At 38.6% G+C, this 125141-nt stretch overlaps 23 protein-coding genes, 1 non-coding gene and 3 pseudogenes across 32 annotated transcripts in view; 11 read left to right on the plus strand and 16 right to left on the minus strand.

Moving 5' to 3' along the window:
- LOC18777697 (carbon catabolite repressor protein 4 homolog 3) overlaps positions 1 to 1757 on the minus strand; it is a 3192-nt gene extending 1435 nt beyond the window's left edge. Inside the window, exons 1-8 of the mRNA XM_007210002.2 lie at positions 1362 to 1757; positions 1096 to 1259; positions 939 to 1004; positions 808 to 860; positions 625 to 706; positions 377 to 463; positions 118 to 210; positions 1 to 33 (exon numbers count right to left, since the gene is read on the minus strand). Of these exons, the coding sequence (XP_007210064.1) occupies positions 1 to 33; positions 118 to 210; positions 377 to 463; positions 625 to 706; positions 808 to 860; positions 939 to 1004; positions 1096 to 1259; positions 1362 to 1635 (852 nt within the window). The 5' untranslated portion in view covers positions 1636 to 1757. The remainder of the gene's footprint in view (positions 34 to 117; positions 211 to 376; positions 464 to 624; positions 707 to 807; positions 861 to 938; positions 1005 to 1095; positions 1260 to 1361) is intronic.
- Positions 2848 to 4793, minus strand: LOC18776887 (cytochrome P450 94A1). Its single transcript, XM_007209858.2, has one exon. It carries the CDS (start codon positions 4494 to 4496, stop codon positions 2970 to 2972), a length of 1527 nt encoding a protein of 508 aa, XP_007209920.1. The 5' UTR covers positions 4497 to 4793; the 3' UTR covers positions 2848 to 2969.
- Positions 5555 to 7056, plus strand: LOC18776747 (ATP-dependent Clp protease adapter protein CLPS1, chloroplastic). The gene is made up of 3 exons (XM_007209663.2): positions 5555 to 5837; positions 6199 to 6346; positions 6615 to 7056. The coding sequence occupies exons 1-3, from the start codon at positions 5774 to 5776 to the stop codon at positions 6874 to 6876; spliced, it is 474 nt and encodes a 157-aa protein (XP_007209725.1). The 5' UTR covers positions 5555 to 5773; the 3' UTR covers positions 6877 to 7056.
- TRNAA-CGC lies at positions 7540 to 7612 on the minus strand. The gene has a single exon. It is a non-coding gene; the product is annotated as a tRNA-Ala (tRNA).
- Positions 7615 to 9526, minus strand: LOC18776561 (putative pentatricopeptide repeat-containing protein At1g53330). Its single transcript, XM_007210909.2, has one exon. The coding sequence runs from the start codon at positions 9311 to 9313 to the stop codon at positions 7925 to 7927; it is 1389 nt and encodes a 462-aa protein (XP_007210971.1). The 5' UTR covers positions 9314 to 9526; the 3' UTR covers positions 7615 to 7924.
- On the plus strand, positions 11626 to 13772 carry LOC18777779 (protein ASPARTIC PROTEASE IN GUARD CELL 1). The gene has a single exon (XM_007209877.2). It carries the CDS (start codon positions 11853 to 11855, stop codon positions 13335 to 13337), a length of 1485 nt encoding a protein of 494 aa, XP_007209939.1. The 5' UTR covers positions 11626 to 11852; the 3' UTR covers positions 13338 to 13772.
- On the minus strand, positions 15049 to 17974 carry LOC18776766 (peptidyl-tRNA hydrolase, chloroplastic). Its single transcript, XM_007209422.2, has 8 exons — positions 17586 to 17974; positions 17272 to 17356; positions 16759 to 16826; positions 16625 to 16675; positions 16421 to 16494; positions 15794 to 15852; positions 15628 to 15704; positions 15049 to 15544 (listed from the first exon to the last, which is right to left on the minus strand). The coding sequence occupies exons 1-8, from the start codon at positions 17844 to 17846 to the stop codon at positions 15431 to 15433; spliced, it is 789 nt and encodes a 262-aa protein (XP_007209484.1). The 5' UTR covers positions 17847 to 17974; the 3' UTR covers positions 15049 to 15430.
- Positions 19724 to 21889, minus strand: LOC18776337 (annotated as a pseudogene). Its single transcript, XR_002271820.1, has one exon. The product of XR_002271820.1 is annotated as an uncharacterized LOC18776337 (transcript).
- LOC18777395 lies at positions 25493 to 28076 on the minus strand. Its single transcript, XM_020563511.1, has one exon. It carries the CDS (start codon positions 27731 to 27733, stop codon positions 25640 to 25642), a length of 2094 nt encoding a protein of 697 aa, XP_020419100.1. The 5' UTR covers positions 27734 to 28076; the 3' UTR covers positions 25493 to 25639.
- LOC18777828 lies at positions 28989 to 30775 on the minus strand (annotated as a pseudogene).
- Positions 32649 to 34159, minus strand: LOC18777986 (protein PLANT CADMIUM RESISTANCE 12). The gene is made up of 4 exons (XM_007209985.2): positions 33885 to 34159; positions 33724 to 33795; positions 33348 to 33557; positions 32649 to 33260 (listed from the first exon to the last, which is right to left on the minus strand). Exons 1-4 carry the CDS (start codon positions 34093 to 34095, stop codon positions 33175 to 33177), a joined length of 579 nt encoding a protein of 192 aa, XP_007210047.1. The 5' UTR covers positions 34096 to 34159; the 3' UTR covers positions 32649 to 33174.
- On the plus strand, positions 34700 to 37180 carry LOC18776870 (proline-rich protein 2). Its single transcript, XM_020563837.1, has 4 exons — positions 34700 to 36228; positions 36322 to 36393; positions 36477 to 36689; positions 36790 to 37180. Exons 1-4 carry the CDS (start codon positions 35208 to 35210, stop codon positions 36891 to 36893), a joined length of 1410 nt encoding a protein of 469 aa, XP_020419426.1. The 5' UTR covers positions 34700 to 35207; the 3' UTR covers positions 36894 to 37180.
- Positions 37437 to 38988, plus strand: LOC109949367 (early nodulin-75-like). Its single transcript, XM_020564800.1, has 4 exons — positions 37437 to 38310; positions 38408 to 38479; positions 38587 to 38799; positions 38894 to 38988. Exons 1-4 carry the CDS (start codon positions 37437 to 37439, stop codon positions 38986 to 38988), a joined length of 1254 nt encoding a protein of 417 aa, XP_020420389.1.
- Positions 39393 to 50579, minus strand: LOC18777263 (DENN domain and WD repeat-containing protein SCD1). 3 transcript variants are annotated; one of them, XM_020563834.1, is made up of 30 exons: positions 50148 to 50579; positions 49917 to 50010; positions 49063 to 49264; positions 48833 to 48974; positions 48630 to 48730; positions 48491 to 48554; positions 48152 to 48265; positions 47453 to 47673; positions 47021 to 47075; positions 46823 to 46906; positions 46297 to 46492; positions 46076 to 46184; positions 45613 to 45676; positions 45483 to 45527; positions 45128 to 45203; positions 44866 to 44990; positions 44346 to 44503; positions 43630 to 43677; positions 42831 to 42888; positions 42646 to 42729; positions 42156 to 42417; positions 41867 to 42066; positions 41714 to 41778; positions 41278 to 41401; positions 40909 to 41090; positions 40742 to 40813; positions 40465 to 40625; positions 40298 to 40339; positions 39830 to 40038; positions 39393 to 39682 (listed from the first exon to the last, which is right to left on the minus strand). In XM_020563834.1, the coding sequence occupies exons 1-30, from the start codon at positions 50319 to 50321 to the stop codon at positions 39587 to 39589; spliced, it is 3627 nt and encodes a 1208-aa protein (XP_020419423.1). In that variant the 5' UTR covers positions 50322 to 50579; the 3' UTR covers positions 39393 to 39586. The 3 variants fall into 3 exon arrangements, with proteins under 3 accessions (XP_020419423.1, XP_020419424.1, XP_020419425.1); XM_020563835.1 differs by having other exon boundaries at positions 46076 to 46178; positions 50148 to 50321; XM_020563836.1 differs by having other exon boundaries at positions 41867 to 42024; positions 50148 to 50321.
- Positions 51474 to 54776, plus strand: LOC18777262 (cytochrome P450 CYP736A12). The gene is made up of 2 exons (XM_020563953.1): positions 51474 to 52222; positions 53718 to 54776. The coding sequence occupies exons 1-2, from the start codon at positions 51494 to 51496 to the stop codon at positions 54561 to 54563; spliced, it is 1575 nt and encodes a 524-aa protein (XP_020419542.1). The 5' UTR covers positions 51474 to 51493; the 3' UTR covers positions 54564 to 54776.
- On the plus strand, positions 55148 to 56006 carry LOC109949183 (cytochrome P450 CYP736A12-like). The gene has a single exon (XM_020563955.1). It carries the CDS (start codon positions 55165 to 55167, stop codon positions 55921 to 55923), a length of 759 nt encoding a protein of 252 aa, XP_020419544.1. The 5' UTR covers positions 55148 to 55164; the 3' UTR covers positions 55924 to 56006.
- LOC18776738 lies at positions 57913 to 60756 on the plus strand (annotated as a pseudogene).
- On the minus strand, positions 60602 to 67208 carry LOC18777882 (coatomer subunit alpha-1). Its single transcript, XM_007210362.2, has 5 exons — positions 66999 to 67208; positions 66533 to 66756; positions 65278 to 65772; positions 61921 to 64953; positions 60602 to 60839 (listed from the first exon to the last, which is right to left on the minus strand). Exons 2-4 carry the CDS (start codon positions 66738 to 66740, stop codon positions 62000 to 62002), a joined length of 3657 nt encoding a protein of 1218 aa, XP_007210424.1. The 5' UTR covers positions 66741 to 66756; positions 66999 to 67208; the 3' UTR covers positions 60602 to 60839; positions 61921 to 61999.
- On the minus strand, positions 68199 to 75207 carry LOC18777243 (serine/threonine-protein phosphatase 2A 65 kDa regulatory subunit A beta isoform). The gene is made up of 13 exons (XM_007210199.2): positions 75013 to 75207; positions 74119 to 74536; positions 73114 to 73360; positions 72575 to 72687; positions 72389 to 72468; positions 70358 to 70499; positions 70144 to 70224; positions 69939 to 70043; positions 69536 to 69718; positions 69144 to 69236; positions 68814 to 68953; positions 68664 to 68730; positions 68199 to 68542 (listed from the first exon to the last, which is right to left on the minus strand). The coding sequence occupies exons 2-13, from the start codon at positions 74509 to 74511 to the stop codon at positions 68423 to 68425; spliced, it is 1764 nt and encodes a 587-aa protein (XP_007210261.1). The 5' UTR covers positions 74512 to 74536; positions 75013 to 75207; the 3' UTR covers positions 68199 to 68422.
- Positions 75638 to 82106, minus strand: LOC18777084 (aluminum-activated malate transporter 9). The gene is made up of 8 exons (XM_007209128.2): positions 82001 to 82106; positions 81833 to 81914; positions 80167 to 81746; positions 79399 to 79536; positions 79009 to 79278; positions 78753 to 78889; positions 78509 to 78655; positions 75638 to 76981 (listed from the first exon to the last, which is right to left on the minus strand). Exons 3-8 carry the CDS (start codon positions 80540 to 80542, stop codon positions 76259 to 76261), a joined length of 1791 nt encoding a protein of 596 aa, XP_007209190.2. The 5' UTR covers positions 80543 to 81746; positions 81833 to 81914; positions 82001 to 82106; the 3' UTR covers positions 75638 to 76258.
- On the plus strand, positions 85990 to 87253 carry LOC18777423 (non-specific lipid-transfer protein-like protein At5g64080). The gene is made up of 3 exons (XM_020564801.1): positions 85990 to 86514; positions 86670 to 86756; positions 86940 to 87253. The coding sequence occupies exons 1-3, from the start codon at positions 86148 to 86150 to the stop codon at positions 87146 to 87148; spliced, it is 663 nt and encodes a 220-aa protein (XP_020420390.1). The 5' UTR covers positions 85990 to 86147; the 3' UTR covers positions 87149 to 87253.
- LOC18775737 lies at positions 87356 to 88817 on the minus strand. Its single transcript, XM_007209574.2, has 2 exons — positions 88301 to 88817; positions 87356 to 87697 (listed from the first exon to the last, which is right to left on the minus strand). Exons 1-2 carry the CDS (start codon positions 88700 to 88702, stop codon positions 87524 to 87526), a joined length of 576 nt encoding a protein of 191 aa, XP_007209636.1. The 5' UTR covers positions 88703 to 88817; the 3' UTR covers positions 87356 to 87523.
- Positions 89225 to 91804, minus strand: LOC18776483. The gene has a single exon (XM_020563801.1). The coding sequence runs from the start codon at positions 90434 to 90436 to the stop codon at positions 89696 to 89698; it is 741 nt and encodes a 246-aa protein (XP_020419390.1). The 5' UTR covers positions 90437 to 91804; the 3' UTR covers positions 89225 to 89695.
- On the plus strand, positions 105902 to 108401 carry LOC18776549 (ethylene-responsive transcription factor ERF118). Of its 3 annotated transcripts, XM_020564418.1 has the most exons (4): positions 105903 to 106098; positions 106299 to 106558; positions 106752 to 106777; positions 106912 to 108401. In XM_020564418.1, the coding sequence occupies exon 4, from the start codon at positions 106961 to 106963 to the stop codon at positions 108047 to 108049; it is 1089 nt and encodes a 362-aa protein (XP_020420007.1). In that variant the 5' UTR covers positions 105903 to 106098; positions 106299 to 106558; positions 106752 to 106777; positions 106912 to 106960; the 3' UTR covers positions 108050 to 108401. The 3 variants fall into 3 exon arrangements, with proteins under 3 accessions (XP_020420005.1, XP_020420007.1, XP_020420006.1); XM_020564416.1 differs by lacking the exon at positions 106752 to 106777 and having other exon boundaries at positions 105902 to 106098; XM_020564417.1 differs by having other exon boundaries at positions 106752 to 108401.
- On the minus strand, positions 109706 to 114190 carry LOC18775880 (carbon catabolite repressor protein 4 homolog 5). 2 transcript variants are annotated; one of them, XM_020564511.1, is made up of 14 exons: positions 113795 to 114190; positions 113381 to 113544; positions 113175 to 113240; positions 113028 to 113080; positions 112591 to 112672; positions 112181 to 112227; positions 111993 to 112080; positions 111737 to 111829; positions 111590 to 111622; positions 111400 to 111497; positions 111091 to 111223; positions 110674 to 110759; positions 110472 to 110556; positions 109706 to 110031 (listed from the first exon to the last, which is right to left on the minus strand). In XM_020564511.1, exons 1-14 carry the CDS (start codon positions 114084 to 114086, stop codon positions 109978 to 109980), a joined length of 1374 nt encoding a protein of 457 aa, XP_020420100.1. In that variant the 5' UTR covers positions 114087 to 114190; the 3' UTR covers positions 109706 to 109977. The 2 variants fall into 2 exon arrangements, with proteins under 2 accessions (XP_020420100.1, XP_020420099.1); XM_020564510.1 differs by lacking the exon at positions 109706 to 110031 and having other exon boundaries at positions 110053 to 110556.
- Positions 114718 to 116809, plus strand: LOC18776262 (lysM domain-containing GPI-anchored protein 1). 3 transcript variants are annotated; one of them, XR_002271849.1, is made up of 6 exons: positions 114718 to 115515; positions 115713 to 115827; positions 115942 to 116103; positions 116209 to 116240; positions 116368 to 116656; positions 116733 to 116808. XR_002271849.1 is itself a non-coding variant. In XM_007209989.2 (5 exons), the coding sequence occupies exons 1-5, from the start codon at positions 114852 to 114854 to the stop codon at positions 116589 to 116591; spliced, it is 1197 nt and encodes a 398-aa protein (XP_007210051.2). In that variant the 5' UTR covers positions 114718 to 114851; the 3' UTR covers positions 116592 to 116809. The 3 variants fall into 3 exon arrangements, 2 of the variants coding, with proteins under 2 accessions (XP_007210051.2, XP_020420101.1); XM_007209989.2 differs by having other exon boundaries at positions 116368 to 116809; XM_020564512.1 differs by having other exon boundaries at positions 116371 to 116809.
- LOC18776874 (zinc finger protein CONSTANS-LIKE 6) lies at positions 118635 to 120894 on the plus strand. The gene is made up of 2 exons (XM_020564681.1): positions 118635 to 119938; positions 120263 to 120894. The coding sequence occupies exons 1-2, from the start codon at positions 118799 to 118801 to the stop codon at positions 120563 to 120565; spliced, it is 1443 nt and encodes a 480-aa protein (XP_020420270.1). The 5' UTR covers positions 118635 to 118798; the 3' UTR covers positions 120566 to 120894.

The raw sequence follows: 125141 nt of genomic DNA on the forward strand, positions 1-125141 counted from the left end.
CTCAGATGTTGACAAGAACTTGTATATTGCACTCTGTCAATAAGCAGGAAACTAGTTTAGCTTTAGCTTTGTTACTGTAAAAAGCAGAGCAAACAATGATGATGAAAGTTATCAAACCTGCGGAGTGCTATTGAAATCACCACAAAGGACAATGGGGGCATTGCCCCATCTCTCTGAGAGGATTTGTGCCCTTGATATGAGAAAACGTATCTGAAGAAACAAAATGATTCAATTACAAACCAGATTAGCATAATGCCCCAAAACGTTAAAAATCTGTGTTTTTTCCTGATGTCTTTGTTCAGGTGGCCAAACTTCTATTTAGTATTAACACTAGTCATTAAGCATAAGGAAAATGACATCAATGAAAAGAAGTTACCTGGCCCAATTTTACCTCCCCTCGGCTTGGGTTATAAAGCACGTGTATGTTACCAATCACGAACCTTCTTGATTCGGCTTTCTGCATCTGCCTGTATGGAATGAAATTAGAAGTGGAAACGATGGATACGATCTTGTTAAACAGAAGATTACATAAAAACAGGGTTGATTAACTCAATCTGAAGTGAAGTAATCTCAGAAGTGTGACAGGTATAGAACAAGTTATTAGCAGATGCTTGCAAATTGTACCTCAAAAACCGAGAGTTGAGCAACATTGTCACGAAGTCCATAACCCTTGAATTCAATGCTGTGTTCCTCTAACAACTGAAAACTGACATAATGAAGTGGAAAAGCTATTCAATTTGTCATGGCATCACAAACACTATAAACCAATTGATAAAATGAAAAATGAAGCACAACCAACCATCTTACTTATCAGCCTTCCAGAAAATAGCGCAACCATCAACGGTATCTCCCGTGCGTCTCTGCCATTGCAAACAACATATTCAGAAAACATTTCTTATTTCATAGACAAGATTGGTACATAATATGGAAAATCTAACCTTATACGACCCAAGATATCCCACTTTCGCTAGAATTTCTGATAGCTCAAAATACTTATCTACTTCCTAGTAAGACCACATAAAATAAAATATATAAAAAATTAATTAACAGGGCAATAAAAACAAACAAATTAATCAAGCTTATTACTTTACTTACTTGCAAACAGATTATATCAGGGTTCCATTGGACAAGTTCATCGCATATGACCCTCTTACGACGGTCCCATTTGAGATAATGGGAAGGCACGTTGCGGTACATATCTCTATGCGCGAAAGCATTTCTATCCCCCAAAATGTTATACGAAGCAACCGTAAATCTATCTGCAGCATAACAAATATATATATGCTATGATTAAATAAATACAAAGACGATGCATGCATAATTAGTATAGTAATGTTAATTAGAAGAAGGATGATATGGACCTTGAGAAGACAGTGGTTGTTGATTATCGGTTTGGATCCAATGGCGTACAACATCCGGAGCATGACTTGACTGTCGCCGCTTGAGGGGGTTGTACAATGGACGAGCTGTGTCGGAACATGTAGATGATGAGTCTTTGGAAGCGTCGGTGCAGCAAAAGACGGTGGGCTTGCTGCAGAGGAAGAAGGAGGATGGGCCGGTGGCGCTTCTCGTCGGTGCGGCTGTTGTTACGGATACGTGGCGCCCGCAGAGCCAAGAGGAAGCGTCGCACCGCATCGTTCGTTGAACTAGAAGATGAGGTGAGGTGTGTGCGTGCGAGCGAGGGCCTTTGGGATGTCTTCAGAGGGGGATTGGAATTTGACTTGTTGACTTGTTGACTTGTTTGCTTACGTAACTTACGATATGAGTTTATTGATGGATTTACTGTTACTGTTTCATTCTGAGTCTTTCAGATATTCTCAGGGCCACAAGGGAGAGAGAGTGTGTGAGGGTGCATAGCTGCCAAATGCCATCCATCGAGCAGTGAGTTTCTTGTCTTTGGCTGCATTCATCTTTCATTGTCGCATTCTTTTGATTTATTCTATATTAACTTCGTAACTTATACCAACAAATACCCATTTGCTACCTAAAATAAAATCATAGGGGAAAAAGTATTTTCAGTCCTTATAGTTTGCCTTTTTTTTAATAATTTTTGTAATAAAAATAGTATAGCCGCGCGGCTATACTTTGTTTTCCTTGGCCATACAAAAAAATAAATCGTATAGCCGAGCGGCTTTACTATTTTTGACACGTGCAACCTAGGCGGTAAGTGGGTCCTTTTTTAAATATATAAAAAGGGTACAGCCGGTCGGCTATACCCGGTTTTTTTTTTAAATCTCATAACCACCCGGCTGTACTCGGTTTTAATAATGTTTATTTAAAAATAGTTTAGCCACGCGGCTATACTGACTTTGACACGCAGGCGCCCAATCGCTCGATGCGTCCTCTTTTGTTTTTTTAAATTTTTATAAAGAATATAGCCGCGCGGCTATACTGGATTTTTAAATTTTTTTTTTATAAAATAGTATAGCCGTAGATTTTTACTAAATTGTTTTAAAAAATATTGTAGCCATTTTTTTAAATTTTTTAAAACAGTATAGCCGCTCGGCTATACTTGATTTTGACTAAATTATTTTAAAAAATAATATAGCCGCACGGTTATACACTTTATATAGTGGGATCTTTTTGTTTAATATCCGCGTGGCTATACTCGATTTTGCTCTTAAAAAAATAATTTTTGAAGTCCAATTGTTTTTGTTCCCTCTCTCTTTGAGTTCATTCTAATCAAGTTGCTTAGCTCCTGTTCTAAATTAATTAGCATATATCATGCTGTAGTCCATTTTTAGTTTCAACGGAGCAGAGATTTTTCAAATTACAGAGAGGTTGGCTTTGCACTTGACTGCTATGCTATGTTATCTCATCATGTCATTCACAGTTTCTATGTTATGATTCAAATTAGTCTTAATAAAAACTATATATATTGTGGAAGATGCGATGCCATTGCCAACTAAAGAATGCTGACACCGACAACTCTGATTTTAATTCATTACACAAATGGCAATTTAAAATCCTCATGCATTTCTACTGAGCACCCTCACTGGCAATCCACCTTTTATCCTGAGAGTCAGCGACAACAGATGCTCAGGACACGTGTTCTTATTTGGTACGTCGATCTCAAACCTCTCCATCACGGACGCTGCAATCGACTTCATCTGAATATAAGCCAGATCTTTTCCGAGACACATCCTGGGCCCGGCATGAAATATCGGAAACCGAAACGCACTCTCCACCTGACACGTGCCATCGTCGTCCTTGAGCCACCTCTCAGGCGAATACTCACGGCAGTTCTTCCCCCATATCCCCTCCATCCTTCCCATGGCATACGCGTGGTACGTCACGAACCACCCCTTCCTAAGAATCGTCCCATCCGGCATGACGTCGTCGTTTAGGCAAGCCTTTGTGTCGACCGGTACCGGAGGGTACAGCCTCATGGCCTCCGAAATCGCCGCATGCAAATAGTGCATGTCTCGGAGCTCGTCGAAATTATACGTATCGCCGATACTTTTACCGTTTCGGATCCGAATCGTTGCTAGCTCCTTTAAAATGGCGAGCTGGACTCGTGGCCTGGACGACAAGAGCCAAAAGAACCAAGTCAGAGCCGAAGATGTGGTGTCTCGGCCGGCGAGAATGATGCTGATGATGATATCTCGGAGAAACTCGGGCGAGTTGTTGTCTTCAGTAATCCCGATAAACCGGGACAACAAATCTTGATGATCTCCTAATTCTTCGATTTCCATTCTGGACCTTATGATACTGTCCGCGAAGTTATGAACGGTTGCGATTGATTCTTTTAATCTTCGCTCTGATCCAACGTTGAAGAACTTCTTAATCTTGAACACAAACGCAAAAGCATACAAGAACCTCCCCGAGATAAGCGTGGCTGCGTCGTCAAAAGCCTTCATGAACTCATCGGAACCGGAAGCCCTTTCTCCATCGCCTCCGCCAAGACAAACCGGGTCGACGTTAAAAGCCAATTTACAAACATTGTCAAACGCAAAGCGTTCCAAAACGTCTTGTAAATCCAAACGACATCCCGTTTCGGCGGCTTTCGCTAAACACGGAATTAGCCTGGACTGAATCTCAGTTTTCACATTTTCCATGACGAAGTTTCGGAGGGATTTTGTGTTGAAGGCATAGCTGGCAGTCTTTCGCTGGACTTTCCAGAGTTCACCGTCGGCGTTAAAGATTCCGTGGCCGAGAAAATCTTCAATAAGCGATATGAACCGGTCACCTTTTGGGTAGTTGTCGAAGTTGGTCTTGAGCATGTGCTCCACGTTTGACGGGTTGGCGGTTATGATGCCTCCGATTTTACCTGGGCGGCGGAAGACGGCGGTGTTGGTGGGGCAGGTTGTGAGGATTTCGGTGGTCCAGTCGAGAAATCGGTGGCGGTTCTTGAGGAAGGAGGGTAGGGTTCCGACAATCGGGTAGACTGTGAAGCCTGTGGCTTTGTATTTCTTAGGTGAAATGAAGAAGTGCTGGTAGAGATAGATGGAGAGGAAGATAAGAAAGAGGAAATATTGGAAAGATAAGAGCTCCATGGCATTGGCTAATAGAATTAGTGCGGTGACAAATGTTCTTCTATATAGTGGAGTAGGAATGAGTGTAAATGGCTCTAGCGGTTTGTTTTTTTTTTTTTTTTTCCTTTAAAACAATATCTAAGGATAGGATCTCCTAGACATTTAACATAAAGTTGCCATCTCATTAAAACATAATCTAAGGGTTAATGTTTGGACACGTGTATATTAAATTGTATTTAGCAACATGTGAGATGACTTGACATTTTGAAAATCCTAACAGAAGATACGAATTCCTTATTTATATGTGTAATTGAGAAAATTGAATTTAAATTTCTCTTTAAACATTAAAAAAAGAAATACCACATGAGAGTTTTTGTATATATATTATCTTTTTAAATGTAACAATTGCATTTTGAATTTAATTCAAATTTTGATGCGATTTAAAATGAAGTTTCTATCAGTTGGAAGCTTAATTTTATAGTTTTTAGATAAATTGACTGAAACATTTTGTTGCCTCTTGCTTTAGCTTCAACACTATTCCAAAGGGAGATGTGTAATTTTGTCGTCATACGTTTGTCTTCTACTAACTATAATGTAAAAAATAACACCCATAACTTGATAATTATATTAGGTACACGATGACTAGGGGCTGGCATTAATTCGGTTGAACCGATAAAATCGATCAATCCAAACTGTAATTATTGATTTGATTTAATTTTGAAGTGAAATCGATTTAATTTAGACCGTGCCCACCTCTAACGATGACTTACCGGCCTGCTTCACTCGGTGATATGGGGTTCAAAAGCTACATTTGTCAATTAAACACAAGCAGAATGTTGTAGCTCTCTACTCTATGTCATCATTTTCATTTGAAGCATTCAATTCAAGCATCTATCTACGTTGTCATCAAATTAATAAAAATATAGATACAAATAATAATAATAATAATAATAATAATAATATGTCGTATTGTTTTGGCTTAGCACCACAGTTACTCTGAGAGAGAGAGAGAGAGAGAGAGAGAGAGAGAGTATACTGTTAATGTATATCCTGGTAACATAGGTCAAAGCAAGCATCGGTTTCCACAAGAGAGACTCTGTGCCACACAGAGCCCAGAACCGGATATTTTCCACTTCCACGGAATGATTCTCTTACGACGTGTCGTTAATTAACACCATTAGAAAATCAAAGGCACTGCCCACGGACACAACCTGTATATGCCACACATTCCGTTGCAGTCATTTTGTGGCACAGACACAGAGTGAGCAACATAGAGAGTGAGTGAGTGAGAGAGGCTCATGGCTGCCATCTGCGGTCGAGTCGCTCTTTCACCTAACCAGGGATTCAATCTCGCTAAATCAGGTACTTTTCTTTCTGGGTTCTTTGAATTTTGAGCAAAAAGTTGAATTTTACTCAAGTTCTTTATACCATCAGTTATGTGTTCTGTATCAGGTCGAATCCATTTATTTATAGAGATGTGTTATCTGAAAATATACATGATTATGGCTCAAAGCTATAAATTTTGCGGTGAATTTTTCTGGAAATTGGAAAATAATGAATGAAATAAAGGCTAAGAAAAAATTGATAATTGAAGCTTCCGTTTTGCGTATTAGGAACAAGGCACATAAAGATTTTGTGCTTTAAATTTAACAGTGGTTTGTTTTCTCACTAAACAATGCTGGATTTGTTAATTTCAATGTTTTTATTGCAATTTATATGGCAGGGGATAAACATTATTTTCATAAACAATGCTCAAGCCGGAGCATCTTGATGACAGCATCTAGCACCAGGCTTGGAAAAGGTGGTGGGTTGCTGGAAAAGCCAACCATAGAGAAAACAACACCTAGTCGTGACTCTGAGTTTGACTTAAGGTATGTATTCTCATGCCTTGATTAATGTGTAGCTGTAAATAAAGTAGAAAAATTTACCTCAAATTCAGCTCAGTACAAAATTAAGAAGTGAATGCAACAATGAAGCTTTCAAAGAAACAGAGCACTTCATGTTCATAATCTGCATTTCTATATTTGATTGGGGGTTGAAAACAAATTGTTTAAGTAACCTTTGCATGTATTATTTCATATGTTAGTTAACATTAGAAAATTGAAGTAATTTTCAAGATGGGCTGATCAAATGTTGCAGGAAATCAAGGAAAATGTCGCCGCCTTACCGTGTGATGCTGCACAATGACAACTACAATAAGAGGGAGTATGTTGTGCAAGTTCTGATGAAGGTTATCCCAGGAATGACAGTTGACATTGCAGTGAACATAATGCAGGAGGCACATCACAATGGCCTGGCAGTCGTAATTGTGTGTGCTCAAGTGGATGCAGAAGACCACTGCATGCAGCTCAGAGGCAACGGCCTTCTAAGTTCTGTTGAGCCCGCTAGCGATGGATGTTGAGGAGTGCTTGCTTGTAGTCTATTAGTTATCATATCATAAACAAAATAATTACCTACAATTTACACAAAGAATTGAACTTGTTAGGTCACAGCCTTATCAGTAAAGCTATATATGATGGCATGCTTGTTTATGTGTACATAAACTTGCCCATATTAAGGTGAACTGTTTCAGTTCAGGCATGTTTTGTTTTGTTTATGTTCTTCATTTAATTAAAGAAAGAGAGATAAGAGAGATGAAGGAAAAAAAAGAGGAGGAGAAATAAACAGATTATATAGACCTCATTCTTTTATTGCTCATAGTTATCATTTGATTAAGAACAATTCTGGTTGGCAAGATGGTGGGGGTGTTTGTGCAGCCATGTCTGCATTTTCAATCTGGTTTCAGACGAAACGATTTCATATAACAGAAGCCCCATTTTCATCTTTCATTTGAGTAACAGGAAGGACATTGTCTTCCCTCAAAGAAAAAGGAAGGATCTTGCACGAAGCGTTTGTATGATATCTCAAAATGTTTTAGCCAAAAGGAATTTCGGATGGTTATTATGCGTTTGTGAAAGTTCAAACTGGAAAAGAAAAGATTTCAGGAAAGGATCATGAGATGCACGAGCAGCGCCATGTATTGGTGGTAAAAATGAGCACAAAAGGGAAAAATAGCTTAAATAACTGGAGACGCGGGGAATCGAACCCCGTGCCTCTCGCATGCGAAGCGAGCGCTCTACCATATGAGCTACGTCCCCATGTTGTTCCATTCCTAAATTCAAAAATATAAAAGGAGAGCAGTAATTTTTTTTTTTGTAAAATAAAAAAACCCTCAAACGAATCACATTAGCTTTGGCGACCTTCTCTGTCCCTCTAAAATCAGCAGCCCCAATAGAACTGCAGACTAGAAAGTTGTGGCTTTAAATTATGACAAACATATTGGTTTTCTTCCATAGTAAACCACAATGAAAAGTGAACTTGCAAGTCATCCACGCAGATGCATAGAATTATATAGCATGCCTTTGCAAGAAAACCCAATTTTATCTTATTGACATGGGCACAACCACAATTTACTGCACTAGCAAAGTATCAACAAGCTCAGACACATTTGAAAGCTTCTCCTTCTTGCATACCATCGAAATCACCATTGCCCAGGTGTCCACATGAAGAACATTTCCGTTTCCCAGACTAGTTAAAACTGTCCTTAACAACTCCATATCACCTTCCCGACACAACCCCTCAACAAGTTTATGTGCACTTAGACAATGGGGTGCATAACCCTTGAAGATCAGCTCATCTAAAATAAATGCTGCTTCTCTGAACTGCCTGCAATCACAAAGTCCAGTAAACATTATTCGATATGAAACCACATCCGGAGTACATCCACGTCTTGGTAAATCTTCGAACAAATCATTTGCTTCACTCCATTTCCCTTCCTTACATAGTCCACCAAGAATCACATTGTAACTAATAACATCTGGCTCACACCCCTTCTCCACCATCTCATCCAAAACTTTATATGCTGCTTCAAAATCCTTCTCCTTGCAAAACCCATTAATCATTGCATTGTACGTTACAGTATTAAGTTTGCACCCATACTCGCTCATTTCCTCAAGAAGCCCAAAAACCTCCCCTTTCCTACCAAGCTTGAAAAGCCCACTGATTAAAGTCGAATAAACCGCTGCATCTGGTTTGATTTTTCTCATTATCATCTCCTCCTTAAGCCTAAAAGCCAAACTCATTTCACCAATCTTGCAAAGCCCTTTCATCAAGGAGGTATACACGAATATAGTAGGCGGCACCCCATATACCCTAGCCATATCCTCTTTCAACGTGAAAGCTTCTTTCAACTTCAAATTCGAACAAAGGCAATAAATCAAACTCGCCATTGTCACCGAATTCGGGGGAATACCCTTTCTAGACATTTCATCGAGCACCTTCCACGCATCATCCAAGTACTCATTCGAACAACAAGCTTTCATCAGTATATTATAAGTACATGCATCCGGGGTCGCGTATTTGTCAATACCCACAAAGAATTTCCACATTTTCTCAAACTCGCCACACTTGAGAAGCGCATTCAACAATGAATTCAATGATTTCACGGTCCGGTGGCAACGAAATGTGGGAATTTCATCGAACATTTGGAGTGCACGGTCGGGGAGATGAGCGCGACCGTAGAACGAAATGACATTGCAAAAGATGATTTCGGGGGGAGCAAAGCGGGTATCTTGCTTCAATTGGTGAAGGATTTGGTCCATTTGGTGGAACATTTTGGCGCGGCCGAGCTTGGTGATGATGAGGTCGTAGGAAAGGAGAGAGTAGCGGAAAGGCCTTTTGAGTTGAGGAGTTGAATCAGAGTTGGGGTTTTGGAAGAGTTGGAGAGCGAGAATTGGGTCCTTCTGGCGACGTAGGAGAGAGGAAAGCCTGAAGGGAGAGATAGATTTTGAAGCATTCATTTTCTTCTGTTTTGGGGTCAATCTAGTGCTTTGGTTTGGCCATACTGTTATAAGTTCCCGCCAAATACCGCCAACGGCTATTATTCGAATTCGGAAGTGAACGAAAACGAATAAAAGAATTAGATCAGCAGTTCTTAAAATGGACCGTTCCGGCAGTGACGGCCCAAACACCCCCAAGAAAATGAACTTGTTAAGCCCAATTTTTTGTAAGCTCAAGAAAGAAAATATTCCACGAGCTCGTTTAAGAGTGATTTTGAGGGGGTCAAAATCACTTCATGTTGAGTATAATCACTTTTGCTTAAAAATTATTTCATTACAAATAAGTAAACATGTTGTGAGATTTTGAGGATCGTCCTTCTACAATTTGCTTTTCTGAAAACAAAATTAGTTAAATCTTTATTTTACGATTCCCACTCCAATCTTCCAAATCGAAGTTGGAAAAACAAATTTTTAATCTGTAGTGTTTGACTTTGTCTGTCTCCCTTGCTAATCTGCCTATATCTAATACGACATCCACCACCCACCACCCACCACCCACTTACATGATCCCAGTGCATTGCATCCACAAAACATTTTCACATATAATCAATCAGTGAATATACGACAAAGTTGTCTACTCTCTGCTGATTAATATTCGGAATTGACATATGGTGTCAATTTGATGCTTGCTTTTAAACCACCAATACAGCTGCATGCAGAATTGACAATACTCTTTTTCTACACCGCTGATTCTCAGGATTTCTCAATACAAGTAAAGGAATTGTCCACGTCCATGTGTTTGTTTGTAGGCATTGTAGAAACTTGGATTGGATGGACAATCTTTAAGATTATATATCTGATAAATTCCGACCTTTCAATCACAAGCTTCAGGTAAATTTTGAATATGTATAAATTCGAATATTTTGAATGCCTTTGTGGTTTTTATTAAAGACGTTTAGTTTTTTATTTTTTATTTTAAACGGCTTGTAACTCACGTGCTTAAAAGCAAATTTGTATCAAAAAAGATATTTAGTTGTACAACTCAAAATTATGGTCTTCCTACGAACATAGAAAGAAAGTGACGGTTCTTGACCTCAATTATTAATACCACCTTTAATCACATCATCAATTGAACCCAATCGCTAAACTTTTACGCCTGCCCCAAAAAGGAGTAGCAGAAACAGAACACAAGAAAACAAATGACTCCATTCCGGCATTGATTAATTGATTGCTTGCTGCCATATCCAAAGCACATAATTAAGCAAAAAATTAAGAAAAGAATCTCGTTGTTAATTACAATTTTCTGCATGAGAAATTCGATTTATTTAGCTTATTGTTTTACAGAAAAAGAAAAAGAAAAAAAGATTAGGCATAAATCAGAGGTGCAATAGCGATTTTCTTAATCAGTGGTCCATTTGCATATCCGCCTTCCATTTGCATGATTCTGCTGCGTACACAAAATGTTTTCACATTTGATTAGAGAACGCGACAAAATTATTTTAATTTTATGCATATATACCTTTAAAAATGTCTGGTTGCTATATAATATTCGGAATTGACCTATGATTTGATGTGGTTAATTTATAAATGAGGATGGACGTTGTTTTCGTGGTGTAAATAAACATTCATTCTTTTTTCCTTTTAAACGAATCAGCTACAATGATAAGATACCAGTATTGTCATGAAGAATTGACAATATCTTTTTCTGTAAGATTATGTATAATACGTAATGAACAAAAGAGGAAAAAAGAACTCGCAATTTCTCAAGTCAAAGCTCTTTTTCGGAGAATAGAAAAATTTTCTACAATTGAATCGCAAGTAGACGAAAAATAAAGTCTGAATATACGCAAAAACAACATCATTAATACGTGAGTTATTTCTTTCAACGAATCCGTTTCGCCATGTGCTCGTGGAAGCTCATTTTTTGACTGATGCGTACGTTTTGCCAAGTCATTCTCAATTATGTGACAAAATTTGAATTATTTCTCTGGCTAGTGATGTTATTCTGGCTTTCAACTTTGATCCTATCCTGTGGAATAAGATTGTTACCGTGACTTCTTTTTGTAAATAAATTATGTTTTAAATGTTATGGCCTTTATCACCTGCCACCGGTACGGATCTCATCATCACTTCATTTGAACCCAATCACGAAACTTTTACCTCTGCCCCAAAAAGGAGGAGAAAATAGTAAAACTCGACGCACAGAGAAAACAAAAGACTCCCGACATTGCTGCCTGCCACAGAAGAGAACAGCACACAAGCAGAATATTAAAAAATATTATCAATTTCTGCAATAACACAAGGAAAAAAAATAAAATTGAAACATAGATTTAACAGTGGCCTCCATTCTCCACCCAAAACAAGTTAAATTACTTTGGGTCCCACTCCACTTCCCAGCTCCCACTTTAATGCTTTTCCTCTAACTAAGCCAAGCCTGACGTGAGCATCTTCTCCCTCTCTCTCCCGTTCTCTGTCTCTTTCTCTACTAAATAAAGCCAACCTCTCACTTCGCTTCCCACTCATCTTTCTCTCTGCTCTCTGCTTTCTGCAACAGAGAAAAATGGCTCAGACCGCATTTCTTTACTTGGCCATTCTCTCAGCCTTCACTCTCACTTCGCTGTTTCCTTCCACGCACTCTCGCAGCTTATCAGAAGAAACAACCACACTTCTCGACGTCTCTGCCTCCCTCACCCAAGCCCATGACGTCCTCTCCTTCAACCCTCAAACCCTCAAACCATTGGATCGCCAAGAAACCCAGGCCCAGGCCCATACTCTCACTCCTCTCAACTCCTCCTTCTCTCTCCAACTCCTTCCCCGCGACGCTCTCCACAACTCACAACACAAGGACTACGAATCCTTAGTCCAATCCCGACTCGGTCGCGACTCCGCCCGAGTCAACTCGCTCCACACCAAGCTCCAGCTGGTGGTTCAGAACATCAAGAAGTCCGATCTCGAACCCATGCACACCGAGATCCGACCCGAGGACCTCTCCACCCCGGTCGTGTCGGGTGTGAGCCAGGGAAGCGGCGAGTACTTCACGCGCATCGGCGTCGGCACCCCGGCCAAGTCCTTGTACATGGTGCTCGATACCGGCAGCGACATCAACTGGCTCCAATGCGAGCCTTGCTCCGATTGTTACCAGCAAACCGACCCGGTTTTCAATCCCACCGGATCCTCCACTTACCGCCCGGTCACGTGCGACTCCGCGCAATGCCATTCTCTTCATGTGTCCGCCTGTCGTGCCGACAAGTGCCTCTACCAGGTGTCCTACGGCGACGGGTCATACACCGTCGGCGATTTCGTGACGGAAACGGTGTCGTTCGGGAACTCGGGCGCGATCCATAACGTCGGCTTGGGGTGCGGGCACGATAACGAGGGATTATTCGTCGGGGCCGCCGGGTTACTGGGCCTGGGCGGTGGGGCTTTGTCACTTCCTTCGCAATTCAAAGCGACGTCGTTCTCGTACTGTTTGGTGAACCGCGATTCGTCCACGTCGTCGACCCTGGAGTTCAACTCGGCACCACCCAGTGACTCGGTGACGGCGCCGTTGTTGAAGGACAGCAGGGTCGAAACGTTTTACTACGTGGGGCTCAAGGGGTTCAGTGTCGGCGGCCAACCGGTGTCGGTCCCACCTTCTGTTTTCGAGGTGGACGAGTCGGGGAACGGCGGGATCATCGTGGACTCGGGCACGGCCATAACTCGGTTGCAGACGGAGGCCTACAACTCGCTACGCGACGCGTTTAAGAGATTGACTCGGGACCTGCCGAGTGCGAGTGGATTTGCACTGTTCGACACGTGTTACGACCTGTCGTCGCGGTCCAGGGTTCAGGTCCCAACGGTGTCGTTTCTGTTTGCTGATGGGAAGTCGCTGAGTCTGCCCGCGAAGAACTACTTGATTCCCGTGGACTCGGCGGGAACGTTTTGCTTTGCTTTTGCTCCGACGTCGTCGTCTCCGTCCATCATCGGGAACGTTCAGCAGCAGGGGACACGTGTGAGCTATGATTTGGCAAACAACCGCGTGGGTTTCTCGCCAAATAAATGTTAAATTTGTTAAGTAAAAAAAAAAAAAGGTTAAAAAAAAGGTATTAGAAGTAAGTTTAGGTTTGAGTTGGGTTAGGAGGTAATAGGTTGGGATTGTGAGTGAAATATTATGTACAAGGAGCCGGGGCTACCCGATTTATCCCTCATAAATTATAATTGGGTGAAAAATGAAGAAAAAGAACAAGGTTGGTGGCTATAAGGCTTTTACACCTGAATTCGATTTCTTTACCCCTTATATTACAAGTATTTATTACAGGTGCGGTGTTGGTGGTTCTTCAATTGTGCACAAGACAGGGTTGGGGGTGAGTTTATTTTGAATGTGAATATTTATGTATTTGGGTGGGAGGTCGATAAGAGTGGGGCCCATGCCCATGCCCATGCCCATGCCCATCTACTGTATAAATTCTGAGCTGAATTATATGGTTGAATTGAATTGCTAGTGTTGTCTGTCAGCAATGTATTGATTTTGTTGGTGGCAAATTAGTCCAAGTTGAGGGCTCTCACCCCCTCACTCACTCACGTTATACAATACGTTGTCAAAGGCTTGCTTGCATGCGTGCCTCGTGGCATTATATATTTTATTTTATTTTGTTTGATTAGATTTATATATATTGGTGACTCTCCCTGCGTATTGCATGTGAATTTTGGAGGCGTTTAGATAGGCATATTATTTGTTTGGCTCCTTTCCTTACCCGGTCCTCCTTACGAATTCGCTTTCTTTCACTTTCGCTTGTGAATGTGGGGGAGTCGATCACATGCATTGTTTGTAGGGTCCACTTTTGGAAGTGGAAGACAACGTATGCCATGTAGGATTCCCGCCCTTTGACCTTGGGTCCCTACACTTTCCTTTGTGGGCCTAAGTACCGTGATTGTCGGCATGGGCCGTTTGTCTTTTCTGACGCGTGGGAGTGTTTCTTCATCATCCACGGTCGACCTACCCACATCATCTACTAATACTATACCACTATCATTACCATGCCCAGCCCAAATTCAACGTACAATTTCATTTTCAAATTGTAAAAAAAAACGATAAACTGCAATAAAAATGCATACTTGTTCTCCTTCCAGATATTTAGAGGCAAATCGGGCAGAGAATTTGGGCTGGGACCCTAGTGTGTGAAAATCATTTAAGCGCCATAAAATTTAGGTCAAACATCAATGGCAACTACCATATGCAGTTATGATAGGGTCCCAAGACCCAGCTGAAAAGTTTGGGATCCTAGTGTGTGCATTTAGTTCCTTTAATTGAGGAAAAAAGTTTGGCACAGCCACTCCTTCCGTTTTTATACTTGCTATGTTTTTCGGTATTTTTTTTCCATTCAATCTCTACTCTGTAACTGTCAGGCATGGTGAATTGGTTTACTATAGCTGGCGCTGGCAATAGAGAAATAGAAGAAAGAAGATAGGGGGGTAAGAAAATGTGGACCTTGCTTCTTCAGTGAAAGCTGCAGCGGAATAAAAGTCAAAAAAGTTACCACAATAAGTTGCATAAGAAAATAAGAAATTGTTCCCTTACCCACTTGCTTCATTTTAAAATTGACTGATTTTAAGCTGGCAGACTAATTTTCACATGTGGGAACCCACATACACATAGTTGGTAACCCTTAAACAGATTTTGCTGAAAGGTCGCAGGTCCTGCATGTACGCTGTTGAGTTTGAAAATATCGGTCAACCATAAGACATTGCAAAAGGTCGGTGACTTGTGAGTTTGCAGATACTGAAATTACTTGGACCTTTTCACATATGAGGAAAAAAACCCAAAATATGGGAACGTTTTGCTTTTACCTGGACCTCTTCAAATGCCATGCCCTTTAACAAAAAGAAGAAAAATAATCAAGTTCAGAAACGCAAAACAAAAAAAATGATAGAAGTACAAGTCGCTAATTCTCAAGTATATAGCTGCAGCTGCTCGTTCACAGAAAGAATGTTGGAACTACTATAGTGGATTGGAAATTTCTGATGGGGCTTTGTATAGATCTTCAAAGTAGTATTGTGAGTCAGTGTCACTACCAGATAATAATGAAAGCAATGATGGATGGTTCACCAGAATGAGAATTTCTGAAGTAATATGCTTCTCAAGATAACAAACGAAGCAATTTAACCACATTGTTCCAAGGGTTTGGCACTATTAACAAATGTTGCGCTTTTGTTGAACCCCTCGAGCAAAAGAATACGCACCGCTTCTACGCCATCTTGAAACGTAAAATTCAACTGAAAAGCATGTCTAGTAGTTAGAGTCCAGTATCAATCTAAACATAAGTTTCTCCAGAAGTTGCATCAGAAACTCAACAAACCTCTTCAAGTTCTTGTTTAGTAAAGGGACGAAGAACAAAGTTCACAGGATCCATTTTCCCAGGAGGCCGTCCAATGCCTACAGAAATTCTCCAATTCAATGACATAATAATAACGTAATTTTTAAAATACTATAGGCAAACACTCTTAGTGCTCTAGGGAAAATACCGATTCTTAAACGAGGAAAATCTCGACTCCCTTTAAAGTGATCAATGACACTCCTCATCCTGCAAAAGAAAGTATATGAAGGGAACCTGAATAATCACAAGGGCTTTCTATTTTTTTTCAGTTATTCTACCATCTGACTGTTGATATACTTAAATAACATAAGCAATATTATATTCTGTGAATCATTAAGCCACAAGCAATCAGAATTTTTTCGCAATTGGCTTGATAAACCAAAGAAAAGATTTACATGCCACAAAACAGTCTTACTACAAGCAGGGAAAGAAAATCCACAAGTCAGCACAGGTTCTTCCTAGTTTGAAATGTCACAGTGCAGCAAAAAATGTTTATAATCTTTATATTCATTCCTGACGACAGGATGATTGTGGTTTGGGACAATGATATCATTTCTCATTGTGTCCAAGACAATACATATAGATCTGGAATACAGAGAAAAAGTATTCGTTTGGTTATCTTAGGGATCTGACAGGGTCCTTTCAAACTACAGGTCTAGGATACAGTGGTAGAGTTTGCTCATTTGAAATATATTTTCCTTAGACACTGAGTTAAATCTAACACAAACTAGTACATAAGCTAAAACAGGAAAGTAACATGGCAATGTGCAATTACCCATTGTGCCCTCCATGTCCACCTTTTGGCAACAGCCGCAGTTTTGCAAAAGGGAGATCTAGATCATCAAAGATCTGAAGAAAAAAATATATTTCAAGAAATTTGAACATGGTGGAGAAACAGGACACTCTGACTCAGAAAACAAGAGGGGAAAAAAGAAGAGAAAGAGTAGAGATTAAGTCAAGCTAGGGAGAGAAACTGCACCACAAGTACTTGCTTCAATGGAATCTTGTAATACGAAACAATGGATCCAACCTTCAACAAAGGGTTCAAATATCAACCAATCATCTCAGAAACATATTAAAATATTAAGACAAATCCTGAGATAGCTTACTTACTGACTCACCGCTTTTATTCATGAAAGTTTGTGGTTTGGCAAATATAACTGGAACATCCCCAATAAGGCCTGGAATATGGAAACAAGTTCTATTTGGATTACAGTTTGCCATAACAGTTGGGAATCTTGAAAACAAAGTGGAGGATTATTTATCGATAAGCTCAATAAATTCACAAACCTAAATGAGATTGGAAATTGCAGAGACGTGTGAAAAATGATATATGCACAAAAATTATGCAAAAGTGAACACACACAATAAAGCAAAGTTAGCAAATTCAGTTGCTGGTTTGGTTCTGCAACCAATCAAACTATATTTCAAACGATCAACATGAGAGAGAAAGAATAAAGACAACAGAATTGGGTAGTTCCAGCATGTGCAGATAATCACACAAGTGGGGAAAATAAGCTCAACGTAAGCTTCAAGAGCAAATGGTGATCCATTACACACTAACAAAACTTATCCACGATATATGTTGTAAATTTGAAATAGTATTAAAATTCAAAGCAATTGAACCTTTTCCGACCAGGGCTTTGAAAGAAACACTGCTCAATGATATCCCTTCAGCTTCAGCTATAGCATCCACCATCTCAAAACCCACCTGAAAAGAACACCACCGCCATATATTATTGCAATTTGCAAGCTTCAGATTTCCATATAGCACAACATTAATCAGACAGAGTTAAATCAAGAAGAAAACCAGGCAACATTCATATGATAGGAAAATTAGCGTCTAAAACAGCTATGAGGAGCAAAAGTGTGAACTTTGGGGTCAACTTGAATTTTCAAAAGCGAACTAAAAACACAAAGCTTTGAGGGGCCGTACGAACATTGTGGCGAGTGCTGTGGTATTTCTTTCCGGGGTTTCCAAGGCCTACGATGAGCCACGGCTGCTTGGGCGGCTTCTTGGATTCGACAGCCGCCGTGTTCGAGCTCATTGGCGGCGCAGATGAGGCGGAGGGTGATGACGAGAATTGAGACATTATCCGAAGCGACGAAGATGGAATTAGGGTTTTTGAGGAGCGAAAACAGCGGTGGCAATTGGGGAAGCGAACGGTGGCGATAGATGATAGAGAAGCAGCAACGTTCATATTTTTTGTTTTACTTATTTATACAAACCAATAATTATCTGAGGGTTTGAGAAATAGATAGATAAACCCTACGGCTGTAACTAGGACGAAGATGAGGGAGAATGAATTTTCAATTTACAAGCGTTAGGGAAAATGAATTTTCGATACCCTAAAAAAAAAACAGAGGTTAAAAATCCTGAAAATTGAAAATTAATAAAAAATTAAACTCGGCTATACTCGTTCTTAACCAACTTTTTTTAAAAATGGTATAGCCGCGCGGCTTTACTATTTTTAAATATAAAAAACAGTATAGCCGCGGGGCTATACCCGGTTTTAAATTTTTTAAATCGTATCAGTTTTATTAATGTTTATTAAAAATAGTATATCTGCGCGGCTATACTTACTTTGACACATAGGCGCCTAATTGCTGGGTGGGTCCTCTTTTCTTGTTTTTTAAGTAGAGCCGCTCGGATTTTTCCTAAATTGTTTTTAAAAATAGTATATTCGACTGCAATACTCTTTATATATATATGTATAGCTGGTTTTTTTAGTACAGCCGAACGGCCATACTTGGTTGGTTCTTTTTTTCATTTAAAGTATAGCCGCGCGGCTATACATGATTTTTTAAACTGCTTTTCAAAATAGTATAGCCGTTCGGCTATACCGGGATTTGTTCTAATTCATTAAAAATAGCAAGGCCGCTCGGCCTTACTGATTCTGACACGTGGTGCCTAGGAGCTAACCGGTATATAAATAGTATAGCCGAGTCCAATTGTTTTTGTTCACTCTCTCTCTGAGTTCATTCTAATCAAGTTGCTTAGCTGTTGTTCTAAATTAATTAGCATATATCATGTTGTAGTCCATTTTTAGTTTCAATGGAGTAGAGATTTTACAAATTACAAACAAGTTTGCTTTGCACTTCACTCAAACCTCTCCATCACAGACGCTGCAATCGACTTCATCTGAATATAAGCCAGATCTTTTCCGAGCCACATCCTCGGCCCGGCAAGAAATATCGGAATCCGAAACGCACTCTCCAGCTGACATGTGCCATCATCGTCCTTGAGCCACCTCTCAGGCAAATACTCACCGCAGTTCTTCCCCCATATCCCCTCCATCCTTCCCATGGCTTACGCGTGGTACGTCACGAACCACCCCTTCTTAAAAATCGTCCCATCCGGAATGACGTCGTCGTTTAGGCAAGCCTTTGTGTCGACCGGTATGGGAGAGTACAGCCTCATAGCCTCCGAAATGGCCGCGTGCAAATAGTGCATGTCTCGGAGCTCGTCGAAACTATACGTATCGCCGATACTTTTACCATTTCGTATCCGAATCGTTTCTAGCTCCTTTAAAATGGCTAGCTGGACGCGTGGCCTGGACGACAAGAGCCAAAAGAACCAAGTCAGATAGAGCCGAAGATGTGGTGACATTTGTTTGAGAAACTGCTCTTTGCCTCTCCATTAGATGTGCAATATATAAGAATGAAGTGTACTGGACTGAACATTATCTCTCAAAAATGACCCAAGAACCGTGTGTGTCAGTTTAAGAAAGTACTGTGTAATTTGTTTCCCGGATTCAAGTGGGATTTCAAAAACCTCGAACAAGCATTTGAAGAGTGAGGAAAGCTGTATGGGATTGGATTGGGAACATGAACAAAGTCCATCTCTTTGGCGGAACTGAGCCTCAACAAGTCCCTTTGAGGGGCAAAATGGAAATGCATCTCATACATTGGGTGCCACCAACAAGTCCTCAACAAGTCCAGTTGCAATCATAAAATAAAACCACCAACATTTCACTTGTCTATTTCTTCTACAAAATGGTTGGTTAGAAATTAACACCAAGGCCAAACATAAACGGTCAACTTATTTCTTATCATTCATATATGAAATTTTGCAGAGGAAAGGGCCAAACATAAAACGTCAACTTATTTATGAATTTTTTACAGGAGACATGAATGAATGTTGATGATCATATCATCAATCTATCACAACCAGCTTCTGATACTTTTCGCCGGAGATGGCTGCTTCCATGGTAAGATCCGGGCGAATGTCCCCATCCCCATCCAAGAATATCGTCATCAAATTCTTGGAGAAGCCACTCAACAGCGCCACCCCTGGTTCTGTGCTCGGCAATGGCGTAGACATAGAATGCCTCAGATTCCAAAACACGATCTGTGGCACTGCATTCTTGTACCCTTTCTCCTTATACTTCCTCTGTATTACCTCATAATCAGTCTCCCAACTATTACTCGAAGCCTCATCGAACTCCATGTCGCTGAACACGAAGATCCTCTTGATCATATGCTCTGGCTTCAAATTCCCATTCACGGCCACTTGGGGAAGCAAATCAAACACCTTTTGAAAATCAGTGTTCATGCCCCAATCCATCCTCCTCACAAATTCACACTTGGAACTAAGGTCATCCCCTTCAATCAAATGCAGCCGAGCGTTTCCACTGAAAGTGATGACCTTTCCCTTCCATGGCTCTTCAGTCAGTTCGGATACCAACAATCCCAAAGCCAAAGACACCTCCATTGGGGTTCCAGCCATGCTGTCCGAGACGTCACATACAGCCAAGCTATTCTTCAGCTTCCCTTCCTTTAGCATGTCATCCACCATTTTCTTCCACTGAAGCAAGGCCACTTGATCTTCCTTGTCATCGTCATTCTGGTCTTAGTCATCGTCATTCTGGTCATCGTAAGAAGAAGGCCACCCCATATTATTCAGTTGGGCTATGATCTCATGCGGAAGCAAAGCACCCGCCGCAATTGTGGACTTGCCGGCTTTCACGTCCTCCAAATACTTGCTAAACCTCTCATTGTCGTGCTCCAAAAACTTACTTTTGTAAAGCTTCATGGCCACAGAGGCCACTCGATTGTACGGAATAGCACCCCATTGGTTGGCACCCATGTAAACCTCGGGCAACTGCAACTCCTTCCTCAGCGGCACCAACACCTCCTTCCTCAGCCGGTCTCTGACTCTGTAGGCGTAATGTGCTTCCTCCATACCTTCATATTCCTGGTACGATTCTCGGGGAAACACCTTCCTCGCAATGGCTTCGCAGAGCAAAGTGGCGCGGTCGAAGGAGGAGTCAAGGGAAGGGCACCACTTGGCAGCCAGAGTCATCTTCTTATGCTTATCATCCGACTTGAATTTTTCTACATCGGACTTCAAGCACTCTGCGAAAAGATCCGAAACCCTCTGGTGCAAGAACCGGTAATCCGGGTCACGCTGGTACCTGGCAATGGCCTTCTTGGCCATGGCTATCTTCTTTTCTTTCCTCGCAGAGCTCGCTGTTTCCTTTTCCAATTTTACCCTCTCCATCCCCTTCATTACCCGAACCTCTTTAGGCACACTCTTCCGGCTGCTGATGGCCGGAGTGACCACCGCTTTGGTTTTCGATTTACCAATTTTATAACTCGGACGACGTCTCCGTGCCACTCGCCGAACCACTGGTCTCCTCTTGCTACCGCCCCATCGGCGTTTTCTCATTGACCACTGGTCCTTTTGGTTCTTCCTCACGTCTTGGCCTTCTAGAAGGCGGTACAGAATCTCGCGCATGTCTTTGAAGTAGCCGAACTCGGCGAAAGAGGCGAGGTTGCAGGCGAGGGTTTTGGGGTGGTTTTTGTGGAGCCAAAATGCCGCCGTGTAGAAGCTTTCCTTGTCGGACTTTCCTGCGCCACGGACGCCTCTGAGGTTGCAGATGAGTTTGAGAGTGGTGAGGGAGTCGTGGGCCCAGGCCAGCGGGAGCTGTTTGTTGAGATAGGAGGCCGGAGAGTCCGGGACGACGTGGAAGATCATATCGAGGCAGGGGTTTGAGGAGGTGAGGAAGGTGGCTGAGCCGTTCTCGGTGAGGCCCATTGGGGGTCTGGCTCTGTTTGATCCGCTCATCGAATCACCGAAGGCGGGTTCGGGTTGCGGTGTTGGGGTGGGCTTGTTGATCTCTGGAGGACCAAGAATTACAAGACCAGTTGGTGGAGGAGCCATCGGCGTGATTTGTAAACAGAGGTTTGATTGGAGAATTGGGAATTTGGGAGAGGGTTTAATTTGCAGTGTTTTGATGGAATTAGGTTGGAGAGGCGTGAGTGAGATATGTGCCTCTTTTACATAGGAGCTTGTTTACTTGGGGACCAAGGATTAATCTGTTAATTATGTTTTCCCAAAAAAGAAAATTGAATTTTTTGTTACCATTAAATTTATTGAATATTGGTTATGGCATTGATTTCATTTTAAAGAAACATAGATGATAACAAATGGGAAAAATCAACAGAGATCGACAAAAAACATGAGATTTCATTTACAGTTCACTTCTTTTTTTCCTTGTACAAAATGAAAAAGTTTAAATGTCCTTCTAGCCCTAGCATAAAACCCAAACATACAATTTTTCATATTTTCTATGTAGGTTAAATTCTTGGTTATCAAGGAAAAAGGAACATAGTTAAACCAGATGATGATCATCAATCAAATTGATAGGCAATGAATATGTACTCAATTAACTCGGATTAGGTTCGGTTACGCTGTACATTGAGATCAAAATCCTAATCGTAAAACACTAGGTTAAGTTACGTGAGTATCAAAGAATAATCGAGTCATAAGTGCCCTGGAGTAGGTTTATAGTTAGGGTTCGAGACTTGAGAATGGTTTTGGAACAAGTTTAGAAGTTAGAGTTTTAAGTTCGAGACTTGGATTTGGGTTTTGGAGGCTAAAATCATTTTTTGGAATACTAAAATAGTTTTGCCTACTTAAAATTAGTTTCCAGGATTTTTAAATAATAGAAACTATTTTAAAAATACTTTTGAAAATTAAAAATAGGTTTTGAAGTCCATAAAAGAATTAAATACTATTTATTAAGTAATTTCATAAATAAATTAAAATATTTAAATACTAATTCTTCACTAAAGAAATAATACTAAAAACTAATTACTAATTAAAGTAATTAAATAATACTAATATATTACTTAATTACAAAATATTAAACTAAACAAACTAATTTGTAGGAATTTTTTTTTTAAAAAGTCCAAAAAAATGATTTAAACTAATTAATTACTATATATTGAGTAATTTATGAAATTAATTAAAATCATTAATACTAATTAATAAATAAATAATAATTGAAATATTCTTAGTTAAGAACATCAAACTAAAAAAACCTAATTTTGTTTTAAAAAAAACTATTCGAATAAATATAAATATAAATATAAATATAAATAATATTCAAGGAGTTTAGCCGATCGGCTATACTCTTTAAGTAGGAATATATATCGGCTATACTATTTAACCATTAATGTATAAATATATTGAGGAGTATAGCCGCCCGGCTATACTACGCATAATAAGGAGTATAGACGTGCGGCTATACTATTAAGCATACATGTAAGAGTATAGCCGACCGGCTATACGATTTAAGTATTAATAGCTTTATACATTTAAGGAGTATAGCCGCACGGCTATACCCTTCATTCTGGCTACTAACCGTAAATTTAAACATTATGAAATAGGAAAAAATAAAAAATGACAAGAAGATATTCAGAACATATATTTTAATCATTGCGGTTATCTTTGAGTGTCCTGACTCCTGAGTAATGTAAAAGATAATTATCTCAGTTGAGGCTTCTCACTCAAGATGATCAGCTGAAAAAACAGAATAAAACTGAAAGAAGCGAAAGTAATTAAACTGAATAAACAATGATTACAGCAGGTACCTTTAGAAGCAATCAAAAGTTAACCAGTATGATCCAAAGGAAGAAAAGAGATGAAATTGCAGCAGCTGTAAATGAAGAAAGTACAATCAACATTGGATTATGAGCAACTAGGTCTTATAAATCCGAACTCTGAGCCTGTTCAATTTTCATCCAGCATAAGATTGACCTCAGATTGCTTTGCTGCTGCTCCAACCCAATCTTCCTCTTAAAATCATTGGACAAAACACGAGTAGTTTCTGCATACTGAAAGCAATCTTTAATTTGTCGAGATTGGTCTTGCAACAATCAGTCTGTAAATAAAGTGAAGGAATGATCATAAATCAAATCACATAGAAAATAAGAAAGCATGAGTTTCCATAATATAATTCAGAGATTAAAATGCAGAATTCGCATGACACATCTGTTCCATAAAGAAACATAGAAACCCAAATTCTAGAAACATTATTCAACATAGGTTTTGGAGCAAAAACATAGAAACCCAAATTGCATAATAATCAACAGAGATATTGGAGCAAAGACACCACTAAATTTTCATTTTACCTTTTGTTTTTGCTACAAAATTGAACAATGGAAATCAACATCTAGGACTAGCATAGAACTTTTTTTTTTCTTTCAGTTTTCTTTTCTTTTGTACATTGGAAATAGGAAACAACTAAAATATAAGATGATCATCAGATCAATCAGCCACAACCAACTTCTGATGTTCTTTTCCGGAGACGGCTTCTTCCGTGACAAGGTCCAGGCGAACTTCTCCGTCATTATCCAAAACACTATTTGTGGCACCCCATCCCCGTACCCTTTCTTCTGCTACCTCTGCATTGCCTTCTTTATCATATGCTCTGGCTTGAATTTGCCATTCACAGCCACTTGGAGAAGCAACACTGAAAGTGGATTATGAGCAACTCAGATCTTGAAAAATCAAAGTATTGGTTTAGGAACACACCTTTCCCCTCTCAATCAAGACTAAGAACGAGAATAGAAAGCATAGAGACTCATTTACTCTGTTACTTCCATCAATAAAAGAATGGAGGAGACTTTTCTATTCCTTTTTTCTCTTGCTTTCTGGTAAGTTCTATATTCAAGCAATAAAAATATGTTTTACACCAAAGCGGCAATATGAAAGCAACATAACCAGAATTAAGAGCTCACTCTCAGAAGTATCATTGACAGTCACAATAACGGAGCTTGTATCTGATTTCATTAGTGATAATCATGAAAGATTGTTCCCTAATGGATTCTGCAGTTCTTTTAGTTGATTATGTTTGATCTTTCAGAGCGGCAATATATTGAGTGTAGAAATCCCTGCAAAAAATGTTCAACAGAAAATGGAAAAATTGATAAAATTGAAGAACCATTTAATGCAAGAAGCGAAAGTAATAAAACTGAATAAAAAATTATTGCAGCAGCTTGGACCTTTACAAGCAATTAAAAGTTAACAGGTATGATCCAAATGCGGAAAAGATACGAAATTGCAGCAGCTGTAAATGAAGAATGTACAATCAACACTGAAAGTTGGATTATGTGCTACAACATCTTGTAAATCAAAACTTTTGTTCTAGAACACACCTTCTCCCTCTCAAGACTAAGAAGCCTTGACTGAGCCTGTTCAATTTTCATACATCAGAAGATTGACCTTATATTGCTTTGCGGCTGCCCCAACACAATCTTCGTCTAAAATCATTAGACAAAACATGAGTAGTTTCTGCATACTGTAAGAAAATTTTAATTTCTCAAGATTAGTCTTGCAACAATCAGTCTCTAATAAAGGAAAGGAATGATCATAAATCAAGATAGAAAATAAGATAGCATGAACATCAGTTCCATAACAATGCAGAGGTCAAAATGCAGAATTGGCATATGACATCAGTTCCATAAAGAAACATAGAAAGTCGAATTGCAGTTGGACATAGGTATTGGAGCAAAAACATAGAAACCCAAATTGCAGAAACAATAATCAACAGAGACATTGGAGCAAAAACACCAGTAAATTTTCATTTCACCTCTTGTTTTTGCTACAAAATTGAACAATGGAAATCAACATCTAGGCCAAGCATGGGACTTTCTTTTTTACATAGGAGAGAGGAAACACCTAAAACATAAGATGGTCATCGGATCAATCCAGCACAAGCAACTTCTGATATTCTTCGCCGGAGAGGGCTTGTTCCATGACACTGTCTGGGCGAACTTCTCCATCATTATCCAAGAACAACTTCATCAAATTCTTCGAATAGCCACTCAACAGCGCCACCCCTGGTTGTGTGCTAGGCACTGGCGTAGACAAAGAGTGCCTTAGATTCCAAAACACAATCTGCGGTATGGCATTCCCATATCCTTTCTTATTATACTTCCTCTGAATTGTCTGATAATCAGTCTCCCACCTATTGGTTGAAGCCTGATCAAACTCCATGTCGCTGAACACGAAGATCCTCTTTATCATATGCTCTGGCTTCAGTCTCCCCTTCACTGCCACTTGCAGAAGCAAATCAAACACCTTTTGAAAATTAGTGTTCCCGCCCCATTCCATCGTCCTCACAAACTCGCACTTGGACATAAGATCACCGCCTTGTATCAAATGAAGCTCAGGTCTTGCACTGAAAGTGATGACCTTTCCCTTCCATGGCTCTTCACTCAGTTCAGACACCAACAGTCCCAAAGCCACCGACACCTCCATGGGTGTCCCATTCATGCTTCCAGAGACGTCACATACAGCCAAGCAGTTGTTCATCTTGCCTTGCTTCTGCATGTCATCCACCATTCTCTTCCACTGAAGCTCAGCCACTTGCCCGCCATCTCCATGATTCAGAGACTCTATGATCTCATGTGGAAGCAAAGCACCTGCTGCAATGGTGGACTTGCCGGCTTTGACGTCCTCCAAATACTTCTTAAACCTCTCTTCATCATGCTTAAGGAACTTCTCCTTGTAAAACTTCATGGCCACAGAGGCCACTCGGTTGTAAGGAATGGAACCCCACTGGTTGGCACCTATATAAACCTCTGGCAACTCCAACACCTTCCTCAACGGCACCAACACATCCTTCCTCAGCCGGTCTCGGACTCTGTAGGCGTAATGGGCGTCCTCAACACCTTCATATTCTGGGTATGATTCTCGCGGGAAGACCTTCCTGGCGATGCTTTCGCATAGCAAAGTGGCTCGGTCGAAGGATGAATCGATAGAAGGACACCACTTGGCTGCCAGGGTTATCTTCTTGTACTGATTGGAGTTGAAGTTTTCAATATCGGACTTCAAACACTCGGCGAAAAGATCTGAAACACGCTCGTACAGAAACCGGAAATCTGGGTCACGTTGGTACCTCCCAAGGGCTTTCTGGGCCATGCTGCTCTTCTTCTCTCTTCTCAAAGAGCTCGCCTTTTCCTTCTCCAATTGTGCCCTTTCCATTGCCCTTTTTATCCGGGCCTCTCTAGATTGCACATCCCCTTTCCGATTACTTGACCGACGCCCCTTCACCGCACTGCTACTTGACCTGAGCCCGCCCCCGAAGGGTGGTCTCAACCCATAGGGGCCACCTCCGTAGGGTGCTGGTGGTGCAAAGCCACCTCCGTAGTAGGGTGGTGATGGTGAAACGCTACCTCCGCAGGGTGCAACACCACCTCTGTAGGGTGGTCTCAGATGATTTAGCCCCCGCCTACCACGCCTACCAATCCTACACGCCCCGCCTTTTCTCATCGACCACTCGGCCTTTTGGGTCTTCCTCACGTCTTCGCCTTGTAGAAGGCGGTACAGGATCTCAGGCAGATCTTTGAAATACCCAAACTCGGCTAGAGACGCAACGTTGCAGGCGAGGGTTTTGGGATGGTGCTTGTGGAGCCAAAACGCCGCCGTGTAGAAGCCTTCCTTGTCGGACTTTCCAGTGCCGCGCACGCCTCTGAGGTTGCAGATGAGCTTGAGGGTGGTTAGGTCGTCGTGGGCCCAGGCGAGAGGGAGTTGTTGGTTGAAATAGGAGGCCGGCGTGGATGGCACAACATGGAAGAAGAAATCGACGCAGGGGTTGCCGGAGGAGAGAAACGTGGCAGATCGGTTCTCAGTGAAGCCCATCGGAGGTGCGATAATTGGAGCCTTGGCTGAGTCGTTGTAATTGGCAACCATGAGGTCAACGAAGGGGTCAGTCGATTGGGTTTGGGTTGCTGCTGCGATTGGCTCTGGCTTTCTGAACTCTGGGGGACCAAGAAGAAGACTTGGAGGAGCCATTGTTGTTTGTTGGTATGAGGGTTGTGGAGAATTGGGATTAGTGTTTTTGCAGTGGGGTTTTTGATCGGATTAGAAGAAGTGAGTTTTCTTTTGGGGACCCTTTTGTAGGAGATCAATTCCTTGGGCTCCAAGGAGTTTCTGTTGAAAATCCTTTTTCAATTTGAATTTTTTTATCCAAACAATATCTTTTGCTAATGGAAAAAAAATAAATTATTTAATATACTTATACAACTGGCAACCAGTCGACCGACTTTGGTTTTATTTTCTTGAAATTGTATTTACCATTTGCGTGAGATTCCTACTTAAAGAATTACCAATTCCTCCAACCAAAAAAAGAAAAAAAAGAATTACCAATTCCAACTTCAGTGACTTTTTTTTTTTTTTTTTCAGTGCATATTTATTTATTTAAAAGAATTTCAATATTGAGACCCAGAAAAATTTGGCAAATTCTAACAGGGCTTTAGCTTGTTTTGGGTTTTCACTGAAAAACATATTTTTCCAAGAAATTGGATTTTCACCAACAATAAGCTCAGCAGCAGCTGATTATTAATATGAACTCAATGTTTCAGTTCTTCTTATGCAGATGAATATATGCTATTGGCTGGGATGATGAATATATGCAGATCCCTTCTGCTTTTATTTCTTGAGCTGAAAACAAATCTGCCCAAGTTCTCTCACATTTTTCTCCTTTGAATTTATATGAAATTACAACGAAACGAAACGAAACACATCAGAAACAGAGTGCTGCTAAATGAACCCTAAAATTAACTAAGTACACCCTACTATAAAAGTATATATTGAATTACTGATTTACCCTAATATAAAATGACCAAAAAGGATATATGGAATTGTGAAACAAATATAATTTTAGTAAGTACACCCTACTAACCATATTCAACTCTAATCAAGAGATTGCTTGTCCTATTGTGTTTTTAACGAAAGAGGTGGTGATTGCAAGAACTTGAAATTGCAAAAAAAAAAGCCTAACAGTTTTAGTAGAAGCACAAATCCATATGAAAAGTCAAAGATTTATAAACACTATTAAAAAAATCAAGCTGAAAATAATAATGCTACAAATATTAGGGTGTACCAGGGGTATTTTTGTTAGTTTTATAGGGTGTACTTAGTTAATTTTACATTTTAATTAAAATATTAAGGTGTACTTAGATCATAGGGTGTACTCAGTTAATTTTAAGGTTCGTTTAGTAGCACTCTGATACTCTTCGCCATGGCTTCAAAGAGGTAATGATCAACATCAATCTACTACAGTCAGACTCTGACACTCTTCGCCAGAGATGGCTATTTCCATGAAAAGTTCTGGGCAAATTTCCCCATCATGTTTGAAGAACATCTTCATCAAATTCTTGGAGAAGCCACTCAACAGTGCCACCCCTGGTTGTGTCTTAGACACTGGTGTAGAACTCGAGTGCCTCAGATTCCAAAACACAATCTGTGGCACTGCATTCTCGTACCCTTTCTCCTTAAACTTCCTCTATATTGCCTCATAATCAGTCTCCCAACTATTGCTCGAAGCCTGATCAAATTCCATGTCGCTGAACACGAATGTCCTCTTGATCATATGCTCTGGCTTCAAATTCCCATTCACGGCTACTTGGAAAATCAGTGTTCATGCCCCACTCCATCCTCCTCACAAACTTGCACTTGGAACTAAGATCATCCCCTTTTATCAAATGCAGCTGAGGGTTTTGACTGAAAGTGATAACCTTTCCCTCCCATGGCTCTTCACTCAGTTCGGACACCAACAATCCCAAAGCCACGGACACCTCCATTGGGGTTCCTCCCATGCTTGCCGAGACATCACATACAGCCAAGCAGTTGTTCATATTGCCTTGCTTTAGCATGTCATCCACCATTCTCTTCCACTGAAGCTCAGCCACTTGAACATCAACATCACCATTTTCGTTGGGTTCAGATTTAAAAGAATAATGATCGTAGAACCCAATATTCAGTTGGGCAATGATCTCATGCGGAAGCAAAGCACCGGCGGCAATCTTGGACTTGCCGGCTTTGACATCCTCCGAATACTTGCTAAACCTCTCTTTGTCGTGCTCCAAAAACTTTTCCTTGTAAAGCTTCATGGCCACAGAGGCCACTTTGTTGTACGGAATGGAACCCCACTGCTTGGTAGTCATATACACCTCGGGTAACTCCATGGCTTTCCTCAACGGCACCAAAACCTCCTTCTTCAACCTGTCCCGAACTCTGTAGGCGTAATGTTCATCCTCAATGCCTTCATACTCTGGGCACAATTCCCGCGGAAAAACCTTCCTTGCAATGCTTTCGCAGAGCAAAGTGGCACGGTCGAAGGAGGAGTAGATGGAAGGACACCACTTGGCCGCCAGCGTAATGTAGTTATTCCTCTTCAAACATTCCATATCCGACTTCAAGCACTCCGCAAAGAGATCCGAAATCTGGTCGTGTAAGAATTGATAATCCGAGTCACTCCAGTACCTGTTAAGGGCCTTGGTGGCCAATCTTCTCTGTCCTCAAGGCACTGGCCTTTTCCTTTTCCAATTTGTCCCTCTCCAATGACTTGTTGATCCGAACCTCTCTAGACTCCTCCTTAACCCTTTTCGCTTTAGATTTCGACTTGTCCCTCCTGGTTCCATCTGTCCTCATAATCCTCCCCCTCTTCCCACTGCCTTTTATCCGTTGCCACTCGGCCTTTTCCTTCTCCCTCACGTCCTGGCCTTGTAGAACCCGGTACAGAATCTCGGGCAGGTCTCTAAAGCACCCGAATTGGGCAAAGGAGGCGAGGTTGCAGGCTAGGGTTTTGGGGTGGTTCCGGTGGAGCCAAAACGCCGCCGTGTAAAAGCCTTCCTTGTCGGACTTTCCAAAACCACGCACCCCACGGAGGTTGCAGATGAGCTTGAGGGTGGTCAGGGAATCGTGGGCCCAAGCCAGGGGAAGCTGTTGGTCGAGGTAGGAAGGCGGAGTGTCTGGGACGACGTGGAAGAAGAAATCAAGGCAGGGGTTCCGGGAGGAGAGGTAGGTGGGTGAATTGTTCTCAGTCATTCCCATTGGAAGTTATGACCTCATCTTTGTGAATGTGTCGTTGAAATTGGCAACCATGTGGTCCACGAAGGGGTCGCTGGGTTTGGGTTGGGTACATTGCGGCTGTGCTGGTTTGGGTTGGGTACATTGGGGCTGTGCTGGGTTGGGTCTGAGTTCTGGAGGACCAAGAAGAAGGGTTGCAATTGCAGGAGGCAGTCCTCTTGTGAGTTTTGAAACGGCGGCTTGGGTTTGTGTTTCTCTGATAACTGAGAGGATTCGCATCGTTTCACTATCAGTTTCATCAAAGGGATTGACTTGAGATTTATTGGAGCAGCTTACTTGGCGTCCAAGATATATATTGACTTGTGCTTTCCAAAGTCAACTTAACAGCCAATAATATCCTTTAGGATATGCACGCACCTAATTAAATTTTCAATTATATCGTTAACAATTTTGGCGGAGATGGGGATTTTATCAAGATCTTGGACCATTTGAAAAAATATTTCAAGAGCCAATACTAATAAGGAAAATGTTACTAAAGTTCAAGAGACGGGATTCGAAATGAAAATATGAAATGTACTGCTCTAGGTTTGTCATCGTTTTTACAGAACATGAAAGCTCATAATTTATGTTTGTTCTTCTCAGTGAGAATGCTAAATAACACCAAAATGGAAAAGTAATGAAAATTAACTTGAAGGGCAAGCTAACACTTATATTATTACTCATTATTTGTCTTTACATTTGATTTTTCTTTTCAAGGGGATTAGTTAAAAGGAAACAAACAATCTTCAAACAGATGATCATCTCTATCAATCTACTGCACTCAGACTCTGATACTTGAGGGTTGCAGATGAGCTTGAGGGTGGTTAGGGAGGGGAAGCTGTTGGTTGACGTAGGAAGGCAAGAGTGTCTGGGACGACATGGAAGAAGAAATCAAGGCAGGGGTTGCCGGAGGAGAGCTAGGTGGGTGAATTGTTCTCTGTTCTTCCCATTGGGAGTGACTTGAGTGTGCTGCTGCTGCTGGGTTTTGTAAGTTGGTGGGGACGACGACTCTGATCTCTGAAGGACCAAGAAGAAGAGTTGGACTTGGCGGAGGAGAGGCTCTTGTGAGTTGAGAAAAGGGGGCTTGGGATTGTTTTGCTCTGATAACTGACAGGATTCCCATCTTCACTTTCACTTTCACTTTAATCAAAGGGAAAACGTACATTATATACCCTAAAACCGATTATTTTAGGATATCAATTTGAGATCAATTTTGGGATCGCCTTACTTGCGCTCCAGGATATATATATTATTTTATTTTATTTAGGACTAGTCTCTTTGCACGCGCTTCCGCGCATGCGAGAGGTTTTTTTTAAAAAAAAATTAAATTTATTTTAGAATTAAAAAAGATAATGGATATTTGTGTTCCATAAAAATAGGACCCATTATCTAAATTTTCTTTTAATTTTAATTTTTTTAATACGAATAATTGTGAATTTACCATATTATCCTTATTTAATTAATAATTTCAATTCTTAATATTTGCATTAACCAAGGGCATTTTCTGGTATTTTGAATGTTTCACCATTCTCTGCCTTTTGCTTTATATATATAGATTATACAGGTACTAAAGTTCAAGAGACAAACTTTAAAGTGAAAATATATAAGAATAATTTTATTATTGTATGGTATTCTTTAAACTTTGTAGCATTATCGTTTTGTATTTCAGTAACAAGGAAATATTCAAATTCAAAAAACTTTTTTATTTTACATAATTTGAAGTCAAATAAACTTATTTATCTTTTGAAAATTAGCAAAAACCAACGTTAAATTTGCAAATTATTAATTTACATAATTGTGGCCTTTTCTTTTGGCGAACTATCAAGTTAACCGCTATTTGTTTATTTAGCACAAAACGGTCTTCCTTGTTTTGCTTACATGGATTAATCAATATCATATAAGCAAAATAATAGGTCAACTGAGCCCTCCTTAACTTTAGAGTTTAACGAATGAATAGGCAAATGACGCAACAATTTGTAACTTTAAATTTAAATGTGACATTTGCCCATTTTTGAAATATATGAGCCAAAGCTATTACAAGTTACAAACCATTCGTGTTGTGTGTTATCGCCCTCACAATATAGGAGAGATCCTTAAAAATTAAAAAAAAAAAATTCTTATTTGGGCTTAAAATGATCAGTATGAAAAATTAGTGAATATAAATTTGAAGTCAAGTTCGACAACATTACAAATCAAGTAATACCGCGACTGATACATACATGTATATATATATATATATATATATATAAGTAAACTTCACTTGCAGGTCGCGTCTGAGAAACTAATTAAACCAGAAAAACTCATGAACTGAAATAAATCAAATTACACTCTTGATTGATCGTAGAATGAAGAACAAAAGAACCAACACCGGAAGCAGGAAGTGTCTAACGAGACATGCCTGGCGTGATGTACGGAGGTGCAGGGTTTCCAGCTTGACCTTGGTTCATTTTCTGAGCATTGGCGATCCAACCTGCATTGAATTTTCATATCAAATAACCATAATTAATTAATTAATTAATTAAGGCTATGAATTTTGTTAATTAATTATGTAGACTACCTATGGAGGGGTCTTGTCCACGGTTCTTGAGCTCCCGGTACTCTTGACAAATAGCACATGTGGGAAGCAAACAATGGACACAGCAGTCTACACATGGATCTTCCGGCAATGAATATAGGCCTCTCAGTTTGGATCGATAGGGGAACGAGAACAAACAAGAACACCCCACATAGGAAAGAGCATGATAGATTAAACCCGCAAAAGCACAAGCTGCATGCAATATTATCAATATTTTTTTTTAATTAAGTGGTGCCATTGCCATGCATCAATAATTTATATTAATATTTGATTAATTAGCATGATTGATCCAATTCATGTATGTTCTTAATTTGTAACTGCACCAAGGAAGTAAAAGGTTGGCAAGTTATTGACTTACACGTTGTTCCTTTATCAATGATCTCAGCATTTTGGCCAAAGGTTACACAGGGACAGCAGCAGGTCATCAAACCTAATAGAAAAGATTGGTTAGCAAAGATTGTTAATTTACCAGTTCATTATATTTATAATAGAAAAGGTTAGTTAATTACAAGGACTTACAATTGGAAGGATCTTCAAAGCAACCACATAGACCTGTCGTCCATTGAGGCGTCCCCTGTTGATAGCCATATGCTGCTGCTGCGTGTGGAGGTGCCGCCTGTTGTTGATAACCACCGTATGCTGCTGCTGCTGGTGCCGCCTGTGGCTGATAACCGCCGTATGCTGCTGCTTGTGGAGCTTGTTTAGGATCACTATTGTTATTAGGATGCATTTTGGTCTTATTAATGCTCAAACTAAAGTAACAGAAGGTCCAAGTGAAATTAATTGAGAGAGCTGCTAGCTGCAACGCCTTATATGAAGGACACTAGCTATAAGTTTGCTTTGATTTGTTGCAGCTAAGGGTTCAGTAGTAGTACTTAAATAGAAAATGATTCAAGGTAGCAGCTACCTCTGCAGGCTGACTTGACTGACTGCGAGATGTTTGTGATTAACGTTAGTGATTGGACAGCGTAACACAGATGATTTTCTTAGTTCAATGATTAAGCAAGTTCATACAAGTAGCTGACTAATATTATTGACCTTTTCAAAATACAAACCTGGCATGGATTAAAATTTTTCCATCCCCTGTTTGAAGGGCAGAGCAGAGGTAGGTGTTTTGCTTTCTTCTTGGGGAATTAAGGAACTAAGAAGGAAATTGACTGGTTAATCAAAACAAAAGCCTCCTTGTTTCTTTTCCCTTTTTTTCAGAAGATCAAATGTAAACATATCAAGTGGCCAATTTAACAAAGTCAAACTAAGCTCCATCCTCCTTCCATTGACTTTGATTAGGATGTGTTTCCTGTTGAAGAGGGCCATGTGATGAAGTACATTGTCTCTGCCACTAGTTTGCAGGCAGGCACACATGGCGCTAGCTGCCAGCATTTTTGCTGGTTTTGCAAAGAATCTAATGACATTCTGGTCAAAGTAAACTCTCCCGCAATTCCATGAGAACATTATTGTCTACCATACAGACAGGGATCACCACGACTTTCCTAAATCCCCCAAATTAATATCTAAGTCAAACAATTCCGCATTTGTTCCATCCCTCTTTCGCACGAACTTTTTTTTTTCTTTCTTTTTTGTTGTAAGTGAATTACGGTTCCATAGTTTGTATATACAGCTGTGTGTGTTTGACTTCAATATATCCAGACAGAACTCCCACTAGTGGATTTTGTTAATTATTGCTTGCTCAATTGTTTGCACAACAGATTCTTTTATTATAGTTGGTGGCATGTATGACATATATATTGTGTAGCATTGCACTATGATGTTTTCATCCACAGCTCTCTATCTCTCTCCATTTCTGTGAGATCAATCAACAAAGTTAGAGTGGTACATAGGCTAATGGGAGACCAAGAAGCAGAATACCAGGGTGATGTTCATGACCAACCTCAAATGGAGGCGGAGGAGGTGGAGTTACAAGATCAACAATTTGAGTATCAACAAGTGCCTGACACTGGCGACGGTGTTCCTCCATTGAACTATGATGACCAAAACCAACATGATCAATACCAACAACCACAGCCACAGCCACCCAATCAAAATGATTATGACCCCCAACCGCAACCACAACCACAAGTCGTCTTTCAGCAGACACAACAGCCATCTCAGCCTCAGCCAATGCAGTTCCCACCACTAGGTCCTCCACAACCAAACCCTTATCAGACTCAACCACAGCAATTCCCTCCTCAAAGCCCTCAGCAGTTTCCTCCTCAGAGGCCACAGCAGTTTCCTCCTCAAAGTCCACAACAATTTCCTCCTCAAAGTCCAATACAGTTTCCTCCTCAAAGGCCACAGCAGCTCCCTCCTCAAAACCCACAGCAGTTCCCTCCTCAGAGCCCACAGCAGTTTCCTCCTCAAAGTCCAAAGCAATTTCCTCCTCAAAGGCCACAGCAGTACCCACCACAAAGCCCGCAATTTCAAGCTCAACAACAACAACAGCAGCAGCAGCAGCAGGGCTATCAGCAGCCTCAAATGACCCCCCAGCCTGGGGCTGCTGCACAGTTCCCACCCCAGAATGTGCAATCCCATCCCAATCCCATGTATGGAAATGGGGCCAACCAGCCTGGGGCCTACCCACCACAAGCACCCCAACAATCTCCAGCAAAATTTCCTCCTGCAAGTCCAAGTACACCTCATCAGGTTCATTACCAGCAGCAGCAGCCGCTACCAGCACAAGCAGGGTACATTAATGTTAATGCAGGCAATACCAATGCCATGCCTGATAATAATTATGCTGCTCAAGGGGTTCCAGTGCAGCAGCCTCATTACCAGCCGGGACCTCTTAATCATATCAACCTGCAGAATGTTGGCACTGAGGGCTGGAGTTCTGAGTTATTTGATTGCATGGATGATCCAATGAATGGTACGTCTACATTTCGTCGTATACATGGAATTATATATCAATTAATCAATCTTAATCAAGTATGATGATAAGCGTACTATGACAATATTTCAGCTCTCACAACGGCTTTCGTTCCATGCTTGACGTTCGGGCAGATAGCAGAGATTGTAGATAACGGCACTACCTGTAAGTCATCCAAAACATATATATTTATCTTAGCTCATGTACAATGATCTACGCTTAATTAACTGCCCGAGTAATTACTGCAGCATGTGCCATCAGCGGATTGTTCTACGGGTTGATTGCAAGTTTCCTTGGGGTACCATTCATAATGTCATGCACTTATCGCACAAAGCTGCGGAGCATGTTTGGGCTGGTGGAGGCCCCTGCACCCGATTGGGTCACTCATTTGTTTTGTGAACCCTGTGCTCTCTGCCAAGAATATAGGGAACTTCAGATCAGAGGGATAGATCCTTCCATAGGTACGTAACGTTATGTACAGTACGTGATTTCATGTATGTACATTATATTATATAAAAATATAATATCCATCCTCCTTCCTTCTTCTATGCATCTTTGTAGGTTGGATAGGAAATTTGCAACGGAATCCCAACTTGCAGCAGCAGCTGCGAGCTAACATGATGGCGCCTCCACCACCCCAATATATGAATCATAATTGTCAATGACAAACAAATATGATACGATAATCGGTTTCATGAGAAATTGAAGCAAATTAATGTTTCTGATCTCATCATCTTTGTTATAAATCTCAACCGTTTGCAGACCTTTGCGTTTTCTGTCATCAAGGCCAGTATTTTCTTTTTCTATGTTATTATTTTCTTGTTTAGTGATATTGTGGATACTATGAATATGTATCGCTTTTCATTCTTGTAATATTGAACGAATTGTTGTTTTCATTCATTGACAAATAATCCGAGTATTTTTGTTTTGATGGAGTTTCGTTTATGGTGTATATATTCGTATAATGCCTAATGCTTATAAGATAATCTCACATATGTATATTTAGAGATTAAAGTCAATGCATCCTTTTTGTCAACCGTGTTGACAATGTGTGTATAGAATAGAATAGATGGTAGCAATAGTAGGGGTGAGAGGCTGTCCTTAGTTTTCTCGTTTGTATATAAAGACGCGATGACGTTGCCGTCCAATTGGTTTGATGCTCAAACCCCTCTTCTTCCCAGAGTGTGGGACTTCCTGGGGTGGATCTCATGGGACGTCCTGAGGCACAAACTTGTGATGCTCAACCGCATCCTCTTGAACATCAACCAAACCAGGCGCCGTTCAAATTCGCAGTACATGCGCAACAACCCCAGCAGCAGCTGCCTGCAGAACAGCTTCCGCCTCCAAATAACCCCTCTACTGTTATAGAACCTAGTCCTGATCACGAGGCAGATGATGATCATCATGAACATCAAGCAATTGCAAACCATCATGATCAAACTCATGAACATCAAGCCATGCAGCCCCACTATAACCCTCTACAGCTTGCACCCCAAAACCCCTCCCACAGCGTTGGAACATCACGTCCTGATCATCATCAACAACCCCGGCCTTTACATCTTGCGGCACAATTGCCACCCACAAACCCCTATAACACCAATCTCATGTTACACCATTATCATTGGCCTCACCATAATTATAATGCGCCTGCACCACCAGCGGCATACCAAGTACACCCCCAACAACAAGCATTGATGCCAACTGGCCCAGCAGCACCACGCCCACATCCAACTCCAACTCCATATTATCCTCCTCTTCCTGTTCCTCTTCCTCTTCCTCATCATCATCACCACGCTTCTTCTGATCCCGCAATTTATTATACTACACCACAAGTGCTTTTCCCTCCTCCGGCTGCTTACCAATTTGTTCCTCGTCACTCTGGACAACTGCAATATTATAGCAATCCTGTTGCTGCAGCTAGAAATCAGCTGCCGCCTCTACATTATAACCCTAATTATATTGCAGAAACAGGAATACCCGTCCAAAATGTTCAATACCTACCAATGCTGCTGCCTCAGCCCGCTGGCATAGACGGTGCTTGGAAAACAGGGCTTTTTCAGTGCTTAGATGACCCCCCAAATGGTACTCTCAACCCACCATATGATGCTCAACTTTTTTATAACCCTAATTATATTGCACGATTCATGAAAAATACATATATTTGTTGTTTATATTTCAGCTATCATGACGTTATTCTGCCCGTGCTGGACATTCGGTCAGGTTGCAGAGATTGTCAACAATGGTCAAACCTGTAAGTCGAGTTAAAACGTTTTCTGATTCCCATGAATGATTTAATATTTGACTACTTTTATGTTCACAACATTGATCTAATAAGGGCTGGTGTCAATATACATTCAGCGTGCGCAGTCAATTCACTGATTTACATGCTGATTACGGTGTGCATCTTTGTGCCATGCTTGCTATCATGCACATATCGGAAAAAGCTAAGGAACAAGTTTGACCTACCTGAAAGCCCTGCTCCCGACTGCATCATTCACTTCTTATGTGAGTGGTGTGCTCTCTGCCAAGAACATAGGGAGCTCGAGCTCAGAGGCCTGGACCCTTCTTTAGGTACATACGAACACTCCCTTTCGCAATATGATGTCGTGATTTGCATATGTATGATGGCTTATGGTGTTTTATATGACATCTTTGTGTGTTGTAGGATGGGTGGGAAACATGGAGCATATGCAGAGGTTGCAGCAAAAGCGGCAAGCTGCCATGGCTCCCCCAGCGACCCAAAGAATGACTGGATATTAAACAAAACCAAATGTTTGTGATATTGGCTCCTACTTCCCATCAAAACTAAGCATCGACTTGGTATTTTGTTGGTTTGATATGCTTTATGTTGTGGGATGCTTTTTTATCTTGTATTTTTGGTTATGAGGGGTGGTGAAGAGGGATGGATCATCAATGTATAAACCGATTGATGTGAATGAGAACATTTTGTGATTTTGAATCAAACAGATAGTCCAGCTACAAGTCCTCCCTTCCGATCTCTAGTACATTGGCGTGACATCCGAATTTGGGGCCAGGAAGTATGAACTATTTCTGGCTCCAAACACGAACTTATCAAATACCTCATCTGATTAATGTTTATCTTTTCACTTAACAGAGATCCAATTCTCTAATACCAAACTAAGCAAACCCAAAAACGCACAACATGGATCAAGAAATTACACAAATGGGGCAACAATAAACCAACCCCTCTTCTCTTCGTATTGTATTTAGCTTCAACACGCCAATTTTACAACTCAAAACGAATGTAGGTAGGTACAACTTGTAAAATATATTGGCAAAAAGAAAAGAAAATTGATGTGACATTTACTCTGCATAAATACACAAACGCACCAGGAACTTAAATGTTTATGGTGGCTTCCCAAAGCCTAAGAAGTCCATTACGACCGCCGCTGCATATCCTTTTCCTCTCAAGGTCCGTAGCAATACATCGTACCTGGATAGCACAAGGTAGTGAGTAAAACAGGGGAAACAAATATCCTTTAACAAGCAGATGCATACAGAACGGTAAAAGAAAATTATTATTATATCCAGAGAGAGCATGTTTTCTTGAAGGAATAAAATGGTTAGGATTAGTGCATACCACAGCAACTGTTCTTTGTGGTGTTCGGTATAGTTGCCACCCCGCCATTTTTGTTCCTGTGCTAGAGAAGCTACCAAGTCTCTCTTGAGGCCGATGGAAAAGAGACATTGAATTATCAGCAGCTCCAATTCCTAACCAGTGTTCTGCAGCGTTGATTGACAATATAGCAGCGGTATGAACAGTAACATTTTTCACACATCTTATACCTCCTGCATAAAAGCAACAGAAGCAATGGTAAATGCTTACTTTTCATTGAAGAATGGCAGTAATTTGAAGGGAAACTTAAATCATTTCTACAAACTCTGATATAATTATTTGATTTATTACAAAAAATCTTGTAGAAACCAACCAACATTATATTTTACTAGTCTCTGTTTCTTATCACAGAAAAAGAACCTAGAAATAATAATAGTTGAACATGAAAGAATGAAAAATAAAAATTCTAGAGTCGAGATAAAATGCTATTACCCTCCACATTTTCCCAAAAGCGGAGTAGCCCATCAGTTGAACCTGGAACAGAAATCACATGTTATAATTCCAATAGTTTTATTGGCGCATGTGTAAAAGCATTGCGACCAAAAATCTTTGGAGAAGTCTAGGAAAAATAACAGAGCAAATAGAATAGGAGTGCCAACCTGTAATTATTCCTTTGTCAAGTGTGGAATATTCAACACTTAATATTGGGCCAGCATGGCATGCTAGAACAGCATCACATGTTCCTCGGGAAACAGACCACATTCTTGCGGTCCAATCATCACTACCAGTAACAACTGTGTCCCCCACCATTCTAATCGACCTGCATGATTGACATATAAAATACATGGCAAATTTAATATTTATCAAAAAAATACATGGCTACTTAAAAATTATCAACAAAATACATAAAAGAAAAGCTATGCTCCTTTAGCTCACCGAATCCATTTTGTGTGCCCTACAAGCTTGTGCATTGCCTTTCCCGCACGAATGTCCCAGGTGTTTGCAATGCTGATAATCCATGAACTCAGAGGATTAATTTCTAGGCATTAGTTGAATAAATTTTTCATAATGAAGCATGCTTAATCGAGTTTCAATAGACATACGCATCTCGACCAGCAGCAGCTAAAATTCCTGTGGAGTCATCATATTCCATGCATAGAACGGCACTAGAGCAACGACCAACAGTTGCCACACAAGTGTCAGTTCTAACATCCCACATCTTTACAGTTCCATCATGAGCAGCAGTTAGGACACGCTCACCAGACAGCATGCGCGCACAGCTAACCTACAAGGATGGACAATAGGAAGTAAAGTTCAATACGTACTCTACATCAAGGGTGAGATATTTAATTTCGATGGAAAGATTGGTCATTATTGTGTGACTATTACCACATTATAATATAACAACTAAGCGTTTGATTTTCCATTGTCCGGTAACTAGTCAACATAATAAGCAAAGTGAGTAAGCTCACCGGTGCATCATGGCCTTTCAACTCTTCTAGAAGCTGAGTAGTTTGCTTATCCCATACTAAAACAGAATGATCATCTGATCCAGATACTACCTTTCCTCGATCAGAACTTATTGCACGGACAGCTCTGTAACAAGGCCCAAAAGGACATGAGAGGAAGGACACTGAGCTATGTTGAATTAGTCATTATGACAAAGCATACTGCCACATAAAACCAAGTGTAGTAGGGCACATTGGATTTGATAAATGTACCCTGTATGTATTGACATGCAATAAAAGCCAACCAATTTTTTATTTTTATTTTTTAAAAAAAATTAGTAATACTATAGTAGATTTTAAATTTTAACAAAAGTATAGTCAACTAGTAATTGAAACAAAACAAAATAATGATGATAATGATGATAGTAAGAACAATAGTAACAGTAGAAAACAACAAAACCTTGTGTGTCCCTTCAAGGTTGCCCGAAGTTCATTACCACGAAAGCTAGGATCCCAGATCTTAACCTGAAAGATTGCTGAAAAGAATTAATATACCCCTTCAGAGGGAAGACTCTTGTGCAATGGAATTATATGGTAGATATGCAGAGCTCACCGTGCAGTCTGTGCTTCCACTGATGAAGAAACCAGCATCTTCGCGGTCACCCACAAGATCCCAAACCTCTCTCCTCGTTACACAATGTAAAGCAGTAACCGAGCCACTATGACCTCTAAGTACACGCACATTGGTTTGAGTTTTCTTCTGCCCAGCAGCTGATAAATCTCGTTTACGAGGAGTCCCATTTTCATTTGTAGCTTAATGAACAGAAATTATGGTGATGTAGAGGCAGATTATAAAAAATCAAACATAACGTGCAAGAGCCTAATCTTAGCAACAGATTTACCTGAAGAGCCACCATCAGAGGTCCACTTACGAACACGACTGAAAGAGGTGGATCTGGATGCAGTATCCCTGCTAAACATGCTCTGAACCCAGCTCCTTCCAACACCAGAAGCCTCAGCAGGCTGCTGATCCTCAACTGTGTTATCTTTTGAATGTGGAGATGCTAATCCATGAGACAACATGGATTGAGGCTTGACAGCAGTGATTCCCCAATAACCAATGCGTAGTTGCACAACATGCGACAAGAACCCTCTCAGCTGTATCTGAAAATACATAATTAAGGAATATCATCAGCAATGAATCGAAGAATCAAAGGACACTTCAGCTGCATGCATACAGAAGACAGAACCAACAGATGAGCCCCTAAATTATCTAGCCAAGATAAAAATATCCAGTTGGAAATTCTAATCACATACAGAAAAGAAAACAAGGATAACATTATGACCTTAAGTAGAACTGTATAAACTGAAAGAAAGAAACAAGTTACTTACAAATTGTGTGTATCCAATGTTGTTCTTCTCTCCTATTGTTTCAATCGTGTACCAAGCATCAGTATCAGGAAGGCCCAATCCAGCCTTATGTTGATAAAAGACAAACTCATAATCAAACTAATGAAAACAAATGTAAAAGTTGAGAAGAGCCAGGAAAAGTGTAAAGATAAAAGAAGAAACAGCACCATGTGTGATTCCACAAATTTTAGCTGTGCAGTCACCAGAGAAGCATAGTTGGCCGACCTGATGAAAAAATGGAAACAAACATTAATGGTGCAATAGAAGTTTCTCATTTATTGTGTACCAAGCACAAGACTATCAATATTTTTGTACAATAATTTGGATGAAAAGAAAAGATACAATGTACAAGTATTATCATCAACTTCAATGGTCGGGTATAGATACTACTGTCAGTATTCTTGGTAGGTGGATGCTTGGTTCTCCAAATAAAATACACCCGGATGGGGCAGGCTAACATCCCCATAATCATATAATCACTATACTTGCATTCGTAGCACAAGTGTGCACTCAATACAACCAACAACTCAAAATTGAGCATTATGTTAAATACAGGTCATGCTACTGTATACACTCAAAGTTGAGCAGAAGTGCGCACTAAATGCATCCAACAACTCAAAATTGAGCATTATGCAGAATACAGGTCATGGTACAATATAAGGCCTTGCACACAGGGGATTTTGCTTAAATAAAGTAAAGGAAACATGGACATCAAAGCAGGATATACTCATTGTTGCTACTAAAACTTTGAAGTAGGTTTACCAGTTTCATACTCAAGGTTACTATTTAAGTATGCGGTACAAGGCTTATACCATAGGAAACCCCTAACCAAACACCCAGAAAAAGGGAATGTAATGTAACAGATGAATTCAGTAGACCATAAAATCAAAGGCGGGATTAAGTAGATTTATCTAACAAGTAAAAACAAAAAAACAAAAAAAGAAGATAAATTGGCTGAATTCTTACTTGTTTGCAGACCTCTCCATTAGATAGTCAAAGTACCCTTCCCAAAAGCTGCAAAATCATAAACATACATAAAAATTTCATTTGTGATTTTTGTTGGATAAAAACTTATAGATAGAGAAAGAAGTAATACAGAGAGTGAACCAGCAAGTTCACTTTGTAAACCAACCAGGTATGAAAAATGTATTAAAAACGCAATTTAACATAAAGAAAGAGAAAAGAGCCACTATGGAACGGGAAAAGAATAGGAACTACAACACAAATGTCGAAAAGCTTAGAGTTTAGTTAAAGCAGGCTACAAACAAGAAAAATGAAAGTAAGTTGCAGATAGGGAAGTTTGGAATAGCTTAGGTTCAAGTACTGCAAGTATGTTACTTATCAATAAACTCCAAAATATCATCTGGTTTTCTTTATTACTTTCTAATATCCACATTGTCCTTGTGGCTCCGAAGTTCAAAGGAGACTGGAAATGCAATGATTTATTACACTTTGCACTGGTCTAGATTTAGAGTTTGACTCTGCATCTGATTGACACATTGCATAGACCCCCTACTTCCACTACTGAAAATTGACCTAAGTTCAAATTTTACAGAGCAGAAGAGAAAAATAGCGGCGTGATAGCTCAATGAGAAGAACCAATAACTGTTTGCAAGGGAAAAGTGAACATCAGAATCAATTGATGCTCAAAACTGAGGTGTAAATGAGTTCCAAGCACATACCGTAATTCCTCCCAGATGGACAAAGATATAAGATGGCGCTGAATGTAGTCAGCAACATTATTTGCATCCTTCTTATACATTTCAGCAGATACTTCAAGGGCATCCCTGATGGTCAACAAATCATTTCGGGAAGTTGCACGACTGATAGCTGTTTTAAGCTGAATGTAAATACAAGTTAATGTTGAAAATAATAAATAATAAAAAACAGATTATCACAAAATACATGTTGTGTATAAAGTATTAGCCTAATGATAACTCTGGAATGCAAGCCAATAAGCAACATAGTCAATGAGTGTTCGTTTGTGTGCTTGTGTGTTTATCCCCTGAAACCATGAACTAGTTTATAAGAAAATGTTTTGTTTTTTGCGGGATTACAAAAACCATAATAATGCTAAAAATTGAACCCAGGAAAATACAAAGTTCAACAAAACAGATTTTGAAGTTCCAAAATCTTAACAATTCGTTGTTATTACTAAATTAGATTTATCTTCCGAAGAAAATTGAGTTTGTTTTTGCATACCAATTCCTTCACAGCAAGAAATTGTTCTTCAGTCAACTGACAGTGCCATCCCTGATTTATGTGCTCCCTTATACATTCAATGAACCCACTGCCACCAATCCCCTCTGCATCAGATTCAATTAAAGCTGCAAAGCCAATATAGTAATGTTTGTTAATTAACAGGCCCTTTGAGCTGCGAAGCAGATTAGATTTCCAAGAAATAGACATCAGACTTCCGCCTTGTCATAATACATGTGAGAGTTGAACACTCAAACAGCCATACCAAGGATTGTGCCATATTCAAATGACGAAAGAGGATCATCAGTGGGTCCCAATTTCAGAAGACGAAGCCACAGACCCTGGTCATCAACCACAATCACAAAAACACACATATTTATTAACCAGCATGGTCATTCAATATTCAAAGGTTATATGGTCAATAGTTTTTCACAGAAAAAAAAAGAGAAGAGTAAACTCCAAAAACTGATAATTTGGCATGATTATTAAGATATCCATGAATTTCTTTTAAATTAGTAAAATGATCATAACCAATTTCTTTTAAACTTAATAACATATTGATCAAGTAATGGAATATCATGCACTATAAACGGCCAACAAAAATTTGCAAAAAATTGTACCTGCAACTTAACTTTTATGTCCAAAACCATGCACTCCCTTTCCGCCTGAATGACCAATGTTTCATAAAGTTAAGGAAAGATTAAAGTAGAATTACAACTACAGGGAATCATGTTGGAGTACAGAACTTACAGCCCTCTCCAATGGAGTTAGAGTTTCTGATTTGGAGTCTTTACCCACTAGGACAGAAGGTGAGCTGAGAGAGAAACAAGAAAAGACAAGAAAGATGAGAAACTGTATGAAGATGTGTTATAATTAGTCTTCAACTCTACTGAACAAGATAATGTCATCATATCCCCTACAACTCAATCTAATAATATATATTGCCACCATCTTTTATCATAGATGAAAGCCTACAGGCAAAGCAAATATACAAAATCTGATTGAATTTATTGTATAACCAACTCACGAATTGGTAGAAAACCATATTTTAGTCTCTCAATGCAAGTAGAATTTGTCTCCAATAGTTTTCAGGTATTTTAAAATTCTCACTTCTGTTACATATATGAAGCATGTTTATTTCCAGATTGACTGTAAATTACAAACATGAACAAGATTTCATTTTCATCTGCAACAAATTGCCATGTATATATACCTAGAGGATAATCCACTTGCTGCAGCAAGGATCTGCCTCCTCTTTTCTTCTTGCTCTTCTGTCCTAATGTTTGAGGGAAACCTATCATATGTGTATTTGGCACCTGATCCTAAAATCCACGGAAAATGAGGAAAATGAACACCATATCAAGCTTAATATCTGTAATATCTTCTTCTGTTGACATAATTTTCAATCTTAAATAAACAGCAAATCAAATTCACCTGATGCTCCCACATCCGTATCTGCAATTGTTATAATCTCAGGCTCTACCAAATTTGATGGAAGAATTGAAATAGGATTTTGGCTTCTTCTAATTGCATCTTGTAACTTGTCAAGTAGGTTATTAGTGTTTTCTTCAGAACCTAATCCTCTTTCCAGATAATCCATGAAACCATGGGAATCCAGGAACTGTGTTAACTGTAAATACCAACAAAGAAATCAGTATAACACTAAGAGCCTAGGACAAGATATTTCATGAAATGAAGATTAAAATGATATTAAAAGAAAAAAAACGTAGTTGATATAAACCAACAACAACACACAAACACACATATTTGACTGGTTTGCTTGAAACTCTGCAATATGTAGAGTAACAATAAGAATAATCATCACAACAATTACAATCATAACTACATTAGTCATACCAATTACCATAATTATGACTATTGCAATTATATCTACCCATAATTACTAAATGTGAGTTGATCTCAAAGATAATGATGGGTGCAATGCAATGAAAATAAATACCATGGGTTCTGGTGGTTGGCCAGTTGACCGGGACCGCATCGTCAAGAATGCTTGAGTGTTGAAGACATGAGTAGCAGTAACTTCCTTGGGGAAAAGAAAAAAAAAAAAACAATTCCACCAAATAAAATTTAGAGGAATCTACAGAGACAAATGAATAGACCAATTCACACGACATCAAATTAGATTAAAGTTTCATACTATGAAGTTTCGGTAGCCACTTAAAAGTGATGCAAAGAACTTTAAGAACACTAACCTGCACATGAAATCAAGTGCAAAGAATATGTGTGAATACTTAACACTCTCCAAAAAGTAAGGCTTCAGAAACAACTAACAAGCCATTAGCTCAGAGGGAAGACATAAAGCCTAATTACCAACTGGTTAGCATATCTAAGGTTATTGCATAGCTTCAAGACCTCTCCAATATTAAATTTTGAACTTTAAGTAAAAGAAAAGAAGTGAATAACAATGACTACACTGGTGTTTGTTGGAGTATTATGAAAACCTATAATCTGCAATGTTGGCCACAAAATTTAAAATCAATCAAGGCAAAATTGCCCTTTCAGTCTTTTACCACAAAAGTGGAACCCCTGCAATTATTACGCTATATTTCGCTTGGCACCAGAGTATCACCTAAGTTGAAGGTCGTGATCCTCTCCCCAAGGTTTGTTGCCACCTTTAGGATATTGCTCAGGCAAACTATATAAACCATCCTTCATCTGATCTATCCCCACAACATTGGGATGCAATAACTTTGTTATCTCCCCACGCAAATCTCCTAATTCTGGCTCTGGGATAGGAGGTATATCTTCCGTTGTTGTGATACGATTACACTCAAGGTCAACAACAACTACCTAGAACCACAAGGGGAAGGCAAGAAAACAGATATTACATCAGTAACTTTCTTACATGCTACAAAATTTCATCATGATTTTGCAATCTTTTGGAAAACATGAAAGAAGAAGTCACAGAAAAAAAAAAAAAAAAAAAAAAAAAAAAAAGAAGTAAGAATAGAGAGCTATACGAGATATGCAACATTGTAAAGAATATAAAACCCAAGCCCTAAGTAATTACATAGCATACAGCCATGAATTCCTGTGATAGGTACTTGACCAAATACAGGCAGAAAGAAGGGTCAGAATCAAATCCAAAGGTTTCCAAACATGTTGTTATTAGCAACGCTGTTGGGAACCTAACAACCATAGAATAAACATAAAAGACCATGAGATATATTGTTCAACCAGCACATGTAAATTAATAACTATAAATTGACAAATGTGCAGTTTTTTTTTTTGGGTCATATAAAAGTGCAGTTTATGCAGAACAACTTACACCATCCATGGCCAGATTAGATGTATCAACGCCTGAATGAAGTCCCATCATATATGGCGTAGGTGCATCAATATAGTCTACGCCACTGAAAAAGAGTAGCGGAATGTAGACTTGCTTCCGCACAACAAACATGCACAGATTAGACAAGAGTCAAGTACAAGAAGCATAAAAGATAATACTACTGCATTATTTATTCCATCTTTGAACAAAAAATTAGTTCTTTGAAAATGTTGGAATATAAATTTTTTTGCCACCATAATGAAAAAAACTAAATGAAGCACAAGGGTTACATATTTTATCTAGACCCATAAAAAGCAGGTCACAAAAGAACAAGTTTACCTGCCACCGAAAAGGATAAAGTAAATGGCATATGGCTTCTGATACAAGGGTTAAAATTGAATATCTGCCAAAAAAAGGACGGATTATCTAAAGGATGCACAAATACACGGCATTAAATCGTTCAAAGTCAGCTGCTTACTTGTTTGATCGGAGCAAAATTCTCCTCTCAAGCAACACGGCTGTGAAAAATTTAATTAAGTTGTCAACATCTAGGCACTGTACCAATGGCTGAAATGATATCTGCATTAAAGAAATATAGTCCGGTAATTAAGCAACCAGATCAATATTCAGCAAAAGGCAGAAGCATTCAACTAAAAAAGCAAGAAAACAATGAGGCTGTACATCAACATGGGGGAGCCCATCCTTTGGTGGAGCCTCCACAGAAAGCAGACAATTGTCAATAGCAAACAAAACTCGATCTTTTCCTGGAGTGGGCAAAGGTACAGTGGACACCAAAGATGCAATAACATCCCATAAGGGTTTGCTGTAAATTTTAAAGAAACATTTGGATTCTTACCACCATGAATCTCCATAAAAAATACCATTAAAATTTACCAGCAGATGATACTTACCTACTTCCACCAGGGGAAAAACAAAGTGTAAATAATTCCTCTAGTGTATTCCTAAGTAAACGAAAGCTAGGCGACCGCGAAACTAGACAGATACATTTATCAGCAAATGAATTTGCAGGTATACAATAAGCTTCAGCAATATCCTCACTGACTGGATCTCGGAAAGCAATGCAACTAACATAAATTTTTGTCCCATCACCCTCTGCACAAAATTAGGAAAACACCCTTAGAAACAAACAATAAGACGTGGATACATGCACGCTTGCAAGAAAGTAACTGCACCTTTAGAAGCAACTAACTAGGAAATGATGATTAAAACCCAACATTCTAATGTTAAACAGAAAATAAATAGCTCTATCTAAAGCTTTGTTTAAACCTACTAATCAAGAAAAACCACTATATGATGGCTCCGATATCCTCTGAAGATTTGTGCGATCACAAATTTCACATAATCCTAAATGTACAAATGTGTGTAAAACCTGTGTCATCATTCTAGTTTCTAAGCAACAACACTAACTTGAAGAACTAGTCAATTTCCATATTTTCTTCTGCAAATTTAATAGCGAGGGAAAACATATAGCTCTATCTAAAGCTTTGTTTAAACCTACTAATCAGGAAAAACCACCCGTATTAATGGCTCCGATATCCTCTGCAGCTTTGTGCTATCACAAATTTGCATAATCCTAAATGTACAAATGTGTGTAAAACTCTATGTGTTATCATTCTAGTTTCTAAGCGACAACACTAACTTGACGGACTAGTCAAATTCTATATTTTCTTCTGCAAGTTTAATAACAAGGAAACACATTCTTGAAGAATGCATAGAGCAGAGTGTAGAGCTTAATAATAACTACCAGTGAGAACAATGGGGTAGCTCCGTGGAATCGTGGAGGCGTCATTGGAATCATAGCCTGATGAATAGAACAAAACACCAGCTGGCAACACACACTGAAACAGAAAACAATAAAAGCACACAATCATCCAGATCATTCATAAAGCGCAGCTAAAATTGAACGAAGAAATGGATTTCGGAAAACAAACAGAAGAAAAGCAGAAATAGAAAGCAGCGAAGACTGGTAACTTACGGTTGGGAGCTGAGGAGGTGGAGGAGGGTAGAGAGTGTGGTTTGGAGGAGGGTACTGGTCCAGAAGAGACGGCATGTAATAAGTGCCAAACCCGTGGAAGCCTTTGCTACCGTCCAGGGTCCGAATCTCAGGTCCGATCCCGCACACCACTAAGTGCTCGAAGATCCGAGCCATTGGTCAATGGTCCTCTCTCCCTCTCTCTCACAAACACACAGAGAGATTGATTTGAGAGAGAGCGAGCAGGAGGCTGAGATCTGGTTCAGTGGATAGAAAATGAAGGACAAGTTGAGATCAATTCAGCCTCTGACTGAAGCTCGTTCTATGACAAGAGGCAGGGGCAGGGGCTGCTTTGGATTTCAATCATTCGTTTCCTGGTTGAAACATGAGTGTTGTTTATGATTCATAATCATAATTTCATAAATGTGTTTCTTCCGCAAGGGAAATAGAATCTCTCAAATCGCCCCAGTTTAGTTTATATATAACCACTGTAATTTCCATTGATGAAGATTTACTGTTATGCTTTGTTATCACCTTTCAATCTCCATGCCACTTTTGTTGAGAAAATAAATCTGCAATGCCAGTTTCATTAAACGATCGAAAGAAAAATATATATATTTATGTAAATTACTAAGTTCTGTTTTCCTTCTTTGTAATTATTTTGTTACATGCCAAATTTAAATTTTATGAGAAACTTGGTACCTTAATTCAAGAAGATAAAGATATTCAAAAGAAATACATTACAATTTTACTCCTTTACATGGAAATAAATTGTTATTTTGTATGTTTTTTTGTGCACAGTGTTATTAGTTTTTTTTAGTACAATTGATAGTTTAAAAATTATTGGAAGGGGGATTTTTCACATACACAATTATAATGCCGTATGAATTAAAACCTGAGATCCCAGCAAATCAAGACTATTTTCAACTAGACTAGACCTCGTTGGCTACTAACTATATTTTTTATTTTTTTATATTGACATGGTGTTACAACTCACTAGTTAGGTTCTTTGAAAAACAAAAAAAATGTCATTCCATAATCGAGATCAAGTAAAAAGCAAAAGGCTAGCAATGAGGGTGTGCAATTGGTATCACCTCACGCAATTTTCATAATTGTGCGTCAAAGTTGGTTTGCTACTTAAAAATCTCAAGACGGGCCAAAATTTTGCGTGTGGGGCTGTCCAAATCTAAAGGCGGGCCATGTGAACAGATGTGTATTGACCCCATCTTGTGTACTTGGGTCCACTTAAACTCAGCCGTTGAATCTGTCTGGATGAGATCCAACGGCTAATTGTAAAAAGAGTGGTGGGGGACGGCTGGAACTGTATAAATAAATATCAAACACCTTGTATGAGTAGAGCAAATGCCCCATCTCTCAATGCACAGAAAGCTAGAATGAGTCCAACAATAATAGCCATCCTTCTGGTCTTTCTCACCTTCCTCTGCTCTCTCATCCACACCATAATCACTGCCTCCTCCTCAAGGCCAAAACTGCCTCCTGGGCCTCGGGCACTGCCAATCATTGGCAATCTTCACATGCTAGGCAACCTCCCACACCGCAGCCTCCAACACTTGGCCAAAAAATATGGCCCCATCATGTCCATGCGCCTAGGCAACACACCCGCCATAGTGGTCTCCTCCCCCACAGCTGCAGAGCTTTTCTTGAAAACCCATGACACCATTTTTGCCAGCCGCCCCAAAGTTCAAGCCTCCGAGTACATGTCCTACGGCACAAAGGGCATGGCCTTCACTGAATATGGTCCATACTGGCGGCATATTAGGAAGCTCTGCACTCTGCAGCTGCTTTGTCCATCAAAGATTGAGGGTTTTGCTCCACTGAGAAGGGAGGAGGTGGGGTTGTTTATTCAGTCGCTGAAGAAAGCCGCGGCAGCGGGTGAAATGGTGGATCTTAGTGAGAAGGTTGGTGGGCTTGTTGAGGACATAACATATAGGATGGTTTTGGGGAGTAAAAATGATGATATGTTTGATCTCAAGGGGACTATTGAGGAAGCTCTGTTCTTGTCAGGGGCATTCAATATTGGTGATTACATGCCTTTCCTCAGTCCACTTGATCTTCAGGTATGCTTTACATATCCTTACCAAACTTAATTATTATTATAATGCACTGTTAGATTATATATCATTAGTGTCAACAAAGTAAAGACAAATTTCAGGACTTTTTCATTTACTAATTGTCAATTCTCAACGCGTTGCTTTTGGAATGAGCTCACTCTCGTCGCTAGGGGTGGGCGCGGTCCGGTTCGGTCCGGTTCTCACCTCAAACCGGAACCGAAATCGGTATTATTTAATCGGTCCGGTTCGGTCCGGTTTAGGCAAAAAAATTTCGAAACCGGCCGGTTCGGTTCTAACCGGTTCCGGTCCGGTTCTGACCGGTTCCGGTTTTGAACCGGATTATTAATTTATTATTTTTTTAAATTTTTTTTTTTAAAAAAAATTTAAAATTTTTTTAATAAAAAAATTATAATAAATAACTTATTTTTTTAGCTTAAAAATGAACAAATAATCCAATTCATACATTTAGAAATTTTTTGAAGTTGAACTTGGAAAATTAGTGATTATAGAAGTTAAAAAATGGCATTAGATTTTAAAATTTTGTAAAAATATAAATATAAAATATATGACCGGTCCGGTTCGGTCCGGTCCGGTGCGGAGAGATGTAAAACCAGAACCGGAACCGGTTGAAACCGGTTCGGTCCGGTTCCGGTCCGGTTTGTTGACTTTTTTGGTCAACCGGTTTTTTTTCCGGTTTTTTTTCACCGGTTCGGTTCGGTGTTCCGGTTTTCCGGTCCCGATGCCCACCCCTACTCGTCGCCATTTTCCTGTACACACATGCACCCAAAATCACAAATAATATGAAAAAATGAAAGATTGGCGATATCCTTCTCACATTATATTAATTATTTTCGTTAATGGCAAGGTTATTATGCATATGGCTCCAATCAGGTTTGGCCGGCCGGCCAGTTAGTATTCATATTATAATATGTAAAAGATATATATGATGAAAATTATATACGGCCAGGTAGTGTAATGATGAGCTCCAGTTTCTACATGGCGTAAGCAATTGAGAAATGCTTTGAAACCCATACTGGCTTTGTAATTTTTGATGAAAATTATGTGTCAGTTTTTTCACATAGCTATGTTGATGCCATTCTTAGTTAAGGAATTTGCATGAGTTGGAGAGTCACATGATAATTAGTGGAGGAGACTTATACCATTGTGAGTTTTTGAGCCTCTGCATTTTCTTTTGAGGGAAGTATGCTACCTCCATATGTTTTCTTGACCTCTTTGATTGTTGTTGTGATCTCATTATGCTTCGTTTTCGTCAAGTACTGAAAACAACATTTGAATTTGGGCACATTGTGTTTTCTAATAGTCAGAAAGTGTGTTACTGCTCTGAGGATAAACTATAGGAAGTTGCTGTTCAACTGTTGTAGGTTTTTTGTGCAGTTAGTTTTTTTTTTTCTTCTATGTTTCGCTCGAGGACTAGCAATTTTAATGTATCATTGATCCTAAGAAATATTATATATCTTAACCGTATCTTCCTATCATATAGGGATTAGCCAAGCGCATGAAGAGAATTAGCAAGACAATTGACCAACTTTTCGAAAAGATAATTGGGGAACATGAACAAGTTTCTAAGAGCGGGCAAGTACAAGACCATAGTCACAAGGACTTTGTGGACGTGCTGCTTTCATTGATACACCAACCATTAAATCCCAACGATGAGCAGGTCTACATGATGGAACGAACAAATGTGAAAGCCATCTTACTAGACATGATTTCGGGTGCCTTCGATACTTCAGCTACCGCCATAGTTTGGACCCTTGCGGAGCTCTTGAGGCATCCCAGGGTAATGAAGCATCTCCAGGGAGAGATCCAGAGTGTGATTGGAACGGACCGAATGGTGGAAGAGAGTGACTTACCGAAGTTGGGTTACTTGAGCATGGTGGTCAAGGAGAGCTTGAGGCTGCACCCAGTTGCACCATTTCTAATCCCACATGAATCCATGGAGGACATTACAGTTGAAGGATTCGACGTACCCAAGAAATCGAGAATCTTTATAAACACTTGGGCCATTGGGAGAGATCCTAAAGTATGGTCAGAAAATGTGGAGGAATTTTACCCTGAAAGGTTCATTGATGGCAATATTGATCTTCGAGGGCATGATTTCCAGCTTCTACCATTTGGGTCTGGTCGAAGAGGGTGTCCTGCTATGCAACTAGGCCTAATCACAGTTCGTCTGGCTCTAGCAAACTTGGTCCACTGCTTTAACTGGGAGCTCCCAAGTGGCCTGAAACCTGAAGATTTGGACATGACTGAGAAATTCGGATTATCGCTGTCAAAAGCCAAACACTTGTTTGCCATGCCCACCTACCGCCTATGCAATCAACTTTCATAGTTCAGATCAGACTTCAAAGACATTCATCTATTTGTAATTGATATGCTTAATTATATTCCCTTAAACTCTTACTTAGAAGGAGTGGATTAACGAAATGCATCAAGAGCATGATATATATATATATATAGAGAGAGAGAGAGAGAGGCGTCTCTCAAATAAAATTATTTGAGGGATCCTTCTAGGACAAAATAAACATCAATTTCTTACTATTTAGATCTCGTTTCGTTCTAGGATCATGCGTGGGGGCATACTTGCTACATCACAATTACAATGACTGGCGTCATTCAACCCGCCCATTCTGCTACAACTCTTCAAGCATTCATTCCTCTTTAAAACTCTTCTCCTACCTTCCTAAGAATTTGACTTTGCATATATGCTAAATAAGTACACTTGCATGGTCTTCAGCTGCATTATTTGATCCCATTTGGCATATTTGGGTCAAGTCAAACTCAGCCGTTGAATCTCTTTATTGGATGAAACCCAACGGCGCATACACACAAAAAAAACACCTATTTTTTAAAACGTAGGGTGGTCATCCGGCTGTATAATTATCAAACACCTCCTATCAGTCTAAGTAAGAGCAAATATATGTACATGAATAATGTCTCTCACACCTCCTATCAGTCTAACTATGATTGCTTCAGCAATAGCCATCATCCTCCTCTTTCTTACCTTCCTCTGGTCTCTCATCCAGAGGCCAAGATACCAAAAACTGCCTCCTGGTCCTTGGGCGCTGCCAGTCATTGGTAATCTCCATATGCTAGGCAACCTCCCACACCGCAGCCTCCGAGACCTGGCCAAAAAATATGGACCCATAATGTCCATGCGTCTAGGCACCAAAACCACCATAGTGGTCTCATCCTCTGAAGCTGCAGAGTTATTCTTGAAAACCCATGACACCATTTTTGCCAGCCGCCCCAAAGTCCAATCCTCCGACTACTTGTCGTACGGCACAAAGGGCATGGGTTTCAGTGAATATGGTCCATACTGGCGGCATATTAGGAAGTTGTGCACTCTGCAGCTTCTTTGTCCATCAAAGATTGAGGCTTTTGCTCCATTGAGGAGGGAAGAGGTGGGTTTGTTGGTTGAGTCGCTGAAGAAAGCCGAAGCGGAGGGCCAAGTTGTGGATCTTAGTGAGAAAGTTGGTGAGCTGATTGAGAGCATAACGTATAGGATGGTGTTGGGGAGCAAAAATGATGATACGTTTGATGTGAAGGGAATTATCGAGGAGATCATGTTGTTGACAGGGGCAGTCAAGATTGGTGATTATTTGCCTTTCCTCAGTCCATTTGATTTTCAGGTATGTAAAGAAAGCATGTTGATTTTTGCAGCATTCATATGTTTTCCTTATAATCAATAGTAAATTTGGCTTACCCTCCAAATTGGAGTGTTATTAATAGGAGTGTTATTATAATGGATACAATATAAAGATTCAACCTCATCCCCCACCTAAAATGTTAATTTTATATCTAGTTTTAAATTCTTGTTAAATACTGCCTAACCCTATCTCGAGAAAAATCCACACTTAAGGAACACCACCACCACTACACTACATGTGAGATTTTAAGAAGATTATCTGTCCTTTTACTCTATGAATTACACCTTATTAAATAATAGTAGAAAAATTATAATAAAAAAAGTAAAAAAGTTGATATAGATTCAAATTCTCATTCAGGAATTGGGTTTAATTCGGATTTGCTGACTTTAGTATAAGTCCTTTGATTTTTGTGCTACATAGAATTACATTCATTTTTTAATATTTTTTGATGTATTATTTTTATTATATTATTTTTAAAATCAATTTTTGTTCCAATGTTGCCTCTTATGACTTGAGTCAGGTAATAGTCATTTATGTCATATTGCCTAAACCCTGAACCCTATTGCCTATTGCATAGGTATATATATTTTTTTTCATATTTTTGACAATGTGTAATAGTATTTTATGTACCTTTTTTTACGTAACATGCAATTTTATTTTGTCTATTTTTTGTACTTGACTTGTAAGTAGTCTTCTAATTTATGTTCCTTAGTCTTGTAATTTGTGTTTCTAGCTTATAAGTAACTCGATTTATCACTAAATTTTTTTCGTTGCTAATAATAACACTATTTACTTATATGTTAGGTACATAATTTAATATAGTTGCTTGTCTGATTGATTGGTATAATATATGGGTCTTTACTTTTTATTGATTAAATTATATTTTATCCTTATATTAGGAACATTATCAATGAAAGAATTCAAATTTTAAATTCTGAAATTCAATTACAAGGAAATAATGCATTGAATTTAAATTTTCAATGTGTTTTCCTCAAAGGGTAAAATCGATACAACAAAATTAATAATAAATGTCAAATAACCTATAACTGAAACAAAAAATGCAAAGACTAAACCCAATGACATCTAATTATTGTTGGACCTAGATTTAGGAAGCTCTAAAAAAAGCACCTTACCTCCTCTGGCGAACACGGCCCCCACCCCTATATATATTAACAGTGCTTTTGGATGAGGAAATTTAAAAGTACAAAGGATTTCATAAATGATGGAATTTAAAATGACGGAAATTAATGTTCTAGAATTTGTAAAATTTCTTTTTTGGGTGACAGATTTAAAACACGAAATTTAATCTATATTTGTAAAGTTATCTTTTTTAAAAACTCAATCTCTTTTGAGATTTTAGAAATGACGACTTATAGATAGAATTTAAAGTTGGGATTTATGACCTCCAAATTCTATGTTTTTTCCCACGCAGAATTTCTAAATTTCTATGTTTTTTTATCCAAACACGGGAATTGGTTCATGTCAATTTAGAAATTCTGAGTTTTGTCAAAATCCCAAGTTTATTTCCCTCATCCAAACGCACCGTAAGAGTACTGTTAAACAAACCCTAAAATTAACTGAGTACACCCTACTATAAAAGTATATACTGAATTACTGATTTATCCTAATATAAAATGACCAAAAAGGATATATGGAATTGTGAAACAAATATAATTTTAATAAGTACACCCTACTAACCATATTCAACCTTAATCAATAGATTGCTTGTCCTATTATTTTTTTAACGAAAGAGGTGGTGATTGCAAGAAGTTGGAATTGCAAAAAAAGTGTCAACAGTTTTAGTAGAAGCATAAATCCATATTAAAAGTCAAAGATTTATAAACACTATTAAAAAAATCAAGCTGAAAATCAACTATAAAATAATGCTACAAATATTAAGGTGTACCATGGGTATTTTTAGTAGTTTTATAGGGTATACTTAGTTAATTTTATATTTTAATTCAAATATTAAAGTGTACTTAGATTATAGGGTGTACTCAATTAATTTTAGAATTCGTTTAGCAGCACTCATATATTAATCTCTCTGTCTCCTCAAAATCATTTATCTGGTCTTTCCCCACAAGATCCGACGAGCCACTAGGAGGCGAGGAGGCCTCATCTGGATAATTATCCCTATTAGCCCTCATCTGGATAATTATCCCTATTAGTCTGAGGGATTTTGATAGTTTAGCCTTCATATTTTATTGTCACTCGTTAGGGAGGGTGAGGATGAGTATTGAGTTACCTTAAGATTGTCTCACGTCACTTTTCCACTGTGGTTCCACCCATGGGAGATAGTTTAGGCTTATCAAACACCTCCTTGTGAGCAAATGTATGTCCACCGACACTCTCTCTCACACCACAGAAAGCCAGAATGACTGCTTCAGCTAGAGCCATCCTCCTCCTCTTTCTTACCTTCCTCTGGTCTCTCATACTGAGGCCGAGACACCGGAAACTGCCTCCTGGTCCTTGGGCGCTGCCAGTCATTGGTAATCTCCATATGTTAGGCAACCTCCCACACCGCAGCCTTCGAGACTTGGCCAAAAAATATGGACCCATAATGTCCATGCGTCTAGGCACCAAAACCACAATAGTGGTGTCATCCCCTGAAGCTGCAGAGTTATTCTTGAAATCCCATGACACCATTTTTGCCAGCCGCCCCAAAGTCCAATCCTCCGACTACTTGCTTTACGGCTCAAAGGACATGGCTTTCAGTGAATATGGTCCGTACTGGCGGCATATTAGGAAGTTGTGCACGCTGCAGCTTCTTTGTCCATCAAAGATTGAGACTTTTGCTCCATTGAGGAGGGAAGAGGTTGGTTCGTTGGTTGAGTCGCTGAAGAAAGCCGCGGCGGAGGGCCAAGTTGTGGATCTAAGTGAGAAGGTTGGTGAGCTGCTTGAGGACATAACGAATAGGATGGTGTTGGGGAGCAAAACTGATGATACGTGTGATATGAAGGGAATTATTGAGGAGCTTGTGTTGTTGATGGGAGCAGTCAACATTAGTGATTGTTTGCCTTTCCTCAGTCCATTCGATTTTCAGGTATGTTGTTGATTGTCGGAATGCTCACTCATCCATCTATCTATCTATCACCCAACCAGTAGTACTAGCTCTCACACAATCATGACATTCGCCGCCTTTGTTCTTGATCATGCATAACTACTCAATAATAATACAAATGAAAGATTGGCCCGTGTCCTCCTGTCTATAATATATAATTTGTTTCCGTTGGCTTCATGCTCATGCTTGGCGTTGCTCTCAAGCAATTGTTAATTTTATGTGGATTTAAATTCTTGCTAAATACTGTGTAATGTAATCATATTTCGAGAAAAATCCATACACTAGGAGCACCGCTACATGTGAGACTTTTAAGATTGCTTGACATTCGAAGTAGGGTAACATACCTCTCACATTACATGCGAGGCCCTGCGTATGGGTCTCACCCTATGCATCATGCATGTCTTCGTCCATGCTCATACTAGAACTGTGTCATTGATTGATTCCTAACTAAGGAATATATATGTATCTGAACCGTATCTTCCTCTTAATATAATATAGGGATTGACCAAACGCATGACGAGACTTAGCAAGAGAATCGACCAACTCTTAGAGAAGATAATTGGGGAACACCAAGAAGTTTCTAAAAGTGGGCAAGCACACCAAGGCCATCGTCACAAGGACTTTGTGGACGTGATGCTTTCGTTAATGCACCAACCACTGAATCCCAACGATGAGCAAGTCTACATGATTGACCGCACAAATGTGAAGGCCATCATACTAGACATGATTTCAGGTGCCTTCGATACGTCAACTACCGCAATAGTTTGGACCCTCGCTGAACTCCTGAGGCATCCGAGGGTGATGAAGCATCTCCAGCAAGAGCTCCAGAGTGTGATTGGAACGGACCAAATGGTGGAAGAGAGTGATTTTTCAAAGTTGGGTTACTTGAACATGGTGCTCAAGGAGAGCTTCAGGTTACACCCAGTTTCACCATTGCTCATCCGACATGCATCCATGGAGGACATTACAGTTGAAGGACATGATATACCCAAGAATCGACAATCTTTATAAACATTTGGGCTATTGGGAGAGATCCTAATGTCTGGTCAGAAAATGTGGAAGAATTTTACCCTGAAAGGTTCATTGATGGCAATGTTGACCTTCGAGGATATGACTTCCAGCTTCTACCATTTGGGTCTGGTCGAAGAGGGTGCCCTGCTATGCAATTAGGGCTAACCACAGTCCGGCTGGTCCTCGCAAACTTGGTCCACTTCTTTAACTGGGACCTCCCAAGTGGCCTGAAACCTGAAGATGTGGACATGACTGAGACATTCGGCTTATCGCTGACAAAAACCGAACACTTGCTTGTCATGCCAATCTACCGCCTACGCTAAATAAACACCCATCCATTTGCTATTGATATGTTAAATTCCCTCAAAATTATTCAGTGGGAGTGGCTTAAATAAATGTATCCATCAGTGAAATTTGAATAAAATGATTTCTGTATTAACAATAAATAAAAGGGGCAGTGTGACAAATTAATTAATAAAAGTAAACACCAATTCCTTACCATCGGCATTTCGATCTCTCTTTGGGGTCTACGACCAAGCACAGTTGAAACACTTTTAACCCTGGAACTAATCCGAGATCAATTGCTTATACATAAGGCTTGGCTAAAGATGATCTTTCAAGTATGATTAACTTATAAGGGCAACAAAGTGTAATCATGACCATTTAAAAATAACTATACCATGAAACATTCTGAGGGCATACTCTGCTTAATATTACATAACACCATCTCAATGAAAAAATTTGCTCAAACTAGATTCAAAATGTTCACTAGGAGTAATACACCATTGCCTGCGTCTGAAAAATAAAACAAAAACAAAAATAGCAACATAGTTGCCAAAAACAGAACATTTGTCCTCCCCCTTCCCTTCTCAAAGCTCATGGTTGTCTACAAAACAAAAAATAGAAGGCATAAAGTTAAAGTGTACGTTCAAACTTCGAAGAAAGACCCAGTCTCATATAGTATTATGAAATGGCTAAGCGTGAAATTTAAAAATAAAATGGTTTTGCAAGAGAACAATGTCAAGAGTGAAAATTGCACATAGAACACACGTTGAACTACAACTACAACACAAGTGCAACAACTTTATGATATAGAACACACAAAAAACCTCGGACGTGCAGAAAAGAATTGTACTCTACTACATCTACTGTACAAGAAAACTAACACAAATGCACACGAAACAGAAAAGCACAACAGAACAGAACCACAAGACCACACAGCTGATTATAACAGTGAATACAAAACCAGACCCACAAAACAGTATAGAACAACTAACAAAGAAAAGAAAAACAGAAGTGTGACAAGGCCACCTCTGCAATTACATGTTCAAGTTATTAGTTTAACAGCTCCATATAGGTTCCACTGTGATAAGCTGAAAAACAATATCCATGAACTAGTCCGTGACCCTCTTATTAGCTATTTATTATCTACATGTCAAAAACATCGAAACCCAGAGAAGAAGCAAAATGAAGAAAGAGAGCATCCAAGCAAGATGATAATAGAAAGCCAATCAGATAAACAAATCGAAAATAAAAAGCCAAACTAAAAATGAAATACCAAAAGAAAAAGAGTTCAAGGACATTATCTGCCAAGCCCTTATAACTTTATGAGTGGGATAACCTAGTAAATATAAAAATTGTAATACGAACGAATTTACCCATGCATGAAACAGATACAATAAAGATGTACAAGCATGAAATAGAACATTTCCATGTCCCAACAACCATTACCATCATTCTTATAAAAGAAAACAGTATATCTTCATGACTTTCAGAAAACAAAAAAGACACTGCTATAGATGAGAATGACTGGTCTGGTGCCACAGCAGAAAATAAAAATCATAATGTATTTTCACAAACGATTTTGAATCCATAGACTCAACAGATCCAAGAGACAAGAAAGACAGAGAAAACGAGACATCACAAACAATTCATTTGAAAGTTAAATCTTCTGCAACATTTCTTACCAATTAACTGGCAGGTATAAACCAATAAACATAAACGCTTCTTCAGCCAGAAGGATGAATCCTCCTAGTAGCAGCTTGACTATCGAACCTGAGTAGGAGAACATAGCAACCCTGAAGCATCTGCCCCAACCACTGCAAGATCACAAACAGTACAGAGCAGCCCTTCTTGGGTTGGCACAAACCGTGAGCTACAGTACGGGCAAGAGACATCCTTCTGTCCTCGGTAAATTGGTACATATGTTGCCCCACAAGTCACAAATGGGTTTCTGAAATCATAATTCAGTTGAGAGGCATCAGTCATATTCCTCTCTGCTCCTTGCAGCACTTGCCTGGCTGTCTTTGCTTGAATCTCGATGGTGGGGTTGGTTTCCAATAGCCGCCTGGCAAAGTTAGCTGCAGTGGCAAAGTTCTTTGCCTTGAAGCAAATTCTCGCTGCATTAACCAATGCAAGCCTTACGTGAGGCATTTGAAGATTGCAGTGTGTGAAATAAGCTGCAAGCTCCTGTTCACGTACTGGATTATCTTTAATTTCCCTTCTCTTCAGCTCCATTTGCAATCCCAGAACATACTCTCTCACTATTATAATTAACTCCTTAACTTCATCAACTTCCCTCCTTGAATCAACAACAATCAAAGGAATTGTGTGAAGAATGCCAAGGAAGAGCCTAAGAGCTTCAGTTAACTTCCCAGCTGTTGTAGCCTTGTAACCAGCTTTGAGTTTCTCTTCCAACTGAGAAAAATTGAACACAAGTGCTGGCGGGCCTCTCACATTTGGGGTAGCAGATTCATTCCACCCGCGCTCAACGGCAAGTGATATCACTGGAGTAGATGAAAATGCACGTAGATAGCTGTGGCTGCCAGTGTGAAGATCAAGAAACATGGGTCTCAAGGGAGCAAAGTTTTTGATTCCAAGTTGCCTGTTCAGCAAGCGCATTGCAGTATCAAAATTTCCTGCTGCTGCATGTTCAGCAGCAAGAGAAGATCTCTGGATCCAAATCTGGCTTACAGGCATGCCAATAGTTGGAGCAACAAAAACTGATGAATTAGAATTAACAGAAGCCCTTGGTGTGTCCGCTTCGGGGGGTAGCTCCAAATCTTCAAGGTCCCATCCTCCCCCTTCCTCATTTCCTTCAGCCACTTCCTCATCTTCCAATACAGCAGTGACATCTCCATTTTGCAAGCCATCAACATCAACCATGTCCAGCTCCTCACCCCAGTCACCATCAGCAGCCTCATCCTCTTCATCTGCAGCACCCCTGCCAATATTATCCAACCCACCTTCAAATATACCTCTCATGACTCTAAGAAGAGGCCAATCACCACCACACATAACTGGTGTTGGGGGCATCAAAAGAGTGGGTACTTTCCCCTGGGGCAAGGTCGGAACATTTTCTCCCAACTCAGCAGATAGCCGTTCAGCAACATCATGTAGGCCATGAACTGAAGCTGTGATGTAAGCAAGGGGTAAGTGGCCAACATTCTCCAAGATCTTAATACGCTCCTGGACATTGCCTAGATACAGTGCATTGTGGAACTGACCCATGACATCATTCTTAACCTCAGCAATTTTCAGCATCTTTGACAGCTTTTCCATATTACCAGTTACGAGATAAAGGAAAGATAGCCTCTCAAAATTTTTAGTCTTCTGGTAGGCATACTCCACAATACCTGCATTGCCCTGACGAAGAGCCTCCACCCCCAACCTATACCAGTAATCTTTTTCATCAATTGCTGTAGCGGATGCCACTGCAATTTGAATATTCCCACTCTCTAGGGCCAGATTGAATCTGGTTCTTTCATCTTTCACAAAATGGAGAGCCACTTCGGGGAACCCCTTCTGTTGCAGATAAGCAATCATTGCCTGCCCACAGAGCTGTGAGCTCCTTATCATGCTCATAACATGGTCATACCTCTTCTTAAACAGGGATAACTTGAAAATGTATTCGGTGGCATCAATAACTATGGCTCTGTTTTTCCCATCCCGATCCAAGCAAAAGATGGTATTTCCAGAAACCTTCGTGATGTATATAGGAACATCTAGGGTTCTGATTATCCCACTATCTCCATTAGGGAGACAATATTTTATGTGATTTAGAGTCGTGTAAATGAAAACACCATTGTCATCCCAGCCACCACTCTTTACACGGATTGTCTCATGAAGAGTACACTGGTGCACAAGCCTCTTGCTAGCAATAATAATGGCGTGTTTGCTGAGCAAGGCAACACTTTCCATGTCATTGGACCAAACAACATACTTGATGAAAGGGGTTTGAAGCTCACCAAGAACAATCCTCTGCTGGAGGTCAAATATAGACACTCTGTCCTCTGCCCTACACAGCAAATTACCTGTTCCGGCATAGAATATTGCATCAACAGCAAAAGGAAAAACACTCCTTTTAACAACCTCATTTTTCAAATTCTTAATCAAGACTTGGTTGTTGCTTTTGTCAAGCACAGCAAACCTATTTCGTGCCATAAACACAGCTGAACCTCCAACACCTCTCTTTGCATCTTGCATACTGTCACCCCTACTAATGCTGTCCTTGGGTATCAAATACAATTCGTAAGATCCCCCGTCCAAGTCTGAGCAAATAAGAACTGCATTTTCTGAAGGATTGTAAGAAAGAGTCCTCGGACTTTGATTTAAAGTGGTCGAACCAGGGCGTCGAATGGGAATAACTTGTGTGTCCCTTTGGGTTGAAAACTCATAGTATCGCAAGAAGCGATCCTTAGCATAGAACAGAGAATCACCACTCACTGCAAAGGCTGGACGTTCCCTCTCTAACTTAAATACGATCATGCCACTGTCATGACCTGCAGCCAACAGATTCATTTCAGGGTGAGATGAAAGAATCCAAAAACGGTCATGCTCTCGTCGGAAAGTTTGAATTCCAGTTCGCTTTGTTACGTCCCAAACACGGATACTTTTGTCTTCCGAGTTCGATACAATTATGTCCTGTTTGGCATGAAACATAACACATGAAACATTATTCATGTGCCCTCTCAGTGTGTCCACTTCCCAAGCCTTTGTATCTGAGAACAAAATGAACAACTCAGATTAATAACTACAATCACTCTAACCACTAGACAATTGTAATGATTACCCAGAAACACTACAATCTTTTGGGTACTAAGGATCCTGATATAATCAATCTTCGCCTATTTATTACAGACGATAACAAATTTTATACTCAGCAAGATCATTGTTTCGTGCACTCTCATGAAACTTAAATTACAACAAATATTTATTAAACAGCCCATGATTCTTATGAAAAATGAGATTAATAAGGTGACTTCCTAATATAGAACTGAATAATAAACAAGTAACAAGGAAGAAGCAAAAAGATCATGTGATACCATTCATCCGCCACAATTTAACTTGGCGATCATCTGCGCCTGAGACAATCAAAGGTAGGTTCGGATGGAATGAAGCCCAATTAACACCTCGATCATGCCCTTCCAAGACATACTTAACAACAGCATCAACACCACCAAAAAGATCTGTATTCATCTGACTTAGTCGTAGTATGTCATCTGCAGGGGATACAGTCTTCTTCTTGAGGGACCCAATATCCCAAACACGGACAGTCTGATCTAAGGAGGCAGATACAACAAGGTCTTCTTTAGGATGGAATGAGGCACACATGACATAATGATTGTGGCCTGTCAAAACTGAAATGCAAGTACGTGACTGCCAGTTCCATATACGAATGGTCTGGTCATCACTGGCACTAACAATCCATGGGTACTCATGGTGAAACTGCACGGTACGAATATAATCAAGGTGCCCAAGAAGTGTAAAAAGACACCTATGCATCTTATAGTTCCAAACTTTGATCTTATAATCATCCCCTGTCAAAATGCAACACAGCTTGATTAATGCATGAACTGTAACATTTACATATTAGTAATCTTCAGATAATTGTAGGGACAAAAACCCCTTTTCCGCAGGGCTAAATCTGTTAGTGCAAGTATGGAATATAAATCTCTGTCATGAGATGTAACATGGGTATAAATCAATAGAAAGAGGGCTTGCACGCCAACGAGATTTCATATATTTATTTATTTTTTTTCATTATTACTCCATTTCTAAATTCTAACATAATGATCTGACTCTACTAAAACTCAAAGTGACATCGAATTAGAAAACTTGGATTTTAAACTTTCTAATCTAAAGCCCAACAACATAATCAACATTAAAAGAAGAGGAAAACTAATAGGTTCGACTCCTTGATCATTCATTAGGCAGTACTGGTCGAAATAATACTATCTCAAAGTCATTCTTGCATTAGATAAACCTTCGAAAATTTGGGATATACCATGTTCAATGGCAGAGTGGAATCATCCAAACTAGTTACTCCACCAATTGGGACTTGATAAATCATATACTCCTGAAAGCATTCCATACTAGTACTTGGCTCAGGTTATAACAAATTCCCGTTTTCTTCACAATTAATTCCAATTTCGTTTTCCATTTTCTATTTACAGTTGCATTCAACCTAGATCTATAGGGTCCCAACAGAAACTAATCAAAAAAAGATACAACAATAACGAAATCCGATTGCATCTATCAAAAATCAGACAATTGAAAAACTATATATAAATTTGGAACCTCCAGACACAAAGAGAGGCTGAGATTTGTGGAAGTGGACACCGCGAACGGGCCCATCATGCTCGTCGAATCGATCAATGAGAGTCCCCATACGGTAGTCCCATAGCTGGATCACACCACTGTGAAGACTTGCGAGGATCCACGGTCTCTTACTGTGGAAGCTCAGTCCCTTCACTCTATTACTCTTCGTTTCAAACTTGGTCAACATCTTCACCACGCGATCACTGTAGCCAATCGAATCGCATCAAAATTCACCAATAAGGAAAATTCATTTCGGTCTGGTTGGTTGCCGAGAATCCGAAGCAAAATAAAAAACATAAACATAAACCTAGATTCACAATTTTCTTTTTCAGTCCCCACAATTTATCGGCAACCAAACAGAGCACAAATTCATCAAAACGCAAAAACCTAGGAAAAAATTGGCAACAGATCTGAATCGTAAACGAAATGATGACGAGAATTATACCTTAGATCCGATCAGTAAGTGAGGGGATCCAAATGACTCACTAATGCATCCAAAGATTACCTCCAGAACCTGATGTGCGTATGTTGTTGTGTATCTAGAGAGAGAGAAATAGCGCACCTTAGAGAGGGAGAGAGAGAGAGGGTGTGTTAATTTTAGATAGAGAAGAGGGAATTTTATTTTTAATAAAAAAAATATATGGCTTCGCTCGAGATGAGTATGGCCGTCTAATTGGTGTTGGATGGACGTGATCAAGTGGGAGTGCGTCACCAGAGTAAGCAATTTTGACTTCGAGTCTACGTTTGTTATTGCAAATATAAACCAATAATAGTAATTTTTGGGCAACAAAAAAAAAAAAAAAAAAAAAAACCAATACTTGTAATTTTGTAAAAAGCGAAAATTACAACTTTTTTTTTATTTATTGAGAAAAAAAATTACAAAACCAAAAAACACAAAATTAAATAACTATTTTTTTTTTATAACGCAAAGCAATATTGAAGTGGGAAAAATTAAATTTGGGGCTTCAAATACAAAGATAAATATTCTTAATTATTTAATCTACAAGTAACAAATTATGTTTTATTTTATTTGTTAGAAATAAATGAGGTCAAAAATAAGGCCAAAATATATAATTGGCGTACAAGGAATAATCCCATAAGCCACAATAGAAAAGAACATAAAATTACCCATAATTACTAAGGGAGAAAACTTAGTTCATCATCTTATGTTACTTCCATGTACAATTTAATTATAGCCGCGCCGTTATGTATATGGAGAGTTGGGCTGGGCTGGGCCAAACCAAAAAATGCATAGTAAAAGTTCAAAAATAAACATAAAGATTTAGCTGGGCTATAAAAACCCGTATAGCCCACAGCATGTCAAATAGTTAAAAACCCAAAACACTAAAATGAACTCTCTCTGGTTGCTTATTTGCTTTGTACCAGTCCGATTGGTTCACAATTCCTGTAGCGTTTGTTGGGTTGCATTGGTTCAGTCCAGTTTATTGTGGAAGATCTGAGATATGTACGTTTTTGGTCATTATGCCTCCTATCATATGAAAATGTTGCGTTTTTTGAGCAAATAATACTAAATTAGTAGCCTTCTATTCATTATCTCCACGTGAATGGTTTTGCTAAAAACTTTTCCCATGGCTTTGAAGGAAAAGGAAAAGAAAACTGTTTCATTCAAAGGCGAGACAACAAATTCCAAGTTCCAACACCATATTTGGATGCAGCATTACTATACCAGACGGGTACAAATACACTAAAATAAATCAAAATCATGGCAAATTGTTAAGCGTACGGTACCAAAGAACCTCTGCGTCTCAAAAGGTAAGATAACATAGGAATTTCGTGGTCCACGTACAAGGGATACAAGAAAAAAGGTAAAACTTTTGAACAAAATGGATACTAAGGACAAAGATCTTGCTAGCTAGACATCATGACCTGTTCAATTGACTGGAGAGCTTGGCTAGCAAAAGACCTTACATCAACATCAGGATCCTCGCTAAGCTCAACCAAACAAGGGCGAATCATCTTCTCCACCACCTGTGCAAAGCATATCATGCAAAAGTCCTTTCAGTGCTTTCACTCAATTTCAGTATTATATTTTGGATTTTATGCTGCTGCGCATGAGGACACTATCAAATGAAAAGATCTCATTACTTACAGACTGATCAACTATCGGAATAACTGACTGCAACACTTTAGCCACATTGAACTTGATGTTTGGTACCCTGCAAGAAACAATTCTCAGCCCAACAGGCCCACCTTTAATTAAATAAAAAGCACAACTAAGCTAATAACTCTTGATCTTTACCTATCTTTTGATGCATTGATGACAACCGGTAGAAGTTTCGAACAAGTGATTTCTGATCCCAAAACAGGAGCGAGTAGGGAAATTGCATGTAGAATGGTCATTCGATACAAATAGTGAGGGTTGTTAATCATATCCAAAACCTGTCAAGAGATTGCCAAGTTTTTCTTTAGGCATGGTGCCGAAGATTTCTAAGTTTGAAAGAATACTACCCAATGAATCAGTCCCTTAACAGGGTTGGCTCCGATAACCATGCTTTAGTAACATATTACTAGAATCAAGACAAAACTACATGCAATATTTTCAGAAAAAGAAAAGAAGGGATAAGAAAACCTGTGGGACTATATGCTGCATTGCCCAATCAGGGCCAAATTCTTCTGCAAGGCGCTTCACATTATTAGCAGCTGCATCACGTATTGAGTAAACCTACACAACATAAACAATTATGTTAGTGAAAAGAGGTTACCAGCAAATACTGCATCACCAATTACTTCAATTTATAGGTTTTGAAATCACAGAAGTAGTCAACCACCTAGAAACAAGGTCCCTATGTGTTTGCTTCTTATCAAGTAAACCAATTATAGGCATCAAATTTACTGGTGATGATGAAGTAGAAACAACAAAGGCACAAACACAACTCCCTTCTGATTCTTTCTGTCTTTTTAAGCTACACAGTAAACATGAGATATTGACGCATTACTACTCAAAGCCAGGGCTGCACAAACCTTATCATTTAACCACTGCATGCAAAGGGACCCAAGCTTATCATCAAAAAACCCTACACCCAACTGACTTGCCAATAAAGGGATGTATTCTATTATTGCGAGCCGAACCCTCCAATGTCTATCCTCTGCAAGTTCAACAATTGCTGGCAATAGAGATTGGGACAGCAGATCAATCCCAATTACCTGCATTCAAACATTTCAAGATTCAAAATGAACTTCTAAACCACAAGGTCTAACGACCACATATAAGTACATACATTGCATCATTAGAGAAAAGAAAAAGGAAAAAACCACACATAGTTACATAAATTATACAAAATCATATGTTTAACCACCAGCTTAACACGCAGGAAAAAAAAAAAAAAAAGGAACAGGAATATGCAGAGAGAGACTTCTGACAAACCTGGTTGACTTGATCAAGCTTGCTAATAATATTCAGCCGGACATCAGGGAATTCATCTTTTAGAAGAGAAAGGAAAATAGGCAGTAGTTGCTCTATGGTTGCATCCTGCAACCACCAAAAGAAGGTAGCTTTAATATAAGGCGAGGGAGAAAAAGATTGCTTAAGGAAGAATTCACATTAGATAACAAACAAACAAAAATCTTGCCTTTCCTAAAACTGGTGCCATCCCCATTATTACTGAAGCCAATGCAGAACGAACATGTTGGGATGAATCTGTTGACAATTCCTGCATCAGGCAAACTTAATAAATCAAATAATTCTTATACAAACAACCACTAAAAAGTATTAGAATTGCCTAAATTTACAACCAAAAAACTACTTAAAGAAACTATAAGCTGTGCATTCGGTGGGATTTGTACCTTCACAAATGGAAGGATCTGCTGAGTAGCAAGCTCTGGATTCAAAATTCTGCAAAACTTAGTTACTTTTCCTGCAGCAGCTATTCGCACTTCAGCCTCATTATCACGAAGCAGCCGAACATATGCAGGCACCAGGTCAGACCTAAAGTATGCCAACATCACAACAATCATCAATTAGAACTCAAGTGACAAATTCACAAACTATCACTAAGATATTGGCTCACATCAAAATTACAATTTTTTTTTGGGTGGAGGGTGGTTAGGGAATTTATTTACAAGATGGAAGGGATATTAATTATACTAACCCTGCAAAGAATTTAAAAGAAAACAGACAAGAAAAATAAAATAACCACACATAATATAATATATATGGGTCAGGATCGTGGGGACACACAAAAAACCACAAATTTTGACACATCTTTTTAGCCTTTAGATGCATCTGGAACCGAAACAAAATTTTATTTATTATTTTATTGGGAACATTAAACACGTTGTACGAAGAGTGTTTAATTCTCTTCTTTACCATTTTCTATTCCTTCAGGTTCAAATTATCCTCTCTTCACCTTCCTCTCCATTAAAAATCCGGGCATCTTCCTTGTCTGCAATGTGCCCTTCATCTCTTCCTGAATTTGCTTCATCATTTTTTCTTTGCTAGAAAAGTGGAACATGTGCAATGTCCTCACATTCCTCCAGCCCTCATCTGTCTATTTCAGCAAATCCTTACTAACAACAATGGATTGCTAAAAGAACTCTTAACTATTATGAGATCCAAACAGCAAACATAAACCTCTTGGGTACATATTTTAGAAATTCATTCTGTAATTTCATATTGTTTAGCAAAAGTGAAAGTTTTTCCATTTCAATCTAAAAAATTATTGAATGACATTAAACCCATATGCAAAGATGCGACAAAAAAAGAATTGAAAAATAATAATTATCAATTATCAAGAAGAAAAAAAATCAATTTTGAGAGCCCATTCATGGAAGAAGATTCAGTTTCCATGCCTTTTAATTTTTTTTGTTTGTTTGCTGGTCTTTTGCTGTTATACAGTCCATAAAATATAGAAACTAACCGCACCTATGAAATCAGCTTCAGACAATATTGTTCATCAATCTAAAGGGCTAAAAACTTCTGACCAAAAAAATGGGGTAAAAACTTGATTAGAAAATCTCGTAGCCATTGGATTTCGCTGAGAAAACTAAAAATTTTGCAGCCAAGACATCAAATGTTTGGGTTAAGATCTCACATGGACTTTCTTATCTCAAACCAAAATGTGTAAACAAATTATAAGAATGAATTGTAATTCTCACTACTGTATCACTAGATTGACAGTGGTATAATCCTCTAGAAGCAGTATTTCCACTTGGAGCTCAACTCAACTTAAACTCTACTCCGTGGAATTTTTTCTATTTGGTTTACTTCATAGGCTGTAAAAAAGATATTGCAGAGACTAGAAAGAGCGAGAATCAGGAAGAAAGCTTTTTTTTTTTTTCTTTCTGTTCACTGATGGATGAGGAATTTTTTAAGATTAGGTAGCTTTTTTATATATATATTTTTTGTTCTGGAGAACTTGCCCAGAAAGATGGTGAAGAGAGTTTTGCCAAAGAAGAAGATGAAGGTTCTGTGGGGTGGGTCGGGTGGCCCTTGGGAAGTGAAGAAGATGATGCATACTGAAGAAAAAGGAGAGAGAATGAAAAGTTTTAAAGAGTTTAAAACTTTTTTGTTAGTTCCAATGTGTGTATTAATTGTTTAACAAAGAAGCTAATAATTTGTTCTAAATGCAATCTTAGCCACTGAAAACTTTTCAATCTAATGGCTTAAAACGTGTGCCATAATGTGTGTCCCCTGATCCTGACCCTATATATATATGCTACCCATATATATATATATATATATATAGAGAGAGAGAGAGAGAGAGAGAGAGAGAGAGAGAGAGATCAGACAGTAGATTCAGTTACAAATTACAATACCCAACTAATACAACATTCAAAATAAGAGTCAAGCCACAAAAAAAAAAAAAAAATGATTACCTTGTAGCTTCTGGACCAACAGCTTCACACAGCTCATATAATTGATTTGCAACCATATAACGAACACGCCAAGACTTATCCTGGTCAAAAGAACCAAGTTTACATCACATATATTGGCAAGAGCACATCAACAAACAATAAAGGCGCTGGCTATAGTTCGGAATACCATTCAAAAATATGATATACCTGTGAAAAATTAACAATGACAGGAAGAATATGGGTCACACAATCTTGTGGTTCCAACAACTTCCCAAGAGCTGCACAACCCTCTACTGCCAATAACCGAACAGAATCCTGATCTGAAAACAAAAGTGATTAGAGACAAATTCATATGCAACACCAACGCTAAATTTTGGTCAAAACCTTGTAAAGCACTCAAATGCATTAGATTTATACTTCATATATAATAAACCAAAACAAACAAACGCACACCAAGGCAGTGGTAGGCCAATAAAAGACTGTACACGGGAAAAACAAGAAACAATTCTGGAATATGAATGCATGAAGAAAGGTGACGAACTTCTATTCTTTTACTAATTTCTCCAATCAATTTTATATCTTTCCTCTATTTTCACATAGTTAAGAACAAGAAGTGGTATATGTTACCATTTGTGATCACACGGAAAAACTTTGCATGAATATTAATGCATATTGCTCTATCAGAAAAAGAAAAGCAAAAGAAATAACATTGAAGAGCAAAAACCAGAAATTTCACCAGCACATACCATCCTGCGTCAAATCCTCAAATATTGACAAGATGTCAGCTTTGAGGTGCGCGGCTTCTACAGTAGCAGCAAATTTTCCTAGGTTAGTAGCAGCAGATCTTCTAACCATGGGCATGTCATCTTGGCACAGTTGACTGTATGTTGTTCTTAGTTCAGTCTTTAAAGTCTCCGGGGCACTAGGATAAGCCATATGAAACAAACCACAGGATGAAACTCGGGCTGTAAACCATTCTCCAGCAGCAAGTCTCTGTATATTTGAAATGATAGTGTGGAAAAAGAAAGAAACTGTTACTCTAACTGCACCAAGGTATAAAGCATTCTCATATGGAAAATGTGATAAAAAAAAAAAAGTTCTGGTAGATTTGGGAACTGTTACATTTATTGAAATGGGAAAAAAGAAAAGAAAATAAAGAATCAAACTTTGTGAACCTACTACCCTTTTACAGACATTCCACAACTCTATGCATGGGAATACCAGATCAAACCATAAGATCATGTGTCCACAGCGAAAGGGTAAGGGTCCCATCAATTTTTCTTCTGGATGCACCTTGATAGATGTTCCACTACTGTAAAACATCTATCAAGGTGCATGCAGAAGAAAAATTGATCCCACTGACCAAACCTTCGTGAACATAATAAAATTATAGTGTGACATTTATAGTTAATCTGGTTACCAAGCATAATTTCTAAAACGTTATCTTCTCCTTGCTGGATTTCCATTTCATATACAAACAATATCTTCTGCACTCCAATTTATAACTTCAAAGCAGTCCACATTTGAGGGTACAGTGATCTGAGAATCAAGTTTATAAATTTTCAATGCATTTGTAAACTAGGCAAAGACTTTAAGAATATATCACATTGAGGTCTCACCTAGGGTCAAGTTTTTCTTTAAAACTTTCTTCTGCCTTAGTATCAACAAATGTTATATTGTTCAAGCACTAAAACCAAATGACAAGGCAAAAAACTCAAATTAAACAATCGAAGAGAATTAAATTATCTGACCTTAACCAAAGGAATGAAATACTCCACCAAGTCCTTCTCCCTCATCTGCGCCCCAATTCTACACAATGAATCCACCGCTTTGTCCCTCACACATGTTTCCTCAACAGTGCAGAGCGTTTCCAAAGGTGGGAGCAGAATGTTGGCATACTCTACACCACCTACATATGGGATAAACACCCCCAACTCTTCTGCCATTGCCAGAAGCACTTCATCATCATCATCATTGTTATCGCTGAGGAAAGGAATCAGTTCCTTCCTGGTCCTCTCTTCTCCAAGTGCACGAGCAATGGTGGAGAGCCTGCGGATTGAGTTCAACCGGAGCTGAATGTCTTCATTCTTGAGCTCGTCGATTAAAACCGCAATTGGGTATAAAGGTTCATCCACCATAGCCATTTTTTGCTACAAATTATGTCTTTAACTGAAAACAAAGAGAATTTTGAAATATTTAGAAAATCCACTTCTACATCAGATACATGTACATGTATTTAACAATTCCCTTGGCAACCAAACCGATGGGCATATGACAAGTGATCTTTTTACTCACTAATTGGAATAAATTCCATATCTATCTAAAAAGGTTACGGTACTTCAGAAAATTTAATAAAGTAATGCTTACCCGAAAACAAAAGCAAATATTTCAGCCCAAAAAAAATAGAAACAATTTCCAATCAATTTCCAACAAGATCCATCATCCATGCAAATGGTTCATAATTACAAGAATACATTACTTTGACGGTAAGAAAATGACATCTGAGAAGATCAATGAATGGCAAATCGTAGATATGTGAAAGGAAAACCGAGGCATGAAATTAATTAAAAATAATAACAATAAATAAGTACAAGAAATATACAAAACAAAAAAAGCAGAACAAGAAACGAGAGAGAAATAGGTACCTGAGGGCTTGGCTGGAGAGCTCGATCTAACGGAGACTGTGTTGGAAATGGGACAGATCTTTTGGGCGAGAACCAGAGAGAGAGAGAGAGAGAGAGAGAGAGAGAGAGATGTGCTTAGTTTAATTTTCCGTCAGGCTCGGGGATTTTCTTCTTCCTTTTTGACCAAAAATTTTACACCAGGGGCGAGACCGGATCCCGCCCGACCCGCCACCCGATTTCTTTCTTCCGTGCCCCGACCGAATTTTGCCTTTTTTTCCCCAGTTTAACAAAAAGAAATAATTAACTTTTTTTTTAAAAACAAAATAAACAATAAAATACAATTCCCTTTTTGGCCCCAGTTTACAAAAACTCGTGAAATAATTATTTTATTTTCTAGTTTAAAAATTAACATATGTAAGAAAGGGCTTGTAGCTCGAGCCTCAAGGTCTTGTATTTGAATCCCCAATATCGCTTCACAGAAGAAAGTCGAGATTTAAGGTATGTTTTTCATTGTATGGTTACCAATTGAAACTAAGATCAACAACTGAACAGAAGACAGTCTCCTTCACTAATGATTAAAGGCTGGTTTGTAACACGGCACAGGACATGCTTCTGTTTTGGTAAAGATAGAGTTAGACAGATCACACAAAGAAAAATAAACTACAGAATCATCATTAAAGCGTGTAACTCTGGAGTTAGCTTACAATATATAGCGGAGCAAAAACTAAAAATGCCAACATCAATATGCAGTGTTAGTCAGAAACATATTGTTTCATATCCATTCTCATTATCCCCATTAATGCTCTGAGTAATAATACTAATCGTAGCCTGCAAATTATCTAACCCCCCCTGCGGAACCGAAGGTATCGACATATCCGCGATTATATGCTCATCTTTGTCAACTAAGAAAGCAAGACTGTTCTTGGGAGTAATGTCGTCAGCAGCAGCAGCAGCAGCAGAAATCAGTGGCTTAGTATTCTATAACTGAACTAACAGCAGGTTAAATAAGGCAGAATAGTACACGATATGTTGATTTAGGATTTCAGACAGTTGAGCAATCTGGTCCAAAGATTCTGTAGTGACGGAATGGCTCTTGTATTTATCTAGCTATTTAATTATTTCTGGTGAACCCTAGTCAATTCCATCATACCGGAAGAAGCCAAAGGCAAAGAAGTCTAGAAACTTCTCCGACGACATCATATGTTAAAGAGAGTCTCGTCGTGTTCAGGCGGCTAAGCTTTCCAGCAATAGTACACGATATGTTGATTTAGGATTTCAGACAGTTGAGCAATCTGGTCCAAAACCTGCGAGGTGGCTCTAATACTTCTGGTGATTCGACAGGTTCCTTGAAACGTGCTTTCTCACTTAATTCTTCAAATGAGTCGACAAGATTTTGAAGCCTTGCAACAAATTCTATCAACAGGGATGTAAATGTGGCTAATGACAATTGACTAGCATTTTCGTAGGTATTGGATTCTTCTGCTACTGGAGGTTCGTTAACCTCAAATTTCAGTCCTGCAGGCCATGAAACCTGTTTCATGAACATGCTTCCTGAGGAAAAACCAACGGGCGGGTTGGAGCGGTTGACATCAGTGGGTATGGGGCTCACGCCAGTTGGCATCGCAGGCATTTGGCCATCCCAACTTTGTGGCACAGGAAAAGATCTGAGATCAAGCACAGCTTCACTAAGGGATTTGTATTCCCGGAACGTATTTTCGTTATCATCCAAGTTCAATAAGTCTTGAGGATCTCCCACCTCCTTTGGCCGACTTCCAATCTCCCAGCTTTCTGAATTAACAAGAAGGTATGACTTCTGGTCAATTTTCTTTTGTAACTCCTCTGCAGCCTCATGCACTTCATTGAGTATATCTACAGAACCTAGTTTCTCCATCTTTTTCAGTTTGTTTCCAAGTTCACGTAACACTTTAGCACCTTCGAAACCAACTCTTTGGAGCTCCCTACGAAATACTTGTCTTCGTTCAGCAGGAGCCTACATACACAAATGTTGGAAGTTAAATAAAAATACATTATAATATGTCAAATAAAAACACAAATACGTACAGATGGTTCAGGAAAATTACAATTACTCTTATCAAATGCATGAGGACCATTACAGTTGCATGTACATAAAACAAGATAAACATCCACCACAGGTTTCGATACTTAGCGAACCATGAGGGTTGTAGTATAAGATATTGAATTGCATACAACTACAGTCTTCATACCCCCACTCATATAGATCATTCAATGAGAGTTCTTCAGGACAAAAACACCAAAGATGACTTGGCAGGAAGAACTTTCCTAGGCATGATAATTGAGAAAATATTAAACTCTCAGGCAAAACAATGACCTCATGTTTTCATCTGATGTGCTTCAAGATGCCCAGATAACCAAAAGAGTTAAGCATCCCATTTTAATCAATTCAGTGATAAGGTCAAACTTTTATTTTGTGCAGCCAACGTCTCATTGTATGGAAGATAAAGTTTTGATGAAATGTCAATATTGCATATTTGGCTCCAGTTAGAATGAGACCGGGCAGAGCATTTATCTCTCCTAAACAGGTGGAATATGAACTTGAATACCCGAAATGCAAAATGGTCAGTAGATATTAGCCGCCAAAATCAGAATTTCAATTTTTGAGTCCACAGGGAATACAACCACATCAAGGACCCCTCTTCTCAAAAACTTAGTCTTGTGAACTCTTTGCATATCAATGTTCTTTCACCACGACCACACCCCACCCCAAAACCCCCCCCCAAAAAAAAACCCTTTTACAGCCAAAAACTCTTAGAGCCTTGGAAGGAGAGAAGGTGAAGGCCGCATTCAAGGGCACAAGACGACTTGACAGAGATGGCAATGACACCAATTGAATAGCCAAAGGGCCAGCAGACAACACAGAAACAGTTTGACTGGCAAAATCTTAAAGAAAAAGAACACAATGCAACCAAGCTATATTTGATGGCGAATATGCCATGACTGCCATTACTGAATGAGCTTCCTCAGGGCTCACGAGTGCCCCAGAAAAAAAAACTAAAATAATGGTAACTACATGTCATTCATATTAAAGAACAAAGGTAGACCATGAGATATATTCAAGAAACAAACAAATCTATTAAACACCCAAAGTGCACAACTTATCTTTGAAGTCAAGAAGATAAGGGGGAAAAATTACATGCTCTCAAGCACAGCTATCATATATTCTTTCCAGAGGTCCCACTAGGAAAAAATGAACGAGTATAACCACCCATACTTGGGAAACCATAACCAAAAATCATTTGTTCATGCAAGGCCTTTGATTCACGATTTCTTCCTTTAGGAGAATAGCAAATCAGAAGGAAGGAACTACTTTTGGAATGAGCAATACTTTTAAAAGAAAAAAAAATTCCAGAGGCTTACATATCATCATTGTCATGCTACACCAAAGGGTATACAAAAGCACAAATAAATGAAAATACAAATACAGTATCTTTGTCATTAATGGCCTCACAATGTGGTTAGAGGTGGAAATTTTTTGTACCTGTATTTCAGAAAGTACACATCCATGCAATGCCATGACCGTAAATGCACAATGCCTTAGTGCACCACCTACTTTTACATAGTTCTTCCATGGATATTTAAGCATTCTGTAACGACCATGAGGTGGCTCCCAGATAGCAAATCCCATCTTCAAACAAAAATAATGAGTTAAAACAAAAACCAAAAGAAAAATTCTGCTAATATGGTGAATTGCCAATGCATCACCATGTTACAACAAAGAATACCAGAGCGTCCTCTTGGCTGGTAGATTCCACAGCAGATCTGTAACCGCTGTAAAGCGGGTCATCAGAAGCTTGGTAGGTAAGAATCTTAGAAGGAACTCTCTCATATTCAACGCAATTAAGGTAACCATTAACACAACCTAAAAAATGATAAAGATAGTTAATAAAGGAAATTAATTATGACAAAAGTGGGGTTTGGACTAATAAAAGAAAAATATTTTACAATATCCAACAAATGCAAAGTATATCGTAAATCAACCTTCCAATGACTTTGCGACGCCCATGAAATTCTTTACCACCAATTTATGCAGATCCTCACCAGCCCAGATGGGAAAAATGCATATATTTACTCCCAAACCAACACCAGCACCCAGTGCAATAAGCAAGAATCGTGACACAGCCGTATGGACAAATTCCCTTGTCCTATACCCAGATACCATGATGAAACAATATGTCAACAAGAACACTCGAAACCCATATTCATAAGGCTTCATTGTTGGGTATAGCTTTGCATAAGTTGCAAGAAATCCTAGCGACCAAATAACATGTCATGAAAATAAAAACAAAACAAAACACAAAATTAGCAATTAGCATACGTTGAGCTTTCCAGTGACGTGCCAAAAAAAGTATATTGATTGCAAATTCAGACCTATGATAAAGATACTAGCGAAAATAACAGCTTCTTCCCACTCTCCAGCTAGCCCACATAAGTGCGCCATACCCAAAGCAAGGCCTCCAGCAGAAAATGTACCTAACCCACGGTTAAATCCTTTGCTCAGAGTCGCTCCTGCAGAAGAACATAGCCACTGAATATAAGAAAGTAAAACAGACATAGGCATGCTCATGTTGGAAGGCAACAGACTACACTGGAAAGAAAAAAAATTGCACTTTGAACTATGAACTAATTCAAGTTGAAGGCCCAGCCTATTAAAACAAAAGAAAGAAGATGGATTTAGTTAATTTAAAACAATTTGAATAAACAAAAAGACGTCGGATGATTAAAAATATTCATTCTTGTACAATAATAGCTTATCGTGAATAAACAAAAACACTTTAGTTTCACTTCATAATTGTAATCATGAGCTCCATGCTTTTCCCAATTCCCTTCAGTGATTACACTGTCAAGCGTTCGACTTTATAACATACTGAACGTGAAAGTTGGTTTCTTTTCATGTGAACTACTAATGCCAATAATAGTAACAAACAAAAATTAAATCTAAAAACAAAGACCCCCAATTTTGCACCCAAAAAAAAAAAAAACAGTAAAATGCAACAAAACAAGAAACAACTATTTCTTCTACCCAGAGACGCCCAAAACCATAGGCACACGTGCAAACTGATGAACACCCAGATGATGAAATGACTAAAATAAAGCCAAAATCAAAATGAATGGAGCCAAATAGAAAAATACAATTACCTATGCTAAACTCAAATACTACCACAACAGTGAGGATGGCCCAGACCGAGTAACGACTGAGCTGCTTGAAAGGCTCTTTGAGGAAAATCAGCAACGAAATGATCATCAAGGCCAGACCCATCTTGGCCGCGAATACGATCTTTCTCGGATCGGATTGACCCATCCGAATTGCCCGGTTAGAAACATTTTGTACAGTCCTGCACCAGCTCACAATTCTATCGGAAACTGATCGAAAAGTGCAGCAGCGAGGAGACCCATATGGCTCTTGTTCCTCGATGTGGACGAATCCCAGCTCGGAGTACCCCTTCTGGGTTGAGAGCAACCTCTCTCTTTTCTCTTGGAAATTGTACTTGAAAGAACCCAACTTTGCTGCCATTTTTTCAAGAGAACAGAAGAAAACAGAGGGAATAATGGAAGTCTTGTAATACAACAAAGGGTGTGAGAGAGCTAGAGTTAGAAATTCTCGCCCTTTATTTGTGGTGATACTGTTTTTGGGGGGATTAGAGCCTTGAGAGTGAGAGACAATGTTTTGGTTTGGAGTGGATCACAGTAAAACAACTATAAAGAAAGAGTCTTTTTGTGGTTTGTAGCTTGCCAAATTATTATTTTGGTCTGATGTCATGGAACTAGATTGAAGAGTAGGAGATAGGTTAAATAAATCAGGTACAGAAATTGTAAGAAAGTTTCACGGTTTCAGTTTTCAGTTTTGTGACGGGGTAGACGCAGCGCCGTTACTTTATCCAGATACGACTTTATCATTGGGAAGAGTTGCGTAATGATGTAGTAGCCCCTCAACAAACTAGGAGATTTTTTCTTCTTTTTTTATTTTTTATAATTGAAATTTTTAATTGTACGCCACTCAAATTTAGTAAGAAAGAAAAGCTGTGTAAAAAGAGAGTGTTTTATTGTTCATAAACAATCAAATCATTCGAGGCTTCTAGTTCGAGTGATTAATCTTATGTCCGAGATTCTGTGTTTAAATTATTTATCTCTAACATTGCTTGTGTTTAAAATTAGAAAAAACAAAAGAAACCAACAACAGCTAGATCAGTCCGTCTCTAACATGCTTGGCTTGCCTATTTTCTTCGCAATATGACTGACAATCAACTTGACCAACCAGTTTGCACCATCTGCAGGCTTCTCTCTGCCCTCCATAATTTCTGTTTTTATGGCTTCATAATGAAATCGTCATCATGTGCACACAGCCGACTCCTTTGAATTATTAGCACGTATGGGAACATAGTATTAAAAAAAGTCCCACTTGATATGCACTTAACTTGAAGCGAAAATCTTGCTAAAATTAAAGAAGAAGCTTTACATCACACATGCATACAAGTGGTTTCAACTTTGGTTGGGGTATGATATGGGATTATTCCAAGAAGTGATCAAGGGCGTCTGCTGCTGATCTTGGTTTTCTTCATCATTGGTGTTACTATTGTTGCTGATAAGTTCTTGTATGTCCAGTATCTCAACTCTGCGATTTGTCTTCTTCCTTATCTTGATCGCTACGTCCTGTGGGATAAATCTGCCAAACACGCTCACCCTGCACTCCTTCTTCTCTATCAAATGTGTCTCCAACTCTATACATGTGTATATATATAATCATTAGTTAAGAAGCAACATATATATACTTGTGTATGAGAAAATTAAGATACTTTTATCACACCTCGCATATCAAGAAGAGCTCTCCTTACTTTTCTGTAGCAACCATTGCAGTCAATATTGATTCTCATCAGCATGTAGCAGAACTGAACGTGATCAAATATTTGTATCAGATCATGCAGATATCAGAGACTGAAATAATATTGGACATTGTTATTCAATTTGAGCATACCTTGTCTGTCATGAAATGGTGATCAGAGAGAGATGTATTGCAATTGTTGCTTCAGAATCCAAAATTGGTCGAATGGACAACAACAGAAGGTTGATATTAAATGCCAATAATGCAATGGAATAATATAGAAAGCGAAAAAGGATCGATCGAGTATCATGAGCTGGTTATATATAATTCTGTTGATTCATGGAGTTCTGTCATCTTGGAATCTGATTCTTCCCATGCAAAGATATATATGTATAGGTTGGCAATGTGGTTAGTTTTTCTCTTTATTCTTGACTTCTTTGCATTCTTTTGTGTTTCTCAAATGCACTAAGCTAACTAGAGCATCACTTTCTTGCTTCCAGAGGGGCCTATGCCGACACAAAGGCATCACTTTTTCTCAACACCTTTTCCAACTGTCAATTAATGCCTTAATCTGGGTGAAATGCAAAGTTTATTTGACTCCAATATTAGGAATTTCTTTTTGGGATTCCAAAATTCTCTCTTTTCTCTTTTTTTATTTCTCTGGTCTGCATATCTGTCTGCAATCGAGTGATTAATGATATATAAACTAATCTGCCTTTGGAAATAAGGAAAGGCCAATGTAGGAAATGGCGACCAGGAAACACTCACCAATTACTTGTTTTATAAGACAACCAATAACTGCTTTATTCAATGTACTGGAACTTAGACATATGATTAAAAGTTCCCAGGCTGCTTGCAGCAGGAACTATGAACCACATCTATTATTATAGTACAAAATAACTGTAAGCTTAGTGATCATGGCTTGAGGGTTTACTTATATTATACACACAAAGAAAACATAAAAACTCAGGTATTTTTACATGGATGAATTCATTATAAAAAGGATTTTCAAGAGCAATCACAACGGATAGAAAATCTTGCAATCCTTGAAGCTTTGTGAGACACATTTCTTAGAGATCCTTTATGGACTGATTTACGAGTGAGCGTTACCTTCTTATCCAGAAGATGTAGACTCCATATCTGCAAAAATGCAGAACCCACATCAACAAATTATACGTAATTGGTCATGTATAATTGAAAGTTTGGTACCCGCGATAAGCTTCCATAAATTATCGTTCTCACATATGATGGATGTTACATAACCAGGAACTTCAACCGGGTAATGGCTCCATAGAAGGCTTTAAAGAACTCTCTTACCATCAACATCTGAAATCACCTGGGAAGTCCTCTTTGGCACTTGCCGCATCCTAAATCAGCAGCTATAACCACTTCCGGAATCTGCTTAATAAAATTATAATCAAGCATGAACTGCGAACCGACATCAATTAACTATACATAATGTGTTTGAAAATAGTAAGACAGAGGGAACCAACCAGAGGCACCTCTAAGGTTGTAGCAGAAGCAGAGCTGGTTCGAGGAAGTAGCCACCTATTACTGCCCTTGTGAGTTTTTAGTGGAGCAAACTTCTTCTTAACCCAAAGAGGCGGAGACATGGCTTTGCTGTGTGTATCTTTGAAGCTTGGCAATGAAAAACCATAAACCGTTACAGGAGAATGTGTGTATGTATGTGTATTTCAAACCACGTTCATTGAAGTTACTTAACTTCAGTTCCACCTACTAATTAGGGTTTTTCGCAGCTATAGTCCCTTAATTATACCCGTAATTGTATTTGAGTCACTGAACTCAATTATTAGTTGCAGAGGTCACTCAACTGTGTGTTTCGTTGCACCGTTAGTCCCTACCGTCAAGTCTCTCTAACGGAAGGGACTAATGGTGCAACACAACACCTAATTGAGTAACCTCTATAACTATTTTTTGGAGTTAAGTGACCAAAATATAACTCCGAGTAGAGTTGAGGGATCATTGCTACAAATAATCCTAACAGAAAAGACACATTTGCCAATCAATAATTGGATAGATCTTGCCACGTCATCATTTTAAACGGAAAAAACTAACGAACTTGACGGAAGGACTATTGGTGCAACGAAACACATAGTTGAGTAACCTCTGCAACTAATAATTGAGTTCAGTGACCCAAATGTAATTACGGGTATAATTGAGGGATCATAGCTACGATAAACCCTACTAATTAATAGAGTTGGAAGGGGTTGATTTTTCAAATGAATACGACCATTTTGACTGAGAAATCTGATCTATATGATTTTGAGCTGCAAAAGCTTTTAGGACAGCGAGATGGGATACATATCGTATGCATTCTTAATACATAGGTTGACGAAAATGGTCAGTCTCAATTGATGGGTTAAAAAAGAAAACTTCTTGCTCATTTTCTCTTTCCTTCTATTTCTTATTGAAAAACGGACGTACAAAGAATTAATGGACAATGAAATCGTAGTACAATGGTATGCAGGGAACTTGAAGTTATGGCCATTGAGCATTTAATTTACATGGAGAAGGTGAACGAAGGAACTCAAACATGTTTACAATGCCTTGTAAAAATCAACAATTAATTTGCTAGTTTTAACATATTCAAAACAGATACTGAAGAGAAAGAAATTTCATAGTAAATCAATCTAAGAGTTCAATTTTTTATTTCTTTTTGGTGTGAAAATTTCACAGTAAATCAATATATACTTAAGTAATGGCCTAATGGTAATGAATAAAATTGGGGGAAAAAATTTATGAAAAAAAAGGATCCCAATATATATACCGCTCAGAGCGGCAATACTATTTGATTTTTTTAGGAGGGGGAAAAAATCGAGTATAGCCGGGCGGCTATACTATCTTTAAAAAAAATCAGGAAAACCCGAGTTTAGCCGCGTGGCTATACGGTTTTTAAACCCAGTGTAGCCGTGCAGCTATACTATATATTTTTCTTAAAGGAGGATCCGCCTTGACATTAGGTGCTCACGTGTCAAAATAAGTATGGCCAAGCGGCGCTACTATTTTTTTTAAAAAATGAAAGCGTATAGCCGCCCGGCTATACTATTTATGAAAACGGCTATACTATTTTAAAAAATATCAGGAAAACCTGAGTTTAGCCGCGCGGCTATACGGTTTTTAAACCCAGTGTAGCCGTGCGGCTATACTAAATATTTTTCTTAAAGGAAGATCCGCCTTGACATTAGGTGCTCACGTGTCAAAATAAGTATGGCCAAGTGGCGCTACTATTTTAAAAAAAATAAAAATAAAAGAGTATAGCCGCCCGGCTATACTATTTATGAAAAATATATAAAGGACCCGCCATTCACGTGTCAAAATAGGTATAGCCGAGCGGCAACACCAAATTTTTTTAACGTAGTATAGCCGTGCGGCTATACTATTTAATAAATTTTAAAAATTGTAAAAAATGACTCTCCTAGTTGTATTAGTTTATACTTTATAGATATTAATTTGCTAGTTTCAACACATCCAAAGCAAATATTGAAGAGAAAAAAATTTCACAGTAAATCAATATGAGAGCTCTGTTTGTTTTTTCTTTTCTTTTCTTTTTGGTGTAGAAATTTCACAGTAAATCAATAGAGACTCTGATAATGGCCTAATAATAATGGATAATGCTCTAAACTACTCTTATCGATAAACGAAAATTCTAACATTGATCAATCATATTAATAAAGGAACCTCCTAGTTGCATTAGTTTAAATTTATCATCTTTCCGTAGCCATAATAATACAAGGACTTACAGGTAGAAATTGGAACGTTGATCAATCATATTAATTTCGTAAATTGTTTTTCTGTTTGATTTGTTGAGGTCTTAACCTTAAAGATTACTTGATACCTTGTTTGGGTTAGATGGTTAAACGAGGAGAAGTTAATTCACATCATTTTAGGAACTCGAATATCAGCAGATCATGACCAATATCTCTTGAAAATTGGCCTTTCGCAAGTACGAATCTCTTAGTTTGTTTGAATAGTTTTAATTGTTTGGAAGAAGAAGAACAATCAAGTTTGTTTTGTATGTCATTTGGACCGGTAAAGTTGGAAAATAGAGCAAGAAGTTCAAGCAGAACAACACACACCATGCATGTAGCAACTGACACTCAAATCATGCAGCACATTCATCTATTTACATATTTTTGGAAAAGAGAGCAAAAATTGCATGCATGCACAATAACACACACACCATATATACATGAAACTCACACTCAAAACATGAACATTTCATATATTTACACCTTGGTAAATGGTAATCTCAAATTATTATTCTACATAAGGACATAACATGGCTTCTCTTCACAGCTCTCTGCTTCAACATCCTTTTGCCCTTTCCTCTCTGACTCTGCTACTTTTTCTCATTTCCCTTCCACCATCCATCCTTTCACAAGACCCCAGCTCCTCAAGCCCTACCATTGCTCAATGCACCACACGGCTTCTTCCACTGGCCTCGTGTGCATCGTTTGTGCAAGGCACTTCCCAATCTCCGGCACAATCATGTTGTGACAACCTCAAGCTGCTCTATAGCCAGCAGCCAGACTGCCTTTGCCTTTTGCTCAATAGCACTACTTTGAGCTCCTTCCCTATCAACACCACACGTGCTCTTCAGCTGCCTGCTCTTTGCAGCCTTCAAGTTGACATCTCTGCTTGTTCAGGTAACTTCTGATTTTGGAAAAGAAAAATATATATAAAACAAGAGGGTTCTGTGATAATTCTGGTTTCAACTCTGTTAAGTAGAATAACTTCAAACAGTTTCATGTTTGTGCGTTGTTTTAATCTTCTTCTTTTTTTGTGTGTGGCTTTGCTGCAGGGGTACATGTGCCTCCTAGCACACCTAGTTCTCAAGTTTCCTTTGGGACAAACACCAACTCAACTGCTGTTAACTCTACCATTGCTGGTATGCAAAGATATCATCTCTTACATTTGTATATAATCCTTCTAATTTATGTAATGGTGTCTCACAAAGAAATTAACTATCAGAAAATAGTAAGAACCCATCAATTAGGTTAGTCATTTTACTATTCCTTGTAGGTTCATTCCTTTGATTAAGAAAAAAGTAAATAAAAAAATCCTATTCAAGGCGTGAATTTTTGGGTTTATTATGATTCTCTATTTCTTTGGGTTTCAGCCTCTCCAATGCCTCTAAATGCACCAAGACCCAGCATGATGGGGTTAGGATTTGGCAGAACTTCAAGTGCTGGCACCAAATTGAAGATGGGCAGTTACCTCACGGTGGCGGCGCTGGCTATGGGAGGTTTTCTAGTGTCTGGAGTTCTATTTTCAGTATGATCATACGAGCATACGGGAGTTCTATTTTCTGTGGATGGGTTTTTTATGGTGTGTTTAAAGTTTTTATTTTATTTTTAATTAGAACCAGCTCAAGATTATATTTCACTATGGTTTTGTTTAAATGTTACCGGAACTTCAATTGATTTGAATAAGAACAGTGTTTTACTGTCAAATTATGCCCTTCATTTGCCTCTCTTTAGCCTAGCCTTTCTGCATCAACCCCACATAATATAGTGGGGGGAAATACAATTCAAAAAAGAAGTTTTACATATGGAACGTCACCTTACAAATTGAGATATTAAGTTTGACAGAGAGTTTCTTTGCCTAGGAGTGTATCATGTATCAGATGTAAATGTCTTTTTCATGACAGAGAGACTATTCCAAACTAGGAGCCACTTCAGTTGGGTTGGATTCGAAGACATCTGGGTTAGTTGCCTCCGGTTCTTCCAAAAACTCCCGAGACTGGAATGAATCTTTGTACACAGGAGTCTCCTTGAAATCAGTTGCTCCTTCATTGTAAGAAGTAGCAGCAACGAAACAAGCAATAAGCTGCACACACACACACACCAAAACAGAACAGCATTAGCCTTGAGGGGTGGTTAGTGGAAGCAAAAGTAGGGTAGTATTCACTTATGAGCTAGATTTCCATACACTCTGTTCAGGAAAAAGATTCACTCAACCGCTATTAAATTTCTAATCTCAACCTTTCCATAAGCAACAAGTAAAACCAAATAGAACTCCCTGAATTTCTTCTTCAGGTTTTCATCATATAACTAGTTCCAGCAGGTAGCTTTTTGGCTAGTTAAGGAATCTATGAACATCATTCAAATCAGCAGTGGGGGCTTTCAGACATGAAGGTTAAAAGCTAGAATCAAAAACGGCATGTCTTGAAATCACAGTTGCATTGGCCCTTGCTTGTGAAGGAGAGCATTTCTCCAATAATTACCAGAAAACTCTGTTATAGAAGCAAAATCATAACATAATGTGGAAATTAATCATTCTTTGAGCAGCGTTTCAGCTACAACTGAACTAAACTATAATTTAGCAAAGTCCTACTGATCATATACTCGTAGCAGCAGAGACATAAAAACCACGAACCCAACAAATTAAAGGACCAAAATTTAACTAGAGTGGGAGAGAATAAAGACATACCGCAAAGCCAATACCAAAAGCCCACAAATACTCGACAAAGAAGCCAAGAAAGTCCCATTTTTCACCTTCCCAGAAGTCAGGTTCGTCACCCGGAAGCTTAGGCAAGAAATACCCATCATCAACATTGTCAACAGCAAAACCACCACCAACGTTTTCAATCTCAGCCGTCCGTTCTAGGCGCAGTGGGTCTTGTTCTTGGTCTCTGGTGGTTGTGGTGCCTCTCTTGTTCCTGCCGTCGGACCTCCCAGTTCTGGACGTGAACCTCTTGGCTGACACCACGTGGAGGGTCCTTCTGGGGGAGAGAGGGAAGAGGAAGTGGCGTTGAGAGGAGAGACTGGTGGAGCTGCTGTACAGGAGCCTAGCTCCACCAGTAGCTCCACTGTTGGCTATGGTTAGAGCCATGAGTGGAGGAGAGTAAGAGAGAGAGTGCAGAACAGAAGCTGATCAGTGCAATCTTTTGAGAGTGTGTGGATGAGAGTGGGGAGATGATAATGGATGTTGGTTTCTATATACTTGACCCGGTTTGTCTCCTTATTGTACCATTCGGTCCATTTCTGTAGGCCCAAACAAATTTGTTGCTTCTTTCGAGCCCAAATGTATATTTTTGCTTCTTCTGAGCCCAAATAATAAATAAATTTACTTTTATTTTTCTGTTAATTTTCTTTTAGCGTTTGATTGATTGGTACTTTAATTTTCTAAATCGATTGAGGCAACCAAACATGAAAATGAGGAAAAATGACATTTTCTAATCTTTATTTCCAAGCGTTCATAAACAATTCATTTTTATCTCGTGAAATTAGACATGAAAAATTCAATCCGATTTAATACATAATCATAATTTTGTATACAAGAAGTGTCTAAAAAGTCGTCTATCAATTAGGACACAGAAACCTCACCTTAACACAAACATTGAAATCATCAATATAAATAGAAGCAAAGATATACATTAAATCATTTGAATAATGTATATTCAGAGATTACATATTGTTCAAAATCCACTGACGAGAGATGATATAAACCCAAAACAAATTACTCCCCAGTTGGTATGTGATCTGCTTGAAGCATTGAAATTTCTGTATTATTAATTGAAAAGTAAAAGATCTACCCACCTTCCCCCGTTTTCTGTTTTTGAATCCAACCCCAAACCCAAAAATTTAAAACGAAAGTCAATTTAGCAACCAACAAATATAAACAATTTTTTTTTTTTGGGCAGAAGCAACAAATAACAAGATGTTGGGTTCAAATTCAAAATTTTCCATGTTCTTGTCTTTTTACTTTGTGTCAAGTTTACAACCTATCATATAAACAACTACACGTCTATCATGTACCCTGGTACAAAGCGGTCCGGGGTTGTAAACAAAACACCCCCCAAACCGCCTTGCCGCCGAAACGTTCCTACAGAGCAGAGAGCGATTCGTTTCGCCACGAAACATCCGAAACGCCGCCATCCGAGTAATCAAACAACCCACCTAATGCCACGTACTCCGCCCCGCCATTATAATTGTTGTTCAAGTTACAGTCGCCACCAATTCCCAACTCAAACGAGTCGTAATTCGGAATGATGTCGTTCTCAAACCCTAGCATCCCGTCCAATCCAACTGCCTCCGAACCACTCGACGTAAAATCAGCGGCCTCCAACTTTCCGTCCTCGCTTCCTCCATTGGTCGGAGGGAGGCCGAGTTCGTCGTCGGAAGCCTCTAGAAGGTAACCTAATTCCGGCTGCGACGACCCGCCTGGAGACGACGTCGTTTCGGACACGGGAAATGCCGGAACCTGTATCTCTTCCTCGAAGCTTTTAATCACCGAGTCAAGGTCCTGGATCGCCGGGTCACGGTCGGTAACGGTGTCCGAATCGTCCAGGATGTTGAGGAGGTCGTCTTGGATCAGCTTAACCTCCTCCGACTCCATAACCAACTCGTCCGAGTCGACCCGGACAGGCTGAGGAGTCAACGACTCGTCCGAGTTCACCTCCGAGTTGGTCGAGTCGAACACGGTGGAACCGGACTCGGGCGAGCAGGTAACTGAGTGACTCGAGTTGACTCGGACGAGTTTGGACTCGGGTTGGGTATGATTTGTTTCTGGGTGGTCCGAGTCATATCGGGGTCGTTTCCTATTGTGGTTGATGCTGTTATCCATTGTGAACCAATGAGAAAAATGAAGAGTGGGTTTGGTTTGGTTAGGTTCCAGAGGGGACAAAGAAAACCCAAATCTAGGATTGTGTTTCAGGAGAGAGAGACACCAAAGAGAAAAAAGGTATATAGAGAGATTGAGAGTTGTCAAAGCAACGAGAGAAAAAGGTGGTGGGCAAGTATATTATTAAGTGATGTGGTGAGAGGAGGTATATATAGTAGGCAATAGGCAAATATTAGTTAATATTTTCTAGAGAGAGAGAAAAATGGTTGTTTGGGAGATGAGAAAAAGATAGGGAGAGAGAAAAGTTGGAATGGTGGTGGTGGGTCGGTGATGAGAAAAAGAAAGAAAGAGAGAGAGAAGATTATCAAATTTTAGGGGGACCAAGAGAGAAAAAGGTTAGGTGGGTGCAAATGCAAATGGTATTTTCTTTCCTTAGATGTTGAAGTTGAAGAATGAGTAGGAGAGTTGAATTGTGGGAAGGTTATATATAATGGAGAGAGAGACACAGATAGGATTTGGCATTCAATTTTAAAATGGAAGATGCCGATAGGCGCGGGCACTGGCGGAGCCTTTAAAATCCCTCACGGAAGTCTCGGACTTATTTTAAAATATAAAATAAAAAAATAATTTTTTGAAATTTAGTTGTTTTATGTTGCCCACCTTAACGTATCTCTACTATAATAATTCTGTCAATTAACTAAATTTAAGTCTGGAGTTTGAGGTCCGTTCAGGACCCACCAATTTTGATTTTTCACTTCCCTTGCTTGGATCGGGTTGCTTGTGAATTGGATTGGGATAGGGTGGGGATGGTATGAGGCTTCTAGGCTTCGCTGTCGTTTTTGTTCTTGACGATTTCTTTGCTCATTTTAGTAAAAGCTTCAACAAAATCAAGTGCTTTACTTGATAAGTGCTTTTTTTAGGCTCCAAATTATGCAGTCAGCCAATCACAGTTCAATGTCTAAGCATTTACTGTTATTGCAATGCTGTTAATACCAAGTGCTTTTCCGAATTTTGTTTTTTCATTTTCTTGTTTAGATTACTAATACTAATTTACTATTGGTTTTCCTTACTAGGGTTTTATGTTATGGGGGTAAAGTACAAAATAAAAACCTACTTTTTGGTTTTTTTTTTCTGCACCAAAAAGAATTTAAAGAAAAAAAAAACAAATTAACAAACCTACTCATCCTATGCCACTCCCATTCCTACTTACTTTTGTTTATAAAAAACAAAAAAAAAACAATGTTGAGTAAATCAAGGATTTTGAAACGTAAATTTGATAAAATGGAATGGAGAAAAAATATGTTTGTTTTCCCGCGAAGAGGTGTCAACCCCACCTTAGTAGGCCCCTTTAGATTTGCTTATACGAGTACAACTGTACAAGTGCCAATTGCCAAGTTGATAGTCTTCGGCGTTGTTTGGTGACTCGAGGTGGATGAGTGTAAATCACACTCTTTTAAATAAAATTCGTAAAATATAATATGTTGAATTATTGTTCTATTCAATAAGTTTAATAACAATATACTAAATAATATTTACAATACTTATTTAATAAAATTGATATAGTTCAATTCAGTTCGGCCCACAATGTCATATAATATCGAGATCTTTCATAAACGGATTTCAATATAATTTAAAAAGCTTGGGAAAAAAAAGATGGTAATGAGTTAAAGTAAGAAAAAGTCATTGGATGGCCTAACTCCTTATTTAACAAGTCATCTCGGGTTATCAAAAAACTATATAAAAATTATGGGACCTACACTCGATCGACACTTCGCCTAAACCACGTGTGTACGTGGAACTACCTCGAAGCGTAACCCAACGACTTGGCCAGCCGAATCTTGAAGCCGACTCGTGGAAACGGCGCCGACAAGAAGAACAAAAAGGAAATTGCCTTTCACAGCTTTCGAGAAAAATCCAGGCAAGCCTGAGTCAGCTTCTGCGGCTTCAGCGCATGCACGTCGCCACATCATCCAAATCGTGGCACGTGTTACAAGAACCACAACCCTCGCCTTGGCCACACGACTGATTCACCACCGCCCTAGTCTTTATTTATTAAATCGACTAACAGCGGTACTTCCGGTGAGCTAGTCGATATGTTCATGTGCCGAAAGTGACAAGTGATAACTGAACAGTGTCGTTTTATTTTTCGTGGCGCCGTGGGGCTCACGAAGTAACGGGTGGCGTCGAGCCGTGGAACCAATAAATAAATATCTGCATCTGCTTTTTGATATTTTTAGTAATTATTTTGTGAAATATCTAATTGGTTGATGGAGCTCTTTCCATGTCATGGATGAGGAGGCCACACGCCAACTACTGAATCAATCAAGGAATTGGAAATTTGAAAGAGGACCAGCATTCTATTCTATTCTATTCTATTCTATTCTATAATGTCTTTTATTTTTGTCAAGTATTCTATGATGTCTAGTATACTAGGCTATCTTTTTTTTTTTTATTTCTTTAATTTATTCTTATTTATAGATGTGGAGTTAGCAAACTATAGTCGGAATTTAAACTCAAGTGTAAAGGAAGAAAATTAAGGTTAAAATTAATCGGTTATGGGGAGATTTATTAAAGTTTATGCTAGGTATATTAACTTTAAATGTGGAATTGGTGACTCACTATCCTAATTAGCTAATTTAATGGATATTTAATGATATCCTTCATATTTAATAATAACGTGTAATGTATGCAAATTAATATATTATCATCTCTCCCAATATAAAACGTAATAAAAACAATTGATAGTAACGCGTGTGGTGTATTAGAAAAGATGTGCAGCAGTTGGAAGTTGCATCCATAATATCCGATAGAGAGAATGAAATAATTGAAAGCGAAAAAAGTACAATTAATTGCATGCACATGTAGAATTAAATAAGAATGAGGCGATCCATCCACCAAACAACTCAGCTGGAACGGGTGGAATGAAAAAGCCCAAACAGGGAAATATTCAGTGGGCCACTGTAACATATTGGCTGGGAGAGGGCACTGGAAATTGATAAGCTGTGTGCCAGTAGAAAAGTCACATGCCCCAACTGTACATGAACATGATGGTCCTGGTCCTGGACTTGGAGGAGGAAGGACCCCATGTGAAGTGAGATGTTATGTACTTGTTTGTTACATGCCCTACCCTGGACCTGATTCTTCATCTTTTGCTTCGTCCCAAAGCCATCCCCAAATATTCAAATTGAAAAGCAAGTCCTTTCTTCCTCTTCTTCCACTTACAAAGTTACAAGTTACAACCACCCATTTCTACATCACTCATTCAATAAATAATACTTAGACACAGACACAGAACCTGCAACACCTACATGCTATCAATGGTCTCAGAACTGCCACGTGGCCCAACTTGTATCCACTGGATTATAAATCAAAAATACACAGATGGCAGAACCAAAGCATCAAAATTGACGTGAGTGGATTGGAACCCATTTTTGGTCGTTGGATTGTGTATATCTGCCTTTTAGCTTTTTCTCCCTGTTTTACCCATTTGAAAATTGTTAGTACAAAAGATACAAGGCATAGTACAAGCACTCACTAGCTACCAGTTGCTATGTACTATCAAGCATGAAGTCAATACTCAATAGTATTGTTCCCCATCTTATTGTTATATATGCTAATATAATCAAGGAGAGTAACCAAATCTCGAATTCGAGCGCATTATTAGAATGAACGTACTGTTTTAATTAACTGGTCTAATCCACGTGTATATATTGTTATGGCACATAATCTTTTATTTATTTATATGTAGATGACCATGACCTACGAGCTTTATCCACTGGTGGGCCCATTTACCACTAGCTTCACCCCTTTGATCCTTTAATTTGAAACATGCATGCGTCATTCTGCAACCTTTAATTATTTTCTTGGAGATTTCAATCCATCTCATTTGCGAGTGCTAAAGTTGGTGACTTGTTCACAAGTCTAAAATGACCAAGACTTTTTAGACAGCAATTTGCAAAAGGTGATGTTTCATTGATTTATGTTAATTATAACTTCGCTTTCAAGTTTCTGGGAATCGTATCCAACTTTGAAAAAAAAATTAGAAGAAATTGCAGGCTCCAGATCTGGACCATTCAATCTCTCTCAGTCTCAACCCTATTTCAAAGGCAGCTACAGAATCTTGCTCCTACTTTTGAACTTTTGCTTGGTGGTGAGGCTTTTTTCAAAGCTGACCAAATCAAAGTTTGCATGAGATTTTTTAGGACACGTTCGGGTGTATCGAATTTCTGGAGGGTTCTTAAATATCTTAAAATTGAGATAATCATGCATGACAGATACGGGTACATATATCTCATGTAATCATGCCCAAACCTTAGCTGTATTCTTCATGTGGTTTAAATAATCCTATCCTAACTCACCCAGAAAAATAAATTTGTTCAAACCAAATGGATAAGTCATTCCTTTCTAACATTATGAATCTAATAATTTTGTCGAAATATCAAATCGGGATGGGTCTCTCTCAAGCATAGATTGAAATCGCGTAAACATCATCTCTTGCTGTTTTTTGTCAACTAGCAAAATGAATAATGATGACTGGATCATACTTTCCGATTAGTGTTTTTTACACTTAAAATAATGTAACTATTAAACAACCCCTAGTCTCCCTTTTGAGTAAACCCTAGGCGAAAGGAGAAGAGAGAAAGCCAGCCGGAGGTGAGCACATGTTCTGAAAATCCTCTTGATCCTGTCGAAAATTCACAGTTAAGTACCGTGAAAGAAGATAGAATGAGAGAGAGAGAGAGAGAGAGCAAGAAAGCTTTAGATCTGGGTGCCTTGGCGGACCATGATGACTTCTCTCCTTGTTGCAGATCTGTTCATCTCTATTTTGATATGGATGGCTTTGATATGTTGCTACTACTTTAGTCGTTTTTGTTTAGTTTTGTAGTTTTGATTCCAAAAACTCTTATGGGTTGTCTATGAGTTTGTGTCATGATTCCCAAAAACTTGTTGAGTTTACTGGGTTGTCTAGTCTTTCTCGAAGAGTCATGAAGATTAACGGCAAATTTTGTTCTTGATAAATTGCCTTAATATGCAACAATGAAGGCTATAGATAGGGGTTTTAGACAAGTATTTTTTAAGATTGATTCTCTTCGTATCGTTTCAGTCCTTAAGCTAACTCAAGTCACTGGATAAATTTACCCATATCTATCATACTGCTAATAGGATAACTCCATTTGTACTTTTTTTTATCGCTTTTTATAAATAATAATAATAATGATATTATCCACATATCAAACCTCACGAAATCCAAAAAACAATAGCATCGAATTCTAGTACATTTTCTAATCCCTTCATTAATTATCTCTTCGTTCTTTGACACGTGTTTGTGATTTATGATAGTGTACTTCAATGTGATTTGTGTGTAAGGAGGAATGCTTTGATATTCCCTTTTGGAAAGAAGCCAAAATTTGCGTATAATTCATGTGATTTGTACTTACGATGAGTCATGACGTGCGAATGTGGATTTGAATAAGGAAAATGCTAGGGAGACCAACTTTAGATATCAACTTGTGTACCAACTCTCTAATGTAATCGAACATCCTCTTAGCCACACTACACCTACAACTTCTGATGATAAAAGTTAGTAGGTAAGGCCATATTCTTTTTTCTTTTTTTTTGGTTCAACAATAATAATCATCAACCAACCATTAAATCTTGATGCGAACATAAAAAATATACCTTGACCGGAAATTAGGGCGAAATTTACTAAACTTTTTGTTTTTTTGTTTTTCCTTTTATTTTCTCTCCCAACTGAAGTTCATTTATGTTTGGAAGAAGACATGGGACAATCAACGTCAACTTGACCAAACAACATCCAAATGGAGGTCTGGATCTTGTCTTGGGCGTCACATCATTTGCCTAAAGTGATATGGTTATGCTAAATTATTGAGGTCTAGCTATAAAGCAGTGTTAAAAGCAGCTTGTTTATAATGTAAACTTAATCTGGATTTTGACTAATTTGCTCTAAACACGCAAATTGTTAGTCAAGTCTCACTTCCAACCAAAAGCCAACCTTGTAGGCTTCACAAAAGAATCTCTCCCTCTTTATTTCATATTCAATTTTAATTTAAAAACATATTTCATATGTTATTGGTGCTAATTCATCAACCATAACTTTTTACTAGAATTTTGTCAGGAAATACTAGCAATCTTTTCTTTTGCACTTTCTTTCTTTTCAACATAACATGTGTCATTTCTTTTCCCTTAAAATAATATAATTAGTTAATACACATGACAATCTAGATTTTATTTTTCAAATTTATCCTTATTAAATATTTTAATAAAATAATTAATTAATTACACATAATAAATTAAGTCTCTCTACCTTCCTCCTTCCTTGTAAAGTCCCTCCCACTTTAATCATCAACCGCCCTCTTCCCACCCCAAACCATATCCACCAAATCACTCTACTTGACCACCCTAGCCACACACCCACCACACCTCATACCCAACTAACCCCACCGACAAACCCATACCTTATTCTCTGCTCCCACTTGTCTCAGCCCTCTTCCCTTCTCCAACCCCGACGCAGTGGAGGCACGGCCCCATTTTTATTATCTTTTACTACTTATATCAATTATGTATCAGGAAATATTTTTACAATTGAAACCCAATTTTACTCTTCCAAATAATCTTTAGACGAAAAAAAAATAGTCCTTTTGCAGCGCCACATTCACCCAGTAGCAGTTGATTTAGTATTTAGGTTTGTTATTTTTTTCATTAGGCCATTTTCAGTTATATAGCTAAATGTAATCAAAGGCTAAAAGTTTAACCCTCTAAAATATTAATTTTTTAAAGAATAGTGCATGGCTAAATTTTTCCATTTTCATCCATGCATGTCTATATTTTAGGGCCCTTCATATTTTATTATTTTGAGAAAAAATATGATACAACACTCATATATTCCAAAACTATGTATTGTTTAATTTAATTAAACTATGATTTAGAGACAATATATTTTAATATATATATATATTTAAAACAAAATGAATTTAAAATATTTAAAAATATTTTAAATAAAAAAAAAAACTTTCAATCAATGGTTCTAACCTCCAATGATTATAAACTAATTATATATATATTATAAACAAAAATGAATTTAAAAGTATTTAAAAAGGTTATTAAAAATAAAAATAAAAATCTAACAGCTAGCTGACGTCATCGATGATATCAATGCGCCTTTAATATTGGTGGTTGGATCTGCAGTCAACGGCCCAGTACTAGCAACACCGATATTGTCCCCAACTTAACCACATACAAAGCCCAGTAGGTGTGAGGTTTTATCACAAAAGGTCTCAGTATCATTAGTAGTGAAACTATTAATTATATATTTTATTTTATTTAGTCAAGTTTCCAATTTGTGACTTATATTCTTCAACATGTTCTTTGTGAAATTTATTTATTGTTTTGTTTGAAATTTTGAAGCTTTTTTGAATTTTGAAACAGCCAATGTTAACGGAGGTGTAGAGTTTTGGTAAGCAGAGATGTTGTTCTGGTGGTGGTTCATGTGAAAAGGCGCAAAATCGTGGTTGTATGATTTTGCTATATCGAGGCATGGTTATGTATCATTTGAGGTTGGGGCAAGCTTGAATGGCTGAGTTGGTGGTTGGTTACAGGGAGGTGGTGTCTGGCTGGGTTGGGTGGGGTGGGGACTATTGGTAGGCGTCGGGGTAGGGAGGAGGAATGGAGAAAGATGTTTTATTTTTATTTTAAAATTATTTTTTTTAATTTAATAATTTGTGGACTGAATTGCCTCTCTACAACTAAGGGAAGTTTAAAAAGTTTGACAGAAATTAAGATTTTGTCCTTGAATTGCTTCAAATCGAAACTATATGGACAAAATTGGCTAAATTGAAACGACAGAGACCATAAGATCCCTCTCCCTCACTCAATTCCTTGTATCATGGAAGACGAGGGAATTTGTTTTACAGCCATAGTTGCAAGAAATCTATGTGTGTGTATATATATAGCTTGTAAGGGAAGCAGAATCTAATCAGTTTCAGCCTAAAGGCTAAAGGCTCAAAAGTGGGCTAATCTCACACAAAATAAACGAATATTTTGTAAAATGATATGTATTCGCACATCCGAGAAATGGAATATATAATGACTCATGCAGCGTTGCCTGCCTTTGTTTTAACTTAGGATATGTGCCAAGGCAGTTTTTACTAAGTACCTGCTCCATATGCTTCAAGTCTTTTCATGTATTTGTCTTAGAACAAACACTTGATTGGCATCTTCTGACTAATAAACCTTAAAAAAATATGACATCTTTTGTTGAGGAATATAAGTAATCGAAAATTTGATTAAATAAAATATAATTTTATTTTTTTAAAAAAAAATATAACTTATAATGAATAGTTTCATTGCTAATATCACCAAGATATTTTGTGATAAAACTTCACCTATTGGACTTTGTAGATTGTTAAGTTGGAGAGAATATCAGTGTTGCTAATAATGAACTTTGTAAGTGGTTAAGTTGGAGAGAATATCGGCCTCTTATGAAACTTATGGTGTGTTTATTAATCAGGAATTGAATTCCACATATGGAGGATTCCCTCGTTTACTTCACATCAAAGAATTAAAAAGTAAGTAGGGCCCACACAAAATAAAGAATTGAATTCCTAATTTTAGTAATTAGTACTACTCATACTCTAATTCCATATGATTTAGTAAATAACTTCAATAAGAATCCAAAATTTAATTCTCTTGTATTCAACTCCCCATCAATTCAATTCATTTTTAATTCAATTCATCCTAATTCAGTTACGAATCAATAAACATGCCTTGAATTAATAAACATGCCATTATTGTTTTGATAACTTCAACTACGACTTGAGTCCTCTCGTTGATTAAAGTGCAAATGCTTGCTTTCACTTTATAAAGTTGGTATAAAATGAAGACTAATTTAATCAATGGTCACCGTTTATTTTAATTATTAAAACTGGTCTCGTACGTGAGTGAAATAGCTTACGTAAACACCTCTCTCATCTTCTTAACGTGAAAGACATAAAGGAAAAAAAAGAAAAAAAAAAATGGGATATACACCCAGCTGTACTTGTAGGTGAGTCTCTCTCCTATGCTCTGCCACTAAATTAATCAGCCATGACATCTTAACATGTCTTGCGATTCATGATGACAGATTATTTATTTTTCATGTGTCTTGTTTCCTATGACTCTGGTTCCTTGCTCCCTCAGAATCGGAGAAGATTTAATTACGAACTGTCTAATAAGAAAACATGCCCAGCAAAGATGCCCTGCCAAGCATATAATTTATGGAAAATGCTAGGGAGACCAACTTTAGATACCAACTTGTGTACCAACTCTCTAATAGAGTGTGGGACCCATTGTATTGGTGGGCTCCACCTCTATTAGAGAGTTGGTACACAAGTTGGTATCTAAAGTTGGTCTCCCTAGCATGACCCATAATTTATTTATATATAAATATTTCCTATGATTCTATTTAAAAGCCCAAATAAGATTTGCAAAGCCGGGCTTAATTTGGTTGAGTTGAGTCGGTCAGTGGAGGAATGGCTCTTGGCATTTTCAAGGTGGTTTTGGAGAAACAAGACAGGCAGTGGGGTCTTGTTCCTCCTCACCCACATTCATTCCCTAAATTGCCGACTAATAAATAATTATCATTATAAGAATATTAAGATAATAATTCCATAATTGCTAAATAAAACCAGCAACACAGAACACAAAGACATGAAGAACCCAGAAGAAAAAGAAAAAAAAAAAAAAAAAAAAAGACATGAAGAACAAATTACTTAATTGATTAACTGTTCCAACCAACCAGCAAACAAAACAAAAAGCTGAAATTAGAAAAAAGTAATTAAAAGGAGAACAAAATTAAGGACAACCTTTGCTTCGTCATTAATCCCCAACAAAAATTAATTAAAGAAAAAAAAAACCTTTAGCAGCTTCAACTCAGTTCAGCCGGCCGGAGTTCCCCGTGTCCGGCCCAGGCATGCCCTGATGATCGCAAGTCAGAAGAGAGCCAGCCATCTCCAGATATATATATATATATATATTATCATTCAAGTCTCCTCCGTGATGTCGTCTGGTGCCTCATTCAAGTCTAGAACTCCATTCTCGTCATCTCCTTCGTCCTTATTATCATCTGGTGCCACCACAGCTTCTGCATCTGCTGCCTCTTGATTATCATGGGCATCATGATCATCATGATCTGCGGCGTCGTCAACCTCCACCCCAGCCAGCAGCGGCTCTGTAGACTCCAACGCAGCTCTCCAGCCGCTCTGAATCGGATGATCTCCTCCTCCTCCTCCTCCTCCTCCTCCTTTGGTAGTATTCGCAGCAGCTTTCTCAAAGTACTTGACAGCCGCCTGCATCCTCCTCACTATAGCAAAAAACTCCTCCACCTCCTCCTCTGTTGCCACGTCAGCAGCACCCTCCTTCTCCTCCTCCTCCTTCTTTTTATTATTATTATTCACATGACGCTGCGGCTGCTGCTGCTGCAGCTTCTTAGGCCTCCTCCCTCCGCCTTCTTCATCTTTCTCTGTTACCCTTTTTCTTCTCTCCATTAATTACTACTGTACCCACCTAATATTCTATCTTTATAAATTAACCCCTCTGCCTTAAACCATTATATATTTTATATATTTCCTGAAGGCGGTTAAACAAAAGAAAAGATGAGTTGTGAGTTCTGGGTTGCTTTCGTTGCCGCAATTTAAAAGAAAGAGTGAAGCAACAGCCTTTCTGTGCGTGTCTCAATATTCTCTCCTTGGTGGTTGTGGTGCTTCTGCTCATCATGATGGCGACTTCTTTATTTCTTGCAGTCCATCCCTTTTTTCAGCCGTTGGATGAGATCCACCTAATGACGTCACTCCACTACGTATGACTGACAACGCCACACATACAATACCATCCGCGCGTCGAAAATTCTTCTATTTTGCTGTGCTGTATTTCGTGGGGGTGGGGTAGTGGGACATGAGGCGCGTGGGGTTTGGGTATGAGTGGGTGGACGGACAACGCAAGCAACTTTGGTCTCTTCCGCGATGATTCGAGTGGACCAAAAAAAGACGACTCATTGCGCTTAGGTCAACATTTTTTAATCCTTTTTGAAAATCAAATCAAACCAATGTGGCTCGCTACGGTGTGGCTTTGGAGTATAATAATAGGGTGTACCTCAGCACCCACCACGTGATTGCTTGATGTAACCCACCCAACCACTGTATTCCTTTGGATTGATGCATGTGACCTTTACCCTAGTGTGGGCCCATTTAATCTGATTATTGTGGGGGGTAGGGTAGCCAAGCTAACTAAAGTGTGATTTGTTCGTCTAACCATTCACAACACAATTCAATGGATAAATGAAAACTAATCACAATTAGCAGTTCATACGATATTTTTGTTCACAGTGATTATGTCTACAGACACATGTCAAGTATTGAAAATAGTGATAAGGATAGAGACTTTTTTGCAAACAGAGATAACATTTTTTGCTATGTCCCTAACCAATAGCGCAATGACACTAGTAAAAAAATTTCACGTGTCATTGTATTATTGGTTGGGATGGGAATGTCAAAACAGTATTATTCTTATTACAATAAAGTTTTTTTTTTGGATAATTAAAGTACATCTTGAGTTAAAGTATCAAAAATATGTCCTAATGAAATATGCTTGGTGCCAGACCAAAAACTAAAAACAAAAAAAAAGCTTGGTGGGTACTTTTTATCCCTTAGAACATCTCCAAATAAAATGTCAAATCCTATGTGGTTCTTTTAACGGATAAAAATAACAGTTGAAATTTACTCCAACCGAATTGCTATAGTCTACGCGGAATGGTGTATGTAGCCTCCGCTGTCAAAATTGCCGTCAAGTGCTAGAGATGTCTTTTGATTAATTTATTATTTCTTTGCCCATCTGGTTGTGGCTTTATCATTTCATTTAATACTTATCTATAATTTTTCTCTTCTAGTTATTATTTCATGTATCTGCTGTCATTATATGCTTTCATTATTATTTTTCTTTTTAATTATTTTCCTTTGTTATCGTCACTTGACACTACTATATTATTGGATTTTTTACCGTTGAAAATTTATGCTGATCTTTTTTATGTTCTTTTCATCAACCAACATGGAGATGGATGATTTTTTTTTTTTGGTTTAATTGTATTTATGTTACATTTTATAATTAATTTATAAGTATTTTAACTTGATTAATGGATTACTCTTAATACTAAAATATAAAAATACATTAATTTAAGAAAGTAATAAATAAATCAACACTAATGTAATAAAATAATATTTTAATTTGATATATTGGGTGAGGTGTAAAACTATGTATGATATCAAATTGTCACATCAGTCAACAAATTTAAATTTGATGTTTGATATTTGACATCTTTCTTGAAAATGCTCTCATGATGATGTCCCAATATAAGCTTTTTTGAAAATTAAGTAATTTTGGGGGTTTAAATCATGACTTTCGTAGAGTACATTAATCATATTATATTTTTATATATATATTGTATTTATACAAGTGATATTGAGAGAGAGAATTTAAGATATGTTGAAAATAATAGGGTGTAAATAAAGGAGATGTAAAGTTACAAAATCATTATGGGTTTGTGATTTAGAATTTGAATGAATTGGGGAACAAGGACGAAATTTCTGGTGAAATTGTTGTCACCTTTAGTAGTGGCGGGGATGGGATGGCTAAATATGAAAGGAAACAATACGGCCAGGGCGACCTGCAAATTAAGAGTACAACAGAACAGTACGAATGGAGGTGTTAAGTTTTCAAATTGAGTGGGGCCTAGTAAATAAAGCTTCGGTTTGACTGGACTGGAGAGCCCTGCCCGTCTCAAACCATGATAATAGATTGATATGATCCAGGAGGAGAAGCCAATGGAAAAAAGCTTTGTTCATGTGTCGTTGTTGTTGTGACTTTGTGACCGGCCACCAGTATTCTCTCCTCTCCTCTCCTCTCCTCTCCTCTGTCTGTTTGCTACATTTGTCCCACTTTCAGTCTACCTGCAACTCTACTGTAAATTTAAAAAAACACACACGTCTAATTTTACCCTCTTCTCTCTTCTTTTTGCTTCTCTCTCTCTCTCTCTCTCTCTCTCTCTCTCTCTCTCTCTCTCTCTCTCTCTCTCTCTCTCTCTCTCTCTCTCTCATGTATACAGAATAAAAACCAAAGAAAGAATATTAAAGCAGCATATCATTCATTCACGTCTAAAAAAGTTCAGGAATCTGTGTTTACCGACATACAAGTCACTTATTTATGGGAGACTTTGGAAAAGCCCAAAGGAGAGAGAAAAATTTTAAAAGAATCCGAAATGGACAAAATTGCCCTTATTTATTTTTTGATTTCCTAAGGAATCTTTTACATTTGCATGTCTTTGGTTTGAAAGTTGAGAGGTTTTTCTGTCTTTTTTGAAAAAGCTTTGGCTTTTTCCAAAAGTGAAAGTTTTTTTATGGGTAAAACCTAAATTTACTCTTATTTATTGCAAAACGATATTCGACCATCAACTCACTCGAATCGAATGGTATCTTATCTTATGAAGTGAGAGCTCATTGTGTGAGATTGACCTAATTATAATCAATCAACAACACTTGGAAGAAAAAAAAAAAAAAAGCCAATGTTACATTAGATAGCAAGCATGTACAAATAAATAATAGGGTTTCAAAGTCTTTATAAACAACTTAGTCAAATGGCTTGTTGGACGAGGCGAATTGACCTAAGTTTTTGGTGTGCTTTTAAGTGATTTTGAGTTCAAACCTTCATAAAACTCGTATATGTGACTTTTCACTACCCATTTCTAATGGAGGGTGAGTGCCTAATATCCTAATATATATTCAATTCAAATCAACTCTACTCCCTCAGTCTTTTCCTCTTACTTTATCAAAAGTTTGAATTAGACTAGACTAGCCGTTCATGTTTTCTAAAATGAGAAAACTTAAACTCAATCTTAGGCCAAGACGTTTTCTATTTCCTCTATTAAAAATACAATCTTTTTCGTATTGAACTTGTATACTTAATTGACCATTTCTTTCTATAGTAGAAGTTTCTTCTTCTTTTCTTTAATAGTCATCGTAGGATTAACTTTGCTTGGTTTCAACTCAAGAGAATTCCTTTTTTCAGTTAGGACCTTTCTTATTGAGAATTCATATTTTTTTTAATTTAACGACATTATGTCTCTTCTAACCCTTTGTTACGTAAGTTCTAATAAAACCCATTTCTTACATTGCATTTATATATAAACTCTAAAACCTTTAAATTGAAGAAAAAAACCCAAGAAGGGCCAGCTGTAATATTTTTTTAATTTGAATGATGTTTGAAACACCTACGTTATGATTTGTAGGAAAAAAAAAAAAAAACTGATGGCATTATTGTACTTTGAAAAATATTTTGGCCCTATTTATTAGTTTACATGTGAAAAGCCCATATATTTTCTAAAGAGACGCAATCGGGTGGGCCAGTACAAAAATTTGCGAAATAACGAGGAAACTCTTTGGAAAAGCGACGACAGTGAAAGCTGCCTACTTGCCTGCCTATGCTTTCAATTTCAAAACAAACCAAGAGAAAGAGAGTCGGCTGCTTTTTGAATTTTCCTCATTAACTATTTTTCCTTGGTATTGTCATCTTCTTCATCAGTTCATCTATCTTCATTCAGTATGCATGGATTCCAACCCAGGAAACATAGAATTGGGCCTGGGTTGGGTTCAGCTTGGGCCAACAATTCCTATACTGTTTGTTTGCACAATCACTTGGGCTGCATTTCTAAATACGTGCACGCCACTGATGTTTGGGAGTTGGGCCTCCACAAGCTGGGTCAGGGTAAGCTCATATGTGATTTCTATGGCTTTGTTTGGTTGGTGACCTAACCCTAAACCCAATACGGATAAATTAATCGAAACATACGAGTTACAACAGCCCGCTCTCTCGGAGATATCTTCCATAGTTGGGACTTGGATTGGATGGGATAGCTCAGTTTTGTGACCTTAAAAATTGCTGACCAAGAACAAAATAAGAAAGACATTGACAACAAAAAATTAATGTAATAAATCCTTTTAACGTTAATTTGACATTAAAAAAATAAGCCCTGACATAATAAATACTAGCATTAATTTAATGTTGTTCTTCCTTAAAATGTAGACCCTTTCTGTTGTTTGGCAGGACGGTTTCAAAACAGGAATTGGTTATATTTGGACAGAAATTTGGTTTTACATGTCATACTAGGACACATGAATAATTTTGTTACAAAATAAGCGTTACAATAAGTTTTTTTTAATCAGAAAAAATTACATCGGTAAACCATCCTTCAAAATCAAATTGAAATTAGCGTTAAAATGACCAAACGGCCCTTGTTACTGTTGTGGGGTCCCACTATTGTCTTATTGCAGGGAAAAAAGGCTGAATTGTAATTGTAACGCAAAACTGATGCAGCCAAGCTGTTCTCCAATTCGGTCGTCCTCCTGCCCTCTTAAATGGCTCTTCGGAGAAAATACCATTTTAGTCCCTGGAGAATAAAGAAAAAAGAGGGTGGGGAGTGGGGACTGAGGGGAGAGCAGAGAGACTCAGAAAGACTGGGTTTTTCTCGTGTGTGCGCGTGTGTGAGGCTGAGCCTGAGGGTGAGGAGAGGACACATTCCAGTCTTCTTCAGAAACAATACCAAGAAAGCAGAATCATCTCCTTGTGTAAGAATCAAGCTTTCTCATATGCCTTTTCACTGATTCTATCTATTTGTTTCCCTAGATATTATTTTCCTTTTCTGTATGATTCTTGAGACTTCTTTTGGGAAGTTTTTGTGGCCATTGATTTCTAATCTTCAGCTTGTATTAGATTCTGGGCCTTTTTTATTATTTGGGTTTCTGATCTTGTTTTATTATTATTTCAGATTCTCTCCTTTTTGCTAAGTTTTCTGTACCGCCAAGCCAAGATAAGGTCTTCTTGAGGAAACAGGGGAGGGTGACACAGAGGATTTATGTCGTCTCGATTTCATCTATTGACTGGAGCTCAGAAGAAGCTCTGGACCTCATATCATTGTCTCTCTTGCACACTCGTTTTGCTCTCCACCTTTTGCATGCAATACTGGTCTCACGGTCACACCCTCAAACAGAGTTCACCTCTCTTTTCCATGCCATTAAGATCAAAAAGGTATGTGGGTTTTATTTATTACTGTTTTGAGTGTAATATTATGTGCTATCTTTTTACCTATCATATCCAATATCTGAATGAACATTGATAGTGTGCTTGTGGAATGTCATAACATGGGTTTTGATGGGTTTAAATTCTTAAATTTGTTGTCATTTTTTTTTTGATCTTTTGTTTTCTTTTACACTTGGTGCAGGAGTTGTTCTGGATTAGAGTGCTTTGGTGATTATTTCAGAAAACAATTTTCCATTTCAATTTTAGGACTCAGGTGTTTTAGGGTTTTGGGTTTTTCTTGAGACTGAGTTTTGAAAAAGATTTTGTTTTGTTTTTTTTTTTTGGTTTTCTTTTTCCTGTAGTTTTCCTTTTGCATTGCCTTTGGGCTTTCGGAGTTTTGACTTGAAAAAAATGCCGGGCTTTAAAACTCTAGTCTTGAATCAACATGTGAAGTTGAACAAATTGAAGACAAAGCAACCAAACAAAGAAGAGAATACAAGTTCCGTGAAGAGAATTCGGATTATATACAATGATCCTGATGCCACCGATTCTTCAAGTGATGATGAGGAATATGATGGTAAGGAGGACCGACTTCTGCATGACAAGCGCTTTGTTTCCGAGATTTTGGTTGTAGATACAAAATATGAATCATCTGCAGATGTCTTATCCCATTGCAAGACCAACAGAGGGAAAATTGGTGTAAGTATGAACTTTTATGACTCTAAGAAAACTAAAAGATCTTCTTCCATGTATAAGGGAGTTCGTCGCAGAAAATGGGGAAGATATGCAGCTGAGATTCGAGATCCAATTCAACGGCGTCGAAAATGGCTTGGAACTTTTGCTACTGCAGAGGAGGCTGCCGCTGTGTATCAGAAAAAGAAGCTCGAATTTGATAGTATACAATCACTGGGAAAGACTCAGAGGGACTATCAAAACTTGCAGTTATCAGATAAGGATAAGGGTGCTTTTGAGAGTTTTCAATTAACTGAGAGGACCAAGCATGAGTTTCAAGGCATTCCTTTATCAGAGGAGAGTCAGGATTCATCGGGTGATGCTGCTATTGAAACTTTCTCAGCAGAAGAAGCCGAACGTGTGTTTTGTCATCCGTCACCATCATCCGTGCTTGAAATATCTGGTACAGCTTCACTCGGTATTGGACTCAAACAGGCGAAAGAAGAATCTAGCGTGGAAGTTTTTGGGGGAGAAGGCAGCGTGCAACCATGTTTTGAAGAAGAACTATCCATTTTAAAGTTTCCTGTACAGCCAATGTTGCCATTAGATATCAAACAGTTGGATTTGGGATGTGGTGAAAATTACGTGTTTTCCAGTTTGGATCAGTTCTTTGATGGTATGAGTGACATAGTTGATTATCCTGCGTTCAATGATGGAAATGGTGAGGTTATCTGTCTTCCCGCTCTCGACTCTGATTTTGGTCAGCAGGATTTTGCTTGGATTGATCAAAAACCTGAACATGGCATGCCCATGAAGTTTTGTAGTTAGGAATTACCAGTAGTTATATATCTAGGACATGCTCACAATAAAAAGCTCAGGAAATGTTTGAGCAGTCTTGAGGTTTTTTGTAATGAGAGAGTTCTTGGGTTTTCATTGTGCTTTTTGCGGCCGTCCAAGATTTTGCAACTCTCAGACTGGTATGTGTTTTCAGTAAGTTATTATGTATTGGACCTTGTTTATGTCGCCAGTTGATCCAGTAGAAGTGCCTTTCTGCTCTATTGAGAATCTGAGCTTTCAGAAGAGAAAGTCTTTGGAGTTTAAATTTGTTCTCATCCTTATTTTTTTAGTATATACTATACTTCAGGAAGAGCTTGGAAGATGGCATCTTACATTATTTCTCTCTTTCTGTCTATTCTCTCCCTTGGTAATTTTTCGTATGATTGACTAAATTTTGAATTCAGCCACAATGGTAATGGTTGCCTCTAAAACATGTGGATGTTGTTAGGGAAAGCAGGTTATATAGATAGGCCCTGAGAGCAAATAAATTATTAGATCGAGTTCATAGGAGGATAATCGATTTAGCAGTCAATAGAATCTCCTTGCTTCATTTCATGAACAAAAAGATGCACTGCTAAATTTTATAAGAAAAGAGAATTCTGACATGGCAACCAAGAATTCAAAAGGTGACTTTTCTTAAAGCAAGCAATGGGTGGATTTGATATCTAGAAGGTGGGTTGAACTTGAAACACACTTTTTTCTTAATCACGTTTGTTTTTCAATTTAACAATTACTTAAATAGCAATTTACCTAATTTGGATAAATTAATTTGTCAGCATTATGAATATGGATGGCTGGCTAGGACCCCATGGAACCACTTTAAAGTGGGGCCGGCAAATCATGGTTCGCGAAGGATGCGGATTCGAAAGGGGTCTATCAAGTGAAAATGAAAGCAAACCTAAAGCTAATAAGAGCATATCTAATAAGAGCATCTTCAAGAGGATGTTAAATATTAAATATTAAATTTAAATTTAATAATTAATGTGATAATTTAACATTTTATATAGTTTTACGCTCTATTTTATTTTTAGAATGTCAAAAATAATAATAAAATATTTATTTAACATTTTACTTTTGAAATGTCAAAAATAACATTTCAACTTTCAGTTTTCATTCTACATCAACTTTAACATATCAGTTGGAGATGCTCTAAGGCCACTTCAATTAGCCGCCTTGGCTTGCCATATGGTCAGCCTTAAATGACACGCCATCTCAGACTCAAGTCAAGCCACTGTTTTTGTTTCTTCCAATGAGATGATTCTTGTCTCTCCTTTTATTCCTTCGCTGTCTTTGGGTTCAGAGTTTACGGGTTGTGTTGTGGAAATTATTGAATTTAAACATTTTAATCGATCGGATGACTATTTAGAACCCCTTGTCACGAAACATCAAGCGGGTAATGACTTTTCCTTCATCCCTTGTGTTTGTCATATATTTTTCCAAGTTTCCAACCAGTGTGACACCGAGAGGATGGAAAATTGTAATCTGAAACCTACCTCTCTCTCTGTCTCTCTCTCTCTCTCTCTCCGTCTCTCATAGACTTTTCTTCTTTGAAACTGATTGGGTTTTTTATTGAAGTTGGTGGGTGCAAGATTATCAGTTTTATCACCTATCTCAACTCAATAAATCAGGATTATTACAAGTCAGCACACGACGGAAATGCCCATAATTTAGACTTTGAGCGATCATCGCATTAGTATTTGGGTCCCCAATAAAATTTGGAGCACCCTAAATGGCCAAAAGGCCCCATACATATTCAATTCCTCAACAAATACAGCCATCCATGAAAATCCCAAGATAGCCGGATTAGAATTAATAATGGTAGGAGGGAGCTTAAGGCCACCTCCTCTGGTCTGGTTTGGTCTGGTCTGGTCCATCCATGGCTTGAATTTAGAAATGGTAGTAGTCAGGTCCTACTGCTATCATTTACGAAAAGCCAGTTCACATACAAGAGCAAGATGATCGCTACCCCATTTCTGCAAACCAAAATTTCAATCTTGAGAGAGAAATAAACAAAGAATGGAATCTTGAGTATAAAACACTCTACAACATTGACGAGCTCATACTATCTTAATAAACATATAATTTCAGAAAACGCAGGGCAAATACTTCCACTTTTCTTGGGATTAGTTCAAGAAGAATTCTACCAGCACCTTACCACCTTATCACACTTCCAAGTTTTTAGGCCAATTTCTGGGAGTAATTCACTTTTATCCCTTCAATTAGTTCACTTTTCTACTGTCTTTAACAAAGTGAAGAAGTTCACGATACTATAACTCAAGCACCTTAACACAGTTCAGAATAATCTACCCATTTTCATTCAAACCATATACTAATTTCAACATTAAGTTTAATTCTCCTATAATTTACAGGCTGTATTACTGATAAAGCAAAAGTAATTGAAGATAGAAAATACTTTGCTAGGGAGTCCTCCATTTCTTCTTAAAATGTTTACTGGTAAGGTTTCAAGGACTCTGACAGGAACAAGTTCCTCTGTATGCCTGTCACGCAATGATATCAGCAACCAAAATTATTTAAGTGCAAACAGTGAAGCTGTGCCTTTTACACCCCAACGGAATACTAAATAAGCCACCAACCAAAAAGAAAAAAAGACATACCAAATATAATCAACAGTTCCCATGAACTTGGAGTGGTACGATGTTGCCAAGGGTTCTCCACACCTATCTCTGGTTCTACAACTACCCTGCAGAAAGGCCCCAAAAAAAAACATATATTTGTATTAATAATTAATAAAAAGGTTGGTAAATTTCTAATAAAACAACTCCCACTCTAAGGTGTGCATTTTCTGGATCCTCCAAAGGGACAATTACACATGTCATGCCTAATTGACTATGATAAAAAGTGTTTGGCCGAGGGGACTGTCATATCTGACTACATGCGTCTGCGGTATCAGATATGTCTATGAGACCCACGGCACACTATCCACATCAAGTGCTTGGAAATATTGTTTAAAGAAGTTGATTGGAACTTTGTAAATATGAGTTGGAAAATTGAAGAGAAGAGTGAAGACTTACAGGTACTCCAAGATATGCACTGCAAAGCTTTAAATGGTGCTGAAGACGAGTGGCTCCTTCAATGCCTGTTGCAAGCCTTACTTCTTCCTCATTCCATATATATTGCGATGGCCTTGAAATATATTTCCTAATACTGCATCTCCAATACAGAATGCAGTTAAGATTTTTCTTTTCCCTTCTAAAATCAGATTTCTCACTGCAGTGCATACTATATATATATATATATATATAGAGAGAGAGAGAGAGAGAGAGAGAGAGAGAGAGAGAGAGAGAGAGAGAGAGTTCTTATATAACATTTTTCAAAAGTACCTGCTTGCTTTCCCATTCTGAGATCTGAAGGATATGTTCTCTGATCCAGAGTCAACCTGTCCGGAAATATGTCTGCGGTTATGTAGTCGGATGTCCAACTGCAACAAAATACAGCAAGAACTGCATAATCTAAAATGAAACACAGCAGAAATAAAAGAAAGGGGGGCAGGAGAAGCTAAAATGGACTCGCCTCAGATGAAGCCAGGAACTGGTACATAGGACTCTGACCATTTGACAAAAGGAGAAATCAGGTATAAAGTGACAATGAGAAAAATAGTACATGGATCATGTGAATCAAATCTGCTCAATATATAATATCATCATAGCAAGAACTCACCTGTGGGATACTATTTAGATCTCCGGAAATTATAACAGGGATACTGCCCCATTCTTGTGATAGCTCATGAGCTTTTTCAAGAAACAGACGGACCTACGCCATTGTTTATTACAAGTTATATCAATGCATAACCACAGTGACAACAATGAACACAAAGCTCTAACAGAGAGCAATATTTGACAAGTTTTCATTGATAGCGATTGATGACAAGCTGCAAGAATCTCGCACATTTCTGAAAAATCACAGTAGAGAATACCTGCCCTAGCTTGATGTCTCCACGGTTTGGATTGAATAGTACATGCGTATTGCCAATCACTACGCTTCTGTTTTGGGTGCATGGACTCCTGTATGTATGTACATCAGTGAGTGAATTGACCTACCATTATCTGAAGTTAAATCACATTCTACACAAATGATATGCAAACACAATAAACTAGAACTTACACCGACGTTTGGGGAGTTATCTCCGACTCTAATTGATTTTGTTTACTCTGCGTATACGGAAAACAAGAAACATTAAGGTATAAACTGTTTCTGTGTAGCTAACCAACAAGAGTTTAAATTGGAAAAAAAAGGCCTTCCACATCAAAGAAACACAAATAAAACAGAAGGGGTTCCTCAACATCAGCAGCGGCTAATATTTTAACCAGGGATGTCACCATAAGTCACATATGTAAAAAGATCACACCATAAGTCACATACTTCAACACAAGTTGCTACAATGTGCTACATGAAAGCATGACACAGAAGTGAATCAATATGCCACACATCAACGTGCATTTCAACTTATGGGTTAGCACCACCTAGAAGAAAGGGAAAGTAAGTCATATTGCACTAAATACTGCTACACTTACCTTTAAAACACAAAGTTGGGCAACATTGTTACGAAGGCCAAAACTTTGGAACTCTATATTTTCTTGATGCAAAAGGCTAAACCTGCGTTCAGAATTTGATTTGGCTAAAAGCTGAATATAGAAGGTAAATAAATTGATCATACATAAGAGTGATACTAATTGTGAGAACATGCTCAACCCCATATCTGAATACAATAACAGTATGCATTTAATATATGAAAATTTCATAAGAGTACCTAATCCATTTGCAGTTAACCTCAAGAAACTATAAACAACTAATATTTTTCTATAATGGAATATCAAAGGAAAACCTATCTAACCATTTATAAAGAAGTAAAGGAAAATTTACTATTAATATGAAAAAAGATTGGGTAGGATCTACTCCATCATTCAAACTTAGAAATCAAAGTAATTTTCACTTTGAAAAGGGCAATTACATTTCTTTTTTCCAAAATATAGCGCATCCATCACTTGCTTCACCTGTGCGTGCCTGGGATATTTTGTTATCAGTAATATATGTCGATAAGAAGGTACTTGATAAGTGATTACACACTTAGAATTTAGAAATGAGCATTTAAAGCCACCTTGTAAACACCTTCGAACCCATCTTTCTGGAAAAGATGAGCTAAATCATCAAAACGATCAACCTCCTACAGCCACACGAGTGAATAATAAGAAAGAAATACCATTCTAGACCGTTTGCAATTGGGGTTAAGTAAAAAGTAGGTCAATTTCACACTCTACTCTACACATATCATATTATCTACAAGCCTGATGGTTTGAAATTTACCTGTAAACACATGATGCTAGCATTATAACGATTGATCTCCTTCCGTATAAGCTTCTTGCGGCGGCCCCACTCCAAGAATCTGGGTGGGACTTTATAGTACAAATCTGGGTGCTTGGATGCATTTTCAACACCCAGAATGTTATAAGAAACAACCACAAATTTATCTGCGGAACGAATAAGATACAAATTTAGCAGATGATCATCACGGAACTAAGCTTAAAGACGTCAGGAACATTCCATGGCCTAAAACTCAAGAGCCTCGTTTGCCTGAGCATACTAAATAGCTAATTGCAGTCTTTCACACAGCAAACACACAATCCTAAGAAAAAAGTCTGTGCTTGAAGAAATTGAGCGAAGTTCAAATTGGACAGTTGAACGCCGCCAAACACAGTAATTGATAGTTTGATATTTCACCTTTATAGGTAGAAGTAGAAGAGTTGCAGGGAGAGAAAGCCCACTGCCGGGAGCTCTCTCTCTCATCTCGACTCTGTTGCGGCTTCCTATGCCTCCGAGATAAGGGAGAAAGGGCTTGGAACCTAGTTGACAACGACGGGCCGGGTTCTCGGGTTAGGGTTTCTGTTTCGAACTCAACTCTTCCGCGCCTAATTTTGTGAGGCTGCTGTTCTACTTCTGTGTTTACTGAATATCGTTTACGTTTCGGAGGCCGCACATCGCCATTTCCCTCCATTCTGCCTAACTGTTTCATTAGCGGTGGCGAGTGAGAGGATCGCGCTCAATATCGGTATGCGCTTCCTTGACGGAGAATGGCGGTTGCTCCGAGCATCGTTAACGGCGTCATGAGGACAGGGATGAATTAGAGACGGTCCAATGAAGTTATAAGCTTCTTAGCCCGTACACATGTAATATGGCCCAACCCAATAAAATGTTCAAGATCTCCAGCCCAATTATTATTATTTTTCAAAAAAAAGAATATATGCCCAATTTTTTGCGATATTGGGGGTGGAAATAGTCGTACGTATGAACTCGGGTGTAAGGATATCGCTTGTAGTAAAAAAGAAAAAAAAAAAGAGTACACCAATACCAACGGGCAATAAGGAATTCAATTCAAGTTTCAACGGGTATGGAAGAATTGAATATTGCTTAGCTACTCATGGAAACACCCAAGGGCCAAAGACTGGTTGGTCTAATTTGACAATGTCCATGGCCTATATTATCCTATAGCATAGCAGTACATAAATGTGCATATTTATAGCTAAAGAAATTTAGAATCAAAATGGTTGCCACACCACACCAACCCATCTATGTCTCATAAATTATGATGTATACACCCAACAACTTCAGTCCAAATTAAACCATTAGAAAAACAAAAATTTGGACAAAAGATCCATTAGAAAATAAAAAATTTGGACAAAAGATCCGTTGGAAAAACAAAAATTTGGACAAAAGATAGGATCTTTGCTACTGTTTTCAAAACCCACAAGTAAAAGCTAGCAACTTTGCAATTTACAAGATGATGAGATCAAACCAGCTTGAGCAACTTCTTGTTTTCATCTTCATTCTTTCCCCAACACTGCTAGTACTAGTAACACATGCCAAGTCCACAATAGAAGCATGCTCCTCTTCAGACTCCTGCACCTCTCTTCTCTCCTACATTGTCCCTTGGGACTCAAAATTCTCTGAGATTGCTTACCGCTTCCAAGTCAATGTCTTTGATGTCTTGGCTGCAAACTCCATTAACTTGACCATTCCATCACCAGGCAACCAAATTCTGCAGGCAAAATCTCTGCTCAAAATTCCCAATTCGTGTGCTTGCGTGGATGGGATCAGACGGTCTATAATAGCCTACACTGTGAAGGCAGCTGACAGCTTGGATCTGATATCACAAGGGTATGGGGGGCTTGTTAGTGCAGAACAAATTAGGACCATGAATGGGATTGGTCCCAAGAATCCATTGACGAGCGGGCAGAGCATTATGATACAGTTGCCATGTACGTGCTTTAACAATACCAACAATGGGGTTGCCTCTGTGTACATGTCATATGTGGTGCAGAGTGGGGAGAGCTTGAGCAGCATTGGACTGGAATTTGGCGCAACTTTGATGGAGTTGGTGAGCATCAACGGCCTCGATCAACCGCGGGTCGATCCCGGAGACACATTGGCTATTCCATTTTCAGGTTAATTAGTATGGCTTTTTGGTTGTTAAGATTTGTGTAGCAGAAAGGTAGGTTGTTGTTTGTAACATGCCATATAATTATCTACTTACTGGTCAACATGTTATCAACTGCATGTGTTTGGTAAAATAAGTGTGGAATTTTAGTACAAATATGAAGTAAATTCATTTTAATTAATTTTAGTCTCAGCGTTTATGCAGCATGTTCATCAGCAAATCTGAACTGGTACAATGAGAGCTTAATAGTTCCAAATGGTTCAACCGCCTTAACTGCCAACGACTGCATAAAGTGCTTCTGCAGACCAAGCAGTCTCAAGTAAGCAAGCAAGCAAAAAAGTGCTTTTAGATTTTTAGTGCTGCAATTACCATATTTTCATGTTTGCAAACTTTACATATATAAACCTGAGAAGATACTGAATGAAATGATCAGGTTGCATTGTTCTCCATCCGGCATTGTCGGCCCATGCTCTCATCTGCAGTGCAAAGAATCTGATCTTTTCATTGGCGATGTGTCTATCCAACAAAATGCTATTGGTTGTAATGTCAGCACATGTCTGTATCGAGGCCACAATGGCCGCAAGATTTTCAGGAGGTAGATAGTAAGACACAGGATTTTTATCCACAAATTCATGGAGTGAATTTCTAAATTTCTATTCAGAAAGATTCACAAAATGCTTTTATATTCTTTTCATTGCAGTTTGGAAAATTCTACTCATGCCAACTGCTCAGGTAATAATCCCCTTACTCTGGTAGCTACCAATGTATGTATTTAGAATTCTAAACTTATTCAGTGATGAAAAAAAAAAAAGACTCTTCCTTTCTTTCTTTACTTAATTTTGTTTTTGTTTTTGTGCAGCAGATGGAGAAGATTACAGCGCAGGGTCAGCAGAGCAATCTCCAAATCCTATAGTTCCATGTATATCACTATCTCCATCACCATTGCCATCTGCTCATCCACCTATGGGAGTAAGTGCTTATGGTCCTAGCAGCACACACAACCCAAACATTCCTAATTACAGCACATTGCTTACTCATGCTCCATCCTACAGTTTGTTGGTTGTTCTCTTTTTCTTCTTGTAATCAAAATAATGCCAATTCTTGTAAAGGCTCACAGCCATGAAATCTCAAAATCTTTTAATTCATATTTTGCATTTAGAGGCTCAACCACGGCAATGATGCAGACAGAATGTCACAACCAGCAACGTGTGTAATGTTTTAGGCTTTCCATTTGTATCCTTTTAACTTGTAATATATTAGTGGTTAATATCATTTATTCATGCACCTGAGGTTCTAGGTTCGATTTCTCTACCCTCAATGTCGATTATATCAAAAATTTGTAACATATTAGTTTCCGGGTCTTATTTTTAACATACCCACAAATTTACTGCACTCGCCCTAATGGGCGTGGGTTCACCTGAGCTAGCCCACTAAGATAATATTCACATTCAGCCCAATTCAAACTCAAGGAATTGTGTTTGATCAAAACCCAACTAAACCAAATTGATTGACAAAGTCTAAATGATTCCAGCAATCCATTAGAGAGAGAGAGAGAGAGAGAGAGAGAGAGAGAGAGAGAGAGAGAGATAGTGACAGTACACAAATCTCCACCATGAATGTATATATGTGGAGTTCCGTTACTGGTTATTGTATGGCCCCAAGCCAAAAATCAAACGTGGCACCTATCTCTGCTTGGGTTCAGTTGCACTAGATGTTCACATAAGGGGAATGCTTGCAGTCTCAAAATCATAACCCAAAATTTTGATTTATGCGCCATCCCACTTAGAGCATACACGTGTCAAAAACTAACTTGATCTTGCCATTCCATCATCAGTTCGCTAGCTAGATAGATTTCAAGCCATCATCTTCAAATGGACAATAACATTGTAGTACTATATATTCTTGTTGTTCTTCAACATCATATAAGTCCAGTCCAGTCCATTCCATACATATATGTATGGATGATAAATTTGCAGGTACAGTTTGTTTACTATGTGTCAAACCCATCATTCTTCTTCCTCATTAGAATACCATCTTTTATATAATAAAGAGTACTCTCTGTGAAAAACCAGGATGCTCTCTCTCTCTCTCTCTGTCTGTGTGTCTGTGCGTGGCATGGGCAGGTTTATGGTTTTATACAAGTTTGGCAGCATTCTAATCTTGGCCTGACCCCAAGCACAAGCTTAATTATCTTGATTGGCAAGTTCTCAGCCTAATGTCGGCTTAACTTTTAATCTGTCTGTTTACCAAGTCATCACACACAAGACACAAGTTTAGCCAAGTATGTGAAAATGTGCTGTAGTTCCTTTCTATTTTTGGATCAGCAAAGTCAAACAAGTTGGTGCTAACGACGATTGTGGGCAATGACATATAAGCAGATAAGGCATTGATGAAATGAAATTAGTGGGTGTGAATCAATTACCATTAAAATGCTGGATGATAAAAGGGCTTTAAGCATAAGCTTAGTTGAGGAAAAAGATATTTTGATGTTAATTTACTACATGAGGATGTGGGCTCCAATTATGTTTTTATTTTTCTTTCTAACTGAGACTCAGATTCGTTTACAAGTTACAACAGAAGTAACGACCTGCACAGTGACAATAGAATTGAGAGGTGGAGGAGAGTGGTTTTAGGTGAGAGTGAGAGATGGGACCACAACAAGAGAGTTGAGAGTTGAAAGCAACCATAGGGAGGGAGGGGACCAAAAACAAGAGTTTTTAAAGGGTCTAATTCTTCTAATATGAATTATTGAATTCTAGAAACTAAGCAACAAAAGGGTCTTACTCAATTTTTTACACTCTCTTACCTCCACAACACAGAACACACAAGAGGTCCAGTTGTGGCCTTGCCCTACTTTTCTCTCCAGTTGGGTCCACCTGGATCCCTCCATTACCCTTTAACCAATCAGACTTGAGAGAATAAGATCAACATCAGAAGTTTAGCCAATCAGGAGTGAGATATGACCTCCTTATGGGTCCCAAAGAAGCATAGCAGCATCCTCTTCCTCCGTAGCAAACCACCAAAACAATTGCATGGGCTACTGGTGAAAGACTAAAAGCGCTGCTGTGGGTCTTCTCCTCATTATCTCTCACCCTCTCTCCCAGTCCCCACACGCATTAATAATTGAACCATTTGGGCCCCTAAATAAATAAGTGATTCCACCTCAATATTCCTTAGTGAGTTGTGACTTGTAAGGCAGGTCACTTGCATTCTTTTCTTGGCTTTGAAACACAAAACACAAAACACTTCTCTCTAATTTTATCAAACACTTTTGCAGCTGCAAATTAATTATGATCACAGAAAAGAAAGCTGCAAATGCCGTGGGAGGCAACACAGCTAGAGCTTGTGATAGCTGTCTGATTAAACGTGCTCGATGGTTTTGTGCTGCTGATGATGCTTTTCTTTGCCAAAGATGTGATGGCTCAGTGCACTCAGCAAACCAGTTAGCAAGCAGACACGAGAGGGTTAAGCTCCAAGCTGCATCTTCCAAATCCAATCAGTCGACTCTACTGGCCGCGGACCAATCTCCACCGGCTTGGCACAAGGGGTTCACACGCAAGGCACGAACTCCACGCCACAATAATAAGCCTCCATTCATGGCCAAAGATGATAAAGAGAAAGTAAGTTTAAACCCTCCTCTTCCTTTCGTGCCGGAGATTGGATGCGAAGAAGCTAATTACATGGATGATGATGAGGAGAATGAAGATCTAGAGCAGCTTCTGTATAGGGTCCCAATCTATGACCCTTTTGCAGCTGAGCTTTGCAACATGTCAAGTCATGAAGTTGGGAATAGCACCAGTGCCATTAATCTTGATGATGAGGTAACTGAGATGGGAAGGGGAAACCATCATGAAGTTGGTGATGATGATGAGGAGAACAATAATAATAATTATGGAGGAAATGAGCTGGATAATTTGCCAGGCTTTCTACCATCAGATATGGAGCTCGCTGAGTTTGCTGCAGATGTTGAGAACCTGATTGGTGGAGGACTTGATGATGAAGATTCTGGTGACATCAAAGGAGTATTGGGACTATTAGATGATAGCAAATTAGAAGGAAATGGGGGTGTGGATGTTTGCATGAAGAATGTTGACATAAATGAAGACAGGAAAGCAGTGAAGGTTGAAGAGGAAGCTGAAGGAATGGAATTCAATCCATCAATGCTGGATTGGAACTCGGATTATGAACTTAGATTATCATCATCACCATTGCCAATGGGTGGTGAGGAGGAGAAGGTGGTCTTCCTCATGGGAGCTCGGAGTAGTGATGAGGTGGCACTAATGGATAACAAGCAGATGATGATGAAGAGGAAGATATGTTTGAGGCTTGATTACGAGGCAATCATCACTGCCTGGGCAAACCAAGGCTCTCCATGGACGACTGGAACTCGACCGGAGCTTAACCCAGACGATGGCTGGCTAGACTGCATGGTAAAACAATACTACTTTTTTCTTCTCTCTCTCTCTGTGCATTTTCTGGTCCTACTCTAGATCTACTATACTACAAAACAAAACATACTGATTTGAATTACTCAGGTGTGTACTCTTTGTTGTGCATGTGATTGCTGTAACAATAGGGAAATTTGAAAAACAAGTGCATTAATGAGTGTGGTCTAGAAGTAGACTATGTACATATAAATATTGAAGAAGAAACACAAACACAATGCAATGAGGCTCACACATTGATAATGTGTACATAAAAGTTAAAACTAATTAACTATATATAACTGTGGGGAGATATATATATTATTGCAGGGTATGCGGGGGAGTGATCAAATTCATCAGCCACATGGACATGGAGAGAGTGCAAGATGTGTAGGTGGAAGAGGTGATGACCGAGGAAGAGAAGCAAGGGTTTCAAGGTACAGAGAGAAGCGAAGGACACGATTGTTTTCAAAGAAAATAAGATACGAAGTAAGGAAGCTGAACGCAGAGAAGAGGCCTAGGATGAAAGGTCGATTTGTTAAGAGGACAAGCAGCTCCAACTTTGTGGGCAGTAGTTCTAGTAATAGTAGTAAGACTGCAGCAGCTGCATTTCCCTACCTCATCCATCAATAGCAGGATCAGCTAGCATATAATAATTATAAATTTTCATGAGCTACCACCCAATTTTGCTTGTCTTGTTTAATTAATTTCATGGCAAAATTGGAGGAGGACTAACATTTGATGTATGCAATGGGAGGGAGGCCTGCACTTACACAATAAATGAAGTAAGTTGTAAGTTGGTAGCTTACACTCTAAGTAACACATCCATTGGAATTTCCAAGCTTCACTGAACAAAGTCAGAACCTCCTTCCCATATACTTGGAATTAAAACCCATGTATTAATTTGCTTGAATTATTTTATTTTTTATATATAAAGAGTAAAGTAGGTAGCAATTCAAGTAGACTGGGGAGCAACATTAATTTCTTTTCTTTTCTTTGCGGAAGCATAACTTAATCTTCTTTTGTTTTCATATCATTAAGATCAGCCCCAATTTAATTTAATTAATAAGATGGTGCATGCACTGTTGATTAATAAGTCAATTTCGTGGGTAAATTTATGTCCAAAAAAGCTATTGTCTACAGAGCCACACATTGTAACAAGGCATGTCTGTCTGGAGCCTCAATTCCCATTATACAGAAAAAAAAAAAAGAAGAAAAAAAAAAAATCTTGTTGCGAGTTGTCATCTTCAGTTTTACTATTTTGAATTTGATTTCTGGTTTTATATCATAGCGATCATATATATATAAGTTCAAAAATGGAAAAATCAGGAACCAAATTCATTCACAAGTCACCAGACTTGTTATTTCCACTGCAAATTTCATTCTCTTGTTGGTAAACTCGATCTAATTGTAATGCTAATTATAGTTAGGACTAGGAGGAATGAGATTAATGAGGTCTTCTTCCTTAGCTAAACAACGACGTTGAATTATTGATGAATGATTGAATGTCATTATAAAAAATAAGAAAAAACGATACTTTAAATTATAAGAGGATAAGGGTTTTTCCCACACACTACAAGAGTGTCATCATAATATGGATATTTGAATATAAAACCACTAATTTACAAGTTAATATATTTTTCGTGGGTAAATTTATGTCCAAAAAGATATTTGAATAAGAGGTTTGGGGCCGTGCAACCAGATCCTTGATAGTCAAATAGAAAATAAAAAAATAAAAAAATTCAATCAAAGAACAAACGTGTAAGATTCCACATCAACCAACGGAGAAGGGGTGATGTGCCTTATATGTGCACACCCGCATCCATCTAGCACGAGGCTTTTTGGGAGTTCACTGGCTTCGGAGTCGTAGAAACTCCGAAGTTAAGCGAGTTGGGGGCTAGAGCAATCCTAGGATGGGTGACCCACTGGGAAGTTGCTCGTGAGCTTCCAGAAACAAAATCGTGAGGGCAGAGAGGGGGGCCCCAAAGTGGACAATATCGTGCTACGGCGGAGTTGGTCCCGGGATGTGACAATTTGGTATCAGAGCCACTCTGCCGTGTGGTGCGAGTGTGCCGACGAGGACGTCGGGCCCTTAAGGGGGGTGGATTGTAAGATCCCACATCAACCAACGGAGAGGGGGTGATGTGCCTTATATGTGCACACCCGCATCCATCTAACACGAGGCCTTTTAGGAGCTCACTGGCTTCGGAGTCGTATGAACTCCGAAGTTAAGCGAGTTGGGGGCTAGAGCAATCCCAGGATGGGTGACCCACTGGGAAGTTGCTCGTGAGCTCCCAGAAACAAAACCATGAGGGCAGAGAGGGGGGCCCAAAGCGGACAATATCGTGCTATGGCGGAGTTGGTCCAGGGATGTGACAAAACGTCCTTTTCCTTGCTCAATTCTCCTCCTAATCACCTATCTATACAAGCAATCAACATACCCAAAACCGTTTTCCTTCAACAAAGCACTCAACAAAGGCTCACAAGACAAAACTGATAACTTGGACCCAGAATCACCAGCTCTCTGAAATGCTACAAAACGCAAACGAATCTTCAAACTTTTCACATATGCCAACACCAACATATAAATTATAATGGAATTTGCACAAAACTGGTTGCTTACTACACATTGAAAGCATGTGAAAATTTGAAGAAACCGAATGCTTCTCACTGTTTCTAACAAACCCATCTAAGAAAGCTATGATCTTTGAGTTTTTTTTTTTGGGCGATTTTTCTTCATCCATTTCCCAAAACGGCAGTATTTATGGCAAAGGGGGTAGATTTGATTTGGATTGATGAGATGAAGATGAATCCCATGCATGTTGTTACCTTGATACGCGTCCTTATCACTTTCGATGCTGATGCAAGATCATCATCATTTATTTTCCCCCATCATCACCATGATGGTAAAAATCAGGAGATGTTTGTTTGCTGCTGCTGCCCTTTATCTCCAGCACGTAGATGGGTCTCACACCCAACTGGGTCAAATTCCAGAAAGCGACAGTCACCATGCCCCATGGAGGTGAAACCAAGGGGCGAGGGGAGAGAGAGAGAGAGAGAGAGAGAGAGAGAGAGAGAGAGAGAGAGAGAGAGAGAGAGAGAGAGAGAGAGAGAGAGAGAGAGAGATGGCAACTTGATTTGGATTGGAGAGAGTCAGATCTAATGAAGGTGGGGCAGAGCTGTGGGGAGGGTGGGTTGGAGGTCAGGCTGGAAGGCAGGGGAAATGGGAGAAGATGAGGTTTTTTTTTGGTGGATTTTTTTATATTGTTTTTTCATTTATTTTATTAATTTTATTTCTTATGTGGAGTCCACTTAATTAAAAAATGGGTTCCACAAATTCCACGTAGGCAGATAACGGATTTCCTGACAGTCTTGTTAACGGAGGGGGCAAATTGTAGGTTTTCCGCGATGTTGAGTATGTACTTGTAAATGTCCCCAAAATCGGGTATGAACTCATAAATGACCCTATAAATTGGAGGGTTTACTGCAGTTTGTCCTATATTATTTTTTGGTCAAAATCAATGCGCATGGAGATGGGCTAGCAACCGTGGATGACCAATTGAGCTTGGGCTACAGATGCATTTGCCCAGGTTAGGGTAGGCCTAAGTGAAAGCCCAATTGAAACATCTTAAGCAAAAAACGTACATGGGTCAAGCCCAACTTGCACAAATGTTTTTGCATACGTGGGATGTGGTTCTAAATATAAATACTATTTAATTCAAATTGTTTTCGGGTCAGTTATTTAATTGGTTGAGAACTTATCAGAATTTAAGATTAAAATTAATTAAGTTTGGTGACATAGATTGGCTTGTTGGAGTCACTTGCACAAATAAATTAATGTAGAATTGATCAATAATTTGCATTATGTCTTCTTCTTAGACGTCTTCCTTTGAAATTTTATATTTCAATGAATACCTTAATTTGGCATCAACAAGTACATGAAAGTTTACATATCCAACTTTTTGTATGTGTTGGATGTAGACTTGTAAAAAAGAAAAAAGACTTTCGGATTCTGCTCTCATTTTCTCTTTAAAAAATAAAAATTTAGTATGTCACATTCCATTCGAAAAGACAAGTGAGAGAGAGAGAGAGAGAGGGAATCGGAATCCAAGCATTTGGGAGCAGGACAAACACTAAATCACATACATGGAGATGTATGGAGCCACGATCTCATGAGGCATGATTCTCTTTAACTAAACCCTAGCTAGCAAGACCAAGAAGGCTACATTTAACCCTGCCAATATTAATGCAATTACTAAGAATCATGCATGATGAGATGTGGCATATTTCGGGTAATGCTAAACTTATCATATTTTTAATTTTTATACCACCTCTCTAATAGAGGTGGATCCCACCAATACAATGGGGTCTACCTCTATTAGAGAGGTGGTACACAATGTGATATGAAAAATGTGGTAAGCCTAGCATTTTCTTATTTCTTATTTGCATATATCTTCAATTGATACCTACTGCCTAGGTCATGAATCATGATTAGAATCAGGTAAACTTGGGGTTTCAGCATCTTATCTTGAACGTCCATTAGCAGTAGTGAAAGTTGAAAAGAAATCCAACGGTTGGGGGGTACATTGGATTGGATTATATGCCTATAACTGTTCAATACATAGGATAGGACTGTGTTTTGGTTCATAGGTTGTCTTTTGCTTTTGCTTTGAACAGACATGAGTAATGAGGGAAGACCATTGCCTCTTGGGTATGTTTGCGATCTCTGTCGTGAATCGTGATGGGAATATTGCAGTACGTAATGTTAAATCCCATCCATCCAAAGATTTCATATAAACTCAAGAAAGCTACGTTCCTTCCACCAAAGAGAAACTAAAAGTAAAACCAATCTAGCTATATTCAATTTCGTATGTTTATATATATATTCCAATTCAAAGAGCAACGAGGTGGCGTGCTTAAGCAGTGTCCTTGCTCTTACTCTTACATCAATTGATCGAACAGGACAAACCCATCACTCCTCCATAGATAACAGGTTATATATCAGAATTGAGAATATTCCCATGATTCATAATCTCTCACTCTCACCTACCTATGCCTATATGCTATAGGTGTATAGGCAGTTAATATATAGAATAGGAGGAAGCAAAGCAACAAGGGGAAGGAAGGAGCATTAATTTGCTATAGTATAAAGAGCCTAGCTTGCTGCTTGCTGGCATTCACAGAGAGAGAGAGAGAGAGAGAGAGAGAG

The sequence above is a fragment of the Prunus persica genome, chromosome G5 (genome assembly GCF_000346465.2).
Source record: "Prunus persica cultivar Lovell chromosome G5, Prunus_persica_NCBIv2, whole genome shotgun sequence".
NCBI lineage: Eukaryota > Viridiplantae > Streptophyta > Magnoliopsida > Rosales > Rosaceae > Prunus > Prunus persica.

Bases quoted from the DNA above. Each gene is read 5' to 3' on its own strand.
- LOC18776887 (XM_007209858.2), bottom strand. From the start codon at position 4,496: ATGGAGCTCTTATCTTTCCAATATTTCCTCTTTCTTATCTTCCTCTCC.
- LOC18776747 (XM_007209663.2), top strand. From the start codon at position 5,774: ATGGCTGCCATCTGCGGTCGAGTCGCTCTTTCACCTAACCAGGGATTC. The intron at 5,838-6,198 runs GTACTTTTCTTT...TTTATATGGCAG, and splicing joins ATTCAATCTCGCTAAATCAG to GGGATAAACATTATTTTCAT. The intron at 6,347-6,614 runs GTATGTATTCTC...CAAATGTTGCAG, and splicing joins GACTCTGAGTTTGACTTAAG to GAAATCAAGGAAAATGTCGC.
- LOC18776561 (XM_007210909.2), bottom strand. From the start codon at position 9,313: ATGAATGCTTCAAAATCTATCTCTCCCTTCAGGCTTTCCTCTCTCCTA.
- LOC18777779 (XM_007209877.2), top strand. From the start codon at position 11,853: ATGGCTCAGACCGCATTTCTTTACTTGGCCATTCTCTCAGCCTTCACT.
- LOC18776766 (XM_007209422.2), bottom strand. From the start codon at position 17,846: ATGAACGTTGCTGCTTCTCTATCATCTATCGCCACCGTTCGCTTCCCC. The intron at 17,357-17,585 runs GTTCGTACGGCC...TGTTCTTTTCAG, and splicing joins ACCACAGCACTCGCCACAAT to GTGGGTTTTGAGATGGTGGA. The intron at 15,853-16,420 runs GTAATTGCACAT...TTTCTTTTGCAG, and splicing joins GGACATGGAGGGCACAATGG to GATGAGGAGTGTCATTGATC.
- LOC18777395 (XM_020563511.1), bottom strand. From the start codon at position 27,733: ATGGCTCCTCCAAGTCTTCTTCTTGGTCCCCCAGAGTTCAGAAAGCCA.
- LOC18777986 (XM_007209985.2), bottom strand. From the start codon at position 34,095: ATGCATCCTAATAACAATAGTGATCCTAAACAAGCTCCACAAGCAGCA. The intron at 33,796-33,884 runs GTAAGTCCTTGT...CTTTTCTATTAG, and splicing joins CTTTGAAGATCCTTCCAATT to GTTTGATGACCTGCTGCTGT. The intron at 33,261-33,347 runs GTAGTCTACATA...AATTCAATGCAG, and splicing joins TGGACAAGACCCCTCCATAG to GTTGGATCGCCAATGCTCAG.
- LOC18776870 (XM_020563837.1), top strand. From the start codon at position 35,208: ATGGGAGACCAAGAAGCAGAATACCAGGGTGATGTTCATGACCAACCT. The intron at 36,394-36,476 runs GTAAGTCATCCA...TAATTACTGCAG, and splicing joins TGTAGATAACGGCACTACCT to CATGTGCCATCAGCGGATTG. The intron at 36,690-36,789 runs GTACGTAACGTT...GCATCTTTGTAG, and splicing joins AGGGATAGATCCTTCCATAG to GTTGGATAGGAAATTTGCAA.
- LOC109949367 (XM_020564800.1), top strand. From the start codon at position 37,437: ATGGGACGTCCTGAGGCACAAACTTGTGATGCTCAACCGCATCCTCTT. The intron at 38,480-38,586 runs GTAAGTCGAGTT...ATATACATTCAG, and splicing joins TGTCAACAATGGTCAAACCT to CGTGCGCAGTCAATTCACTG. The intron at 38,800-38,893 runs GTACATACGAAC...TGTGTGTTGTAG, and splicing joins AGGCCTGGACCCTTCTTTAG to GATGGGTGGGAAACATGGAG.
- LOC18777263 (XM_020563834.1), bottom strand. From the start codon at position 50,321: ATGGCTCGGATCTTCGAGCACTTAGTGGTGTGCGGGATCGGACCTGAG. The intron at 45,528-45,612 runs GTAAGTTCTGTA...TTGGTCATTCAG, and splicing joins TAACTCCATTGGAGAGGGCT to GCGGAAAGGGAGTGCATGGT. The intron at 41,091-41,277 runs GTGAGCTTACTC...CCATCCTTGTAG, and splicing joins TGAAAGGCCATGATGCACCG to GTTAGCTGTGCGCGCATGCT.
- LOC18777262 (XM_020563953.1), top strand. From the start codon at position 51,494: ATGAGTAGAGCAAATGCCCCATCTCTCAATGCACAGAAAGCTAGAATG. The intron at 52,223-53,717 runs GTATGCTTTACA...CCTATCATATAG, and splicing joins TCAGTCCACTTGATCTTCAG to GGATTAGCCAAGCGCATGAA.
- LOC109949183 (XM_020563955.1), top strand. From the start codon at position 55,165: ATGTCTCTCACACCTCCTATCAGTCTAACTATGATTGCTTCAGCAATA.
- LOC18777882 (XM_007210362.2), bottom strand. From the start codon at position 66,740: ATGTTGACCAAGTTTGAAACGAAGAGTAATAGAGTGAAGGGACTGAGC. The intron at 65,773-66,532 runs GTTCCAAATTTA...GCATTTTGACAG, and splicing joins GCCTCTCTTTGTGTCTGGAG to GGGATGATTATAAGATCAAA. The intron at 64,954-65,277 runs GTATCACATGAT...TTTTGTTCTCAG, and splicing joins TAAATTGTGGCGGATGAATG to ATACAAAGGCTTGGGAAGTG.
- LOC18777243 (XM_007210199.2), bottom strand. From the start codon at position 74,511: ATGGCTATGGTGGATGAACCTTTATACCCAATTGCGGTTTTAATCGAC. The intron at 73,361-74,118 runs GTCAGATAATTT...TCAAATATACAG, and splicing joins ATTTCATTCCTTTGGTTAAG to AGACTTGCTGCTGGAGAATG. The intron at 72,688-73,113 runs GTATGTGCTGGT...TTTTGTTTTCAG, and splicing joins TGAGGATTTGACGCAGGATG to ATCAGGATTCTGTTCGGTTA.
- LOC18777084 (XM_007209128.2), bottom strand. From the start codon at position 80,542: ATGGCAGCAAAGTTGGGTTCTTTCAAGTACAATTTCCAAGAGAAAAGA. The intron at 79,537-80,166 runs GTAATTGTATTT...GTTCTTCTGCAG, and splicing joins AGTATTTGAGTTTAGCATAG to GAGCGACTCTGAGCAAAGGA. The intron at 79,279-79,398 runs GTCTGAATTTGC...TTTGGTCGCTAG, and splicing joins CGCTAGTATCTTTATCATAG to GATTTCTTGCAACTTATGCA.
- LOC18777423 (XM_020564801.1), top strand. From the start codon at position 86,148: ATGGCTTCTCTTCACAGCTCTCTGCTTCAACATCCTTTTGCCCTTTCC. The intron at 86,515-86,669 runs GTAACTTCTGAT...GCTTTGCTGCAG, and splicing joins TGACATCTCTGCTTGTTCAG to GGGTACATGTGCCTCCTAGC. The intron at 86,757-86,939 runs GTATGCAAAGAT...ATCCTATTCAAG, and splicing joins TGTTAACTCTACCATTGCTG to GCGTGAATTTTTGGGTTTAT.
- LOC18775737 (XM_007209574.2), bottom strand. From the start codon at position 88,702: ATGGCTCTAACCATAGCCAACAGTGGAGCTACTGGTGGAGCTAGGCTC. The intron at 87,698-88,300 runs GTATGTCTTTAT...GTGTGTGTGCAG, and splicing joins CTTTTGGTATTGGCTTTGCG to CTTATTGCTTGTTTCGTTGC.
- LOC18776483 (XM_020563801.1), bottom strand. From the start codon at position 90,436: ATGGATAACAGCATCAACCACAATAGGAAACGACCCCGATATGACTCG.
- LOC18776549 (XM_020564416.1), top strand. From the start codon at position 106,386: ATGTCGTCTCGATTTCATCTATTGACTGGAGCTCAGAAGAAGCTCTGG. The intron at 106,559-106,911 runs GTATGTGGGTTT...TTTTTCCTGTAG, and splicing joins ATGCCATTAAGATCAAAAAG to TTTTCCTTTTGCATTGCCTT.
- LOC18775880 (XM_020564510.1), bottom strand. From the start codon at position 114,086: ATGAAACAGTTAGGCAGAATGGAGGGAAATGGCGATGTGCGGCCTCCG. The intron at 112,673-113,027 runs GTAATTGCCCTT...TTCTGAACGCAG, and splicing joins ATATTTTGGAAAAAAGAAAT to GTTTAGCCTTTTGCATCAAG. The intron at 111,623-111,736 runs GTGAGTTCTTGC...TCAAATGGTCAG, and splicing joins ATCTAAATAGTATCCCACAG to AGTCCTATGTACCAGTTCCT.
- LOC18776262 (XM_007209989.2), top strand. From the start codon at position 114,852: ATGATGAGATCAAACCAGCTTGAGCAACTTCTTGTTTTCATCTTCATT. The intron at 115,516-115,712 runs GTTAATTAGTAT...GCGTTTATGCAG, and splicing joins ATTGGCTATTCCATTTTCAG to CATGTTCATCAGCAAATCTG. The intron at 116,104-116,208 runs GTAGATAGTAAG...TTTTCATTGCAG, and splicing joins GGCCGCAAGATTTTCAGGAG to TTTGGAAAATTCTACTCATG.
- LOC18776874 (XM_020564681.1), top strand. From the start codon at position 118,799: ATGATCACAGAAAAGAAAGCTGCAAATGCCGTGGGAGGCAACACAGCT. The intron at 119,939-120,262 runs GTAAAACAATAC...ATATTATTGCAG, and splicing joins ATGGCTGGCTAGACTGCATG to GGTATGCGGGGGAGTGATCA.